Source organism: Hippocampus guttulatus, chromosome 3 (genome assembly GCF_054856545.1).
Source record: "Hippocampus guttulatus isolate MCC_2025c chromosome 3, RoL_Hgut_1.0, whole genome shotgun sequence".
In the NCBI taxonomy this organism is placed as follows: Eukaryota; Metazoa; Chordata; class Actinopteri; order Syngnathiformes; family Syngnathidae; genus Hippocampus; species Hippocampus guttulatus.
Window position 1 is genome coordinate 26,187,275 of NC_141263.1, and position 113,520 is coordinate 26,300,794.

The window sequence follows — 113,520 nt, forward strand, 5'->3', positions numbered from 1 at the left end:
TTTCGGTCAAATTTTGTCGATAATCGCCTTATACCACTTGCACCACAACTTAGACCTGCTTTTGACTGGTCTGAAATCGATCCTACTTTTGGACACCAAATTACTTCAAGATGGCGCCGCGAGAGTGGCTGTCTTGACAGCAGCTCCTATTATTTTTGTTCTTCTACTTTCTTCCTTTGATAACATTGCTGCTGTAAGTGAGGAATTTCTCCATTGTGAGACCAATAAAGGTTTTCTCATTCTTATTAAATTGTCAAGCGTGCCGGGGTTGTGCAATCGAATATGCCAGAATGCCATTTGAGGCGTTGCATGGTCTACCAAATTCCAAAACACGCGAAACAAAGATATACACATCTTTACGCCTAGCGCGCGGGCGCCCGACTACAAAAATGGTTCCAGAACCATGTTTACAGGAGTGAGTGCTAATCGTCGTTGCCCTGTGAAAAGCCGCAGTTTACACGCGACCCCTTATGAGGACAAGCGATACCACATGAAGGTTGGCTTGCAAGTTAGATCCAGCGAGCTTGGATTTTGAGTTGGCATCTGTTAGTCAATTATTGATTGACTTAAAGTGGACTACCACTATAATTGCACGCAGTAGTAACTGTGGGAAATCCCACATGTACCGTATGCCTGAGAATTGTTTTCTTTCTCTCTCTAACTCTCTTGCCCTCTTTCTCTCTCGTTCTCTCGCTCTCTCCCCACACAGCTCTTTTCTTTCACTTCCTCTCTGCTGATGACCATCTGGTTCAAGCAGGCATTTGGCACATCATGTGCTCACATCCTCTCTCACTTCTCTCATCAGCACACAACTAGCTCCAACAGAAGCTTCCTGCGGTGTGTGTGTGTGTGTGTGTGTGTGTGTGTGTGTGTGTGTGTGTGTGTGTGTGTGTGTGTGTGTGTGTGTGTGTGTGTGTGTCACTGCGGAGCTCAGGGTCTAATGAGTTCTATGAGGTCAGAGGTTCTAAGACCGATAGCTCCGGGGTAACTGAGCCTTCACATTATACCACAGCCGCTTTCACGCCAGCTTTTTTAATTTTTTATTTTTTTTTAACTTTCAGACGTAAATTGCCGAAGTGGTAAACTGTCACGGCCAAGGTACACTTCCACAAGGCCATTGCTGCTTGGCGCATTTAGACGATTCGATGCATGGCACCTGCATCCAACACTGGGTGGGCACTGAGTCTCAGGTGTTCAATTCCTTTTGACACGCTGATTAAATAAAGACACCATTCTTAATAATTGCGTCCCGTTTTATATTTACATTCTGTTTGCATGAAACCAGCCGCTCTACCAATTTGGAAAGGCTGGCCCAGAAAGCCTTGTTTGGAGAACTACTGTTTTGGGAGGACACCAAATGTATGCAGAGTTAACGAAATGGACTCATTTGTTTTGCCTTTTCTTCGGCACTTGACTGAGCTATGAAATGCGTTGAAAAATGATACACGATGCATGTCTGACAAAAGCTATCATCGCAGGTGTACAAACGGTGCACCGGCGCAAACGAGGCTGCAGAAGGAGGGCAACAGGGAAAAAAAAGTGTGTGTGTGTGTGTGCGTGTGTGCGTGCGTGCGTGTGTTTGCTGCTGGCCGCAGTCACAGCTGGTTGCTGCAGAGGAAGCCCAGATGGAGGTTCAGGTCCTGCCGCTCGCCGCTGTCTGCTACGATCACCGGAGCCGGCCGGCCTCGCACCTCCCCGGGGGGTTCAGGCACCGCAACACGCTCGCCGTGACACACTAATGCACACTTCTCATTTGCGCGGAACAGTCAGGCAGGGCAGGAGGAGGGTTCGCACGAGAGCACGGCCCCTTCGATAGAGCCGTGACACTATCTGACCTGCTGCCGACACTCACACAGACGCACACGTCTGGCAAGGAACCCGAGGAACTGAGCGGGACATTGAGGGAGCGTGTGCCAAATGCTCTAAGTTCATCCCGAAGAGACTTTGGGTTGAAAACGGACGGGTCTCCGACATCAAAGCTAGCATCTTACGGATACGTTGAAAGAAAAAAAATATCAAAGGGGAAACCAGGAATAAGACCGCTGAAATCCAAATTGGCAAAGACATGAAAGGATGAAGACGATGCAATTTTCTTTCTCCTCGTTTTGGAACATGGCAACTCATGGCCCCGGCAAGGTATAATTTAGCGGCTTGTTCTGTAGAAAGATGGACGTTTATGAGAAGATGCGTGCCAAACGTTCTCATTGTGAAAAACACGTTCGCCCCGACGCCGCTGTAAATCCAAAGGCTTTATCGAGTGCCTTCTTGTTTTCGCTTCGGTGAGTTTGTCTTCCCCATTTTGAAACAGGACAAGGAGTTCCCTTCTTTCTAAACTGCCGAAGCGCACAGAACGCTCGGCGGACAAGTTGACGATCACAATATCCAGCGGTTGAGGCTAAAAAACGTCGGGAAAATGTCTGCTGAGGTCCATCGGGAGTACAAGAAGAAGGTGAACCAAAAAGGTGGAACCATGGCACTCGTCCCCACCGTGACGCTGGTCAGCCACAGAGAGCTGAAGACCAAAGACATCCACCGGCACAGAGGCCTCAATCCAAAGCTGGCCCCGAGTCTCCAACTCAGATCTGGCGAAGGTAGGAAGCGCGTCTTTTATGGCCGGGTAGACGACGCGTGGCCGTGATGAGCGATGGAGGCTCTGCCTGCTGTCAGATCTGCTCATGAAGTGAGAATGATTGATGGGGAACGGCTTGTGTTGATTTCACGCCGCATACTCGAAGGGCGATGTGACGTTTATGGCTCTTGTTAGGGGTTCTGGTATTCGTGTTAGCTGGAGGAGCAGCAAACGTTGAACTCCCGTAGGTTTGAACGATGAACTCGAGCATCTTATTTGGGAGTGTGACCTTATTTTAGAAGAAAAAAGTACATAAATGGCTCACCCGTCATCCGCCTGAGGATGGATGTGGTGTCGAAAATAGGGATGGAACGATATCCAAACGTCACGACATGATATTGTCGCGATATGAACCTCACGATACGATAATTATCGCGATATTGTGCGGGATATCTCAATTTTTTTTTTTAATCGCACTATATCACGATATTGCCATTGTTGTTACATCCCTACTCGAAAATGGACGGATGTCTTTTGTGGTGGGAGAAAAAAATAAATCGATTGTGGGGTTTCGCATCAAGTAAGTCATTCAGGTAAAATGATATGACTTAGTAAGACTTTCCTCAATAATGGCGACCATTTTGAGTCACTGACAATGTAACACGTTCTAATTGAATAGTCTGATTAAGGACGCCATTCAAACAAATTTTAGTATTTCCAAAGAATAAAATAAAAGAGGTAAAAACGCACCCGTCGCTACAAGGATGTAAAGCTGATGGCGAGATCACGATATCGGAATATTAAAATGCCACGGTATCGGTATATGTCATGTGACAATATTAAAAGTGGCACATCTCCGTCCCGAAATATTTCTTTTCGCCCAATTCGGCCAAACTCAGCACTGCAAACGGCAGAGACCGCGATTATCCGCAAACAATATTGTTGAAGTTCCAATAAAGTGCGTACAAAAGCAGCTTTCATGAAGCGGGGTTGTTGGCGTCGGCTGAAAGTAGCACTTTAAGTAACCTGTAATCCAAAATAGTTACTTTTTTGAAATCAAGCAATGAACAACGTATGGTGCTTTTTCAAGCTAACTGTGGCGACACGCTTCAGGTCGCAAGGCTGTTTGTGCCCACAAAGTAGAAGAGAGGATGGATGTAGCATGTACATTTTGTAAAAAAAAAGAAATACATCATAATTGCTTCCAGCAAAGGAGGCAAGAGAGATCAAATCAAGTCATAATAATTGATTCCTGAAGAATCTAAGTCGTGTCTCGAAGTAAAAAAGGACGGCCTTCACTAAAACCAGCCAATAATTCAAGACGCGAGTGGCGCAAGAAGATCCAGATATGAAAAGTCCAAATTTGATCGAGACCGAATATGTCGAAACCATAAGCCGGAGAGAGGACTAATACCCGGTGTCGTGAATTACCTGCAGCGCTTGCCATTTCTTGGCAGTAATGAGCTTTGCGAACAGTGCACCGATAAGGCCTCTATAATTAGGCTTAGTCATAAGCATCCCCTCTGTAATTCAGTGATAAAAACCCAAGAGAACTACGGTGTCACTGCTCCAATCCAGTCATCTCACATGTGAACACACACGCGCATACACACACACACACACACACGTCTGCGTACACACACTCACAAAAACACATTCAAAAGTACACACTGAAAAATCAAAATATGTCGATATGAGCAGTAAATACACCTCATTGTTTCAAGGAGCCCTACCTGTGACTGTGCGTGCGCGTGTGTGTGCGTGTGTGTGTGTGTCAGTGCGAGGCGTTATGAGCTGCAGCATAGGCTTCCTGTGAGGGAGCAGATGTCGCCGAGCTCAGGCACAGCTGCGACGGCCGATAACCACGGTGGTAAGAATATGTCGGCACGCTGGCTCTTCTCCCTGGGCCTTATCAGCCCCAAACAGCATACTGACACACACACACACACACACACACACACACACACACACGCACACACACACACCCACACACTCAGGCTATCCACAATAAGGAACTGCCACCCAGCACTCGCGCACCCTCCCAGCAGTTCCAGATAGAGGAAGGGAAGGCAGTGAGAAAGACGGCGAGTGGAAGAAAAGGCGACAAACTAAATAAAGGGTCTTTAAGGGAAAAGGGACGCTGAATCTCCAACTGATTCTTACCTCTTGGCAACATGATCACAAACGTCATCGTTCGGGGCAAGCGCTCGTCCTCTGTGGTGATGAATAAGCGTTTTGCCCCCTCCCCCCCACCCTCACCAAAAAGTCATCTTTACAAGAAGGGTTCGCTCACCAATGAATATTTTTAGAATCGATTATGCGATTTCGATTATTCCGTTGTTTGCTTGGTGTAGTTTGGGGAGGGGGGGTTAGTCATTTTAGTTGGAACAAATTAAAAATCTGAATGATTTTCATTGATGGCAACAATATTAGTGAGAAGGCAAGTTGTTGGCTACAAATTAATTTGCTAATTAGGGTTTACTTCTACCTTGAAGTTGGGGTGGGGGCGGGGGGATTTAATACAATGGGAACCAATTTTGTAAACTTTTCTTTCTTTGTTGCGAAATGGAGGAGAGACAATTTTCACAGCAGCAATTTAAAATATTTTGCTGAGTTGCCCTACTTAAAATGTCCGCCAAATTTGTTGCTTTGGAATTGAGCGCTCACTCAATTTTTTTTTTAAACGATTTGTCAGTCAGCATTGATTTGCTGCACACATTCCACCAACATACTCCATAACTAGACCGAAAAAAAAAAGATTTTCAGCTTTAATTTCACGCACGAAATTATTGGTTCAGCTTTCAAAGTTTTCACGTGAGCTTATGCTAACTTTCATCATGACCAGATGACTGACTACTCAAACAGACGGATACCATACCACAGATACTAAAAACAAAAAACAAATTGAAAAGATTTTGCTGCATTGAGGACAGAAACTTTAATAAGGAATGGGAGAGTGGTTGAAGGTTGGGGGGGGGGCAAGGTGGTGACATGTGTGTCTCAATGTGTGTGTGTGTGTGTGTGTGTGTGTGTGTGTGTGTGTGTGTGTGTGTGTGTGTGAGAAGAAAGGTGGGCAGAGGAGAGAGTAGTTATCCTCTCTATTTTCTCCGCATCAGCTTTGTGGTTTGTGTGAGGAACAGATGTTCACAAGTTGATACACTGCCTCATCCCCCCCCCCTCCCACCAACCCCCGCTCGCTATCTCCTGTGCCAGCACCACCAACTGTCTGAGCGTATGCACACACACACGCACGCAGGCGGGAGCACCTCACCTGAAAACATTCCGTGGCTTCCACCGAATCTTCATTCAATTCCGACGCTCTGTGTACGCTCTCTGACGTCCTTGCCAACCCCCACCCCCCACAAACACCCCACACCCACCGACTCTTTGCGAAACGCGTTTGTAAAATTGAATGCAATTTGAATTCATTCTGAACTTTTAAGACAAAGACAACAATGAAGAAATGATTGAGGTATACCCTCTAAAAGCGTCAATCAAAAGGTGGCGCTATTATGGGCGTCATTGTAGGTCACGGACCCACGTGGATGTACGAGAGGGTATTCAGCTGTAAACTGAGGACCCCATTGTCAGTTTCCCTCCGCGAGCGGGCTGCCAACGTGAGCCTTGAGTCAACACTTGATTTAATCAGGTGTCACTTCCGACTTTTGACAGTTTGCGCGTCTCTAGCTCGGCTAAAAAGGACACACACAAACGCACGCTTCATATACATAATCAGACAGCTTGACTGCGCCACACTTTTGTTTTATTCCGTCAGTTTGTCGTCCTTCTGTGTTTTGTCAAGTGTGAGCAGATAGATGAGGATGTACAGTATGTGTAAAAATCGCCGCACAGGCAACCCAAAAGGGACCGAAAGAGTCAATGGGCAAAAACGGCGCAATAGAGCGTTACATGAGGCGGAAACAATAACAAAGAAATGTTTTGATTGTTAATGTGGAATTTTGACTGGTCGTTTGTTCATCTGGCTGGTTTTGCATTTGACTTTGCTGTGTTTGGACACGACTCGGGGAGCAATGTGAGAGGTCTGCGCGGTTGACACTGAGATCTGCTAAGTGCCTTGATGCGAAGCCATTCATTGATTTATGGACAATCAATATAATTCTGAAGTGGACTCTGTGAGGAAAGGCGAGAAGTTGTATCAAAAGTCGCTTCACATTCGTCCATTCGGAGACGGTTTACCCGATAAGTACTCTTCGCCGGCATCATGGGCGCTAGTAAAATATGCCAAACTGCCAAACATACAAATAACACACCGCGAAGGCTTGACAAGACTCTCGGTTTAGAAGCGCAGCCACGTCGTCTTGCGTGTCCCCGTCCGTGATTTCATAATAGACACGTCGGAGAGAAGCGCCGCGACGCGGTGCGATAGCGGGAAAACGATGAAAACGCAAATGTCTGCTGGCATCAAAAGTCAACGCGTCAGTCGGCCTTCAAGGAAGTCGGTTTTCAAACAAGAGATGAGATGAGACTCAATCAATCCTTTGGATCGTTTCTTGGAATGAAACAAAGCTCGGTCGCTTTTTTTGCGCGACGGAATTTCTGAGGCGAGGAAAATCAAGGATTGATTCGTTGATCCGCGGGGACTAATATGGGCTTTATGACTCCATTTTGTCTGTAAAAAGGAGTTATAAAGAGTCTCTTTGAAGCGATCGGAAAGAATAGGCGTTTGTTTTCCGCTATTTCTCTTCTGTTTCTTGACACTATTATGCACCATAAAAAAAAAAAAAGAAGACTTGCATTGTCTGATCTAATTTAAGTTGGAACGACTTTAAAAGAAAAATTATTGACATGCGAAGCAACAACGGTAATTAGCGCAACAAAGTGATCAACAGTTTGCTGATCTGTTTTGATTTAAATTTTTAACCTGGACAGCCAATGCAAGCGACATCTCTGTAAACTCTTATTTCTTGGGTGCGAAATGCAAGAAAAGCACATTTGGCCACGGCAAAAAAATAATAATAATAATAAAAAATCGATGAATTGCCCAACTTAAAATTTTACCCAAATTGGTTGCCTTGAAATTGTAAGTTCACCCTACAGTGTTGGTGCATCTTGAAACGTAAATATTAAATACATAAATAAATAATAATTTAAAAAAGGGTGGCCCGTGGGCAAGTGGTTCACGCGTCGACCACACAGTGCAGAGGTCGTGGGTTCGATTCCATCGACTCCATTCGATTATAACACGGCAAATTGTTGCATTCCGGCATAGGTGCTCTTCAGTGGTATGGTCAACGATCCGTTACACGCCCGGACTCGTTCACGTACGCGTACCCTGTCGTAGCATTGTGGAGTCCTGAAAATGTTCAAACGAGGGAACACCAACCCTAAATCTTAAAACTCATTCCAGCGACTCCTGGGGAAATTCTTCAACACAAATCCAATTCTTCCTGCCTTGTTATGATCAAGTAGGTTGCTTTAAAAAAACATTTTTTTCTTCCTATGCTGGAGCTCACCTGTGTATTGGTATCTTTAATGGGTGCTTCATCAGAGTGCGGCATGCTGAAAGTGGATGAGAGTGCAGGATAGGGGAAGTGAGAGCTGCGCGGGAATACAATGCTTCTAACGTTCCCTTTCAGTCAGCTTCAGGGTCTTATCTCCTTTCAACACTCTAGCCTGTGACTGCCATTCTAAGAAAGGATTTACAATGTGTGAGCGCTGCAAACTTCTCTTTCTCCCTGCTTTAACACACACACACACGCACACACACGTGCGCGCGCATGGAGCGAACTTGCTATTACCATACCTACCACACAAAGCCCATACGCCAATGTTAGCATATCAGAAAGTGCTCAACCATCCAGGAGATGCTGTCAATACAGAATAGACACAACAGAAAAGAGTGCCCAGAAGTGGACCGTTTGCCGCGTGAGATAGGGCAAGACAAAGCTGATTTTTTTTTTTTTTTTTGCAATTAGCGCCCTCAAAGAGACTTCCAGCCGCCGTGATGTTCATGGAGGAGAGTCGCGCGTGTTTCATTGTGCAGTTTATCAGAGCGACCACATGGAGTGCCGGCGCTTAGCCAGTGACCGCTCAACAAAAGGCCAAATTAAGAGGAATGAGAGGCTGTCGGCGAGGCAGGCTGACAGTTTGACTGACGCCGTTCCCGAGGAGAATAGCATCCTGTCCGTCTTGGAGCTGTCACCTTGACAGGAATCCTTTCTCTGGACGCAACCCCCGTCGCCAACCTTTCTGTCACTCACGACCACACAGACACGTACGCCTCGTGCCTTTTCCGTAGCCCGCGTCCGCCGGAAAACAAAGTCCAGACGGCAACGAATACAACATGCAGACCAGCAGTAGCACCTTTGCCCAGAATTCTGAGAGGACGAAATATAAAGCGCAAACTCAGTCTCCACAAGGGTCTCGTCTCCAGGACGACGTGCTTCCATCACAGAAAAGGCAAGGTCGTTTTTGCATATTTTGTACACAAGACGCAACAGCTCGAAGCATTTAAAATACAACAGCAGATGACAGTCGGAAGCAAAGTAGAGAAAACAAAAGTAGCGCACCAAAACGACTAAAAGAACATACATCGACAAGACTTTTATACATGAAAGACGTGTCAAAGTAAAGAAATGAAAGTAGGTTCCGAAAATTACGAATAGGCCAGTTTGTGAAATTGATTTCAAAATGTTAAAAAGACGTTAATCAAACGTCCAGAGTAAAAAAAAAAAAAGCAGTTTTACATCTGGAGTTAAAAGCATTTACACTCGACCCCGACTTCAATTGTGTTGGCGGCTTCATTTGTATGCAGCATAACAGCTAAATGCCGCTTCACCATGTTTGCTTTGAACTCGAACTGGAACACTAATTTGGGAAGTGTGTCACATCTCACTGCGGATTACAACCCTTTGTACCTGCGCAGGGTTAGTCAACTGCATCGTGAATGTATATTTGCCTCCTTTGGTGGCGCTGAGGAACACCGCGCTTATGGTCTCAGTAAAAAGCTTGGCACCAGACTTCAAGTCATCAAAAGTGGGCCTGCTTGATTGAGCTCCACGTGGAAGAAAATAAGAAAAAAAAAAAGCTGGATCTTCCCTCTCCAATGCATGTGCATTATTTAGTCGGAGCAGCTCCTGGCTTGATATGAAAGCAACATTTGTGTTGGTGGCCGGTAAGGCTGGTGAGACTGGAGTTGGGGCACAGCAGCTGTCCGTGTGTACTTTACAAGCTGCTTCTATTTGTTCTGTAGACGCAGGAGGGGTCAGGAGGGTGTCAGCATTGTCTACTGTCCCTCGTCATGACTCTGTGTGTGTGTGTGCGTTTGTCTCCGTGGGGGGGTGGCGAACGTGGGCATGCGTGCGTTTGCACGCGCGCGCATTTGAAGCCTCACGGACAAAGCGGACAGGTGGAGGATTCTCACTCTAGAATGTACTGGCGGCTATGTCTATCGTATCAAATGATAAATTGCAGCTGAAAGGTAATGTGCAATTAAACATAATTGTAACCATGTACAGCCGGCGATACGGACGGAAGATATAGCGTCGTGGTCGAAGGATGGGCATTAAAGAAATCATAAAAATGGAATCTCTTTGGCCTCGGGTCACGTCAGCAACAAATCTTGAACCGTCACAATCAAATACTGCTTCTCACCAGCGCAAGTGAATACGTCTGTACCTTTTAGAATCTGGATACGCAAGGTGAAATGAAATCACGTCAACGGCAAAATGCCGCCTACGTTCCTTAATTTAGCATTCATGACAAAATGACGATTCTTACCGTGATGCGTCACTGACGACGCGCTGCATGTTTCATCGGTGGTAATTTACGCCAACGTACCGCGCTTTTAGAGTTATTACTCCCTTGTAATGCTTGATTGCCAGAGCATTCAAGATAAGAATACAATGGGCTGGAGAACAACATCGCCACAGATGCGGCTGGTTTCAAATTGAAGGTTAAGCAGTAAATTAAAAGAAAAAGCAATAATAAATAGACAGCGGCATGTAAAGATAACCTAAAGAGAAAATAGATTGTGCGATATTATTGGCCGCTAATTAAACCAGGCAACAAAGACGCCCAATAAAGAGTAATAATAAAATGGAAAATGGACGCGAGCATAAAAGCTTCCACGGAATAAAAGCGAAGCCCACATTTAATAACTGTCCATCTCCTCTTCTTCCATTTATCTGATAGAGCACCTGCAAACAAACATACAAATAAATCCCTTTTAGAGTTGGGGGCGGGGGGGGGGGGGTTGCCTTGCTATTGGTATATTTTTAGAGGGGTTAAAATGCATATCTAATTATATATCTGATTGTATTTTTACACTATTTCGTTTGGTACGTGAAATAAAGGAAGACGCACATCCACAGGGGGGGGGGGGGGGGGGGAAAGTGTCAATTAGCTGCTCACGCTCTCTTCGGCGTCTTGATGTGGGGAAACAGCGGCCCTTACTGGCAGGCGGGGGAACTGACAACCCATAACCAAACCCCTGGTCACTTTATGATTGGAATAATAGGAAAGGACACGGGGCACAATGTGATTTTATATGCAGCTGTGTTACAATTAAACATGTTTTTACAGCAATTGTCACCTCATAAGTTACATTGGTGTGTGTGTGTGTGTGTGTGTGAGAGAGAGAGAGAGAGAGAGAGAGAGAGAGAGAGAGAGAGAGAGAGAGAGAGAGAGAGCTCCAGATGGTGTTTAAACGCAGACAGAAGGCTACAGAGGGGACAGAGAAGCAGAGAGAGAGAGAGAGAGAGAGAGAGAGAGAGAGAGAGAGAGAGAGAGAGAGAGAGAGAGAGAGAGAGAAGGAGAGGCGGAGGAGGCGAGAGAGCCGCGGTTGGTGCGCGCAGTGGGCTCGCCAGCTCCATTCATTACTGAGGACAAACAAGAGGTTTTGGCGAGGGGGGGGCAAGCCTGATTTCTGCACTGAAGAAAGCACTCCGTTGAACGCACATGTTTGAAAAGTAAACCCGGTGGCCACAAAGCCTTGACAGTCGGCGGAGGTGGAGAAGAAGGAGCGCGTTGAGAAACGCGCGCGCGCGCACGCACGCAACGCAACGCCTCCCTTTCTTCACAGATTCAAGAACTGCTTTTCAGACGGCAGAAAACAACAACAAGAACAACAAACCCGGGAGGAATTATTCTCATCGGTCGTTTTTGGGACTTGATCGCGCAAGCGTGAAGTAAAGAAGAGGAAGCTTTGAAAGTCACGCAAGGATACGGACGCACGCCGCCGACTCGAGGATCGGCATCTTCAGCTTTTTTGCAGTTTTTGACGTGGGAGTCACCAGGATTTGAGGACTTACGGAGTTTGACTCTTTGTAAGACACCGGAAGACTTTTTTTATTTCTTCGTCGAAACCGCCTCGTTACCTCGGTCTTTCTCATCGTGACCATCACGAAGGGAGCGGATTTATATGGACTGGGCGACTTGTGATATTTCACATCTGACAAAACCAAAGACGAATATTGTTTGAGGCTTGCTTCTCCCTTTTTTTTTTTTTTTTTTTTAATTCTGGTGTCATCCAGAAAATAAATACCTCGATTCCAAGTGATCCCACTTGGAATCCCAAGAGCCCATTCCGAACGCCCAAAGGAAAGTTGAACATAATTCTCTATGTTTAATAGCGGCGGCTTTTGCCTCCCCCTCCTGTCAGTATTTCAACAAGAAGGAAGAGTGTCCCTTCTATCTACAGTAGCCGTATGCCCCCCCCCACCCACTCACCCACCCCCGCACCCCTTGAAAGAATGAGGATTGAGGCGATATAAAAGCTCTTCTCCAAACTGGATTATCACCTCTTCGCGAACTTCAATTTGACCTCGACCTTCAGTGAGTAAGTCGACGTTTACCAGTGCATGTAAAGTGCAATCCACCAAAGCGAATAACATTTGTTTGCCAGCTTTCCCCATGAAGATTGATGGGGTTTTTTTGTTTTTACTTTTTTTGGGGTGGGGGGGGGCATTAGAAGAAGGTTTATCCTGCTCGAATTGCTCAATTTGTACACTTCATATTCATCATTCCTCAGCATGCAACTTTGTGTAAGAGAGGAAGCAATTCATGTGACCGGTGTGTGTGTGTGCTGTGGTTTTCCAATGTCAACATGATCTCATCCCAAGTCAACTATTATATCTCGTCAGATAACGCATGTCCAGATACCGCAATCTCTTGGGAGAAAATAACCAACGTGGGCCCCCCCCCCCCCTTTAATAGTATAATAAGCTGCCGGCATGCTTTACAGTTATTTTATTGTATTTATGAGCCCATGAACTTCTGCAGTAGTTTACATTTATTGTCGGGAATAAAAGTAGGCATGACAGGGAGAGAGAGAGAGAGAGAGAAGTCTGCACTTGAACATCAAAGTGATGTTGAAACAAAGTGATGACACCAAATCCTCGCTCTGCCTCGCATGGTGTCCACCTCGCCTGGCTGGCGGTGATGGAGGTGATAGGGGATAAATGGAGACATTTGCAGTGTACTGAACCGTGCGGTGCCGCATGACACCTTCTGCACGCTTATTTATCCTCTTTTGTCCCGGTTAGCCTCAAAATGGAGGAGCAGAGCGGTATGCTTTCCATCACGCCGGCGAGGCTCTTCCGAATAGACGTGAACGGTAATACGTCAGCCACGGAAAGCAAATATACCATCGAGCTTTTTGAACACCCCCCCCCCCCTCCACTGCCCCCCTCCATGTGGAGACACTCCCTGCGAGGAAAGCGAAAGTTCTACCCCCACTTGAACAGCCTCACAGCGCTCTCTTCCGCCTCTGAGTGCAACGGTAAAACACCAAGGCCCCTTTTTTCTCTGTAGGACGCGGCCCCGTATAATTGGCGCTGGTAAATATCATCTGAATAATTGAACAGCCCATAATAGACTCCAACAATGGATTTGAGGTTACAGGCAGGGGTGAAACCGCAGTGCAGACGCCCTGCCCCGCCGCACAGGATAAGTCCATCACCGAGCGGGCATCGTGTCCGCCTCGCTCCTTCCAGAGCCGACCGGCCCTTGGAGGCAGATGTCCCCCCCCCCCCCTCGTCGTCATTAAGTAGCGCTCTTAAAAGGCACGCCGTTCATTACGGCCCCGGCGCGAGTGGTTATTCGCTGCCCATTTACCGCACGCTTGCGATAAAAGCATGCCGTCCAACGCCGTCAGGGAACATCGGATGAGGTTTTACGAGATAGACATTGCGATTATTCGAAGTTTGTTGGCGGTCCGGTTTTAGCGTCTCGCCGCTGGCTGTAGCGAAGCAACAAAATGCACCGATCAGAGCCGAGGTGTTTTCCGTCCCCGGGTGTCATTTGCCGGTTGTCTTTGTCTTCACCGTCGGGTCATTTGCTGCAGTCAAATCAAACTTGGATTTATGGTATACGCGCGTGGGTTGGGAAAGTGTGCTGTGCGGTAATTATTGTGATTTAAATGCGGGCAGCGCAGGTGAAGCCGCCTGCCTCCTAATTAATGAGCGCAGCAGATGGCCTCAGGTGGGCGTGCGCTCCCGACTCGCTGCGAGTCGGTCACGTGGTCAGCACAACAAAGACACCTGGGCCACCACTAACAAGACAAGACAAACAAGCCAAAGACATCGGGCTCGCGTACGCGCAGGCGCAGGCGCGTGCGCGTCTGCGCCGGTCTCGATCTCGCCGTCTGTCGACGGCTCTGCGATCACTCGTTCGTCTGACAGAAGGCGCAGTCCAGGTTTTTCGGAGCGTGTCCCTGCTTTCACTGCGGCCATTTGCAACGTGCTCTCGGACGGGATGGTGTGGGAGAACTTTGAGGTTGTCAGCCATCATCCCTGCCCTCGCAATTGTGCTCCCCAATGCCTCTCTGAGCTAAAGATCACGTCTAATCCAGTGGTTCTCAACCTGGGTTCGATCGAATCCCAGGGGTTCGGCGAATCAGTCTCGGCGGTTCGACGGAGCCCCTGCCATGGAGGTTAAGACACACTCGACTCAACATGTCAATTACTTATGACCCGCCCACTTGGCTGTCATTGGCTGCAGACGATCACATGACATTGCTTGTCCAATCAGTGCTGTGGGAAATTTAGTTTGCTGAGTAGTCAACGTGTGACTGTTGTGATAGTACGTCGTGTGATTTTTAACTTTTTTTTTTAAGGTTTTAACACATGCTACGTCGAGCATAAAAACAAAGTGGTCAGACGAGTATGTACAACACGGATTCACGTGATGGGACTCAACGTCCTATCCGCATGATTTGTCCTGCCAAGTTGAGCAACTCTCGTCTCGCACCGGCAAAACTGAAGGAACACTTCTCGAATCATATTTTTATTTTTCACGAAAGGGTTCGGTGAATGCGCATATGAACCGGTTGGGTTCGGAACCTCTTACAAGGTTAAGAACCACTGCTATAATCTAAAATTGGTCGTGGAGATCAATCCAGGGAATACGCCAACCCTCATCTCAAAACCAGCAGGGACAAGCTCCGGCTCACACCTACGACCGGTGATGCATCTAATCTAACGTGTTACTTTTTTCCCATCGATTAATCACGCGGCAATTTCCCTTCAAATGTCATTAAACTTTACTGCGCCGAGTGCATTGACTTCAAATTGACGGTGATGACATCAGTATTTCAAGGGGCAAGTGCCTTTCGAACGCAAAGCAGCGATCGCAAACCACCTGCAGGTCTCCGCCGTGAGAAAGAATTAACAAGACTTCAATAAACAGACTTCTTGCAACGGTGAGCTCTCAAGCACGTATTGTGCATGCAACAAAAGTAATCGTGAGGGAAGAATAAAATAGAAGAGGACACGTGAGAGCGCAGTACTCGCTGAAGGCATTCAATAAATAAGCCTACATTGTGGAAAACATCAGAAAGGGAAACTCTGGTATTTAGTTTGAACTTAACGAGGCATTTTGGGAGTCTTCAGCTACACATTGCTGTCTGACGGCGTGACGTCACGTATGCGTAGTGTCACGTTTTTTTAGCGTGTTGACCATTCGCGTGTTCGTACCTTAGCACAGAGAGATTTGCGTTTTCGAGCTGGAAACACTATTTGGAGTTTGTGTTGGCTAAAAACAACAGCACACTCTGCGCTGTCGACAAAGTGTTATCCAGCTTCGCTATCGTTATGTATAAAAAAATAGACGTGTCTCGAAGCACAGCAAACATTCGAGCTTCAAGAGAAAGTCACAAAAAAAAAACGTGTGGCTGCAGTATTCAGGTTAAGTGAAATACAGATTATTTACGAAATACAGTCAAACCTCGGTTTTCTAACATCTCTGTTCTCGACCAAATCAGCTTTTGACCAGAAAATTTGAGATATTTATGCCTCGGATTACGACCGAAAACCGGTTCCCCACTTGACTCCTCTCGGCTTCTTTACACGAGGAAGTGACGCTTCCTCATGTAGATTTATGCAAATCTGACTGGTTTTATGTCATTTCTGCATCGTGTATTTGCCCCTAATCATGGCTAATAAAATAGTTTTGGACAAATCGCTTTTCGAACAGCCTTCTGGGACGGATTATGGTCGAAAATTGAGGTATGACTGTATAAGTAAATCCGGTAAGTCTTTAAGGTTGTTTTTAATAAATACAAACCGTATACTTAAATGTCACTGTTTGAAATTTGCCTTCGATTAAGTAACGAAACCGTAGCGGTTTGCATGTCAAGCGCGGTTGTTCGTATCTGCTGAATGTAACTATGAAAGCAACTTGTCATCAAAGCTACTTTGAAGTAATCAGGAAATTTTTAAAACAAGTCATCCGCAAAGTAATTACGTTACTCTCTCAAGGTGACCCCTGATTCGCGAAAAATGGATGGAAATTATCGAATTATTCTACATTTGAACAATCGGACACGTCTTCGTTGTTGTCTGCCGAACCGCACGCAGTTCGAGCGCCTTGAGATTCAGACTGACCGAATCAAACCCCCGACCCTCGCAAGGCAGCTCCCACACTGCACTTTGCGGAGACGCTTGCTCCACTCTATCCGAAGCATGTCTGCGCTCCACATGTGTTTGACATTAGTGCGACAAGGCTGCCCATCCTCTCTCGGGAGCCGGGGAATGTCAAAGAATAGAGCGGAGAACTTGAACGGCTTCCCAACATCTGACGGAATGAGAAACGCGCTCAGCGGACGGCCGGCCCGCTGACGCCACAGCGTGGGAGCGGAGCAAAGGGCGGAGGCCAAGTGAAACCCCAAATGGGCCCGTGTGTAAAATATCACTTTTTCTCCTTTCGCCACCATCCCTTATATGCGTACTTGCTCGGATCCCGAGGTATAACGTACGACACTCTGGGCCCGTTTCACAACACTCTTTTACATCCACTGCAATTATAAGGTGACTCATTTTGACTTTCCGTGCGTGCCGAGAAGGTGAAACCCTCTAATTACCATGCGGGAAAAACCTCTCCGGATTATTTGTTGGATTGCCGCTTCATTTTTCCCAGAATTACCCCAACGCTGGCAGCGTCGTGAAATTGCACCTCCAATCACGCTTTCGAAAAAGAAGATGGCGTTTCCAGCTGACAGAACCACTTAGCTATGAATACCGCCACATATAAATCAACGCGCGGTCTGAATTCAAGGCAAAACACATTCAAGTCGGAGAAAAGCATTTCCTCCTCCTCCCTTTCCTTGTCTTGTGCCTGCTCCACCTCGCCGGCTTTCCCTCCTCACCTTGTACTTCCCGGCATGGCCGGCAACCTTTGACCTCGCGGCGACCCTCTTGAGCGTCCCTGTCGTCTCGCTGCCCCAGCCCACCGCCCTATCTGCTGCGCTTGGTTGGGAGCGCATGGCTGGAAGTGCGCTCGGATCAGAGTCAGACACGGGAAGCAGCTGGTCTAATCTACAGTAGCCGTGTTTTAATCACGCCAGATGAACGGCGCGGCGGAGACAATGGGAAGTTCATAACGCCGGCGCGTCTCGATGTAAGGCTACCCCTCCCCCTTCCTCGCGGCCTTTATCACCGACGCCGAGTAAACATGCGGCAAAGAACACAGGCCCAAACGATTAAGACTTCCACTCGAAAGCGAAACGCGTCGCAATGGAGGAGCGGTGCGTCGGAGGAGGTCCCCGCCGCGTTTTCGCTCTTTCTGTATGTACACCCGCATAGGACATCTCATGCAGATGCGGTATTTATCAAACGAAAACGCCGTTATCTCCTGGAAACAGATCCTGTGCCACACAGATGGTTCCGTCCTCCTTCAAATGGGAGGCGAGCTGCTGAATGGCGTTGTGTTACCAGCGAGGAGAGCAGACCTTAATCTCGGCTCCAGCCTTCCTTCCTCTGCCTCTCGCGTCTCTGCTCGCACGCTCACGAATGCGAGCGCGCACGCGCGCAAACTCTCACCCTCGTCCCTTCGTGCGTTATCATGTGGCAGTGATTTGGCTCTAAAATGGACAGTTTAGCCTCGGCGGAGGCGTCTGCGGTGCGGGTTGACGGGAGGCTACGTGCTTTGTTGATTGCGCCCGCGAGTGATGGTCACTTGGAGGCGTGACTTATTGTGTGACATTAAAAAAAAAGTCCCCAGGGATCTCAGCATGTTTATTTTTGACGGTGTCAAATGCTCGCCCCAAAGAGGGATGATCCCGTTTGTCATAGGCAAGAAGCCGCCTCGACCGCTCTCGGATGTTGGATAAACAGTTTGATTCACGAGCGGCAGATTGGAAGTGATAAATGCGCCTCCTTTTCAGCATTTCAAATAACGTACGAGCCTCGTCCGCGGCTAAACAGGTGTTGCGGCTTCCTCCGAGATCCCGAAAACACGCACGTTCGGCTCATTGAAGAGTCTCAACTGCCCGTAGGCGCCGATGTTGTTGGGGAATTATTCTTTCTTTCTACAGTATGTGCCTTGCTAGCGGCTAGTGGCCAGCGCGGGGTCCGCCCTGCCCCTCACACCGTCGCCCAGGACAGGCGCCCCCGCTCCGTTTACAAATCTCAGCATCCGGACGAGCCGTATTGAAATGGGCGGATGGACATTTAGCGGTAGTTCAATTTATAATTTGATGTTAGCATACTTCAAATATATATATTTGAATGATATACCACACTGGACCTCACATAGAGGACACACTCATCGACAAGTAAAGCTTCTTATTAGGACAGGATACGTGTTGTTGTATTTGATTAGATTATGGGAATACTGTCCAACCTCTTGGGGTTATAACGCGGTGAAAGGAAACATTACCCCCCCCCCCCTCCCCTCTTCATTCACGATTCACACTTCCTCTGGTGGCAGCGGTTGGGTTTCTTCACTCTCACCCAAACCAGCTCATCTCAATTTGTCAGCCAACATGATACTAATCATCGTCCGCACACTTTTTTTTTTTTTGTGTCGGAGCTATCGTGCAGTCAGCGGGTGCCCCCGCAGCGTATCGTTGGTGTTTATTTATTTTGCGATTCGAGAATCTGATTCTCTGGAACTTGTCAAGCGAACACCCCGCAACGACCGCGCTCTGCCTGGCGGTGCTTCCAGGCATGTTTAAAGTCGCGGGGAGCAAGCGGGGGGGGGGGGGGGGGGCGGAATGCAGAGCACCTTGCCTTTGCTTGGATGATGTCAGGAGCTATTGTTACCGTGTCTGCGGGCCGAACGAAGAGGCGTGAGCGCGTTGGCAGACAGCGAGCGGCTCAGGTTGTACACGGCCTTTTGTTCGCACTGACAGCTCCGCAGTGACGCCGAAGACATTTAACACTGACCCGAATGAATTAGATGACATGAAGCGGCAGGATGCCTAATCAGCTGTTTGGATGTTCGTATCGGAACTGTGAGTGACAGCTCGGCGTCATGACAAACGCAGGCGAGCGGGAAAACGGCGCGACGCCGTAACCCGCCGGCCCAGGCGGTACGCATTTGTCGCCAGGGTCAAATCGAAGATTTTTATACTTCATAAATCGGCAGGCGGCCGTTATGACGTCAGGGCAAACGGCGTCGCGCTCGGCTGGGAGCAAAGGAGCGGGAGAGAGGGATGGAGAGCGAGCGAGACGGGGGAGAGAGAGGGCAGGACAGCAGCTGTCGGGCCTCCATCGCGCACCTGTCACACAGGAAGTGAGCACCGGCCACTGTTTCCTGGATACACCTCCTCAAACAATGCTCCTGGAAGAAATGGAGGGAGAACATCTGCTCGGTGTGAGGGAAAAGACAGACAGCCGAGCCACTCCGCGCACTAAAATATCAACGCGTGTACATGCAGGGGAGATTAAAGTCTGTGAAAATCAAACAGCAAGTGTTTCTCATGTGAGCCGCCATGTGGTCATGCATGTGTGTGTGTGTTGGGGGTTGGGCGGTCGGAGGGTGGGGGCGGGGGGGGGGGGGGGCACGGTTAAGAGGATGTTTGTGTTTTAGCAGCCGAGCTCTATGACAGACAGGTCACTCTGTGGAGACTCCAGCCAAACCCTCCTACAAATACAAAACGCCCACATGGCCTTTCGTTCCCACGCCTGCACTCTTCCGAGCCCGCACTTTCCTGTGACCGACGTGGACCGATCCAGATACTGCGTACATAGGACACGTATGTACGTTTAGCATCTCCTCATGCTCGATTCTCAGCCTTCATTTCTCACTCATCTAGATATGGAGGGACGCGAGGAGTGCATTCGATGCTGTTGTGTAAGAAGAAAAAAAAAAAAAGATCTGCTTTGTCATATTTGTCAAGATGGGTCCTCACGAGACCCCTCTGCCCCATTCCCAGACTGCCCTTCACGCTGCCTGTATGCAATTAGCGGAGTAATTAAAAGCTTGATGAGCTAATTGGTGCTGGGCCAAGCTGCATTTGGCTGATGGAAATGATTTTTGGTTGGAGCATTCGTTGAGCTAGACAACCTGCAATATGATTTTTGATCTCTATTGATTAGGTTCGTGGTCGGTTAATAAATCAGGCTGGGTAATTTTTTTTTTCAAATTTCCCTCTCATTTTCCAACCCTGATTTTTATGCTGAATTTCTCTCTTTCATGACCGCTGAACTATTTGGGTCGACATTTATACAAAGGCAATTCAGGATCAAAAATGCCATAAGATAAACTGAATTGTGTCTCCTTTCCAAATGGATTCAATGTCTGTCGGAAAAGAAATGATGTTGCTTATTTGGGATGAATGAACTCTCAATCAAAAAAAATGTATCTGGATCCAGATCATTTTACGAACCACTTGATAAAATAAAATTCAACCAAAACTTTTTTCCGGTCGATAGTGCTAACGCACTCAGCTCCAGCGCAGCCATGACCCAAATGTTTTTAATCCACTCCTTTGAGTCCACAGTTCTTTCCTTTGTTGGCATTTTGACTTCAGGAACAGCGTTCGCATTTGTGTGGCAGTTTGTGATTTGTATCGTGAATCAATAATAACCTCTTTGTCGCTCAGCTGTACTCGGCGCACTCGATGCGTGGGCTGTCGATACGCAGTGTGCAGTACTGTGAAGGAGCAAGAAGCTAACGTGAGACGTTGCCTAAAGCCGACATCGGTAATAGATGTCCTCGGTAATACATGGAAATATGCGGGATAACGTTACAGGAATCAGAGAGGTCTAACGTGGGAAATTTTGTTGGATTGCCATGATCGCCGAGGTTAAGCTAAGGTGCGGAACTCCTCTCATGCTCGTATCGGTAGCTCGATTGGTATTTAGAGGAATTATGTCATGTCTAATGGTGCCTGCTAACTGAGGTCATCGGAGAGAGGGAAGCAAGTCTGAGCCAACGTCGGAGCGTGGCAGCCGGAGGCGAAGCTCTCAGCTGGCAAAATTGGGCTCACAGCTGACAAGGCCGAAGACGAGGAGAGGCGCCGCTGAGCAGAACCTCCTTGCGCGTAATTCCCGTCTCATCGCTTCTGCCTGCCTTTGCCCCTGTCCCAGATGTGCAAGTACAGTCACCTTCTTCAAGACGGTATCTGTTCGCCCGTGCACTCTTACCTCCTCCCCGATATCTCTGCTAACCCCCCCCCCCCCCTCCACCCCCCTCCCCGAGCTCTCAGTGGCAGCTGTGCTGGTGATGGCTGTGCGCCCATGGTGCAAGCTGGCTGTGGGGTTCCAGGTGGCCCTCATGACAGTTATTGATGTTCAGGTGTTCAACTCCTCTCACACAGAGACCCCGGAGCCACACACAAACAGGAACGCGCACGGCGCATGCCGGTTCCATCATTTCTGACGATATTACATGAACTGAATGTGAAGTCTTCTTGAAATTGTCTTCCAAATGAAGCCCCATACCGTTGCCTGCGCAGTTTACACGACATGCAGTTTGCACTAAATCGCGAGTGGTGAACAGTGATGCACACCCCCGGCATGAAGTGCTCCTTCAGCTTTTGCAAAAGCCGCATGCAGCATTGGCTGTTTTGACGGTGACGATGAATATTCATATAGTCCACCTAGAACAATACTTTCTATGATCCAGATGCGAGACCTTTTTTTTTTTGCGTTTGTTTTTTTTCTCGCGTGCTGGGCTGGGAGAGACACGTTTGGTACTACTGCCACCCTAACACATTCCAGATGTGCCTGGCTAGCCAAGGAGTTGTTCTTGGCCCAGCCTACCTTCACTAAATGTCGCAAATACTTTCCTTTATTTAGAAATGACTCTGGCTTAGTGGCCGCAGCAAAAAAAAAAAAAAAAAAAGAGGTGCAGAAGGATGGATCCTTGCGGGGAGGTCTGAAACGGAAAGGGAAAAAGGAGGCGCGGGGGGCAGAAGATGAAAGAGCTGAAATAAATGATTAGTACCGATGGAGGCGGAGCAAGAGAAGGGGGCTCAGAGAAGAGATGGAGAATGACACCAGAAATGGAGGGAGGACAGGAGGAGGAGTGAGGAGAGGTGAGGGAGTCACAGCTCAAGTCTAACATCTGGATTTTATTAGCAGCCGTTGGGAAAATCTGAAAAGGAAGTTGTTGTTTTTTCCCCCCCCCCCCTCCGTGAGCACGTCTGCAGCAGCGATGTGCTGCACATAACCACTTCACTGCCGACAGGAGCCAGACCTTCCCGACGGAGAACAGATGCTCGCTAGAACTTCAATACAATTACATCAATAACAGCTTTCGCAGATATGAGCTCTGGGTGACAAGATACCTGCAGCTCCCAGAGACAGAAATACAACTCTTCTACCCTTAACCCGGGATAAATTTCCTTTAATACGCACACACACGCAGCCCGTTTTGTGTGTGGGTTTTTTTTTTTTTTTTTTTTTTGGTTGCCAAAGCACCCATTTAAAAGAAAAAAAACCCACATCCATAATTTGCCGTTGAGCTTCCCATCATGTATAAAAAATATAGGGTAGCTATTGTAAGTGCTTTTTAAGGACAAGCCACCTCCCTATGGTTGCTTTCTCTCCGGCTTGTTTGTTCAGTTAGCATGACATTTCCCCCCCCATCATGTTTGCAGCTTGAGCGCATCACGTCTGCCAACATATGTCATGAGCATTTGCGTATGTGTGTGTGTGTGTGTGCGTGTCCGTGTGCACCCACACCACACAGGCTGTCATTAGTCAGGACTCAAAAGCCTCTGAACTCCAAATCAGCTCAAGATGAAGCGGGGTCCGCATCCGTCCGAAGGGACCGAATTGGTGCTGACACAAATAAACAAATCTTACCTCACAGTGATTAGCCATCCTGAGAGAACATATGCTTTTTCTATAGCTTGTTGTTCTTCCTCAGGAGATGAGCTTCTGCGCCACTGAGCCGCAGCATTTATTTTTTTTCCCTTCCCAATAGAAATCAGGCAGTTTTCGCGCGTGAGGTGTTCGAGAAGATGTATCTGTGAATTTGAGGTCCACGACCCAGGGCTGCAAACCCCATGTTTTGATACCGAGGGCCTGGGGGGGGCGGGGGGGGGGGGGGGGCTGTGGGCCAAAGGCTCAGGCTCTGTTTGTGTGGACTCCTCAGCGGCTTCATCGGGAACAGATGTGGGAAGGCAGGCGGCTGGGCAGCCAGCCAGAGCAGCTGGGAGAAATTAAAAACAACAGCATTCCTGGAGACTGGGCGAATTACAGCGGGAATGGGGGGGGGGCACGCTAAGCGACAGACTGAGGGAGAATTTTAGGACTATGTGGTCACCGACAAGAGTCTCGGCGGAGTACGAGCGATTGAAGAGACGGGAACGACTTTGCAGTGGTTGGCTAACGCTAATAAGTCGCAGCTGTGTTTCCATTGCAGTGCAGGCACGGACGCAAAGTCACATGCGCTCAAAGACGGATGCAGATCAATGCGCATCTGTGTCATAAAAAGAGAGTCGTGTTTACTACGGTGTAGGTTGCGTTTGTTGATATTCAATGAAAAGCGTGCGTTCGTCTGTTCAACATCGAAAAAGAGCCCCCAAAGAAGGGAGACACCCCACCGGCCTGCGCCTGCACGTGTGCGGCTGCATTTCACTTGGTAGGTGGTTGTGGCTGTCTCGCAGTGAGTGCTTTTTCATCTTGTTTCATCATGACACAAGAGGGGGGAGAGCAGCCGACACAGAACCTTTCAAACTTTCAGCTTTTTTTGGGTGAGCAATCTTTTAGGGCGGATTACATCCAATGTGCAGATGTACAGATGTTCGGAAAGTCAAGGGAGCGCGGGGCAGAGATAAATTGTTTATTTTCACTTTAATAGTCAGTGCAGGACTGACAGCGACACATCTGCTTCCTCTTAATGGGGACGGAGAGGGGGGGTGGGGGGGGGGTGACTGGGGCTGGGGGGAAAGCGGTCCAGACCTGGATTTAAACCACCTCACCTTACCTGATATTCTCTCTTTTTCGCTCCCTTCTGCTTTCTCGGCGAGTGTTTCGTCCTTCAGCGCCCAACACAGTGGCAGCACAGATGGCCACAGATGGGGCTGCAGACCTAGCAGACTTCCTAATGTATTAAAAAGTGAAATCCCTCGCCTGGTGTGTTATGTGTGAGCCTCCGTCCCTGTAGCTGTTCAGATTATACAGCTGTCTGTAATCCCAAAGAGGGAGTAAACAGACTAGGCGGCCCCGCTTTCCTCATCTTCCTTCCTTTATTTCCCCGCGTCCGTCCCAAAGAAAGTCAAGTGACCAAAGCGGCTTCGGGAATGCCTTCGCATAGTCTCGTTAGGGTTCACTAAACACACCCACACACACGGCGTGGCGCATTTCTTACAGTGACACTGCACATTTAATCAAAGAGGAGGTTTACTAGGCCATATGGCAGGCTCCCCACAGGAAACGTTGTCAGCACGGGTGGCTTGTTTATGTGGTTCGGCTTCTTTTAGACCAGAATATCTGCGTCTATTTATACCAGCCGCTATCTCCGAGCTGGTGTGTTTATGTTGCGAGTGTCTCGCACGGGGAGACCGCCCTCGTGCTTTTGAGGATCATCATGTCGACGACCCTCATACGGCATACTCCGCGGCGACACTCTTTAAATAAGGACGGCAACTGCTGCGCCGCTTCTCTGTGACCTCCCAGAAGTGCAAAAGGGCTGAAGCACACTTGGGGGCAAGAGTTTTGCCGATGAAATAAATGGGAATCCTTTTTGAATCAATGATGATTGTTCTGCGATGAAAAAGTGTTTTATCAGCTGTAAAGCAGATCCCTGAGCACAGGGGTGTCAAACCCATTTTTCTCACTGGCCACATTTGAGTGATTGTTTGCCTTGGTGGGCCGTTCTGACTGAAAGCAGAGAAAAGGCGTCAAGAAAAACGGTTTATTCAACTGTTGTGGAAGTTACTGTCATGAGAGGTTTGGTCGCGAGAGAAAGCTTACAATATCTCTCTTATTTGTTACATATAAGAATTTGACATGTCGGTACAAATTTTAGTAAGCATCATGGAAGTTGATTTGCTTTCGCGGGCCACATAAAATGATGTGGCGGGCCAGATCTGGACCGCGGGCCTTGAGTTGGACACCGTACCATAGCACTTTACTTTGCGGCGCGCCTGGTTGGAAGACGCGCACCTCACAGGCTGTTCAAGTCACACTTGTGGGCTCAGGTTATGAAGTTTCAAAAACATCTGGCTCCCAAGTATTGGGAAAAACAAACAAACAAAAAAAACCCACACACTTCCACCATGCCGAGCAATCCTTATTTGGACGACAGCAGCAAAATGTACAGCTTCATAATTACTCTCCCCCGACGATCCGTGCATTATTCGCGGGGACCAGAAGTGAAATGATAGAGAATCGTGCAGTTTTATCAAAAGGTGAGAAAATCAGCTATCTGCATGATTAAATACTTGGCCCGACCCCTCTACAACGTTTGTTGGCAATCAATAAAGTTGCTCAAGTCATGATTGCATCATGAACACACAAACAAAATGACGGTGCTGAAAACATTCTCCTCGTTGGCATATTTGAATGATGTGTGGATGTTTGTAGACTACAGGCATCCAAAAAGAGCCCCCCGCCCCATCCACCCGCATCCACTTTTCCTCTCCGGTGTACGGCCGTGCCGTCTATTTGCTCGACACGAGCCAGCTCGCTCTTGCCTTGTTTGGTCCTGGCAGAGGAGAGCGGAGCCTCCGCTAGCGGGATGGATCTCCTCCTGAAAGTCAGTCCCCCAATGATGGACAGCAGCAGATCCAGCTGCACTTGTCACTGGCCGTCAAGTTGGCCGTCCGAAGCGCGGACGAGAGGGGACAGCCGCGCAGGAGAGCGCGCGGGTGTGCGCGCGGGTGTGTGCGCTTGTGTGCGAGTGCCATAGGTTAGATTGGAAGGGGCACTGATTGGGATGTCAGAGCTACACGGTGTGTGTGAAGGAGAGTGAAGGGTTGGCGGTGGTCGGAAGGCGGGGGGGTTGGTTCTCAGTCAGCAGCAGCTGAGTGGGTGAGCAGGTGTTACTGTATGTCTCCCAGGCCTGTGTTTCTAAAACCAACAGAGACACAATACACATTTGAGGCCATTTCCACACCGCGCATTGATTCGCTTCGGCTGTTTTGATGGGGCTTGTGTTCTTCGGAAACTTGGCTCCCAGGTGACAATGTCAGTGCTTTTTTAACATGTTTTTGTTTTGATGGTTTGTATTTTTTTTTTTTTTCACGCTAATGCTCCACCTTGACGTTTGTTCTCTCGGATTCTTTTTTTTTTTTCTTGTTGCCAGGTAGCAGAGTGCAGAAGGTTGGAACAATGCCAGATTCACCTGCGGATGTGAAAAGCCAGCCCAGGTCCACCCCACCAACCATGCCTCCTCCACCCCCGGCAGTCAACCAAGCAACCAGTCGTAATGCTTCTTTCACCCCCACCACCAGTAAATCAAGTAAAAAAATATTCTTCTCTAATTTTGTAAATAATACCTTAAATATCGTTCATGTGTCTATTTGGAATCGCTCACAGTTCAGGAGCTATTTGGGTTTTGTTATGTTTTTGCTTCATGCTCAGGGACCACATTAGCAAGCAATAAATTAAGTATGTGCAAGAACAAACTGGACTCAAGCAACTTTTTACATACAGTAGTTCATGGAAGGGCGGCCCGGTGGGCCGAGTGGTTACCGCATTGACCTCACAGTGCAGAGGTACCGGGTTCAATTCCAGCTGCGGCTTCCCTGTGTGGAGTTTGAATGTTCTCCTCGGGCCTGCGTGGGTTTTCTCCGGGTACTCCGATTTCCCCCCACATTCCAAAAACATGCATGGCAGGCTGATTGAACACTCGAAATTGTCCCTCGGTGTGAGTGTGAGTGCGGATGGTTGTTCATCACTGTGTGATTGGCTGACAACCAGTTCAGGGTGCCCTCCGCCTACTGCCTGAAGACAGCTGGGATAGGCTCCGGCACCTCAGCGATGCATGCAGGAAGTCGCAAAGTACATTGACATGGAACTGCAAGCAGACCTCACCAGGCGGATGATGTCAAGTTCACAGACTGGTTAACTCATTCACTCCCAAAGACGTGTATAAACGTCTTTTCAGACTCGGTCTAGAATTGGCTGGTACTGAATGAGTTGAGTGGACACTTGGAAAAAAAAAATATTAAGATGATCATTTTCTATTATGATTGTTATAATTCCATTTAGGGATGAAATACAATGACATTCATCACATATTTTATGTCTGCCTGGGCCAATAGCTAGACTTGGTTCCAGCAGGTTGAAAAGTTGAGTCGCCTTCCAGCCACCAAATGCATGTCAAAGAAAATGCCCTTCTTCTGCCAGAACGGCCATCGTGGTGCAGAGCGGTCTGCCAAATCCCTCAAATGGGTCAAACGAGGCTTGCGCCATCACAATTTTAAAGAAATGATCAAGAAGCACTATTCTCACTTTATAATTGGCTTGAAATAACTTGAAGCAAGTTCTTTAAGAAACACCAGCAAGGTAAATTTCTGCTACGCAGTGATATTAGGTCATCGTACATCATGACGATCAAGGCTGTGGTCATTCACAAGCAGGTCGTCTAAGGGCAGCGTGTTCATCTCATCTCCCCCAATTTGAATGTATTATAGCGAATATAAAGTTCCCTATGTGGAGAGAAGAACTAAAAAGAAATTCCTCGCACAGATCTTTTCAGCCTTGGCTTTGTATTTAAGATACCATCTCAGCAATGCTGCTCACTTTAAGTGCATGATTGATGTGATGAAGCCAGGAGAGAAAATGTAATTATACAGACCAGAGATGTTTGCTGTGACGATCTCTGCCTTACGAGCGCCCCACATCATTAAGCAGAGATTTATTTATTTACCTGCGGCTCACCATCTCAGTTCTGGTTCATCCTATTTAGGTCATTGACGGAACTGAAGTCACGCCTTTCAAGTTCTCCCACTCTACAGTTATCCAAGCGTGCATTTATGGACCTTGTTTTGCGCACTGAGGCACGGCCGGGTCGGAGCACGAAAGAGCCGCGTCATGTGCACGGACGGCCTCGCCATCGGTCCCTCATAGGTCTCGAACGCACTCGTGTCGAGGGATCCTCCGGAATGTGCGCTTCGGAACAGTTCTGGTGGCCAAGTGTCGACGCTACTTGAGCGTGGAGTGTGCTCCTCGGTGGGCGTGTCTTTTGTCGAGCTAAATGCCCTTGCTGTTGACAAGTGTCTCTGAGTGCACGTGTGAGGAGAGCGGCTGCAGCATTCGCGTGCGCGCGCACGTGTGCCCGCGTTGCTCGCCAGCTGGTCGGAGGGGGTGGCAGGGCAGAGGGCATCGGTCAGGCTGCCGTTGCTGTGGGGAGGCTACTTTCTTCCCGATATAGCAAATGTCAGGCCACGTTCTTTCACTTGTCAACAGGTCAGTAAAACCAGAAAACAAGTTTTGCCTGTTCGGAAGGTCCCCACGAGTAAAATGGGCTGTCGCACTGATCAATGTTCACATCCGACGTTGCCGTTCCGAAACTCAAAGGCTGCAAATCTGTTTTCAGACGGCGGACATGTGCGCCGCCACATTTAGCGACACACCTGCCACCGGAATAAAAGTAACGCAAGGCCCCGGGACTATTTTTGGCACCTCATTTACAAGTTCCTCTTATAGTTGTGTCCTAGTGAGCGAGTCGGTGGGTGGGAGCGTTGGAGGGAACGGGAGGGGGGCGAAATAGACTGACGCGAGAGCAGGTGGCGGGAGACGGGAGTGGAGTGGCAGCACTTGTGAGACAGCTGAAGTTTGCATGAAAACACACAAGATGACGACGATAAACATGAATGCGTCGCAGGCTGCGTGATGTGTACTCTTCCATCGGCGGGATGCGGCGTAAGCGCGTCATCGTCCCATCTTGCCCCCCCCCCCACCCCCCACCCAGATGTAGTGGATGCCCCTCAGGTCTCTCAGACGCCGCTGACCTAATTCCCGTTGTCTCTCCCTTCTGTCTGTCCGCAGTGCTAAACGGGAGCAGCCACTCTCCCACATCATTGAACGGCGCCCCGTCCACTCCGAACGGCTTCAGCAACGGGCCGGCCATGTCGTCGACATCCTCGTTGTCCAATCAACAGCTCCCGCCGGCGTGCGGCGCCCGGCAGCTCTGCAAGCTGAAGCGCTTCCTGACGACGTTGCAGCAGTTTGGCAACGACATCTCGCCTGAGATTGGAGAGCGAGTGCGTAGCCTTGTGCTGGGGCTGGTGGTAAGTTTGTGGTCAATTTCCCCAAAATAGGCGAAGGCGTTACAAACACACTGGACACTTACGTCATCAAATTTGTTCATAAAAGGAAAAAAAAATAAAATCCACTTTTTTTTCACTTTTTTAATTATTGTAGTTATAGATTGGTTTACAGCTAACCTACATCGTATTGATATTTTGGTCTTTTTTTTTTTTGAAGTGCACAAAGGGAATTTTCGTGGTTTTCGTGTCAGGTTGTAGATATGTTCCAATTTGCCGAATGAAGAGTCTGATGTGTAAAATTACAAGGCAATAAAAAAAATGTTTACTTCTCCGCTTATATTTTGCCAGTATGATCGCATCCGTTCCCGGAACCTTTGTTTTCATCTTCCACAGAACTCGACACTCACCATTGAAGAATTTCATTCCAAACTTCACGAAGCTACCAACTTTCCTCTGAGGCCTTTCGTCATTCCCTTCCTGAAGGTAAATATAGCGCGCGCACTCGTCTGCGCAGGTGTGCGACTGTTTGGATGCAATATATTTAGCTCTGCCCTGGATTCGATGCCCCTGCATGCCACATCTTCTTCATACATTACAGTACAGCGCTCGTCTATGTCTCCACCAACGAGATCTTTCAGCCTCCTTCTGTCCCAAACCTATTGAACTACATCACGTATTGACACTGCATCAACATCTACCGCGACGGATAAAAACCGGTGCAGTTTGCAAAAGGAGTTTGGCCCGATTGGCGCATCAGCGAAATAGATTTCGGTCTGACAATCAAGTTGGGTCATGACTCTTTGTGGGCGCCCTGATCGAACCTGGGAGGTTGACCTCGCGGTGTAGGTATTCATACTTACACGGTAGACTATTTAGTCGAACGTCCAGACAAAAAGAATGCTTGTGGGCGGCCGTCCTCCACATCTGGGACATTGCGGCGGTCTGTGTTTTATCAAGCAGACAGGTCTTTGAGAGTTATTTGACAGCACTTATACACATACACAATACACACCTCCGAGGGAGACGCATGGCAGAGGAATGTGTCAAGAGATCTGTCTTATCTCATTGTGTCTCTTCATCCATCACTCCCTCTCATTTCACTTTTGCACTGCCTTATCTAGCATTTAGTCACTCTCCACGTTTCGGTTTCCAGCTTGGTTCTCCTCTCTGCACTTTTTTTTTTGTTGTTTTCTTCTCACTCGAATGAGTGGTTTCATTTTATTTTATTCAATTTTTTTTATTTTTTGGGTCTACTTTGCAGGCAAACCTGCCCCTGCTGCAGAGGGAGTTGCTGCACTGTGCCAGGCTGGCCAAACAGACTCCAGCACAATACCTGGCCCAACACGAGCAGCTTCTCCTGGACGCCAATGCCAGCTCACCTCTGGATTCCTCGGAGATCATGTTGGAGATGAATGAGCATGGCAAGAGGAGGACCCCCGACAGGTAAAAGCGCTCAATCGCACATATTCCCACAGAGGTGGAGTGTCAGGAATGAACGATTTCAGAAGTCAGCGGGAGGCTTTTTTTTTTTTTTACTTTGTGGCGAGGTGGACGTCTGGGCCACACTGATGCCAGGCTGCCACTGCCAGCCGTCCGCTAGGAGAGCAGCTCGGAAGGTATTAAAAGAGAGAAGCAGGAGAAGAACCTATGGTTCACCCCCACCCCGCACCCCCCAAATAAATAAATAAACAAATGCATAAAAAATTGCCCAGGATTTTGCTTTTGTTTACTCCGTGGAGGATGTCAATTAACCGATACTCCCAACCCCCCCCCCCCCCACACCCCGATCAATCTCTTTACTCCGCATCTCCTATTCCCCGACTTCCTCCATCTCCTTTACCCCTCTAACTGCATGACCCGCAGGCTCCCAGCAGCTGTCCATATGTCAGGGATGTGTCCAGATGGTGATGTGCTGACCGTAACACTGAACACATCCTCCGTAGGGTGAGGGGAGGTGGTTTGGACGGGACTGTAATCCACACACCTCCGCCTCCCGACCTCTTGCCTTGCGCGCAGCAGGCCTGGCTCAGTGGAGTGAGTGGGGGTGGGGTGTGTGGGGGCTGAGGCGTGCTCAGGCAGGGGCAGGGCCTTCGCCGTGCCAGCTGTTCGTATGATTTGTCCGTTGCCAGAGCCGAGGATGTGTACGAGTATTGCCGGCGTGCTCAAAATACATGCGGCCATGAAGCATTCGTTGGCCTTTGACTGATTTTCTATCCTGGCTAGTACCATCTCGCTAAAAAAGATTAATATCAACACTCCCCTTTAAACTGACCAGATGGCTGGAAAACATCCTTGCTCACACGCACGCACGCACGCACACTTAAACAACTCATCCACAGTGCCTCGAAAACATCTGTCACACGCACCGTATTTAGTTCATATTGCGGGCCGAGCCGAAGCGAGGCGGGAGCATGAGGAATCGTTGCAATCTTCGAGGCAGGCCGAGGGATATTCAGATTAAACGCTTGAGACGCAGGGCGTACGCTTCGACTTGGCTTTGTTGCAGACATATGGCATACAGCTGCGCCGGAGCTCCGCAGCGGCGCTGCCTCGCTGTAACTGAACAACAAGCCGCTCTCCACGGGAAAACATGCTTGTGCTGCGCGGGCGAGCGTGTTTCTCGGAGCCACATGCGAGTTGTCGAATTTACAGGATTGACAAGAGTTCACGTTCGAACGAAAAAGCGTCAGCACGGGAAGCAGCCGCAAAATCGCGGAGAAATTGCATGGCTGGCCACAGTCGGAATTTGGTAACGATATGGATGAACTTGAAAGCGGAAAGCCTGCAGGATGTCGATGTGCGCGTGTGACCTTTTCCTTCGAGCTGGACTAAAGCTGCCCTTTGTTCATTTTATTCCACGGGAGATAATATTTGACATTGGCGTTGTTGAATATGTTTTGTTGATATAGCGGAGATCTTGTTTTGTGTTTTTTGTTATTGTAAAGTGTCCTTGGATGTCTTGAAAGGCGCTTATAAATAAAATGTATTATTATTATTATTATTATTATCTTGGTCGGAGTGTCTTTTGATCAGCGTAAATCAGAAAATGACCTTCACACTCTAATGACATTGAAAAAAAAATCTGTCTGTCAGAGAGACAGTAATTTAACCAGGCAGTGTAGTTATTACATGTTTATTACATGTTTCCATAGTCATCACACTACGAAGACCTTTTTTATTTTATTTTATTTTTATTTTTTTACTGCTAGGATAGGCTTTGCCGCTTAGAAGGAGGTGTGTCGCTACAACTCCAGTACTATTTACACAAGAGGAGCCGTATTCAGTTCTTATTTTATTGTAATTATTATTTTTTTAAATCCTGTCATTTCAGGCCTGTGATAAAAACACGGCCGGAGACGTGTTGTCAGTCCGTGTCACGCAATTACATATTGGCAAGCGAACAAAAGAATCCCGCTTTGTAAGACACCTTCTCATTCCAAACGTCAGTGCGACAGCTGACAAAACACTTCGCGCTTTTATGTGCGCACAATCACTTCAGCGCTCTTTGCGTGTTTCATTAACGCGCAAGTGTTTTCGAGAACGTACAGCAAATAATCAATGCTCCCAATTCACACCGCAATTACTTTTCAAACAATTCAAACACTCACGCGGGTACGCATCAACATCGTTTTGTCTCCTATGTTAATGGGAACGCCGACTGCCTATGTGAGCAACTTTTTCTTACGACGATTCACTCGTCCGCCCTCCGCCTTGACGTGTATATCAAGTTGAATGTTTTCATGCTTCCCTCCCCTCCCCAGGACCAAAGACTCTTCTTCAGAGAGAGATGGCTTGCACCCCGAGCACCTTGCTAAAAGGCCCTGCACCATCAGCCCCAGCCAGCGCTTCAGTCCCAGTACCGGCCTCCCTGCTCACCCGCCTCCCAACGGGCTCCCGACGCACCCTCCCAATGGCCTGCCCCACCCGCAGAACCCCCAAATGGGCCCTCAGCACTACCGCTTGGAGGACATGGCGCTGGCGCACCAATACAGAGACGCTTACAGGCATAACGAACACAGAGACGGCCGAGACAGACACCGACATACAGGTAGGGCGCCTACCGGGCGGGCCCGTCATTGATGACCGGCTGACCCCGGCAGGACACGTTATAGGCTCAAACTTAGCGGGGGCGCATGAAAGCGGGGCGTATGTTCGGAACAATGAGCAGTTGTCGATCCGCCGCGTTAATCCGTGCGGCTATATAAAGCCCACAGCCTTACATACCCATGTGCTGCTACAACTGTGGCAACTATATATGCCTTCCGACTGCTTCGCGCGAAAAGAAAGACTTGCATTCTCAGCCAAACTGTCCCCCGGAGTGCTTACGAGCATGCCAATATGGAGGCGACGTGGAGAAAAGGCCACTCAGTCTCCTGCCCCGAGCGACGATTAATGAACTGTTTAACACAAATGCAAACATTGCAGAAAATACAAAATAGCAAATATTTATATTCAGGCAACAATCAGGATTAGCCAAATGATATCTCCCTCCCCCCGTACTGTTTCTATTCCAGCATTAGATTAAGGGGTGTTTCGTGTGGAAAACCTTTTCTTTAAGCTCCTCCCTCCGGTTCCTGGAGGCATGGACAGATCCTGCAAGACATTTGTCCAGATAGCTGGTTAGCTCACAGTTGTTGAGATGTTGACTCAATTCCCAGTGACTTTGAGTTCACAGATCGTTGTCCATGCCTGATATTGACTGGGAAAAAAAAAAATCTGTTGAATTTTCCTCAATTGATCTCGTCAATTGGATGTAAAAAATAAAATCATCTGGATCCAGAGTCTTTGTCCCCAAAATGTATCCGGATGTAGAAGACTGTATTTTTAGACCATTTCGTTGAAGTCAATTCAACATTTTTTTATCCTTCCGTGTTGTTCTTGATGTCGCCCGTCTTTCTGTCACAGCAGTGCACGGAGCCCGCCAGGAGGAAGTGATCGACCACCGTCTCACAGATCGAGAATGGGCAGAAGAATGGAAGCACCTTGATAATGTAGGCATCGGTGCCGTCGCCGTTTTTAATGTCGAGCGCGCTGCTTTGTTCACGGGTTTGAAAACACTTCAGCTTCAGGAAGGCATTTTTGCACACGTCGACCAGACACACATACAGTACACGCTCACACAAAGAAATAGGGCCCCAGATGGAGCTCGGGACCCAGCAGAGAGCGGCTCCAGCTGGGCCGAGCAGCTGAGACAAGAGCTGCAGTCATGGAGAGAACCGGCCAGGCCTGGACCCCTGCCAAATTAGAAACACTTTGCTGAAATAAATATAGCTTACTGAGAAGGAAGGGACGAGGCGGAGAGCGACGAACGGCGCCGGGGAACGAGCAAGGCAACAACGGAGAACGCGGATAATGCAAAGGGGCGAATGCTGAACATATTAAAGCCATTTCGTTGAGCGCAGAAGGGCGGCGACGTTGGTAAGAGCTAAAAGAAAATCTGGTGAGTTGGCAGCGAATCGAGCAGAAGGGTGGAAGAAATCAGTTCAACCTTTTCATCTGTAGCCCAGCTGTTGCGTTATTACTGCAACGCTCGGACGAATTCAAATTCACAAACTAGCACATAAACAACAACGCAGTGAAACTTGCAAATTGTCTTGTCCGAGGAACCGAGCAAATGACCGTTACGTCCACTGGAACTGAAAAATGGAAGAAAATGCAGACCGTATTTAAGTCCAAAAAATAATAATAATACATCATGAAGAAGAGTTGAAGTCACACGTTTTGGGAGCAATTTACCGGAGGGGGGAAAAAAAAAACAGACAGAGAAGAGAAGAGCTGGATCTCGCATTTTCCAAATCATCCTCTTCTTGTACGCTTTTGACAGTAGACAAATGGTGGTGAAGGTGGTGGCAATGCACAGAAAGTCGACACGTTTAAGGAACGGAGCATTTTGGGTGCCAATCTAAGCAAAATTTTAAAAAACAAACAAAAAACATGCGACTTATAGTCCAGGCGGCCCGGTGGTCGAGTGGTTAGCGCGTCAACCTCACAGTGCACAGGTTGTGGGTTCAATCCCGGCTCCGGCCACCCTGTGTGCAGTTTGCATGTTCTCCCCGTGCCTGTGTGGGTTTTCTCCGGGTACTTTGGTTTCCTCCCACATTCCAAAAACATGCATGGCAGGTTAATGGATCACTCTTAATTGGCTGGCAAGCGGTTCAGGGCGTCCCTCGCCGACTGCCTGAAGACAGCTGGGATAGGCTCCAGCACCTCCCGCGACCCTTGTGAGGATAAAGGGATCAGAAAATGGGATGGATGTCCGAAAAATGTGGCCGCCGGTTGCGTTTTAACAATTTTTCCAATCTGGGAATGGCTCACAGTCTCTGTTTGAGTTCATCCCCCGTTTTTGGAAGTGGCCAAAATGTCTGGATTCTGTGCACGCTCGTGCTGGAACACAAAAGCGACTTCGCCACGCTGTCGGAACGGCATTTAAGAGGAGACATTGCAAGTTGAACAGTTCAGCGCTTTCGGTCTCCATGTGTCGTGTTTCAAAATAAAACGATATCCAATTGTTCCAATTCATGATGGTTAACCTTCAAGTCTAGACTGAACACCAATTTGTGTTCCCGTCAGCTCCTGAACTGCATCATGGACATGGTCGAGAAGACGCGCCGCTCTCTGACCGTGCTGCGACGCTGCCAGGAGGCGGATCGGGAGGAGATGAACCATTGGATACGGCGCTACAGCGACGTGGAGGAGATGAAAAAAGGTGGGAGCAATGGACAGCACTGCCTTCCTCCTCCTCCTCCTCCTCTTCCTCATCACAACTCCTCCTCCAACGCAGCTAGCAGCAGTGAGGCACTGCCCAAAGGAGCTTCTTCCGCCGCTGACAGGCAGACAGGCAGACAGACAGGTAGACAAACACACACGCAAGGGGACGTTTGGCACGGCAAAACACTCGTAGCGAGCTCGGGGCCCGTTTGACGATGCGGGCCGGGGACTGACTGGAAGCATAGGAAGAGAGTTTATGTTTAAGTTATGTGTCAGGATTGTTCCGCACACATACGTTATGAGGACAAAAGTACGGTGGCGTCTACAACGTGTGCATGCGCAATGCGAGCGCGCATTAGTGATTGGGTGCCTTCGTGTGTTTCAGAGATCCACAGAGACTTTCTACACAGACCTCCGTCGGGATACCTGCCGGAGGAAATCTGGAGAAAAGCTGGTAAGAGCCTCTCAGGATCCCTCTTGTGACGTCACGCTAACAAATGTAGCTGTAGCTTGACAAAGTCAAACTAGCATCTCAGTCCACAAACCAAAAGGAAAACAAAAATGTTACTTTTCCCTTTTTTTTTTGTTGAGAAAAAAAAACAACAACAAAAAAAAACATAGATCTGTACGGTACAATTTGGTGGAAACGTGGCTCCAGACAGAAAGGACAGAGGCCTTTCAGTCATCGGTCCACGAGGCCGGAGGATTGAAAGCCCTCTGTAGAAATCTGGCGAAATGTCCTCCATCTGTAACCGCTATGAAAGGCCACTGCAGTTAAGCCGCAGTGAAAATGCAGTCACCTGGCCCGAGGCATGCCACAGCAGCACAGAACAGTGACTCCATAGTCCAACTACAATCTCACATTCCTACTCCCCCTTATATTTAAAAAAAATAAAAAAAAATCACTCCAAAACGGACGCATTCATGTTCAATTAGAGCCAGCCCTTGGATTCATTTAGCTCCAACCACTTCCCACCCTTGTCAAAAAGATTTTTTGGAGGGGCAGTAGTGACACTCCGTATCTTGAAGATGCTGCTACTGTTGGCAAAATATTGCACTGCATTTTCACCAGCAGAAAAAAAAAAAAAAGCAATTTTAACTGCAGTTGTTTTTCATACAGGTACTACAAGCATCCCGCTTTCGCCAGCACTAAAGCACCTCCAAAACAAGCAGGGTGAGTAACATCCCTCGCTCACGGCATCTTACCTTCAGTGTGTGTTTGCGCGGGAGTGTGTGCAGCCAAGTGGTCTGCCTCTCTCCCTTTCAATTAAAAGCAGACATGTGCTGTTTTCTCTGATCGGGTTCAGCTTGAGAGACTGCTGTGATTTTGAGACCAAAAAAACAAAAACAAATCTACTCTGTGGAAAGACTTAGCAAATCCCTGTGGAATTATAACGTTAATATTGCCGCCCGCGTGTTTTTCATTAAGTGCTAATTGCCCGAGCATCTGCTATGTACTCTCCTTGATAAGAATTAATTAAATTTGCAAACTTATCTTGGTGGTGCATACATTAGGCCTGATAATTGAGATTGAGATAATACAGATAATGCTTGAGGGGAGAGAATAAAAGGAGGGGGGTGTGGGGGGGGGGGGGGGTGAAAGGAAAAGGAAATAGGAGGAGAAATGAAGACGGAGGATGCGGCGTAGGACTGCGACGCGCCCGACGCGTTGACGTGAATGGCATCCAAGCCGCATGCAAATGACGATACCGTATGCATGTCCACGTGCAAAACGATGTGGGGTGGGGGTCGTGTGGGGAAGCAACGGCTCGTAGCTCTTAAAAAATAAAAAAAAATAAAAAAGTAGCGGTGTCGAGAGCAACTTTGCCGTTGAGATGACGCCGGGGAGCCTTTTTTTTTTTTGTGTGTGTGTCTGTGCGTCTTTCGTGCAACAGCCGCAGATGGCCGAGTTGGAATCTTTCATCGCTGAAAATATGTTACATGATGGAGGAATTCGCATCTTGTCGCTCAGACCACCAAAATGTGTTTTTGGCACGCCGTTTGCATATACCCACCAAGAGGAGGAAAACGGCTACGATATATTTCTTTGGATATTCTGAAGCTAATAATGAAAGACAGAAGTGCAACACCGACACCACACGCAAAGAGTGGGAGTGCTTTTCTTGTAAATCAGTGATCTGTGAAATGGCAGGCGGGCACTTCCGCCGCAAACTGTTCTCACCCAAAAAGAAGGCATTCCCCAAACTCTTGCCATTGCCCTGGAAGCGTAGACCCACCTGAAACGTCTTTCATGGGGACGTATAGGTGATGATTTGTCCAAGTATCGTACCCAAACGGTCTCATGTAAAAAAAAAACAAAAAAAAACCTCCACTTTATTGTTCGATATCTCCTGGAAGTGCACCAAAACCTACACAACGATCGGTGTACACTCTGGAAACATCGTAGTGAAGACGCTGGGAGTTTATTGAGGTTGCTTCGTGCCGGAGGATTTGTCACTGAACCATCCAGATGACAGAAGGACAATCAGGCAGAAAGGGAATCCCATGATGGCGGCTGAACAGCCAAGCTGGTGACAAAACTTTGGAGGCATCTGCTGTTCTCCGCTCCGAGTCCAGATTGTGTTGGAATTCATCACTGACTGTCTGGATGTTTCCACTTTCTGGCATCAACTTTTAAATCGAGGATGGCGTGCATCTGTGAGCCAGGATACAACCAAAAAGCAGCTTAAAGAACTTCAATAAATGATGGCCGAACAGGCGGAGGCTCAGTCTAACGCGTCCCTTTTCTTCCTCCCATTTTTTTTTTTCGCCCTCTCAGAGGAAGCCGTGAACGAAGTCAAGCGACAAGCGATGTCGGAGCTGCAGAAGGCCGTGTCAGACGCTGAGAGAAAAGCTCACGAGATGATTTCGGCAGAACGCTCGAAAATGGAGAGGGCCCTGGCTGAGGCCAAGAGGCAAGCCTCCGAGGACGCGCTAACAGTCATCAACCAGCAGGAGGACTCCAGTGAAGTGAGTATCACAGACAACAACAGCTTCACCTTTGCCAGATGACGCTTTCCGTTCTAGAAATAGAAATGCCCCAATTTACAGAATTGTTTTTTGTTTTTGTTTTTTTTTAACTTCACTCGGTCAACTTTTTTTGCTTTGTTGTGCGAGCTAAAATTTGAATCACAAGTGGGCTTCAAATACAAGTGATGTGGAACAAAAAAAAAAAAAGGAGCGGAGGGTTGACGATTCACTTTCAGCCGTTTATTGAACACGAAAGTCAAATCTACAAAAACAAACTTTCGGCTAAAACGAATAACTGACGTCGAGGCACAAGACAATTCGGCCGTGTTCCTTCTGTCACCCACAAAGCCACGCCCCCTTTAAAGGGACACAGCTCGGGTCCACAGTCGTCATTTTCTGGCTTGTCCAAAAAAAACAAAAAACAAACATCATTTAGGATTTAAAGACTATCCGTCTGATTGTGTTTTGATAAAATGCAGAGCAATTTTTACTGAATAAAACTCAGCCAAAAAGTATTGGTTTTGTAGGGCTGAAACCAATTGATTGAATTTCAATTCATTTCATTCGGAAACATTACTTTGCAAGGCTCTAAATATTCGTTTTAAGAGTCAACGACATCATTTGAGATTCTAATTTTGGGGAGCAGTTTTTTTGCAGGTTAATCCCAAGGACCCGTAGCAAGGGTTTTGTGAATAAAAAGATGACAATATAATAAATGGATAATTACTTTTCTTTTTTATAATCACCAGTTTTTATTTGTTTCATTCACATCATGTATTTTCTTGCCTCAAAGCAAAGCTAAATTGATTTATTGCGCAGACATCAAAAGTCAAAACAAACTAATAATAACTGGTGAGATCATTAATATTTGAACCAATGTTAAGATGATTTTAACTTTATAGGCCACTACTCCTGGCTAATATACATCGTAAACAGAACTTATTTTGTTTCCAGTTCTGGATGATTTTTTTTTTCCCCCCTCCAAAGTCTAGACACTTCCTAAAATGCCTGCTGTTTTGCGGTTCAGAATTGGATGCTCTCCACTTTAATGTGGTTCCAACCAGACGCCTGTGAAGAGTGGACTCTCGCACATTATTCCCGTGTTAAACGCAGCAACAGTGTCAATCTTAGGTTAGCTTCGCAATGAGCATGTCATTTCTATCGTTCGTCATCATCATCCCTTTGTGAAAATGTTACTTGTTTAGCCGCAGCAGTAGCAAGCTTGCTGCTAGCTCTCTGCTAAGGCATAAATTGCATCAAGTTTAACATCCATGCGTCCAGCTCAGTGAAAGCCTTTTGGGTCCATCGAGGCCAGTGGTGTCAAACATACGTCCTGCGGGCCAGAACCGGTTCCCAAGTAGGTTCGATCAGGCCCGCAGAATCATTTAAAAGTGAAAAAAAAAAACGCATAAAAGACACGGAATGAATATTATGAATAAGGTGCAATTCGGGGAGTATCCGCTAGGGCACACACTGTTTTGATCAGAGTAGAAGACAACATTGTTTTGATCAGAGAAGAAGACAACAGCAGTCTCAGTCTTGTCACTGAGACAGACCCAACACAGCAGACGCTATCGGGAACCTGTGCATACTTTCTTCTTTACACATTTAAGAGCACTCTCCTTAGTTTGTAAGGTGTAGGCAGGGATTAAATTTAGTTTTTATATGCATATGTGTAAATGGTTTAAAAATTCCTTTCTTTATAAATCTCGTTTCATCTGAAAGTGCGTTATTATATTTTTCAACACCAATTACTTGTTCAAGTTTTGTGCCTTTGTACAATCAGTAAATTGCACATTTAAAATCTAAGGTGCTTTGTGAAATGTTTTGTAAAAGATACGTTCATTAAATTTCAACATTTTCTTAATGTTCTTGTGCTTCTTTAGACCAAAACAAAGGAGCGACATATTATTTTGGTTATTTATAGCAGAGTATGGTATCATTTTAATGGTCTGGCCCACTTGACATCTCCTGAGGCCGTATGTGGCCCACCATGTGAAATGAGTTGGACATCCCTGATCGAGGCAGTTGCTTCTCACTTTTTTGTTTTGATGAGGCGGAAAATGCAAATTCTGCTTCGCTGACTGCGATGCGAAACCGCCAGTTTCAAGCCTTGCTTTGATATTTAAAGTTAACTCAGTTATGAGTTTGGCCGCGGTACAAATTCAAATTGCAAGGCCAAGGTACCACTTTTTTTATCTTTTTTTTTTTTTAACTTGAATTATTTTTGGTCTGATCTCATAAGCTTGAAGTGGGATCGAGGCCGGCTCCCGGTGTTCTTCAACGCTACATTATCACTAACCGGCAGTTCACACCAGCGTTTTATCAGCCTCTGACATTCAGCTAACAGCTCTTGGCTCTAGGTTACTCGCACCACCATGGTGCCATCATCGCTGCAGAAGCAGCCCAGTTGTTTGGATAATAATGGCAGACAGACCCAGATGGTAAGAGCAGGGTGCCAGACTGAGTCCATTCCTGAGCAGATGACCACCACCTGCTGGTGACTCAAACCGGAGCGAACCTCAAATGGATCCAGCGTGTAAATAGATTTAGCAGGAAAGCCATAAATCAAATTGCAAACAAACACACACACACGCGCGCACACATAACTGTGTCATGTCTCGGAGACCAAAAAAGACTTATTTTTATCAACCGTCTGTCTTCCCACTGTCTCACCAGAGTTGCTGGAACTGCGGGAGGAAAGCCAGCGAAACGTGCAGCGGCTGCAACACGGCTCGCTACTGCGGCTCGTTCTGCCAACACAAAGACTGGGAGAGGCACCACCATGTCTGTGGTCAGGGCCTGCAAGGTCTGCCAGGGGGCAGCGGTGTTCCTCTTGGCACCCCCTCCCCGTCTTCGGCGTCCAGCGCACCCCCTACGCACTCAGAGAGCACCCCTCCGGGTCCGCTGTCGCTGGCGGGCCAGAGCGGTCTCGCGGCGGCGGCGGGCCAGAGCGGCAGCATGTCGGCCAGCCCCAAGGAGAGCAGTTCGAGTAGCGCCTCTCGGTCCACCACTCCAGCCACACCCGCACTACTCGATGCCACATCCCGCTGAATTGTGTTCCTGTTTCCTGTTATGACAGTGGCCACGCTCCACACAAAACCAAACGGAGGAATCTTCATCTCACATATGACCCCTGTCCTCCTCCCACAATTTAGCCCTTTGTTCCCCCCCCAAGTTCTGATAACCGAAGTCCGTCTTTTGCGACCATGATTACAAATATCGCGGCTTTGGGATTCAGTGTCGTGTAACTGTTGAAAAGCACAAGGACAAGTGACGGTAACATATCATCGTGTTTGGTGGGTACCCGGAGACTTGACTGGCGCTCTTAAGGGCTCTGTTAAGACTCGGGGGGTGACGAGATCAATTAGCACTTCAACGTCATCATAATTTCGCTCCGACGAGAGCACCCGGAGCTGTTATAGGCACTGACAGTCCTGATCTTCTCCTAGTCTCCAAATGCTAACAAGCTAAGGATAGTGAGCTTTTTTTGTGTTTGTTTTTTCTTCAAAGACAACGAGCGAAGGGGAAAAACCTGCGATGCCGTTCCTCAGAAACACAACTTTGTATTTATGAAACATTTCTTTCTGGCTTTAAGGGGAAAACAAAGAACAGTCCAAATATTCGAATTGAGAGAGAGAAGAAAAAAAAAAGTGATGAGACTGACGTCGATCACCATCGTAATGACATGAAACGAAATGAGTTTTAAACTGCTAACTACCTTGCTAGCGAGCCAAGAAAAAAAAAAATATCTACGCCGGACTCACCTCTCGAAACCATTGTGAACCCAAATGAATTCAAAGATGAAAAACAACCTGATCCAAACCTTTGTATTACACTGCCAAAGTGCGTAAGCGATAAAGAGAAGCACTCCTAACCAAACGCAAAGCAACATCACCTCCTCAGCAGAAAAGGCGGGCCCGTGGGAGAAAGAGAGCGAGAGGCGGGCCTGCGGGAGCGCCAGTCGGCCTCGGCTCTGTCGCTGCCTTCTGCGCCGCGGACGAGACTTCAGCAACTGCTTCAGTGACGGCCCGGACTCGTGAACGCACGGACAACGCTGTGAACGACTCGGTGAAACGGACCGAGGCCTCACCCCAATGAGATTCGTGTGACAATGGGAAGCAAAAAAACAACAACAAAAAAACAAAAGAGGGGGCGGGGCGGAACAGCTACGCGGACTTCAATGGAGATCAAGTTCCATACACGACAATGTAGCTACCAAAAACCTCCATCTGTCGGAGCGTCCAAGCAGAACACGCGTGAGCATTGTTTGCGATGTTTATTTTTGAATCTTCAGCGGTGAGGTGATATTTACCTTGACCTTCACACACCTTTTTCTTTTCCAAAGCACGACGAACGCAGCCAAGAGAAGGGCGGTGCAGACTCTCCTCTTTTTTCTACCTCCCTTCCACCCCACATGTCGCAAAAAAAATTTGGCCCGACCACTTGACTCGAGTCGGCCCACCGCCACCCCAGCCCGCTTTGGAATTCACACCAGAGCAGGACAGCACGGGAAAGGGAATGGAACCCGCTTGTAGATATTGCTCCTCTTTGCATTTTTTTTTTTTTTGGTTTTCAATCGTCTATTGTCGCTCACGTACACATGACTTTGTGTGTCATCCGGGAAATTTTCTTTTGCTAGCTTTCCTTTTCCTTATCACGGGGAACGGACGGCGGGCGGGGTCCGGGCAAGGACGATTGTCTCTGAGAGGAAGCCCCCCCCCCCCCCCCCACATTGTCCTCATTGTTTGATTTGTTGTATCGACATGGATGAGACGAAACCCCTCTTGTAGAATATTTTGTATCGCTCGCATTGTAAGACAGTGAGAGGACGGAGGTGCAATATGAAGAGAATTCAGCTACTGAATGGAACCTCAGCAACTGCCCGTAGGGTGTCATATAATATAGATACATATAAATATATTTAAAAGTAACATTGGTAACTTAATGTGAATGTACATAGTATTTAAAGAGGTCCAAAAATGTGTTTGCCAAATAACAGAAACCTTTAAAGTTTAATGTCCAGAATATGATTTTCTCACAGTACGTTTGTTTCTCCAATGTATCAATGACTCCTTTTTATTTTATTATTATTATGATTGTTTTTGTTTTGTTTTTCATAGGTAATTCAAATGCGTTTCTTCTGCGGAGTAGATGTAGGGGGGGGAAAGTACATTCTGACAGATCAAGTGTGCGTGAACTGCATGACTTCCAGAAACACACCAATCCGGCTTGAATGAACGAAGCGAAGGCAAAAAAATCGGTCACATCGTCAAGAGGTATGAGAAGTGTTGATTCTCATCAAATAGGAGGGGGCGGATATTTTCAGTGTAACGCACTTCCTCGACACCCGGGTCTGCTCCGTCGACTCCAGTCGTCTGGTTCTCACCTGATTTAGCTCCGTTTTTTTCTTGTTTCAATTGAATCCTGTGAAATGTCGCCGCTCATTTCGAATAGTTCCTCTGTCGCCATTTCTCTTCGTCACTCTTCCGGTATGTTTGTTACCTCCAGTTGCAGTCAAAAGCTTTGAAAGTAGGCTTGAACAATGAACCGGCATTCAGATGAAGTGGAGCCAACGTCAGAGGTTAATTGGACTCACCTTGGTTTTCGATTTATTTTATTTATTTTTTTGGGATAATTGCTTGACAGATGACAAACATTTAAGGGAAAGAAAAACGATGTCGGACTTGAGGATCCTATGGCCTTTTCCCACCCAGAGTTTGAGCGTTCCCTCGGTTGATTAGCAACCTTGGGCTTTTGCTGAGTGGAGAATGGGGGCCGCGTGGCCCCCGTTCGGGCAAATTTGATTCTCAAAGACACTTTAAAAGTCCCAACGGAGGGCCACAGTGACGACCTGGTGCTGACGCTGCGACTAAGCCGCAAGCTTCTGCTGCATCCACGTGTAGCATTTCTTTTGTCAGCGCGACAAAATGGCTTCTTTGATGTGGCGTTGACCCGGGGGGGGGCCAACGCCAGAGCACTCTTCACTTGCTACCTCCTGAGACCATACAGCTAATCGCCAGGAGAGCTTCACCTGGACTTTGAAAAGATGGGCTGAGTGCAGACATGGACGTACACACCCGCGCCGCTGAATCAATCGCCCGCTCGGGTATCGAAAGGCCTTGCCACTGCCACCGTGTCCGTCGGACGTCTCCTTTGTGATCCGTCGGTGAAACAGCAACCAAACATATCACTGAACGCGGCACGAACCGACGCTTGCCATTTGTCATCCGAAACCAATAAAAGCGCAGACCAAAGTACTCCTGCATTGCCATAAGCGGCTTTGACCTATTGTAGCGACGCCGAACCCGACAGGGGAAAGTTCGAGCGTCGCCGCAGTCAACCAAAGTGTCTGAGATGCAAACAGTCAGAGCAGAGCGCAGGAGCCCAGAGCGAACGAACCATTTTAAACGTTCGACGGGCATTCGGAATCGTGTTTCCGCGGCGATGAAAGCATCTCCTTTGGAAAGCCGACCGTTTGTATATCCTCGCAGTGACAAAGCCTTGCAGAGATGAAATTAATGAATGGTGAGCATGCGTTCCGGTGTGAATAGAGTGTGGTTTTATACGACTTTTTTTTCCTTTTTCTCCACGTCTTTGTACTTGAAACCCTCCAAGCTTTAATAAAAGACCCCAGGCAAACGACTGGCAGAGATTCACAATACGTCGCGACGGTATCCGTGTCATGTGCGGCGTTTCTCAACGATAGCGGCATGAAAAAAAAGAGCATTTCAGTGGCAACACCTTTCCAAACGCCGTTGGCGCGTGTGCACCCTTGTCTGCATCGAAGCCCTCCAAGAAACAAACCAAACCCAACAGCCCACTTAGAAATGACCAAAATACAACCAAAAGCTATTTGCTTCCATTGTACTTAACGGTAGTGTTTTTTTGTTTGTTTTTTTTCCTCATTTGAGCATCAGTAGGAGGCGGATGCGGGATGTGAAGCTACGTTCGCACACAAAGCAAGCAGACCCGAAGAGCAGCCGAACTGTGACAATATGCGTGTTCGATACGTTGTGTCAAACAATTGTCATATTCTTTTCTCTGCACTCTGTGTGAAACTAATTGGGCTCTGCCGTTGCGAATGACCTTGGAAGGCTTGACATCAGTTACTATATCTAACTGTGGATTTCATTTGGGCAAATAGAATGTTAAAAAAAAAAAGTTTAAAAAAAAGGAGGTTGCCAATTGGAGCACCCTCGACCGTTAACGGTAACCAATGACGTCTCGAGAAGTGACAACGAGTCCTTCCTGTGACACAGGTTAATATGCTAAAGGTCAAAGCACTTGTGTACTCCCCCCAAAAAAAGTCATGGCTCAGGACGATCCCCCGTTTTTACCTTTACATAAAATGAAAACGAGGGTGTCTGACAGCATTCTATACTGTACTGTGCAATACACTATGACATGGGAAAAAAAAACAATTCTGTCGGAAGGATGACGGAAAATCTGAAAAATCTTTCTTCTTTGTTTGATTTCTCTCTCTTCGAGTTCCTGTTGCCGTTTTTTAGATGAAGTAAACTGTGCCAGAGGAATTAAATTCTGATTTGTATTTATTTCTTGCATGCTTTCCTCCCTGTTGCTAATACCACTCTTTAACTGTTCGCTCTGTTGGATGTGTGACGCTGTAAAACATTCTAATTCAGGTTATTGTCTGTGTTGAACAATGTAACTGTGTAATTAAAATATGAAATGAAAGTCGGCGATGCTGCATTTTTTTTTACACTCCTAAAAATATATTAATCACTCACAACACTCACAAAGCGTTAGAGTTCAACGTTAATAGCTGATAGATTCTGCCCTGAAACCTTTTCAATTAATTATAGTTGAAAATATACACCAACACAACACCATGTCTCCCATGTGTTTTTCCTCAACCATGTTCACATGAAATTGATCTTGGCAGTTTAGTGTTATTCACACAAATTGAAAACGGTTTTAAAGAGCTAGCAATGTCTGCACTTAGAGCCTTGAAACTCAAATGTGACGACAAATTGTGAATGTGTGATTCATTTTGTTTTCATGTTTACAACTGTTTTCATTGTGTTTTTCACGTTCAATTTGAATTCCTGACGTCTATCCGGCGGGGGTGGGGGGGTGGGGTTGAGGTTTATTTGGGGGCCCTGCTTCCGAACTTCTCGCCCGAAACTTGACGTCCTGCGTGGTCGTAGACACAACACGTGACGTCCACGCGCACAGCTGACGCTCGTTAAATCCGAACTGAGTTGACGTCACGCGGGTCTTCACGCCGTCAATCTGCTTCCGGGTTGACATCTGCGTGTGTATGTGTGTGTGGCGTGCTAGCAGGCTGCGGTAAGAGCTCGCTTCAGAAGCCATGTTTTAGCAATGAGCATGGCCAACAATCATCTGGAATACGCCTATCTGCAAGGACAGTCCATCGGGGAGCATCTCGCCGAGGACCCGGTGAGTGTGTCTTTCATCATCGGCGTGGAAAAAAAAGGCGTCGCTGCTGCTTTAGTTAACCAGACGCCAGCAGTGGTTGAGCAATGGCGCACACAGGGGCACGTTACCTTTTAGCATCCTAGCTTCAATTCAGCAGCGAATAGGTTCACTTGTAAAAAACGTCTTTTGTGTTTGCGTGGAGGCGTAAGACTTGATAATGACGTTTGTCCACAACACAACTGGATACTATTGCCAAAAGTAAGGCTTAATGAAATGGGTCGGCCCGTTTCTTGCACGTTTGGTCGATTTCAGGCTAAACCCATATGGAGCATTTTGGAGGATAAAATGGGTACCGTCTAAAACGCGTTTCAGAAAGCTTGGCGTGGATTCATATTAAACTACGACCAGTCGCCACCATAATTCATACGCGCAGCACATTTGACGATAAAGTTGTATCCATTTCAATTCAACCTCCATTTATGGCGATTCCAACCTCCTGAAAATATCAAAGCAATCGCCAAAGTATTTTGCATTGGCGTTACTTTTTCCTCCCCCATAGACGTTCTCTATAGAGAAGGCGCCCAATAATTACAACCGACCGCACCCCAAATTCATATGCACATCTCTACCCACCCCCACATCAATCTCTTGAAAATATCAAAACAGTCAACTCCATATTTGGGATTTTATGGTCGTTGAGCGTTTTCCTCATGAAACAACAGCTTTTAAGTGTGCGCACCTATGGGGAGGTCTACAATGTCATTTCTGGCTGTCACTATATGTTGCTGCCATAGATAAATAAATATCCAGTTTTTGTGGGAAATGGTTTTTGGGCAAATGAAATGAAATTGTACTAAACTCAAGTCATTAACTGAAAAATTAAGTGAACTGTCAAAAATGTTTGCAGTGTTTTAAAAATGAACCCTGGATCCACAACATGGACCCATCCATGTTTTGTGGAAATCAGGCATGTCTGTTTTGTGAAATCCTGAAACGAACAACTTAATTTGTAAAAGGTTGCATCCACCTTTGATGCTGCATGTGAACTCTTCAACGTTGGTGGAAGGGTTGCACTGTCACAGCGATAATTCCTAATTTAAAAACATTTTTTTAACCTAAATGACTACAAAAATGCATAGAGCTCTCTGTGTGATGCAACGTTGATATGAAAAAAAAAGTTAAGTTCATGAACCTCATCTTTAAGACCTAATACACTTCTTCTAATGGATCTCAATGTTGCTTTGTGGCAGGTGGTCTCGAAGCAAACAGTTGACCCGACCGACCCTGCCATCTTTTCATCTGCATTCTTGTCCAGGATGTTTGTGCGCGTCCTGTTCCGGTCATTCTCCTTGTGTTGTACCGCTTCAATGCAGTGTAATGTAAATGTCATTTTGTGTATAACAGGAGCTGGCAGCCATCAAGGCCCGAGTTCAAGAGCTGGAGATGGAAGAAGAGACTGAAAGAATGAAGGAGGAGGGAATCGAAGAAGAGGAGGACAGGTGCGATGGCGAGGAGATGCAGCTGCTGACCAGCAGCCCCCGGCCTGGTGAGACGAGCCCTCGTTTGATGTTTGCGAGTAGTAAATACAGACTGCGGGAAGCCGAACGTTGCATTTTAGCCAGGTGTGCGCCATTGCGGCTCACGTCCAGGTGAGCTAGCCGTGCCATCGCGTGGCTAACACCTGGGTCACTTTAATGTGCCTCATAGTTGCCCAATGAGATGAGCGGAAGGCTCGCTTCTCTGCCTCCCACCTCGGCTCACTTCATTTTCCCACCCTCCCATCTTCCACAGGTTCGAAAAAGGAACCAGGTTGTTTTTGAAATGCGGATAGTTGCTGCTTGCAATGTCTTGATCCAACCTGCTCTTGCTGATGCCAATTGTCCACCGCGTTTGTTTTGCCACAGGCCCGTTCTACAACATGACACCCGAGGAGAGGATAGATGCAGACAACAGGTCCATCTATGTAGGAAATGTAAGATATTTATTGTACTACTGTTTTTTTGTATATTTTTAAATCCGTGTCTTTTGCATAAATGCCAAAAACGGCTTTAAGACGCTGAATACATTTAATTGGAAAGCTCTGGTGAATGATCCCAAGCTAACTACACCCACCCGATTACCGTTTTCCATGATTGTTGATGTATTTTCAAAAAAGGTTTCTAACTGGTTTACGTTGAAGCCAGCCGCACACCGATCGCCTCCGAACAATTCGGACGCGTCGCACAGCGGCTGTGGTTCTGCAACGCGTTTCAGCTGCAGGGCGTCTGCCACTAGTTAGGTTTTTAACTGGATGCGCTCTGGTTCAAATCCCAGGTGGACTATGGAGCGACTGCAGATGAGTTGGAGATCCATTTCAACGGCTGCGGCCCCGTCAACCGGGTCACCATCCTCTGCGACAGGTTCTCCGGGCACCCCAAAGGGTCAGTTTAATAGGAACAATGCGTTTCGAAACATCTGTCTGCAAGAAACGTTTTTGACTTTTTTTTGTAAATCTTGCTGTTTTCCAGGTTTGCCTACATTGAGTTTTCTGATCGCAACTCGGTGCAGAGTGCTGTTGCCCTGCATGAGACTTTGTTCCGAGGAAGAATTCTCAAGGTGAGAATCACCTTCACGACTTGTTAGGAGGGAAAGAAAACATTTCATCATCACGAACTAGTGGCACTGCAGTGCTATATTGGGTATTCTTTTACAGCTTTTGGCCAGTCATTTAAAGAATAGTTCGGGAAACAACTTGGGGGGCATTCTTTTTATGCAGAGGATTAATTTGAACACAGGGGAGCAAAAGGTTTATTTAACAGCATGTCTTGCACAATCCTGGATTTCCCTCACAGTTGTTGGAATGACATGGTACTTGAAACTGATTTATGGTACTTTTTAAAAAAAATTTAACGCACACTACTCACAGACGTTTGGGATATTCGGGATATAAATTCTTGAATGCACATGTCCAAATGTTGAATGTTTCAAGATTTTTTGCACAGCCTGTTTGAAGCCTTAGAATGGAGAGCTACTGTATTGCTTGGTGTTGCCGTGCTCGCATGTCAAAATGCGACTCCAAGAGGACCATTTTTAAAATACCAATTTTGAGTGAAGCAGGAAGCTTGGTGCTTAAACAGCATGTTATGCACAAAGTACTGGTCGGTAGTGTCGAGTATGTGACTGGCAGCCTCTCAAAAGGTCACCCCTGCATTTTCTGCATTTGTAAAAGAAACAAGAGGCGTGGGAATTGTACTTTTTCAGAAATTCATGCCATTTTTAACAGTGCAGAGGAATTTCTTGAGGGAACGTAAAGGTGCATCTGACACTAAGACGTGTTAAGGACCGTTTACATTTGGTCTGACATGAGCCAAATAAAGCAACTTAAGATATTGGGTGACTTAAACTTTAGAGAGCAGGAGCAAAACTTGTATGCGTGTGAATATATGACATGGGAACTCTGGCCGAATGGCGCTGAAGACTTACCAAATGATCTTTTGCCATTTGAGGTGTTGCCCAAAAGGACCAACATGCCCGGCATCAGCACCACTGACCGGGGAGGCCACAGAGGCGGCCACTCGAGAGGGAGAGGGCGAGGCTTCCAACCCCCCAGGGGTCAGCATGGCTCTCGAGGCAGGTTTCGCTACCAGTCCACGAGACCACAACACCAGAACCCCCACCCTTACTATGGAGGCCCCCCGGTGGGCAAGAGACAGTGGGGCCACCCAGATTATCACGAACAGACGTCCAAACGCTACCCTTGTCTTCTCCTCATCACCCCGCCGTCAGAGGAAATGGGAGCCGGGGCCAGCGGACAGCACTACCCGCAACAGCGCTAGAAAGCCGTCTCCCTGCTGCTTGTCTACAAAGTGGGTGTCTGAACTGGTTTTCAAAGGCGTTGTTGGATCACTGGTTTGTCTGCATCAGTCCTTCAGATAGATGGTTTTAAGCTTTTTGTGTAAATGCACTTGCTTATTCATGCAGATGTGCCCATCCATCCATCCATTCTTTTTTTTTTAAACAAACTAACACAAATGTATTGTTTGTGGCCGCTGTGGATGAATCCTCTTCTGTTTTAAATTATACATCTTTTGCTTTCCGTGAATAAATAAAATGATCAGATGCTTCAATTGTACTAAGATGCAGTTTGACGTGCAGCAAACATTTTTTATTTACGCATACATTGAAACAATCGAGTCAATACAAACATATGTACATGGGAGGCTGTCGAAGACATCAAGCACTTTGCGCCAACATTCCGGAGACAACTTCATCAAATGCCCTGAAAGAAAACAAGGACGATCAAGGAATTTTTCCATTTTAGAAAAAAAAAAACACGACTAACTGCTCCAGCATTAACTCACTTTGACTGAATAGGATTTCCTGGTGTATGGAAAGGGTTACACATGACATCCGTGAATGAATTGTGCAGTTTTCTGAACATCTGCAGGAAAAATGTCATTGGAAATGAGAGACGGCTTCAGGGAACGTTGGAAAATATGCATTCAATGATCATTTAAACTTACACTTCTTATTTCGTTGTCCCGCAATGACGTGTTGGATGAGTCTACAACAATAACAAATTTAACCTTGGAGTTAGTGACATAGCCATATCTAGTAAAGTAGTTAAGGATTAACAATCGGGGATTCCGACACAATTGCACGATCCTGCTCTTGCCATAATGTTCATTGTGTACTCTTAAGAGCCAATCCAAGAGCTGCATCTTTTTCAGGGGTGTTTTCCCGTGTTGGGTGCCCCGTTGAGCAACAATACGTTTAAATTAACACATTCCCGACAATGGCAATCAAAATTAACATTATTTTTGCAATGGTGGGATTGGGGACACAGTCCTCATGAGATTATGCATGTGTACATAATTTCATTTTTACACATTTTGAAAACATTTGTTTCTTTGCAAAGAGGATACACTTTGTAGTCTTCTGTGGGATATAGTAGACCCAGGTAGAGCTCTCTCTGGTCCCCCAAGGACTTCCCCGCAGCAGAAATCTTTTCCTCCACCACATCCAAGGAGGTGTGCACGGTGTAGTGAAATTTTAGCTCATTTTGAGTAGGAACGCTGCGGATATACAGCGGACAGTTCTAAGGGAACACAAAGACAATCATTCCACTTGTCATATTGCAACCACTGAACAATCTTTTGACAGCAGCATTTTGAAACACTGCCGATATTGCATACTGCCTTGCACTGCCACACAGGATTTTTGCTCGCCATACATCAGAAAACATAAAAATGAATCGATAAAATACTCCAACAACACAGATACTCATGTTTTGAAGCGAGAAAACGGAGCATTACCTCTTTTGCTATCACTGCAATACACACCGCCATTTTAGTTTTCTTCCTGTATGGTTTATCACGTGACAGCGAGGCGTTCGGCCACTGTAGAAAAAGTGGCGAATTTTAGATTAAAGTTGAACACACGTATCGCACGTTCAATGTAATATTTCAGACGCATCCTATGTATGTATTTTTTTAAATATATATTGAAATAATGGCAAACCAAAAAAAACTACCAGCAATTTAGTGACACATTTATAGCAGCATAGTCTGTATACAGTCTGTGTACATATTTTTTGTAACGATAAAAATGCTGCAATTTAACAATTATAGGTTAACGACAACGACTACGTTTTATTAATTGCCGAAATCTAATTGAAAAGGACGACATAAAATCTATTGCCGAATGTGTATGCGCAAATGCTGCGCGAATACAAGCTGACTGAAGGAAACCAAAGATCACTTCCTGAAAGTTGGTGCTGGTCGGCATTGCGGTGTTTGTGATGTCTGGCAGAGGCTTAACTTTTTTGTGTGCATTAATATGTATTTCCCGGCTAGTAAGGCTGGCAGCTGCGTCGCCACCAAATGTTATCATTATGCTTATGGATGACGTGAGTTGTAGTTATTTTTCGCTCTAATGTTCTTTGTGTTTTTATCAAAGCGTCAGTTAATCAAATCACGTGACATGTACTCTATTTAGTTTTCTTCTGTCGTCTTTACGTCCAGTCGTTAACCACGCGTGTTGTAAAATTCTCCATTTGTGATATCTGTCTCTTTCTGCGCATCAGATGGGTTGGGGGGACCTGGGGGTTTCGGGCCAGCCCTCCAAGGAGACCCCCAACCTGGATGCCATGGCTGCACAGGGGATGCTTCTCCCAAACTTCTACACCGCCAACCCGTTATGTTCCCCTTGTGAGTGAGCAGGCTTGCTTTTATTTATTTTTTAAATCATTCTTATTTCCCCCCTCACCTTTTAAATGTTGCAAAAATACTTTACCCATTTCACACAGCCAGAGCTGCACTTCTCACCGGTAGGCTACCTGTCCGAAATGGCTTCTACACCACGAATGGTCACGCCAGAAACGGTGAAAACCCATAAACAAGCAAACGCGCAAATAAATAAAAATCTTAACTGCGGCCAAATAAGCAGCTGCAATTACTTCAAACCATCGTGTTCATCTCATGTCTGCGAATGCCAGTTGGCAGAGACTAAATAGTGGACCTCTTTTACAGCATACACACCACAGGAGATTGTGGGAGGAATCTCCCAGGATGAGATCCTGTTACCTCAGATGCTGAAAAAGAAGGGATACGTCAGCAAGATAGTTGGGAAATGGTGAGTGCCTTTTGATTTCTCATTGGTAAATTCAAAGTTGGGGGGTTGGGGGCGGCGTGGGAGGAGTGGGGACTAAAGAGTGCTGTGCACAAGATATGCTTTTGAATTCTGCTGGATTTAGACTGCTGTTGTGAGGAGTGGAAAAATATTACGATGTTCCATGATGACTCATCACCAATTGGACCGAATGCTCTTGAGTATTGTATTGCCAAAGGTGCTGAGGCAAAGTATTCTTTTTAGGGTGTGCACGCTGATGCAGCCGACGTGCATGTTTTCCACATTAGAGATCGAACAGATTTTTTTTAGGTTAAATCTTGAGTATTTTCTTCACGTATGTCAACAGGATTGTTTTCCCTTTCTCTGTCCACATTTTCTGAATCCATGAATTAACCGTAAAACCTCTCAGACTGCAAGATAAACTTTCCCAGATGAAATGTCGACATCCTGTAACATACAATGTGAAGAATAATGTGTCAGCAGCTCAAAGCGCACCTTTTACTCAAGTGAATAGAGTCCGAGCCGTGCCTTTGAATCAGTGTCATGTGGCAAATGTGCGCAGCATATGTGACTCAGTGGAAATACACGTGCTCAGTCAGCCACGTTGACGCCACGCTGTGTGAGAGCACTTTACTTCACGACAGGCATCTGGGCCACAGAGCGCAGTACCTCCCCCTGAAGAATGGCTTCGACGAATGGTTTGGTGCACCCAATTGCCATTTTGGGCCCTACAACAACAGCGGGCGACCCAACATCCCCGTCTACCGCAACTCGGAGATGGTCGGCAGGTACGTGAATAAGTCGAGCGTCTCCGTTGCTCTTCAGCCTCTGTGCTGCCCTCGTGTCTTCCATTTTACGCCCATTTGTTTCCCCCTCGAAAACAGCCATATGTGTGCTCGGGGTCACTGCACTTGGCAGCCGGCTGCGTTTTTCGCTTAGCCGTGATTTTAATCAGCGCAGCTTACCTGGGCTGTTGACGGACGAACCCACATGAACACATTTTCAAACCCACACACACACCCACTCACAAGCGCCCCCCCTCAGAGACAGCAGGTTGTGTTTGCTGAGTGTGAGGACACCTGGAGGAAGCGAAGCGCGTGAGAGAGAGATGGCTGTCGCTGTCTCTGCGCTCACCGCGTCACGCCTCAACGACTTCCTAGTGGTCCCTCCCGCTTGGTTCTATGGAGACTTTCCAAGTTTGGCAAACCTCGTCACAATTTGCACCTGGGAAGCTTCCATCGTCTCACTCACAATGATATATGTTATATTTGTTTAGTTTAGGAAAGGATCTCAATGAACACAGTAGCAAGTCGGCAGCACTGTGGACAAGTGGTTAGCACATATGTCTCACGTTTTTGAGGTTCAGGATCCAGACACAGTTTGCATCTTCTCCCCCGTGCTGACGTGCCTTTCCAGAAACATGCATGGATAACTGACTGTCTTATCATGCCAACTTGTTTTGTAGATACTATGAGGAGTTTAGTATCCACAGAAAGACAGGAGAGTCCAATCTCACACAAATCTACTTGCAGGTATGTTGTACGATACACAGCATTCTCATGAAGCATTTTTTGTATTTATAGGACATGCACGCTGTTGTGCAGTGAAATGTCTCTTCTTTGAGCGGTGTTTCTCAAGGCAGCCATTTTATAGTGATGGGGAAACGAAGCTTCAAATTTGCTTCATGAACCAGTTGTTGTATTTTTTGACTCCCCTAGATGGCATTGTTGGTTTGAAGAAAGGGGTTGAAGAAATGGCAAATTCGCATGCTTTCAGCCCTTTTGTTGAACCTTGAGTGCCATCTTGAGGGCTCAGTGAAACATAACTGGTTCATGAATCAACTTGAAGCCTCATTTTGGTACTGTTGATTAATTATTAGGTGTCGTCTTGGTCCCATGATGTCAAAATGTGAACAGTAGGATGAAGAGGACGATGAGCAAATCTGCAGTGGTGCAATACAAGTTGCGCAAAAAAAGTACTGAAAAGTTCAACACTGCTGTGTGCATTCTAAAGTTTAGAAAATGTTCCATTAAACTCGCCTGCTTGACACTTCAGATCAGACTAAGTTCTTCGATCCGTAGTAACTCGCTATAAAACGTTTGATACAAATATGGATCACTTGCAAAATAAAGTATTGCAGACAGTATCGGAATATTGAAAACCATATTGTCTGCACTTTGACGAGCCCCACAAACCTTGTTCTCTGACAATGATGCCTCATTTTCCTCTTTAACAGGAAGGTCTTGACTTCATAAATCAGCAGAGTCTGGCCCAACGGCCCTTCTTCCTGTACTGGGCTCCTGACGCCACCCATGCCCCCGTCTATGCTTCCAGACGCTTCCTCGGGAAGAGCCAACGAGGCCGGTGCGCTCCCATGTCGTTCTCTGACGACAGGATTGGATGAGTTTTTCCATGACTGAGTTGTTGTGTTCTGTAGCTATGGAGATGCGGTGATGGAGCTGGACTACAGCGTTGGGCAGATCCTGTCCAGGCTGAGGAGTCTGGGTATTGAAAACAGCACCTTTGTTTTCTTCACGTCGGACAACGGAGCCGCTCTAATGTCTGGCCCGAGTGAGAGTAAGCGTCACATTTGGAAACAAGCCATTTTATGGGTTTTTTTTGAGCGGTCATGTCAGGTGGGCACCGACTTGTGCTTTTGGTGCCTCCGATCGTTCAGGTGGCAGTAATGGGCCGTTCCTCTGCGGGAAGGAGACCACCTACGAAGGGGGCGTGAGAGAGCCTGCCATTGCCTGGTGGCCCGGACACATCACAGCGGGCACGGTGAGAACACCTCTGTCATTGAAAGCTCTTGCTTAAGAAAGTCCAAGTCGACTCGGAAATTATACCTGTTCCTTAAATCAAACCTAAAAATGGACTGATTGATTTATTGGTTGCCCAAAGTATTTACAACGCAGGACATAATCAAAACTTGCTGCGGGTCCACCGCTGTGACAACACTACTTCTGATGGAGTGTTAAGGAGGACTGCCTTGCGCCTGCAAGTAAAATAGGAATTGGTGGCACGACCAGTTGTGTCGGAAGTATACAGACGTGGAATCAGAAACTCTTAATTGTCCCTTAAATGGAAATTAATGTGGCCACAATGAGGACAAAACACACAATAACAAAATAACAGGACATCATTTACAAAATTAAGACCCAGACTCGACACACACACACATTCAATCAATCAATAAATAAAGGGAAACATCACACAACCGCTGGCCAATGTGACGGAATCATCAGTCTCTGAGGATGTTCATTCAATTTGTTTCAATGTGTCGAGAAAAAAAAGGCAGAGGGCAGACCTGACACAAAACTTAAAGTCGTTTCAAGGCAACCTGCTGGCTTTATGGAACACCAAAAGAAATCAAGAAAAAAATGGTAGTCAGTGACAGTTTAAAGCAAGCAGAGGGGGGGGAAAAATATCGCTGTTACGAACATTTGCCTTCCTCAGGATCTGTCTATTCCATTCGGATATTTTTCCAGCAATTTTGACTACGGAGGCGATTCTTTTCGGACCCGTTTGGGTTTCCAAACCATGCGACGGTACCGAAGGATAAGACCGAGTCAATAATCTTCTGTGGAAGAGAGCTTCTCATTTCCCTTGAAAAGTCCAGTGGTTGATGAAGCTTTTTGCAGGTGACGTCAAGGTGAGGTTCGTTGTTGAGGCCGGTAATTGGCGGCGCTCCGCCATCTCAACATCAGCCCCTTCTAATAACAGGTTGCGATAGAGGTTGACTCCCTAAAACCAAGAATCATATCTTTGCCTTTTGCACATTTAATTCGAACCGAGACTCGGCGCACGGGGCAACAAAATTTTTAATCTAAAAAAAGCCCTTCGTCTTGCCACCCCGTGTCGTCAGCAAACGTCAAGATGTCTCTGCTTGCTCTCTTTTTTTTTTTTTTTTTTGCAATTCTCTGCCTAACATCAACCATCGGAGTCGCCCTCCTGCCTGCACGCGTCGGGCTTTGTTCCCCTCCTCATGTTCCGCCTATCAACAGGTACCAGAAATGCAAATGGGAAAGCTGCAGGCGCCGCGCGGGCCTGTAAATCTGTTTGAGAGCAAATGAATAATTGATTCCCTAATCCTCTGTATTGAGTTGCTCGTTATGTTTTGTTTCTTTTGTGTGTCATTTACCAGCACGCATCACAGCCACTCGTGCCCCAAGCGGGTTCAATTCGAATGCGTTCGAACTTCCGCCGAGCGATTGAACTCATCGGCGGGCGAGATCAAAGTGTATGACGGAAACCAACGTTCGGGGAACGCGTCCGCTGTCGTTTTCGGCGGCAACTATTGACCCGCCTCTGTCCGTCACCTCTCTGTCCCGCAACCTAATTTAACCCCACCGCCCCCCCACACCCCCTCCCACCTACAGCGTGATCCTTTAAGCCTGCGCGTTCTGCAAATGACTTTTAATTGTATTAGGGGGCAGCTGTGACATGGGGCTGTGATGCGGGAGGGATTTGGTGGCGGAGCGAGTGGAGGATGCAGCCTGCAGTAAGTAAGCCTTGCCCCTGGCTCATCTCGTAGGGTTGTGCTGGGGCCTGATAGCGCTGCCGAGGAGCGAGGGAGGGGGGGGGGGGGGGGTTGGGAGCGTTTTAAGAAGCTAATCTGTTTGTGTGTTTGCTGAGGTTGGATTGAGCTGTAATGAGGACTCAGTATCTGAATATGCCAGGCGCTGAGGATAAAGAAACGGGAAGATGGGAGGGGGAGGCGGGAGGGGGGAGTGGTTGGGGCTACAAGGAAGAAGATGTACGTAAAAGAGGGTGACTGCTGTGGAAAGGAGAAAGGGAAGAGGGACGCGACGCTGCCAGAAACGTTGTTGCGTGTGCAGGGTGTCGGGGTCGTACATTTTGACCGTGTGCCCGCACGCGGGCTCAAACAAGAATATGCACACGGATATTTTTTTGTTAGTGGATTGAACATGGTTGCAGAATGTTCAATTTTGAGGTGAGCTATTGGTCTTCTGTGTGGCCGAGTTGTTGGACCTACTGTAGACTGGATTTATCCGTTTTGATCGCCGGGGCAAGGACGTCAGAGCCCGCAACATCTTGATTGCGTGCATAGTGAAAAAAAAGCCTTTCTGAGTCATGAGCAAGAAAAGTGGCGCAGAACAATACACAGCGTTTACAATGTAATCACGAGATGCTAAAACGCGATTTGTTAATTTGCAACGGCTGCGATTTGACGGGTCGCCTGGCGAGGAGGGGAGAGGAGCGATTCGAAGCAGGCGGAGACATCAACGCCGTAATGAAAGCCTGACGCGCTAGGCGCACGTAATTTACTGTGAGTTTTCAGTTTCGCCAGACCTTGAGACGCTACGCTCACACCCAAGGTGAAATTGGCCACAGATATCGTATGTGATGCCGCCCTGAAAAAAAAAAATCTGTTGACTTTTTGAATCTGTTGCGCAATGTTGCAATTAATCGCTGCAGTAAAATGAGCGATTAATCTCATAAATGAGCGCCAAATCGTAAACTAGATTGGCAGATCGGAGTTGTTCGGCTCGATCGAAATGTCACAGTGAGACTTCATTCTGTAGCAGTCATCCGTCCGTGTCACCGACTTGGTACGCTGGGTGAAAACTGTTTTTGGAGTTTTTATTTAGTCCATTTGACTACAAATCCAACACGGAGTGACGAAACCTTATAGTGAGCTTTTATTTAGAATTTCATCACGATGAAACTCTTCGAGTTGAGAGACTGAAAGGAGGCGTAATGGAATGTCAGGTCGCGCGAAGCAGGTGCACGGTAAGCATTCTTCCCAATTCCCGAAGGATCGAAGGTCCCGAGGGGATATGGGAGGAACAAAGGTGGGCGAGGGCGGGTTGAGTTTCCATCCTGTTGTGTAGCGAAGCATCGCAATCCCGCTTTGTTAGCAGGACAGAGAGCCTCCTCCGATAGCCCACATGACCACACGGAGAAAGTGAAATTGGCAAAAAATGATGAGTCAGCAAAGACAAAAAGGGGGAAAAAAAACCCCCAAAAGGCTCGATTACAAGTTGAATGGGCAACGAAAAAGAGTCCAAGCTAATCAGGAAAATACGCAACCGTTGACGTAACTCCTCTGTTGAGACGTCCGATTTCTTGCAGACTAAATGTCACTTCCTCTTTTTGCAAAGGCGAGCGCGTCAGTCAACGGTGCCGGTCCGTCATTCGTCAGCGGACTGCGCACCCGTCCGCTCATTATTTGAAGGCCAACTAAGCTGCAATCGCCAGTCTGCCAGTCCGTCACATTTATTTTAACCGTGCTTTTCTCAGTAAATGTCATCGGTTTGCCAATCCGTCCAAAAAAAAAAAGGCACAGTCCAACAGATTAGAAATCCAATTGGTTACCATGGTAGATGGAGTGCTTGATATATCAGTGTATCCAGCAGCGAGATAGCAAGATTGGAGCTCATAAGGCGGTTGCCAAAAGAGCATGACAGTTTAGCGGGTGCACGCTCGCGAGGGCTGTCTGCCACCGTTTTAACTCCTAGAATGCCAGAATTTTTTCCTTTTAAGTTGAAAATGGCTTACCCTCACCAGAATTCAGACCAACGGTACAATCAGAATCAGAATCCTGGTGGATTATTGTGCCTTGTACATCCTTGTGGAAACTGAAACCCAAGTTGCCATGACTAACAATTCTTTTTTTTTTTGCTTTTCTTCTTCTCCTTCTTCTTTTAATTAGTCATGCGCTTTGGTGCATACTGCCACCTGCTGTACAGAAAGTGCAAAGCGTTCCCAGAAATAGTCAATGCGGTCCGCTCGGTGCTGAGTTTGTCAATTTCTGGAGGTTTCTCATCATTTGTCAGCAAAACGGATGCCCGTCAGCAATGGACCGACAGACGGAATGCCCTCTTTTGTGCATATATAAGAGTGTGTGTGCATGTGTGTGTGTCTGCGTTTGTGTGTAAAAGCAAAAATGAAAAAGAATCGGGGGAGGGGGTGAGTTAAGGTCTAAGTAGTGTATTTGAATGGGACGTGTGATATCATGGAATGCACTGCGCCAACTACTTGTGTGGCTGCTGCGGAAGAAAAGTGAATTAATTTCAGTGCTGATGCACTCGTGGGTGGGGGGGGGGGGGGGGGTGAGCACAGAGCAACACAGTTGCCGTGCAGCTGCAGAGGCCTGATAGCGCTATCTGATTGTGAGTGTGCCGTCTCCCTCCAAGGCTCGCTCAGGAGAGAATGGAAGGCAAGATCAAGGATGACAGCGGAAAAATGCCATTTTATCTGAAAATAGTTCAAAGTTTATAAATAAAATAAAGCTTTTTTTTTCCTGTGAGACTGGGAGAAGGAGATAAAAAAAAAAAAAAGCAACTTGCGCCGTCTTCAGATGCTTCCTTGCCCGGGCTGTGTCCTTTCGCGACTTCCTCTTCTCTTTTTCTGCTAACACACCCCCTCCTACTCGACTTCAACAATTTAAAACGATGCATTTTTACACAAAACCCTGCAAAAGGAGATTAGGTGCGCTGAAGTAACGCGCCTTTTTCTTTTCAACCCGTGTTCACGCTATCACAACTCTGCATGTTGCCTTTGATGATCAAGTCGGCCACAAAAGAGCGCCTTTGCGGTCTTCCCCGAGTGTGAGATTGTTGATTTGGGAAGCCGTAAACACATTTTTTACCGGTGGCTCCGACGAGCTGCTGCGTCATTGAGATCGACAAGCTTGGAGCAGCACCTGCATTCGTTCTGCGTTCGTTCTGATGTTGTCTCGTTTGTTGGACGGTTGAATGCAAATCTGTTGGAGGCGGATCCCAAATTGCTTTGGGGTTGAAACCAATTTTACGACAGGAACTAAGGTGATCCCTCGCTATTTCGCGATTCGTTTATCGTGGATTCGTGCATTGCGGATTTTTTCACACATTCATAAAAAAAAAAATATTAAAATTAAAAAAAAACATTTTTTCCATATACATGGAGTACAGTACTGTATATGTCGCTCTATGTGACTCACTGTTGTTTTCACTGTTTGCAGACTTTAAAAAAAAAAGATTTTTTTTTTTACCTGTATATGTTAATTAGTCGCGACTGCGGATTTTCGTTTATCGCGGGTGGTTTTGGTCCCCATTAACGAGGGATTACTGTATTGGATGTACTCCAGGTTTGAACATTCTTAATGAGAACATCTTAATTAACAATACAGGCAAGTGCGCGGAACTTTTGACCGCTGTCAGCTGTTCATTTTTTTTTTTTTTTTTTTGTCTTTTGATTGTCGGACCGTTGCAAAAAAAAAAAAAAAGTGAACCGCTGACTCTGATCTAAATCTGCCGACTTGACTTCAGGTTTGCAACTTGGCATCCATCCGTCCATTTTCTGGACTGCTTATCCTCATGAAGGTCAAGGGGGAGCTTGGGTCCAGAGCCCAAGCCCACAAAAAAAACCTCTTCCATCTTTGAAACGCGTCTTAAAACTCCTTCCTCATCTTTGGCTTGTGACTCAGCCTGCGACTTGATTTTCATTTTGACTGTTTTTGCGCTCGCCGCTGTCTTTGTTATTCATTTATTGTGTTATCGTTTGCAGTCGTATGAATTATTTTTGCTCCACGTACGGCACTTTGTATACGGCGGCGGTGGGTTTTAAAATGCTCGAGATATACAGTTGAGTTGTAGTCTTCTTCCGTCTTCATCTTTGTTTTTGCCTTCAGTCTTTTTCTTCCTTTTTCTCTTTTTCCTTTTCTCCCTCTCCTCCTCCTCCTTCTCATTCTACTCCCTATTCCTCTTCCTCCCTTTCTTCCTTTTTTTTGTGGGTCCTCGCACGACGACTTCCCAAGTTTTGTGCAACGAGAGTGATGGAATGGAAGGCGTGGCTCGGGTTTAACCGTTGGTCTTTCTTCCAATGTCTCCGTGGTTAAAGGGTCGTCTGCGAGTTCACGTTTTGATAGGAAACCCGTTTTGCTTCGAAAGGTGAATTTCCAACTCTCCAGTGTGATGGACCTGTACACCACCAGTTTATCTCTGGCCAGCATCGGCCCACCTGATGATCGAGCCGTGGATGGACTGGACCTGAGCCCCGTTCTCCTGAACAGCTCGCACGCACTGCACCTTCGGTAAATGCATAATTACTGGCGAGCGCCCGCACATTTGACCTTGGCCTCGGGACTAAGATGGCGAAATGCGTTTGTGAGCCTTTCCGCCCAATTGCGGTATGTCCTCTCCACCAGGCCAATCTTCTACTACCGTGGGAACGAGCTGATGGCCGTCAGGCTCGGGCAATACAAGGCGCACTACTGGACCTGGACCAACTCGTTGGATGAGTTGAAAAAGGTGAGACGACCGCGCGCCAGATGCGCTTGATGGAAAAGTCTCGGCTTAACCCAGTGCCCCCATCTTGAACTCTTCATCTGGCAAAGTCATTCTGGCTTCCACGATCCCACACTTAACCGCAACCGCGAGCAAGATCCAAAACAAAACATCCTTGAATGAGCTCGCCGTCGAAACCTTTGAGAAGAACCCGAACAGATGTTGGGAGTCGGTAGGCCCGCTAAATCCCGCGTGGGTGACCTCTGACCTCACCATTGATGAATAGGCGCAATTTCCCGCAAGCCAAAATCCTTCCAGAGGAGTGGAAGCTGTAAAGGAGGACTGATCGGGTTGAACGGACATCTGTCCGAACACTTTTGGCCATGTGGGAAAGTGCATTCAAGTGTTGTGCAAATGTAGTGTCGCATCCAACCCCTTTGCGGCTTCCCCCGCTGTGGCGGCGCTGAAAATGCCTCATCAGTTGACTGCCGCGTACATCCCAGTGTAATGAATACTAATGAGTCGGCCTTAAATCAGCAAACTTGCATCATTTATCAGCCAGTAGACTCGTTTGTTGCAGCTCCAGCCGAGAATTCCCCCCTGCCACCTCCCCTCGTAATTTACATAGCAACATTTCCTGCTGGGGACTTCTTTTTTTTTTTTTTTTTGGGAGATCATAAAGATAAGCATGGCACGGGGAGAAAAAAAAAACGGGCAACGACAACTGTGCGCCGCTTCAACGTATCGGGACAAATGTGAAAGTCCATGTTTGAGAAGCAGTCCCATTTTGGCGCTTTTGCTTCTAAATGTCCGTCGCCGCTCCTCCCTCCTTTGCCGCCGTTCGGTTTGCTTTATGCCCCATCGCTCGCTTAAATTGCTCTCTCCTTCAGGGCCGCTGAATCAATAGCAGCCTCTTTTATCATCTCATGTGAACTGAAGTGGAACTTCACAAATAATGGTGTCTGATTGCCTGCGAGTTGCTTATTGATTCGTGTGAGTACATGAGAGAGAGAGAGGCGGCGAGGGCGAGAGAACGCTTTTGCGTGTGCTTTGGGTTTTCGGTGAAAAACGTCTTCGACCGGGCTCCCGCCAAAGCCGACCGACGCTTTTAGCAGAGAGATGTGGGATTCTTAAACTGTTCCGACGACACACAAGGTGCTTCATAAAATGCACTAAACGTAAATAGAACACTAAAATGGACTTTTTTTCCCCCGGACGAGACGGCATTGGCGCATTTCAGCTAGTGAATTATTTTCCTGCCTTTGCGCCGGCTTTTTGCGCTACTTTGTTACGATTTAGCGCTCGTCCCACCTCATGAGAAATAAACAGGGGTGGGGCGTGCGTGTTTGTTTCTGTGCGCGTGTGTGAAGACATTACAGGTTAATAGCCAGCAGAGGTCTGACTCAAGGCGGTGTTCACGCAGCTCAGCCATGAGGAAAATGAGAAATTTCGCAGGCTTCAAACGGCTGCCGTCAAACTCTCTGCGGGCTTTGTGGTGACGTTAATATTTCAAAATACTTTGTCATCCACTGCCGGTTTTGGGCTGGCGAACTTGCGCTCCTGTGGTGTTTCTTTCAATAGACTGCGATTTTCTGCGCGTGCCGCTTGTGGTTGATTTTTACTGCAAGCAAATAAATTCTAAGCACGCTACAAAAGATTTTTTTATTTCTCTGTAGTCGTTGGCCTTTACCCCCCCCCCCCCCACCCAAAAAAAAAAAAAAAAAACAAATCTACCAAAACTTTGGCATGCCGAACCATAATCAATTTAGGATCAGGAGCTAACGGATAAGCCTAAACTCCCCAAGACCCAACCGTGCCATGCGGTCAGTAGAACCGCAAATGGGGAAAAAAAAAACCCTCCATATTGCTCTGGCCCTAATTTACATTGCATTAAGTGTTACGGCACAGCAGTTGACTTCTTAAACTCGTGTCACGGTTATGAATGTTAAAATACGACAAAACGGTGCACGTCCGCTTAATCAAGGTTTAAATGAGGCAGTTTGAACATTGGAACACGACACGTGACATTCACATGCCTTGTACCAAATATTCACTTCACATATATTGGTTTCATTTTGGGGGGGGGGGGGGGGGCTGGATGCCCGCTGTTTCTCTGATGCCCCCGCAGCCGCGCGCTGCTTGAGTTTGAAATCACCCCCCCCCCCCCTCCCCGCCCCTTTTGGTCTCCATACCATTCGTGTCCTCGGAGACGCGAGAACTCGCTCATGTATGGAGTACAAGAAGCAGAGAGCTGCACACACACCGGGCCTCTTCTGTCTCCTCCGGGATGAGCTGCCTTTCTTTCTTTTCTGCATTTCTGAGTTCTCGGCTTTCAAAGGCGGGAGCGGTCGGGATCAGACGAGCCTCTGCGGGGCAGCGGGTATCTATCGTGCTCCCTGGCGCGCTTCAATATGTATTTTGAGGTGTTCTGTCGGGGCCATCTCAGAGGGGGGGGGGGGGGGGGGTGGCAGCAGCAACACTGCCTTACAGATGAAAGCGTTTTCAATTTTACTTACGCTCACCCCCAAAAAGTGAATTTGTGTTTTTGAAGTAAGAGGCGGATCTCTGGGGGTTTTTCAAGGAGCCTGTGTGTGTGTGTGTGTGTGTGTGTGTGTGTGTGTGTGTGTGTGTGTGTGTGTGTGTGTGTGTGTGTGTGTGTGTGTGTGTGTGTGTGTGTGTGTGTGTGTGTGTGTGTGTGTGTGTGAGAGAGAGACGCCATCAGGAATCAGTCAAAAGACATTTTGGAGAAAACATTGTGGATGGCTTTGAAAACGATCGTTATCGTTGAATGAAGAGCTTGTTTTTCAAGTGGATTAAAAAGGCAAACATTTGAATCGCGCAGAATGAGCCGTTCCCGAAGCGTCGTCTATTGAGGTTTGCCCGTCGGCGGTGGACAAAGCAGATGCGGCAACATCATCTTTGATCCCGAAATAATGATGCAATACGTTGAGCAAAATCTGTTCAAACATGAGGGCTTGCTTTTTCGGCCATACACTCCCATTAGCTTTGAAAACTCGATGAGTGTCAATTTCCCGAACAAGAAAGTGTCACATCAATAATTTTTACATACATTTGGTGGCCAATGAAAAAAAGTTTTTAAACAATTATTATTATTATTATTTTTTTTTTAAGATTAATTTGAACCGGAATGTTCTGAACTCCTGTTTTTTTTTTTCACTGCCAGAGTCGTATTAGCATGATGATCACCGCAGGTGTTTGAGTAGCGCGAATATAGCTCTCAACTTCCCGTTGCGATATCGTGAGTTGAGACGATATCAGCAGCACCCACTGCTGTTTGCAGCCAAGAAGCGCATTCATCAACAATCAAGTTAATGAACGCAAATCCTAATTAAACGCTGATCGTTCTCCTCCTTACTTTTGCAGCTTCTTTTGGGGACATGATTTTAAATGAATACAGCCTTCGGGTTTCTTCTCGAAAGATCCGACATAAGGAGCAACTTGGACCCAAATCAACAAGTGGCTGAGCCAGAGTCCACCATCAAGATGCGCCACGCTGATTGACTCGGACCCAAAAAGTGCTGGAACACCGTGCTACTTTGAGGGTGTGCATATTTATGCAACCATGTCATTTTGGTGGTCTACTCTTGTACTTGTTGTGCGTTCTTTTGAGAATCATCTGGAGGGCCTCTTTGAAAGTCACTTTAACTTGTGGTTCTTTTTATTTATTTGTATTTTAATGTATAACATGAGACGGTCCAGTGGTTAGCGCGTCGACCTCAGTGCAGAGGTCGTGGGTTCGATCCCAGCTCCGGCCTTCCTGTGTGGAGTTTGCATGTTCTCCCCGTGCCTGCGTGGGTTTTCTCCGGGTACTCCGGTTTCCTCCAAAAACATGCATGGCAGGCTGATTGAACACTCTTTGTCCCTCGGTGTGAGTGTGAGCGCAGATGGTTGTCTTTGTGTGCCCTGCGATCGTTCGGCGAGCGGTTCAGGGTGTCCCCTGCCTACTGCCCGAAGATGGCTGGGGGATAACGAGAAGACTTGGAAAAGGCCGCTATAGCAATAAGGAACACCATTCTACAGTTACTGATTGATCTGCAATTAGGTGGTGGCGAGGATTCAAATTCAAAAATCATCTATTGATGTATTTGCAAAATTAGGTCGTAGTGCAGTCTCAAAGCGGCCAACTGCTCTCTTTCAGGGTGTGAACTTCTGTCCGGGTCAGGAGGTCGCGGGCGTTACCACGCATGAGCAAAAGGAGCACACACTTCAGCCTCTCATTTTCCACCTGGGTCGAGATCCCGGGGAGAAGTTCCCGATCAGGTCAGTTGCTTAAAAAGTCCAGTTGCCGTTTGTTGTCGGGGAGGGAGCAACAAGACAAAGAAACGTGTGAAAAGGGGCGTGCCGGGCGGATGACGGCAGACGGTTTCGCCGCGCTCCTCACGCGGAATGTCAATGAGCTCAACGGCGATTTCAGTCGCAGACGCAAGAAGGCGGCCGATTGATCCGCCAAGCCCCCGGTGCGCCTGAATCGCGCTCTTGTCTTTGTGATTGCAAACAGCCCCCTTCAAGATAAACGCGTCACGCCACGGCGGGTTAAAATTGCGAGATAAATTGCTCGGCTCTCAATTCGCGCTTTAAAAAGCTTTGGTGTGTTTTGGGTCTCAGCTCAAAGGAGGAACGAAGTCCAATAGATGCGGGTGTGAATATACTGCATGGGTATATATGGACTGTATGGCAATACAGAATTGAATACATGTATCAATGCAGCTTTGAAATTCAGTCGAATTCCATTTCATTTATACCAGAGCACTAATTGTAACCAAAAATCGACATGCAGCAGACCTCGGAGGACACCGCTCATATATTCAAGAAAACCAAGTGAACCAAGATGATGTAGGGCAGCTGCCTCCTTCAACCTTAACTTGGTTTGAAATCTTGTGAAGTCCCCCCCCCCATCCCCACCCCTCCCCACCACCACCACCTGCCCTTTGCGGCTTTGCCCCACGTCTTTTTTTTTCCCCCCGTCCTGATGCCCTGTTCATCTTTCTCTCAGCTCTGAAATGAGATTGGATGATAAAATATTCATTTTGCATTGGCACCGTCTACTTGAAAAACAACAAAAAAACAAAAGCTAAACTAATCAATGTGCAGCCATGTACTGAGTGCATAGAAGATTTTTTTTTTCACTCCAGTAAAATGCAGGCACGACTTACAGGAAGTCAGGTCACATATCTCCATTTTCCATCCTCCAAACCATTTCCTGTGAGTTTCTGCCACTTCCCTTCTCAGTGGCCGTCCCTCCGCATCCACTGGGAGCATTCTGCTCCATCCTTTTTAAGCGCGCACGTGTGTGTGTGTGTATGTGTGTGCGTGCATGCCCGTCCGCACACGCACACGCGCGCGCTCCTCGCTCCCGCGGCTGGACCGACTGGCAGGCCGCCATTAATCTCTGCCTGCACCTAAAGAGCCACTTAAGATGATCCAGCGCCTGTCTGCACGCATGCCTTCACTCGCGTCGTGGTCCGGGCAGTCCACAACGCCCATCCGGCAAACTACAATCGCACAATTCGCTAAATTCGGTTCTCAAAAGGCTTGAATGCGCTCTTGAGGATCATCAGGCATGAGGCTGATGATCCCAACCGGGTCAAGCTTTGCCAGTGCGAGTCCAGCACCCCGCCGGATGGGCTGAGAGTCTTTTCCTGCTTCCATGCGGACGACTTGAGGCTTCAAGGTTAACACAAGCAGAGTGCGCCCCCCCCCCCCCCCCCCAGCTCTGACGCTGCGGGCGGGCTCTCGCCGTCTGGCCTCATCTGCTCCCTACCACCAAGCTCCCGCGTCCCCAATCAATAGTTCTCACCCAAGTGCACCATTTCCACTCAGGGGTGGGGGGGGGGGGATTCGTGGGTAGGGGGGCTGTTAGAGGGAGGGGTTAGGCAGGACACATGCGTTTGATTGTCTCCTCGATTCCCCCCTCCGTCTGCCGCTGTGCTCTTGATTGTGTGACTACGCGTGCGTGTGTGTGCGTGTGTTCCAGAAATAGTATTATGAATCAGTAATCGGCATGGCGACACACCTGAGCAATGCCCCAATCCCCCCCCCCATGGGTGCCATAAATTATAAATCAAAAGAGTCCATTTGCATAGCGCCTGCTTATTATTCCGCACTTTGCCTGCGCACCAGCAAGCGAAGGGTTATAGTCATGCTAATGAGCCGTGCCGACGGTGGCTTTTCATTATTTGTTTGCACAAGAGACACAAACAAACGATATAATTAGATTTGGATGCGGCGCTTTGCTTCCAATACGATTAGTGCGCGCGCGGACGCGACAATGGCAAACTTTTTTGCGCGAGACGCTTTGCCGGCGCGGCGCTTGGCTTGCAAGCCGAACACTCGCTCACGTTCTGTGAAGTCGCTCCATCGCCTATCGCGGAATGAATCAGCAGCACAGATAGCAGGGGAATGAGTATATCCCCCCCCCTTTTTTTTTTTCCGCCGATGGGAATCAGGAGCAACAGAATTTGTGATTTCGGATAACCGCAGCAAATTTCGTCTGCCTTTTTTTTAACCGAGCGCTGTAATCACCCCCCCCCCCCCCCCCGCTCCCCATACCACCACCACCAGCACAAACCCCAGCCATGGTCACAGTCGTTAGCTGATGACAAACGCGGAGCGAGAGCGAGAGAGACTAATTGCAGTCGGCGCGCTAGCACTCGTCTAATTGTGCGGGAAAGTCAAACCCGAGAGCGTGTGGAGGAAGGGAGCAGGTGCCGGCTGATGGCGGAAGCCTCGCCGCCCTGTGGGAGATCCGGGCGAGGGGAAGGGGAGGTGTGAGCCGGACAGGGCCCGGGGTTATTACTCTAATTGACACTTCACCTCGCACGCATGCACACGGGTCCCCAGGGGCCAATCAGAAGGCAGGGCTTGTCGCGAGGGGAGGACGGAGGCCTGGCACAGGTGCTGCCGGCGAGAGTATCAGGGGTGTAATTGCACTGCTGATATTTGTCTATCTGTGTGTCGCGCCACCAGAAGCCCACTTCACCCCCCCCCCCACACCGCCCCAACACACAGCACAGACCATTAACCCTACAGGTCCTATTGAGAGCGGCGTTCCTTTGAAAGCCTTCGGGGGCTCCGTGTTTTACACACTGAAAATAATAATGCGCAGAGGTGTGGGGGCCCACTGGTGTCCAACAGCAGTAATTGAGAGACGGGGGGGGGGGGGGGGTAGTTCCACAGTCGCCCCCGCTGAGTGGGCTTTCCCACGGGGTGCCGGCGTGTGTGTTTTTGTGCTTGAAAGCTGCAATGCACCCCCCCCCCCCCACGCGCCCCCTCTCTGATATAATGAGTTAAGCTCGGCCGCCACAGCGGTGTTTCATCACGGCGTACACGGGGGCCAGTGTTTCACTTGCAACACTCCTTCTTCACAAAGCCACGACAAAGCGAGGGGATTAGGCTCTGCGCGCGCGTGCCTTTTCAAAATTCCTTGTAAGCAAGTTGCAAACGAGTCTTTGCGCCATCAATTAGCTGTCTGCAAACACGCATCGGCCTCATAAAAGCTCTATCCCCAAACCCCCCCCCACCCGCTTTAGGAAGCTATTCCTAGGTTTTGGGCTTCAGTGCTGACAAATAAATGTTGCTAGTGAAACCTAGATGGGAATAAAACTGGGCTTAATATATCAGGGAAAAGTGACGTTTAATTTCAGTGTCCTGGCTTGTGTTTCGGCAGTGTTTTGACCAAGGAATACCAGGACGCACTCAGCCGCATCTCGCCAGTTGTGGATCACCATAAGAAGACGCTGGTCGCAGGCATCCCCCAGCTCAACATGTGCGACGTTGCGGCCATGGCAAGTTTCCCTCGCACGTCTTCCCACTACATATCCTGCAAAACAGACACAACATTGAGTGCAAATAATAGGAAAACTGTCAAATAAATGTAAGCTTGTGTTCAATTATTAATTATTTTCATTTTTTATTTGAGCATTATATTCTTTTATGTGACTAAATTATATTCTGTTTAATAATTGTTGAAACATGCTTATGTTGCTTGCGTTTGATTGGCTGAAGGAAAGCAGGAAGTGTTTTTGTTGCCGGAAGAAGGCGTGTTCTTGTTCGTTTGTTCGGAGCAGACGTTGAATTTTTTTTTAGAAAACTACCGAAGACGGCTGGGATAGGATCCAGCACCCCCCGCGACCCTAGTGAGGATTAAGCGGTTCTGAAAATGGATGGATGGATGGATGTTCAAAGGATTCCATCTCTCCTTTTGCCTGTTCTTGAAGTAAAAGTAGAGCTATCCACTAAAAACAATGAACCCCTCAACTTTCATAAACAATAGGTTGAAAGAGTGTAAGCGAAATGATGCAAAACACAGAGGTCCTCCTAACCCTAAAAATTAGTGACACAACTTAAAAAAAATAAAAAGCATTTTAATTCATAACGAATTTATATTGTTACTAAAATCACCACCATGATTGTGGACCACTCGCTTTTTTTCCCCACTTGAAGCTCGAAAGAATGTGAACGGCAGACTCATTTGTGACATACTACTGCCCCCTTGTGGGAGATTAATTAAATGCAAGTGCAGTGAACATGGAGGTGACCTGCAAATCAATTCATACAATACTGCGCCAAATCATTTCAGTATAATGCCGACGCAAAAAGACAGAAACCAAAAACCCAAGACGAACAGCATTTTGACCATGCCTACATCACAAAAATACAAAAACATAACCTGTATGATAGCCACAGCCTTGCTCAACCTCCAGGCAATATTTTATTGTTTAAATGTGTTTGTGCGACTGCTGTTTTTCCAGAACTGGGCCCCAGCCGGCTGTGAGAAGTTAGGAAAGTGTCTCAAAGTGCCCACGTCGTCTCCCTGGAAGTGCGAGTGGCCGCACTGAGCAAGCGGGAAGCCAAACTTGTCCATGTGCCATATTACAGTTGAGGATGCAACTTTTGGAACTGTTAAGTGTTCTTAAATGTGCGCATTTGTTAAACTCACATGTAGTATTGAATAAGAATTTTGTTCCCTTGAGTTTAGATTGCTGTTTTTTTTAAATCGATTTAATCACTGACTTGTGGGAAAACACTGTGCCTTCCAACTCTGAAATTTGTAATACTGGAAATATCTCTGAGGTCAAACCTGATTGATCAACTTTGAGGGATTAAAAAAAACTTGTTAGTCCACACATCCTTTGTATATTTCTCTTAATGTGTTTGCATGCAAAAAAATTGAGTGATGGCAATATGTTACTGTTCTCTTTTTTTTAGTGCTCCGGCGATCGCTCGCACAACAGTCTGCTGGATTTCGCCACTTTTTTTCTAATGTGCAAACATTTGACAAATATCTTCAATAAGGTCGGTCCCTAATATGAATTGTGCAATTTTACATTGGTGCATATAATTATTTAATGAAATGTATGTTTTGAATACAGTTGAAATGTTTGGTGGATTTTTGTACCTACATCGATTTTATGACAGTACAGTGTATGTTCCCACATATACACAAGAAACATGCTTCAAGTACTGACATTAAAAAATAATTTTTTTCTTGGATTTGCTTATCGCATTCCTGATGCATCTTCATGCATCTGAATATTGTAGAGAAATGTTTAACTCATTCCAGTTTTTCAATTCAAAAAGCAAAACACATACTCTGTATAGATTCACTAGAGAAAGTGAAATATTTCATGATTGTTTTTTTTTCTGACAACGCATTTGCTCATAATTTTAAAAAAATCGATTGAAAATAGCATTTGTCCTTCAAAAGGTGCTTTCCTGACTATAACGGATCCATAACACATGAGTTTCACTGATTGAATTGAGCAGAAATAAATGAATTACGGTCATCTCGATTCAGTTTATTGAGACGCATCTGCATGTCCGTGGTCATTTCCTTAATTGGCTCAAAGGAAATTGGAGCTGATTTGATGACGCATATGTGCTTTATAAATGAACTCCTTCCATCATAACAGAGGAGTAAAGTGTGACCACACCACGTACCAGCTGCCACCGATACTTTTCTCCAAGTGCAAAAAAAAACCCCCCAATGAAAAGGTCAGATCGCCACTTCCTCTTTATCCTCCACTGTCTTGTGCAACTCAATCTCAACCGAGCCGACGTCCTGCTGACGGCCGCAAAAGACAAGCGAAAGTATTCTTGTCCGGTTTTCCTCAACACTTCATGTCGGGGTCACATTTGACAGCACTCGAACGTCATACAATCGCACTGCAGTTCGATCATAAATATTTCAAAATAGCATTCTGGTGCTCTAACGTTTGGGTACAACGAGGCGGTTCTGGGTCAAATTGGACTTCGATTTACCGTGTTAATGGATCGTAGCAACGGTGGAAGTTTGGCTATATTCCGTGAATGTGAACGAATAATTTATTTGGAAACACGATATTTGATACAACTCTTTGATCTTCAAACATTGAAACTGATAAGCCATTAATCAGTGAGAATTCGTGATTCCACGCCCAGATGAACACATATTCTGACCTAGCATTCTCCAGCGGAACATCTTCGATTCCCTGACGGATCGTTAGCCGTGCACTTTTCCAGAACAGCACTTTCGCCAAGCCAAGAAGTGAAAGCAGACTCTATAGAAAGCATGAAAATAGAAGGTACAGCACTCTAATGTGTACATATCTTGACATTGTTATTTTTTTTTATCTCGCAGGAATGTTGGAGATAATGTCGATCGTTTATCCAAATGATAACTCAAAAGCTATTGGTCCGGCGGCCCTGCGTCGCTTTCTAAATGATGTGACATCCTTACTGAAGAGACGTTCCCGTCACGGGATGGTCGTGCGCGCGCGCGCGCGCGCCCGCGTGAGCATTGGGAGGGGGGGGTCGCCGCCCCCCCTCGCGGCTCACATCTGGTCAAGCAGATGTTGCTTCCGCGCTGTCATTGTTTCCGCTTCCACCTCAGAGGAGCCTGGTCCATTCCTTTTTCGTCGGAGCCCCAACGCGGCGTCCTCGCTGCCTCGCATTTTTGTTTTCTTGTGTCCGCCATGGGTGACGTCGAAGCTCCCGACTCGCGGCAAGCGAGCCGCAGCGTGCTGCAGTCGGTCCTCCCCAGCAGAGAGTTCGCCTCCTCCAGGAAAGGAATGCTGCTCATCGCCGAAGTGGTAGGAAAGTTTTCTTGCTCAAGATTTCGCAGAGGAGTGTCCACCGCCGCGCGCTTTAACACAACTCCCAACTTCCAAGTGGCGACTTCAATGTAGGTCACTTTGGTGTGCACACAAGGATTACATTAGTGACGTGACGAGCGGACAAAGCAAAATAAACATTTCCAAATAAAGTCATCGACCTTATTTCATTGATATGAAATATACGCTGTATAGAAAATATGTCTGTTCTGAGAAAGAGAGAACAAAAACATGGCCTTAAAAAGATTTCATATAGTAAAGAAGAGCCATCCACTGAAAAACAACAACGAACCACTCAACTTGCACGGTGTTCCATCGCTACTTCGCGGTTCAGTTATTGCGGCTCGATCAATCACATATTTTTGTACATGTTTTGCAGTCTTACCTCCTTATTTTACCTCGTTTTTGTGTGCTATTTTGCCTTCTAAGTAGGACCAGTCAAAAAAGTTTAGAGATTTATTTAAATATTTATTTGGATTCATTCATTTGTTTATAGGGGTGGGGGAGGGGTCAGGCTAATTGATTTCCAAAAAAAAAACGAGACAATGAGAATTAGTCGATCGCCCCTAATCAGAAGCTCAGGATGTATTCTACATTTTGCGTTTTAAAAGTAAATTTTATTTAGTGTAACCAGTGTTTAGAAGGGTGGGAACTGTGTGAGGTGGTTTGTATTGACTATAAGGCTTAGAGGTGGAAATCCCCTGATAAAAAAGGATTAAAAAAAATATTAATTTTTTTTTTAAGTTCCTCTCTACTTTGCGGAAATTCACTTTTGGGGCAGGTGGGGCGGGGCGCGGAAAGTATCACCGGCGGAAAATGAGGGAACACTGTCATGTTTTGTCAGTTTGACCCGAAACACAACAGGAGGGTTACCTGGTTCACTTTGAAAAGCAAAAACCTTTTAAGGCACAAACTGAATTACAAGCGTCTCGATTGGAAAAGTGTTCAAACTTTCAAGGAATTTGTTGTTCGCACTCCATTGCTTCGCATCATGAAACACCGTCAGAACAAAACCAGTCAACCTGGTCCTGCCTTCACTCTTGTAAGACTCACACATTCTAAGTCGACTTTCTCCACGATTGTAATGATAATTTGTGATCATCTTTGAAGGCGCGAATGATAGAAAATGGATGGGGGGGGAAATCACGTCAATTGTACCTTTTTTAATGCAAGCTTGTCGTTCAGAATTGCGCAATACCAAGTCCACGTTGTCTGTACTGAAACGCAAAGCACACATGCAACATCAGCAGCATCATGTGATAGTGGGAAGGAAGGGTCTTGTTTTTTTTTCTCCTTCTAATCGCGGTGGTGTCATGTGACTTTCAGCTAATGTTGGGCTACGGTCACAGGGCAGTCATTCTCTTCCTCAGAGTCACACATTTCCATTCCACAATGTGTAGCCTGGAGCGGAGTGTCTTGCACCCAGTGCTCTGCTCACAGTCATTTCGGACATTTTGGGTGTTGGGGAGTAGGAAACATGGGATGGAAACCATGCCGAGTTCATGATTAACTCCACTTGACGTGCTTGACAAATTGTTGAGGCCGTTTGAACAGAAGCGACTGGACAGAACGTGTATATTTCATGTCCAAGATAAATAAGTAGCAATGAGCTCAAGAATCATTTTTGTGCACGCTACAGCGGCCTCAACGGAAGTCATTATTTTTCATCTTGCCACGTTAAATCAAAAGTGCACACTGACAGATTGGAAATGTTTTGTTGCCTTCATCGCGATGGTTATCAACCTGCCGTTTGTCCATCGTGTGTGTCCCGAACTCCTTGCGACAGCTTTGAATGGTTTCCAACTGGCCATGCAGGGTCAAAATCTGAAAAGCGTGCACCGGAGGATCACCGCCTCTTCCAATATTGAAAAGACCCAGAGCGTTATGATTCTGTCTGTATCAAAGAACAATTCCTGCAGCCCATCAAATGGAATCAGGTTAGCAAGAGTCCTTTTTTGGTGTGTACATGGAACGGGAGACTTCTATTTGGCCCGTTAGGTTTGTGACTCATCGTTGCACTCACGGCGAGTTTTACGACTTTTGACTACCTGCCCGCTCATTCCTTTTAAGTACAATTTGTTTGTCCACTATGATGACTTCAGAGTGCCTGCGGGCTCAGAGAAACGTGGGCCGCTTATAAAACAAAAACATCAACTCATGTGCCAAGCCAAGTCTTTTATCCTGGCTACTCATTCACTCCCAATGACGTTTTTAAACGTCTTTTCAGACTTCGTCTAGAATTGGCTGATACTGAATGAGTTTTAAAAGAATCCCAGGTGTGTTATGTGAAATAGGATATTGTCAACCAGTTTTCCCAGTGCAGTCCATTTTTAACACTAATGATGTTTAAGAAGTACATTCTTCGAATTAAAATCAACTCGAGAGACGTGTCTGTTCAGCAGAAGGGACCAACGACTCATCTTTGACATTTGTAGTCGCCGTTAGCGCTTTGTGTTTCGCATTCGGACAAGTAAGCGTTTGTGCCGCAAGCACGAGGGGTTTCGTGTAAGAGTGAATCGACATTGTCTGTTTGCGGCCGTATCTCCTTACAGGAAGTCGGCCTGGAGCCGCGGGTGGATCAGGCCCACTCTCGGGGAAGCGGCTTTGCTTCCAAAGTGGGCGTTGAGAGACCAACAAAAGTGGACTCAACCTACTTGGACTCGACCTAAATAGTGTTCGGAATTAGTCGTGGCCAAGAGCCAGATCTGCTTGCCAGATGTCCCCCCCCCCCCCCCCCCGAGTGTGGATGAAAGGAAAAAAAGACAAAGCAAAGTGGTGCAAGGCTGAAAGATCGCCATCCATGTCAGGAAGTAAACGGACTCCATTTGGGAAGTGACACACTTTGTAAATAAACGAACCTCAGGAGAGAAGAAGTTTAGAATGTATTTTTTTTTTAAGTCAAGACATGAGGCTGAGCTTTATTCAGGCAAAGAAAGGATTTGATTTCATGTTCCTGTTGATGAAAGCGTGTCCTGCCCGTGCGTCTTTTGGTTCCCTCTCCGCGTTTCTGCAGGCGCTGTCCTTCGTGGACTTCGTGTGCTTCGCCGCGTCCACGGCGGCCGCCTTCGTGACGGTGCCGCTGCTGGAGTTCCTGGCCGCTCTCTTCCTGCTCTTTGCCTACTCGACCAAATTCAACGAGCGCTTTAAAGGCTTCCTCTGGCCCCTTATGGTGAAAGGAACGCCGCCCCGGGTCATAATCGCATGTTTTTATAAGAAAGTCTCCTTTTCCTGCTACTAAGTGTATTTGCTCTTTTCCCCTTGCAAGGATTTTATGAGGTGCGTGACGGCCGCCATCATCTTTTTCATCATTTCCATCATTGCGGTCTCCAAATATGTGGACGGTTCCTCCAAAGCCGCCGGGGTAAATTTAATTGAACAGATGACCGCTTCTATCACTCGGCATCATTATTCATCCTTCCGGACACATTTTTTTTTTTTTTCGATCGCAATATGCAAGTCTTTATTCCACCTGCGGTTTCTTCTTATATCCCCCTCACAGGTTTTTGGCTTCATCACTACCATTGCCTTTGCTTTGGATTTTTATCTCATTTTTAACGAGCTCGCCAATTTCCTGAAGCAAGGAGGCGAGAGCGCCGAGGAGCCTTCCAGACAGCAAGGTATCGATCCACAACCGGGCTTTTACACGATCAGGATCTTTGAGGTTGGGAAAAAAAATGATATTCGATGAGAGGAAAGAGTTTTATATATATATATATACAGTAGGCGGCCCGGTAGTCCAGTGGTTAGCACGTCGACTTCACAGTGCAGAGGTACCGGGTTCGATTCCAGCTCCGGCCTCACTGTGTGGAGTTTGCATGTTCTCCCCGGGCCTGCGTGGGTTTTCTCCGGGTACTCAGGTTTCCTCCCACGTTCCAAAAACATGCATGGCAGGCTGATTGAACACGCTAAAAATTGTCCCTAGGTGTGAGTGTGCATGGTTGTTCGTCTCTGTGTGCCCTGCGATTGGCTGGCAACCGGTTCAGGGTGTCCCCCGCCCACTGCCCGAAGACGGCTGGGATAGGCTCCAGCACCCCCCGCGACCCTAGTGAGGATCAAGCGGTTTGGAAAATGGATGGATGGATATATACAGTATATATATCAATTTAAACAACTTGGATATTTACCCTAGAATTGGAAGACCCTAGAAATTGGAAATAAACTTGAACCCCCAAAAATATATCTTTTTAAATGTCACGTTTTACAAGATCTCCCCTGACATTTATGAAAAAAAAAATTGCATGAACATAGTCAGTCACCAGCTAAGGATTGCGAAATCCATTTGGGTGCATCTGTCGATCTCTAGATCGGCAGACAAAATGTCTGCAGACATCTGAGTTCAATTTGACGAGTTTCAAAGATGAACTTGCGTGCTTTTGATTTTTTTTTTTTCCTCCAAGCTTTGCCATTTTCCAGCACTTTGACTGTCCTTAAAATATTCTCCCCCAATTTTTGACAATCGTCTCTTCCCTTTTTGGTCAATTAGTACTGTGCATGTTCCAGTTTCGTAGCTGTACCTTAGTCAAGGTTCATGACTTTCACTCCTTCCTCTCGGGCATTGTTGAGATTGATTTTCCGTCTTCTCTCAGCTTCACATTAAAAGCTGGTTTCTCACTGGTTGAGACAACTTTCTGGTTTTCATTTTGGTGACGCCTCTAAATCGTGCAGTCTTCAGTGGCTGAATCCAAAGGTGATACTTTGTGTACTTATTGTTTGACTAATAAAAATAATAAGACACACCTGGTTTGTAAGGCACACCTGTCAGTCACAAGTTCCAGTACTTTTGCTTGGATGAACAATAACCCCCCCCCCCCCCACCACGAAAAAAAAAATGCATCAACTGTTCTACAAGCCCACATGGGGATGCGCCAAAATCATCCTGATGGAGATGTTTTTGTCTTCCAGATGAATTTTCAGACTCTGATTCGGACTGAGATTGTTCTCTCCTTCCGCAAATGACCAATGACAACATTTCGAATCGTCGGCCCCCAGGAGACAAGGCCTCAGCCGCAGCACGACACCACGCAAGCGTACATTCTTACCGCTAAGAGAGGAAGTTACTGAGCTTTCTTGCACAATTGGGACGTTTCGGGGTGGCTGAGAGCCAAACATGTGAACGTGGTACTTGGATGGTCCTGTCTGAATTCTTCTGTTTTGTACACCCAAGAAAGAGTCGTGATGTGTTGCATGCGGAAGTAATTTTTTATGGGGGGGGGATCCTAATTAACATATTGCTAAAGTGTGGCGTATAATGCTAAATGAAGTTTTTTCTCCCAAATTTGTATCAACGCAATAATGGCTTTTAATTGTTTTTAAAATGAACTCTTCATTTGTAAAAGGAACAGGCCAATGTTTGTCCAAACTGAATGTGTTACAAAGCATTCTTTTGAATATTAATTCAAGAGGGCGGCGTGGGTTTTCTCCGGGTACTCTGGTTTCCTCCCACATTCCAAAAACATGCTCGGTAGCTTCATGGAACACTTTAAATTGTCCCTCGGTGTGATTGTGAGCGCGAATGGTCGTTTGTTTATGTGTGCCCTGCGATTGGTTGACAGCCGGTTCAGGGTGTCCCCCGCCTACTGCCCAAAGACAGCTGGGATAGGCTTCGGCACCCCCTGTGACCCTTGTGAGCATAAGCAGATCGGAAAATGGATGGATGGATGGATTAATTCAAGAAGAAGCTGGGGTCGGTGAAGAAGTGGAATTTGCAATTCAAGTTCAACCAAATAACTTTGTACAGATGTGATGCAGGTTGGCTGGTTTCAACCATGATACAAATATGCTGAACTTTACAAGGGTGTAGTTTTGATTTGTTGCATCGATAATGTTGGTGTTACTTTTTGGGGATGTTTCTGTCTCGATAATGTCACGTTTGTGTGTGAATTCATGTGATTCTTTCAATATGTTTACATGATGGGTAACAGTGAAGTGCAGCCACTTAGTGTAGTAGAATTGCCAGTGCCTTATGTTGCTCTGTTTTTTTTGTACTTTGTGTGTGTGTGTGTCCCTTCTCTTCTACTATTACTACTACTGAGGAATAACAGGCTCAAAAGAAAAAGCAACCGAGTATTTTCGGAACACCACATCAGTGTTAACTCTACAGAGGAAATTGCCACTTGTGCCTGTTGGTCAAGCTGAATTTTTTTGTGGAATGTAAATTGTGAAAAGATAATCATTGAAAACTTTTGCTTCCAACCCATAAATATACACTGCAGTGCCTTTGATTGACGGTCTTTTTTCGTGACTAATACTCTGGGATGCAAAGTTCTTCTTAACCTTTTATGTCAATCTCTATTGTGTTTTTCCACTTGATATCCTGTGAAAACCAGCAGTTATTTTTTGAAATAATAATAAATTTTAAAAATCGCAAAAAGTTGCCTTGTGATTATTACCCAGTCGGCAAAGGCATCTGGCCCGGATTCGGCATGAAGCTGGCACAGCTGGCCTTGAGTCGGCACTGGCATAATGCCTGTGGGCCGAACACGGCCCAGGAGTGGCAAAGGAGGCACTGGCTTGACTCTGGCAAACCAGATGTGGGCAAGTTGTGGAGTGAAGTATTTGGGCCAGAAATCAATTTACAACTCCGGCCCGTATATGGCCAGCCAGTATTGAGCCACCCTTAAATGCAGTTTAAGATTCATTTTTTCAACACACAGCCTTGTTTTACAATTACACACCGATGTGGAATTCCATTCATCACACACACTCACACACACACGCGAGGCTCAATCAGGCCCGCAGGATAATTTAAAAGTGAAAAAAATGCATAAAAGACAGAATTAATATTTTTAATAAGGTGCAACTCATTGAGTATCCGCTAGGGGACACTGTTTTGAACAGAGAAGAAGACAACAGCGGCCTCAGTCCATCACTGAGACAGACCCATGACAGCAGACGCTATCGATAGCACTCTCACATTTACACATTTAATAGCACTCTCCTTAGTTTGTAAGATGTAGGCAGGGATTACATTTAGATTTTATATGCACGTGTAAATGGTTTAAAACTTCCTTTCTTTATAAATCTTGGTTAATCATAAAGTGCATTATTATATTTTTCAATACCAATTACTTGTTAAAGTTTATACAATCAATGGGATCAGTTGCAATGCATATATGTGAATGATAAAAGTAAATTGCACATTTGTTAAAGGAAATGTAAGGTGCTTCATGAAATGTTTTGGAAAAGATACGTTCATTAAATTTCAACATTTTCCAAATGTTCTTGTGTTTCTTTATACCAAAACAAAGGAAAGACATATTGTTTTGGTTGTTTATAGCAAAGTATGGTATCATTTTAATGGTCCGGCCCACTTGACATCTACCGAGGCTGTATGTGGCCGACGATGTGAAATGAGTTTGACACCAGTGATGTATAGTAAAGCATTTTTAACCGAAAAAAAACGACCATGTACAGAAAGGTGTTTTTAGCCGAAAAAAAACGACAAAACGACCATGTATAGTAAGGCGTTTTTAGACGAAAAAAACTACTGTGTAGTAAGGTGTTTTTAGCCGAAAAAAAACGACCATATATATAGTAAGGCGTTTTTAGCCCAAAAAACCCCCCGACCATTTATAGTAAGGTGTTTTTAGCCAAAACCCCCCCCCCCCGACCAGGTATAGTAAGGCGTTTTTAGACGAAAAAAACGACCATGTATAGTAGGGCGTTTTTCGACCAAAAAGAAGACCATGTATAAGTAAGGCGTTTTTAGACGAAAAAAACGACCATGTGTTGGAAGGCGTTTTTAGACGAAAAAAAACTACCACATATAGTAAGGTGTTTTTAGCCGACAAAAACAACCATATATAGAAAGGCGTTTTTCGACGAAAAAAACGACCATGTGCAGGAAGGCGTTTTTCGACGAAAAAAACAACCATGTATAGAAAGGCGTTTTGAGCCGAAAAAAAAAACGACCATGTATCTAGTAAGGCGTTTTTCGCCGAAAAACCCCCGACCATGTCTAGTAATCCGTTTTTAGACAAAAAAAAAACAACCATGCATAGTAAGGCGTTTTTAGCCGAAAAAAAACGACCATGTATAGTAAGGTGTTTTTAGCCGAAAAAAACTACCACGTATAGTAAGGTGTTTTTCGCCCAAAAAAATGACCACGCATAGTCAGGCGTCTTAAACCGAAAAAAAAGACCATGTATATAGTAAGCCGTTCTTAGCCGAAAAAAACGACCATGTATAGAAAGGCGTTTTTAGCCGAAAACACCCCGACCATGTTTAGGAAAACGTTTTTAGACGAAAAAAAAGACCATGTAGAGTAAGACGTTTGAGCCCAAAAAAAAAACGACCATGTATAGTAAGGCGTTTTTAGACGAAAAAAACGACCATGTATAGTAAGGAGTTTTTAGCCGAAAAAAAACGGCCATGTATAGTAAGGCGTTTTTAGACGAAAAAAACAACCATGTACAGAAAGGCGTTTTTAGGCGAAAAAAACGACCATGTATAGTAAGGCGTTTTTAGACGATAAAAACGACCATGTAAAGTAAGGTGTTTTTAGCCGGAAAAAAAACGACCATATATATAGTAAGGCGTTTTTAGCCCCAAAAAAACCCCGACCATGTATAGTAAGGTGTTTTTAGCTGAACCCCCCCCCCCCCCCGACCATATATAGTAAGAAGTTTTTAGCCGAAAAAACCGTCCATGTATAGTAAGGGGTTTTTAGACGAAAAAAACGACCATGTATAGTAAGGCGTTTTTCGACGAAAAAAAACGACCATGTATATATAGTAAGGTGGTTTTAGCCGAAAAAAAAACCGACCATAAAGAATAAGGCGCTTTTAGATGAAAAAAAACGACCACGTATAGTAAGGCGTTTTTAGCTGAAAAAAACCGACCATGTATAGTAAGGTGTTTTTAGCCGAAAAAAAAGACCATGTCTCGTAAGTCGTTTTTAGCTGAAAAAACCGACCATGTATAGGAAGGTGTTTTAGCCGAAAAAAAAACGACCGTGTGTAGTAAGGCGTTTTTAGCCAAAAAAAAAGACCATGTCTCGTAAGCCGTTTTTAGACGAAAAAAAACGACCATGTATAGTAAGGCGTTTTTAGCTGAAAAAACACGACAACGTATAGAAAGGTGTTTAAGACGGAAAAAAATGGCCATATTTAGTCAGGCGTTTTTAGCTGAAAAAAACGTCCATGTATAGTAAGGCGTTTTTAGCCGAAAAAAACGACCATGTATAGTAAGGCATTTTTAGCCGAAAAAAACGACAATGTACAGTAAGCCGTTTTTTGCAGAAAAAAAAACAACCATGTATAATAAGGCGTTTTTAGCCGAAAAAAACGACCATGTATAGTAAGGTGTTTTTGCCCAAAAACGACCACGTATAGTTAGGCGTTTTTAACGACGATGGATAGGAAAGTTGTTCGTGAATTGTTCCTTGGTGTGAGTGCAAAGTTATGTCTGGAGAAGAGGATCAGAAAATGGATGGCCATGCTTCTTTTCTGAAAACACACAAGAAGCCCAGAGCCGGAATCGAACCCTGCACCTTTGCACTGTGACGGAGACGGAGACACACTAACCATTCGACCACCAGGCCGCCATGAACACTTCACATAGTCCCGATACATGGTATATAGCAAGGCGTTTTTTACAGCCAAAAAGACGACCATATATTGTCAGGTGTTTTTTGAATTGTTAATTGGTGTGAATGAGAGCGAAAAAGTGGATGGCCCCACATGTTTTTGAGAACACACAAATCGCCAGAGCTGGAATTGAACCTAGCACCTCCGCACTGAGATACAGACCCACTAACCACTCGACTAGCTGGCTGGACGTGAGCAATCGACATTGTCTCAATATGACACTTTTTTTTTCAAGACACCCTGCCTTGGCTTTTTTTTCTTTGTAAAGAAAGGCGTTTTTCACAATAAAAATCGACCATGTCCACAAAGGAGTATTTTTGCTGAAAAAAATGCTGATGCATCATTAGGCATTTTGTGAATTGTTCCTTGGTGTGAGTGAGAGCGTCAAGAGAATAAAAAGAAAAAAAGGATGGCCACACATGTTTTTGACAACACACAAATGGCCTGAGCCAGAATCGAACTCGCACGTCGGCATTGGGACGCGGACGCACAAACCACTTTACTAACAGGGTTGTAATGAGCCTCCTGCGTAGACCCTATGTGAGAAGTTAAGGCTTTTTTAGCCGAAAGACGACCACATAGTAAGGCGTTTTCAGCGCGAAAAATGACCATGTATCGTAAGGCGTTTTTAGCGGAAAAAAAAAACGACCATGTATAGTAAGGCGTTTTTAGCCGAAAAAAAAGACCACGTACAGTAAGGCGTTTTTAGCCGAAAAAAAACGACCATGTATAGTAAGGCGTTTTTAGACGAAAAAAAAACGACCATGTATAGTAAGGCGTTTTTAGCCGAAAAAAAGACCATGGATAGTAAGGCGTTTTCAGCGCAAAAAACGACGATGTATAGTAAGGCGCTTTTAGACGAAAAAAACGACCATGTATAGTAAGGCGTTTTTAGACGAAAAAAAACGACCATGTATAGTAAGGCGTTTTTAGACGAAAAAAACAGCCATGTATAGTAAGGCGGTTTTAGCCGAAAAAAAAACGACCATGTATAGTAAGGCGTTTTTAGCCGAAAAAAACGACCATGTATAGTAAGGCGTTTTCAGTGCAAAAAACGACCATGGTCATTTTTTTCGGCTAAAAACGCCTTACTATACATGGTGGTTTTTTTCGGATAAAAACGCCTTACTATACATGGTCGTTTTTTTCGTCTAAAAACGCCTTACTATACATGATCGTTTTTTTCGGCTGAAAACGCCTTACTATACATAGTCGTTTTTTTCGTCTAAAAACGCCTTACTATACATGGTCGTTTTTTGCGCTGAAACGCCTTACTATACAGTACATAGTCGTTTTTTTTGGGCTAAAAACGCCTTACTATACACGATCGTTTTTTTCGGCTAAAAATTTCGTCCAAAAACGCCTTACTATACTGTACATGGTTGTTTTTTTCGGCTAAAAATGTCTTACTATACATGGTTGTTTTTTTCGGCTAAAAACGCCTTACTGTACATGGTCGTTTTTTTCGGCTAAAAATTTCGTCCAAAAATGCCTTACTATACATGGTCGTTTTTTTCGTCTAAAAACGCCTTACTATACATGGTCGTTTTTTGCGCTGAAAACGCCTTACTGTACATGGTCGTTTTTTTCGGCTAAAAATGGCTTACTATACATGGTCGTTTTTTTCGGCTAAAAACGCCTTCCTATATACTTTACATGGTCATCTTTTTCGGCTAAAAACGCCTTACTATACATGGTTGTTTTTTTTGGGCTAAAAACGCCTTACTATACATGGTTGTCTTTTTTTGTTGAAAAACCCCTTACTATACATGGGCGTTTTTTTCGGCTAAAATCGTTTTAACAAAACACGGTCGTTTTTTTCGGCTAAAAATGCCTTGCGATACATGGTCGTTATTTTCGGGTTAAAACGCCTGACTATACAAGGTCGTTTTTTTCGAGTTAAAATGCCTTACTATACATGGTCGTTTTTTTCGGGTTAAACGCCTTACTCTACATGGTCGTTATTTTCGGGTTAATATGCCTGACTATATATGGTCGTTTTTTTTCCGGCTAAAAACGCCTTACTATATATGGTCGTTTTTTTTTTCCCGGCTAAAAACGCCTTACTATATACATGGTCGTTTTTTTCGGCTAGAAACGCCTGACTATACGTGGTCGTTTTTTTTTTCGGCTAAAAACGCCTTACTATGCATGGTTGTTTTTTTCGGCTAAAAACACCTTACAATACATGGTCGTTTTTTTTCGGCTAAAAACGCCTTACTACACATGGTCTTTTTTTTCGGCTAAAAACGCCTTTCTATACATGGTAGTTTTTTTGGCTAAAAACACCTTCCTTTTTTTTTGTTAAAACGCCTTACTATTCATGGTCCTTTTTTCGGCTAAAAACGCCTTACTCTACATGGTCGTTTTTTTCGGGTTAAAAAGCCTTACTATACATGGTAATTTTTTTTCGTCTAAAAACGCCTTACTATACATGGTCGTTTTTTTCGGCTTAAAAAGCCTTCTTATACATGGTCGTTTTTTTTTCGTCTAAAAACGGCCTCCTATACATGGTCGTTTTTTTCGGGTTAAAATGCCTTAAGATACATGGTCGTTTTTTTTTCGGAAAATGGCAACCTACTGAGATGGATAAAAATGCGGTGATTTTTCTACTCAATTCTTATTTGACAAACTTAATATTGTTCAGAATACCAACAACAGTTAGAATAGTTAGGGGACATAAAACAGAAACGTGGAACTCCCGATGTGGAGTAAACATTTTTAATGGCTATGTCATTCGAACCTCCTGCAGTCGTTCAAATGTGTTGGTAAAGTCTTTCGAATGTTTTGATAACGTTATTGCAGCTTGTTCCAGTTGTCATTAAAATGAGAGTGAATAATCTGTGTTTTCTTTGGGGGTTTTATACATCGAATGTAAAGTATTTAAAATTACAATTTCAAATCTAAATAAGACTTCTAAATTGGCGGAGGTTGTTAGCATGCTCATTTGCTAAATGTCCTTGGTCGTGACGTCAATGCATTAGCCACTGGTGTGCTTCGCGACCTCTTCATTGCCGCGCTGCTGCTCTATTTATCACATTCAAGTTGAAATTTGTCTTACGCGGTCACGGTGAAGATGAACACGCTCGTGCCGACAAAGTTGGTACGCAAGTGCCTGTTTGGCACCGTGGACCATGACCATGTCAACCGAGACTTGGAAATGAAGCTCCATCAAATTAGCCAGGAGGACACCCAGCGCTGGAACTTCATCTTCAAGACCGAGACGCCGCTCCCCGGCAGGTTGCAGTGGGAGAAAAATCCCGTGGAGCGCGTCGCTGCGTTTTACCACGAGTCTTCCTGGGGCGACAACACTCCTTCCGCCACTCAGGGTATGCGAACCCTTTCCGAAAGAGTGAAAATAATTTAAAATGAAATAAAAACTTTAAAATCCTTATTCGTGACCGCGCGTGGCATATACGCTCAGCTAGCTTGGTAGCTACCCAAGGTGCATCCACGTCCATTTTAGAAAACTTTGCTTCTAAAAAAGTCAGATTTCAGCCGTTTCAATTTGCTGGGTATTTAACGAACTATATCTAGTTTGACTGAACGTAAAGGTCTACTTTGACAAAATAGATCAAATTTTACCCATCTTTGAATGGAAAAATCTTATTTTTATTTTTAAATTGTATATACTGTACTGCACTGGGACGATTCTAAGATTAGAACATGTTGGGTGCAGACAGACGTCCGATAGATGGGGAATTGGGAGTGTTGAAGGCTTCATATTTTGTTGATCAAAAACGTGTATAGAACTACCACACAAACATTAAATCTAAACAGGTATGCACGTACACACACACACATTAACACATGCATGGCAAAAGTGTACTCATGTAATTGCGATTATAAGAGGTCAGCAGTACTGTCAGGCCATCTGTAACAGTCTCTTTGCCCGAAAAAATGACAGCTAATTCATCCCTCACGACATAAACGTTGACCAGCAGAAATGGGCCTGGTATTTATAATAATGTGTTTGAGTGTTTGAAGGTAAGAAACTAGGCACATATTCTTGTTTAAGTAAGGTATGGCTTAAATGCTTACATTACTCCATATGACACGAAGACTGAGCACTTGGCTCTGCTTGTTACTCAGTAGAGAAGAGGTGGGAGTATTTCATTTATTTTAACAGTGTATGAAGAGGTGGAGATGGAAGACGACATCTGTTCCGGTATCAAGTGCCCTGCTGAAGTCACCCCTGGCCCAAAGAAGAGGACACTTCCGAAGTCTTCAGTGAAGCCCAAACCCAATGAACATACTACAGGTAAGGGTTCAATGTGATATATGCTATTGCAATAAACATAGAGTGAACCCTTGCTATTCACAGGGGTTAGCGATCAATCCCACTGAATCAGCGGGGCTTCACTATAATTAGCGTGCTCATGAATTCATATTTACGTTCTATTTCACGGCAGATATGTTGGTCATGGAGGCAAACATCCCAGCAAAGCAACGTTGTATGAAAATGGAGCAGGTCTCCATCTGAAGACGGACGACAGCATTTAGTCGAACCACTGCAGTTAAAAAAAAAAAAGTTATATCGAAACATGACATTTTGTTTGATGTTATCACGGACCAAAATCTTTTCTTTATGATTAAGAGTTCCTTATTAAGAAAAACATTGTTCAGTCACCGAATCTGGTCTTGTAGATATTGTTGAAAAAAATCTGTTAAATCTAAATATGACATTCTGTTTGATGTTATAACTTATTTAAAATACTCGAATTACAAAAAACGATTTATTGTCTATATGGTTGAGTTGGTTGTTTTGTTTTTTTAATTAAAAAGTTCAGTAACCGAACCTGGTCTTGTAGTTATTAAATTATATATTCATTCCATATATTTCACCCAATACAAGTATCTGTATTTTAATTGTATGTAACAAAGTTCTCCAGCTGTTTTGGGAGCAGTTTTAAGACTGTAGTTAAAATGGATAAAATATATATTCATTCACAGCCAATTAAAAAAATAAAGCATCAAATGCCCGGCGATAAAATTCCGCAATAGTGAGGGGCCTCCTTTCGTCGTGTGATTCTACATCAAGTTCTTTCTCTCAGTCATGTCTACACAAGCGTTAATTAACGCACTGTGCTGTTTTCTAGCAGGACTAAGATTACATGTCGCATCCATCCATTCCACAACTCACAGTAAACACCGGCACATTATGAAATACACAAAGGGAAGAATCCAACCAGTCTTTGGTTCAGTTAGTTTAATAACAGGATTAACATAAAGGCAACGTAAAATAAATACATGTAGTGACTCTCGCTGTATTAATGATATATTGTGAATGCAGAAAAGAGAATCGTGTGGAATGGGGTTGTGTACATGGTTGTTTTTTTTGTGGATAAGGTTACTGGAGTACATTTTAGAGAGACCAAAAGGTGGCACTAAAGAGTAAGCATACAATCTACCAGTCAAGTGTTTCCAAGCAGGGCTTTCTGTGAAGTGTTCAAAGAAGTACGCCTCCAGTTCATTCGCTCTTGGGTCACTTTGACCTAAAAGCATTCGGGGAGTGTCAAAGACTGATTTTTTTTATCAACTGATTGGATGCAACGGTTAACTATATGCTTTCAAATGAACCAAAATAAAAACGGAATGGAAAAAACATAACACCACACCACCGAAAAAACAGTATCAGAGCAAAAAAAAAGAATGGACCGAGCACAGGAAAAGCGCTTACACTGAAGCACGCTAGATTGTCATGCAAACGTCCGCATTAGCAGGGGTGTGCCGACACCTGAGACGCAGTGTCGAATGGGGCCTTCCACACTATGTGCTACAAACATACTGTGTGTGTTTTAAAAAGATCTACTCTGTCGTCGTCACTTTGTGAAGCGGTTGACGTGTGCAAAAGGGAGACGAGACACAAATGTAAATTAAGCCTTCTTGCCTCGTATTATTTACTCACAGTGTTGAAATAAAACGAATTGAAACATGGTACTGGCGATAACCATGTTTTTAGCTAAGTATAAACGCATGGAATTACTTCGACTTGTTACTAAAAAAAATTATAATAATCTGATCTCAAAACAGACTAAGTGATTGCACACAGCAAAGTTCTATTAGTGGCGAAACATCACAGATTCTAAAGGCAGTTCGTCAAGACGAAGGAATGAACTAAATCAGCGCGAGTACATTCGAGCAATGAAATACACTCTTATCAGTCGTGTCCGGCCAACCGTTGGTGTCAGTAGACGAAAGAACAGTTGTGTTACTGATCCATATAGCAACATGTGGCTTGTTCATCATCACCACTGACAGACAAAGTGACAAAAGCGACTCGCAGGGCTCAACTTGTGCCTTCCCAACCCCTTTACAGTCAGAAGCTAACATTTGAAAAGGTCCAAAGTGGAGTCAGGACAGGCTGACGCGAAGCGAGCCTGTTTGGATCTCCGTGGAGGTCTTGCAAAATGCAGATGTGGAGACACACGGCGTTCAAAATTTGACTTGTTTCCATTCCTTTCTGTGAGCCTCTTTATTCTGGAATGTTTGTATTGGATTCCTGGTCAGCAAAGCGGGAAGCACATCTGCGGCTCAGGAAGCCGAGCCAAAGTGTTGCCATGTCGCGCCGACGCACGAGTTGAGGCGCCCGTCCCACTCGCGGCGAGTTGCCTCTCCGTCAGCTGTCGGTGATGCCATTTCCATTCGGATCGTCTGCTCAGGCGAGTTCGGGCCGTGCTTCCATTTCGCCACGAGAGGCCGTGCGCGCCCGCATGTACTCGCTGCTCTGAGCCGCTCTCTGACTGCCATTGCCGCGGCGCCACCGCCGCACTGCCAGGAAAGTGTTTAGGCCGTACACACCTGTGGCCAGGAAGCCGAAGGTCTGCGCACGAGAGGAAATGGGAAGTGAACAACAATTGACAAGTATTGCGGGAAACTACTTGGCGTTACATGAACAGGCTGCTCAAGTATGAAGGATAGCTTGATTTTGATTCTCACACATGTAGGACAAATATTACATGAAGTCAATACTGAGACATCCCAACAAACTAAAATCGTACGGAGGAATAAGTGCACATATGATAACGATGTAGTAGAACGCCAGTATACTATCGTTCAAGAAAGAAATTCCCATCTCCAACAGGGGTCCTACTACAAAAATAGCATTTCGTAAAACCAGTTCATATATCTTTACATTGTTTTTTGATTAGGGGTAGCAAAATTTGTGCGTTATGCGCAAACTCCCTTGAAAGGAGAAGTCAACCCCAAAACTCTTGACAATAATAAATTCCATGAGGCCCTACGAGTCAAAACACGGCATTCGGATTAAAATTGCATGCGTGGAATATGCGTGACGCGGCAAAATCTCAAGGGGCGGCCATTTTGCCACTTACTGTCGACTGAAAATGACATCACAGTTGCTCAGGGCTGAGGTAGCGACCAGTCACGGCGTTTCGCATTTCTGAAGCTGGGCTGTGATGTCATTTTCAGCTGGCAGAATGTGGCAAAATGGCCGCCGCCCGAGATGGCTAAAAGTGGGTGCATTTTGCTGCTTAACTCATTTTCCGTGCCGTGTTCCGTCTACTTTTATACAATACATATGTTAATATATTCTTAACTTCAAATTACGACAAAATGAATGTTTCAATTAAATAAAATATTTTTGTTTGAGGGGAAAAATATTTGCCCACTTTTATTTTCATTGATAAGAGAATAAAAAATAGTCCCAAAAAATCTTGTCCAGTTTAGAACAGATTTAAAATGGGAAATTGGGAGTTAACCAGAGAAATCATGCAATTAAGATGAAAAATGGTCATCAACTGACAGCCCTAGTTTACACTGCTCTTTTTTCAAATTACCGTAAAAACACGTGACCAAAATAATAAAATGTCGTGGATAAATGACATTTCGTTTCTTTTCAATGGGAACAATCCATTTGCGCTCCAAGCAAATCGATGTACGCACGCATGCATGCATACAAAGCAATGCGACTCACCACTGCCGCGATTTCAGCTCCAGTCTTGTGGTTTATGCACGCAAGCACGATCGATGACAAGAAGAAGAGGAAGGTGCTGGCTGCCGTGTTGCCCAAATCCTGCAGGAACACAGCAAAAGGTACACATTGCGAATTAGGCCTTCTCTTTGACTGCGGCTGAAAAAAACAACAATTGGGTGTGCGAAAATTAACCGCTCAGACTGCATCCCTGCGGCTTCATTATAGCCCAGGAAGTCGTTCAAAGGAGGTGAGCATTTCATCTGGCGGACGCCGACCATCCCCCCCCACCCCCCAAAGCGGAGAAAATGAGAACGACTTCCTTTACGCGAGATCATCTGACATTTGTAGTCCGTTTCGGAAGGGACAATAATGGTGGGCCCATCAGTGTGACTGAAGCTTGCAGGTCACGTTGGGATGCATGACTTCCATTATCACAGGCCTGGTTTTTCTTTGGGGGGGGGGGGGGGGGGCACGCAGGCTTTGCCCAACTGTAATGAACGAAGCAGTCACAATAGTGTCACATGGAGGAGGTTTATTTGAATCCTCGTACAACAGAACCATAACGACGGGAAGCCGGGTTCAAACCTTCAACTGTAATCCAAAACGGCACCCGCCTTGCACACACACTGAGCATTTATCCCAACACACACACACACGCACACACAGTTTTAACGGACATGCCAAACCAGTTTAACAGGATCTCGTCCAATTTTTGAGGGTCCCGTCCGTCTAATGCGGGGCAGCAAACACATCGCATACAGAGTCAGTTCAGTCGCACACATTGCATGTTTTCGCCCAGGCCGACACTCCGTAAAAGCTTAAATAACACCAGACCAAGAGCAAACCGCTGGCTCTCCCGCACGCGTCTTGGCTCGGCCTCAGTCAACGCCTCGACACAAATTTAAAAAAAAGAAAAGAAACACTGCGTGAAAGCAACTGAAAGTGACGTTAACGTTTGAACTGTGACACAATGACTGAGAAAGTTCACGCACTAAACATTGATTAAAAAAAAAAAAAACATAATGGCGGACATCTGGATTCTTTGAGTTCAACACAACGTCAAAGCACTCTCATCACACTGTTTTAATTTTTGCTGAATGCACAATAGTTCAGTGAAGTACAGTAGTCGTAAAAGTGAAGTATGAGATAGACGGGTTCCGTTTTTCTTCAACTGACATGGCAAAACTCAAGGAGCATTGCACTTTTTTTTTTTTTTTTTTTTTTTAGTATCCCCATCAGCAATGTTTCCGAAGGTGTCCCGAGGTGGAAGCTCCAGTATGTGGAAAATCCTCCTTGATGACTTTGCTCCTCTCTTCTTAGTTGCAGTATGTGCTCCGCCCGCTCTGGCTGCTCCTAAAGAATGTCTGTATCTCATGTCAGCAAGTTCATACGTTCAAAAAAATAATAATCAGAAGCGATTGTACTGTAGTCGACATTTTGACAGAAAATGAACCCAATGAAACAAAGCGATCGCCGGCCTGAGGGCACGTAACTGGTTCAGATTGCGAATGGCGCGTCCACTCCAAACTAAGACACAATTTCACATGAATACAAAACGTAGAAAAGAAACACTTGAAAGGTCAACAATTCATTCCAGAATCCGGCCTGAATGCAGCCCACGAGAATCACACGATGGCTCACCTTAAAAAGTCGACCGGCTGCAAACTGCTACAAAACTGAGACTGAAATATAATTTTGATACAAAACTCATCCACTCCCCCCCCCCCCCCACCTCCCCCACCGCCCTCCCTTGGTGTGCCTCCAGATTTACCGCCAGCTTTTAATCAGCTGCCATTATTTATGCAAAATAAGCACATTTGTCTCAACTAAGTCAATAACATTGCGGCGCATGCGGTCATTTCCACGTGGAAGGGGCTCGAGTGGGGTACGTGAGGACTTGACTTTTCCCAGCAGCGCTGCCAAAGCCACCAACGGAGGGTGAAATTGAAGAGACGGAGTCACGTAGCACATAATGACATGATCAAACCCCTCGTGCGCAACTTGCCGAGTCAGGGCAATGGCGGGATCGGGTTGTCGTTTGAAATGAGCCCAGAGCAAGGGAAAGCTGCCAACAATGTTCATAAAAGGATTAAGATCGACAGTAAACGCTACAGTGTAGCACCAGATTAGCTTTTCTGCTTTGGTGAACGTCCTTACATTGGAAGAAAAGCAACAAGTCCACCAAGTACTTAACAACAGAGCACAAAAGACATAAAAGGCCGTCTGTTGATGAATTCGTCATTCCTCAGTCCTCGTCGGTGTCATCATCAGACAGTGAGTGGAAAACACGTGACGCTGTAACCGGGACGGGTCTAGCAAACCATTGGAGGAAAGGAAAACAACGGAATGCAAAAAAAAAAAATTTTTTTAAAAACAGTGAAGAATCAAATCAAATGGGAGAATTTCCAGTGAGGTGAACGAGGTCACGAGGGACCGTTTCTCTGGCTGCAGTTACTCCACAACAAAGCCGGTCGCATTTCAGCCAAATGAAAACCATTTTGCCTCGCTCGAGCCATCATAGCGTACGAAAGGGGAGCTATCAGGCAATCGGATCGCTCCAGTCGGATTTGAGCATCCGGCTTAACATCCATCGCTCGACGACGACGCGTTCGCCGTGCGGCTTCTGCAATCATAGCTCAGAGCTATTTTCCACTCCCTGCAGCTAAGACAACACCGTCTTGTGTGCTTTTAGGCAAATAGCAAAAAGGCAGGCAAGCAGCGTCAAGAAAACCAACCGGCTCAGTTGGTTGCAGCTGACACGGTATGTTGGAGTGACACCGGCGAGCTGCAGGGGCCACCCAAACAATTTCCGTCCGCTTGACAACCTCACCAATTGGAAGATTTGAAAGACGTGTATGGGGAGCCATGACATGCCAATCACAGTTAGTGGCTTCGTTCGTAAGAGGGAGGAACAACAACGTACTTCACAAAAGACAAAAGCGACATTCATTTGAGGCACGGACACATTTCACAATCCGTCGCAACGCAGACTCCGATCCATTCCTCCCTCCATTTGCTATCCGGCGCCACTTTTCCTCAGTCGGCTTTGGTTCGTGAGCAGAGTCCAAGAACGCATCAAGTTAGTGACCAGAGTATTCCACTGCACGTGCCACGGTGCACCGAGTTTGCTCTCCACGCAAAGAAGGTTAAGAAAGCCGATAAAGTGGCCGATGAGCGTTCATATCCACAAAGCAGGCTTCAAAATGGACTCCCGTGCCAAATTAAAGCAGAGGAAGCATCGGCAAAAGTTGGGCGCGACACCCCTCGATGACTCATGTACCAACCGTGAGGTTCCAGTTGACGTGGGGCACTTTGGTGTGCACGTTGAGAGAGAAAATCACCAAGAGTGTGCCGGTGACCACGAAGGCGGTGCAGCTGACAAACTCGAAGAAGTAGACGCCGCCGCACGGGGAACACATCATGATGGTTTCGATGCAGATGAAGCCGATCAGTGAGAGGACCTAGAGGGGGAGGGAGCGAGAAACATCAAAACCAGAGATGGGCAAGAGCAAGATGCACCAAATTCAAAGTAATGAGCCCCGGCAAACTACGAGAGACTTTTTTTTCTTGACCGTCTGAGAGGTTTCAATTTGGAGGTTTTTCTTATTTACAAACTGTGGAGCAAAAATAAACTAACCAGCAAGTATTTCAAAGTCTAAACAAAAAAAATGTGTTCCTTTATCAAGTTCTTGTCAAGCTAACAGATTTTTTTTTACAAGTGCAAGTCACACCAGGTGTCAACAACGGGTCGCTCGCAAGCAGCCCCCCAGGGACCACTTGAGTAGCCCGTGGGGCTTGTTCCAAATAGCTTCACTTAACAGTAAGATGGCTCATATCTATTTTTTTTTTTTTGCTATTCTTTTTAAAATCACACTTGCATCGGTCTAACTTTGATCATGACAATATTCAAAATAAAAAACAACAAAGTCAAAGTCAAAGGTCGGCATTGTCGCGCGTGACCAAGCCATCGTGTTCGTGGAGAAAAGCGAACAGGTGCAACAACGAGGAAATGATTGAGCACCAAATCATTTCAACAACTTTGTCACTTTCAGATGTGCGCGACACACCGGCAGAGCTTTGCATTAATCAGTAAGCAAGAAGCAGCTCTGTTCCAAACCGGTTGACGCGCAGTGAGTTACACATTTCTCGCGTATGCACCCATTCTCATTGGCTAACCATGTTTGCACCTGTACTAACTGGCTAATTATTGACCATTATATTTCATATCAAGGTCATATTTGCACAGGGCCGCAGGAGGCCATATATGGTCTGGCTATCAAACGACCGGTAAGCATCATCTTACAGTGGAATTCTGTCTACTTGTATTAGTGCGGCAGCTATCAAACACTGAAAATTCCACTGAATAAAAAAGAAATGTGGTTGGATATAATTACAGAAGAGGGAAACATCCTCTCTCGAAACATTACTGAGATTTTCGACAAAACTCTCCATTTTTTTAAAACTGATTTTATCGACTCAATCCACAAACAGAGCATTTTTAAACGTTGATATGTACCATTTTTGACACCATAAATGTTCATGTATATTTAATAAATCAATTGTCATTTATAGATGTGACTTCCATATTTGAACAAATCTCTCCGCGTACTTTTTGGCCGATGAGACGAATTGACGTCAGAGGCACAACAGCAATTTTGCAATTTTGCTAAACCAACACGCTCGAGTAGGCCTGGTTTGTTGAAAAGTGATCAGTTGGAACGGCAACCGTCTCAGGCTCTCATCAATGTGTGCAGAGTAACTTACGTCAACTCATTCACTCCCAGAGACGTTTTTAAACGTCTTTTCAGACTTGGTCTAGAATTGGCTGGTACTGAATGAGTTAAACTGCCTCTGAAAATTACTCCGGCGGCTCTCGCTAGGCGCAGGTGTTGCTAGCTGCTAATGCTGGTGCCGCCACTAAACGCTGGCAACAGGCGCCGTACAATACAGCTTCAGCATAATTAAGTGTTTTTTAGCACCCTTAATTTGAGATTGAACATTATTTCAGGACGATGTTGTGTTGTTGAGATTGATAGCAACAGTTTGCGACGGACAAAACAGAGTCCGGAAAACGTGTCAAATCAGCCGTTACACCGCGACACGCTGCCGGGAACTACAAAGTAATTGCGATGCAAGGCTTGCTGTCCACATATAATTTGGCTCAGGCAAGGATTATTTTGAAGTTGACCTCACTGCGTTGGCGGTGTGTGACTGTTATGCTGTGATTAGCTTGACTACTTCTTTCTGACAGTGTACACGTGTAAATAGGCAGAAGAAATGCATCAATCCCTCTTTTGAAAGGAGGTGCCAGAATTACTCGAGGATCCGTTTCAGCCCTCATGTGTATGTAATGCATTTAAACCAAGCAAGCAAGCAAGCAGTCAAACAATGTTATCAAAGAGTGAGCGTGTGCTCCAACTTTCTTTTTTCTATTGTGAACGTTTGCAGCAAAACGGTGGACTGTCTTGATGATGAAGCGTTTGTCCTATGAGTAGAGCCGAGGCCGTGAACCCCTCTGACGAGTCCACTCCTGGCAGCCAGTGTGGATGTTTTCCGCCAGCCAAGTCGTCAACAAACCACAGAATGAAAGGAATTCCGCTATTTAGGCGTTCTTCTGCCATCGAAGGCCCGGCAAAACCGCATGCGCTTTTCTGACTGGGTGAAATGGAGTCCAAATCCCAGAGACTCAACAAAACCAAAAAAAAAAAAAACCCACCAATGCAACATCCCAGCCCGTCCAAGTCTGCCATTGTATCGCGATGACCTTATGTTTTAAACTAGAATTAAAGATTAAGCAGTAACTATGCATGTGTATGTGGTTTGAATTAAAACAAAAAAAATCCCCAAATTACCCAACCCTATTTTAGCTGATCCAACTGCAGTAAATTCAAAATTCCAAGAACATGCTGTACAATAAACACCCCTAATATTTATTTTTACATTCAAGAGGAGCCATCTTTGGAGCGCTAACCTTCACTCAAATTTATTGGAAAAGAATCCTGTTTGCACAATGTTACAAGGGGATTTCACACGAAGCTCCGTTTGCTTGTTCGTCTGGTAATGCTGCAGAGCCGCAGCCCTTTCACCGTTGGACAAAGCAACACAGAAAACAACCAAACTGGCTTGGCTGGGGGTAAGAATGCCATCTCGCTCAAGAAGTGGCGCAACCACGACTTATCAAAGCGCGCAGTTGGATGCAGTTTTGTTTTCTCTGTGACACAACCAAAAGGGGTTTCATCTAAAAGAGAGAGCAAGGCTGCAAATGCTGAGTGATGATGTCACAACCATGAGAGAAAGAGCATGACTTCCCTTAAAGTCCCCGTGCAGCAGCTAGCAGGTGTCGAGCTGCCAAGCAGGAGGAGGACAAGGAGGGGCCGCAAAGCTCCATATTGGACCATCTCCTAAGTAACGATTAGATGTCCACCTTCACCCCAACACAGTCTGTGCAAATGCAGAATCGCACAGCACCACTTGCTCACTCCTTTTATGTCCGTTTTATCATTATCGCGATTATTTTAGCGCCAATCTTTTGTGCGCAAAAAAAAAGCACAATTACCGCAAAGACTGCGGCACTTACTGTGTGTGCAAAAAAACTAAATAAATAAAATTTAAAAATGGCAATGTGGGAATGCTCGAACAGCAACCCGCAGTCTGTGTGCTTGGAAACCATAGCTAGCCCAAATGCAGGTTATATTTCACCACAGAGGATAAGGTGAATACGCACTCCATGGCGTGGCATTTCTCGCCACATGCGCGCACAACATTCTTTATTTCTCCCTCCCAGAGCTGAATAAGTAACATTTCAACCAGAACCGACCGCAGTGTCTCTCTAAGCAGGAAGCGCTCGCAGACATTTGGGAGCATCTGGAAAGTTCATTACATCTGGAGCACCTCGGCGTGATATTTCAGGAACACAATAGTTTGCAAAGGTGCTGGGAAGCAGAATGATTTGTCGAATGAAATTCCCAACGGTGAATGGGGAACGGTCTGAATATCGGTTGGGCTTTGTTGAGGACAAAACACGGTCAGGTTTCATGTGACAAGGAGGTGCTCAGAAGGGGGGTTGGGTGCTGGATGGTCCGTCTGTACAGTACAGGTACACCAAAAGCTGCCGTGACCATCCGTGCAAGGTTGACTTGCTGCATCTAGTTTACGATACTCATACTCCAATAAGCTCTCCATAGAATGTGCTCATTCTCAAATTGCCCTCCATTCTGTTTATTCTGACCTACATCGGGCACAGAAGATAATTACATGATCCCATTTGGGTCAGGGTAAAATCATTTACAGTATGAAGCAGTAAAACTGCCGGCTAAGGAAGAAAAACCATCTGGCGGTAAGACTTGAAGGCTTCCACGAACATAGCAAATGCAAACTTGGATGGAATTCAACTGTCCTTGTTTGTGAAGGAGACGTACTTTATGCCGAGCTTCAACGGAAAAGTTTGTATCAAAGCAAAGGAGATAATCATTCAGATAGAATACAGTACTTGTAATGAGAGCACAGAAAACACTTTCATGGCCTGCGCTTAATTGTAAACACATCTTTGTTGAGATGGTTGTGTGTTGGCTAAACTTAAGATTCCACAAGACTCGGTTTGCCCATTTAAGTGTAAAAATCATACTACATGAAAATGGAGGAGAAAATGTAGTCCCATTTTTTGAGTCTTGTCATTTTCTGTCTGTTCTTTGTTCATCCCAAAGAAATCTGTTGGGGTTGAGGTCAGTGCTCTGAAGTTCTTCCACACCTAACTCGCCACCTAGCACGCTTGTGTATGCGAGGAGGACAAAGCTGGAACAAAAAAAAAGGACCTTCTCACAAAAATGGAATTATCTTAAATAAAAGCCCACTTCTGTAATGTAATTGTCACAAGTGAGAGGGTTCCGCTCTTGATTCTGACTACTTGCACCAAAAACAACACAACTCAGATGGACAAAACTTGATGGTGTTTTCTACCAAGTGTCTTCACTTCTCACCTTGTCTAACCTGAGCGTTGGTTTCCTCAAGCTGTTTGTATGTGCACAAGTTTCAGGGAGTACTGTACTTCTCAAGCATAGGGCAACTAACTCGTCGCCAAATAAGCATCTTTTCTGTCATTCGTGTAAATTTTGATTCAAGACATGTTCAGTGGAGTACCACGTTCAGACAGGTGCATACTGAAATAATATTTTCGAGGAGGCAATATTGGAAAAACGTTAAGAGGACAATGAATTATAGATAAGCGTTTTACAGTATGTGTAATGGATTTAAAACACAAATCACTATTAGGACTACACAGACGGACTTAATCCATTACTTTGAACACAGACTGTGCAGTTTAATTCCACGGTCGCCATATGTTAGTGGCTAATTTGTGGACAAATGGTACGTCATTACTCATTAGGACCACTTAGTGGAGTACTTGCGTTGTCCACCAAACACGAAAAGACAACTTACCACTTCGACCGCCTTTAAAATGCCAAAGTAAGACTTGAGATAGTCCACATCGCATCGAATGCCCCCCAAAACACTCCTCGCGTGGACTGGCTCGGTGGTAGGCTGGTAGGGGCTGCTAGCCCCAGAGATCATGGATGTGTTGGAGGCCTCGCCGTCCAAGCCCTCCGCCTCCTCTGTATTCCTCATGGTGGTTCCTCGCGGTGCCCAAGAGCTTGTAATGACCACTACAAAAAATATTTAAAACCGCGCCAGGTTGTCTCTATGCGCCCAAGAGCCCAACTTCTTCCATGGCGACAGGAAGAGTGAGAGATAGAAACCGAACGGAAGGGTCCACTTCTCACAGCCGCCCCGCCGTGACGCGATCGAGGGTTCACGGGGGTAAGGAGGTCGACACCTCGGGCTGTTTCCTGCTTGTCGCTTCGCTCCCACGGAGGCACTCGGAACTCTTATTAGGCGGGTCACTTGTTTTCCACAGTCACATCACCGCAAATGATTCCGCTGAGTACCGCAACACACAGAAACAAAAACACGCCTACCGGGAAGAGAGAGCCCTCACTGCGAGCAAATAATAACGAGAAGCCATCGGGACCGAGAGAGAAGTCTATTGTGAGCTGGCGCTGTCCGAGTAGCGGTAACCCGCACCGAGGCGGCTCCAAGAGGCTAAGCTCCCGGGGGATGTGGGGCAGCCATGTCTCCGCCCCCCCCCCCCCCCCCCCATGCACACAAACAAACTGCACACAAACTCTCCGCCAGTTTCGAGTTCCTCCAAGCAAGTCTGCGAAAGCGAATTTTGGTCAGTAGGAACATGGAAACCTCTTTTCTTCCTCTCCTTTTCCAATTGATGCCTTCATAGTTGACGTAGAACGACTCCCATCGAGTGAAGGCCTGGAAAAATCATCTTTGTCTCCGCGGTAGAATTACAGTGCAATGCCTGATATTCTTTATCAGGGTATTCTTACATTGGTTTCATATATTTTGTGATTTCTCGTAGAGAAGTTGATATTTGATATTACACTGGCAGTCTTTTTGGCCGGTACAGTACTGTATTAAAAAAAATTGTATTTAGCTTTTACTGCCATCCGATGGTTTTGTGTGGTATCACAAGGTCAAAAGGAACGGAGCTGAAGGCCCTGGCACCAGATCGGGCCCGACACATTTATTTATTCGCCCACTAACGCAAATTGTGACGCCATGTTTTAAATGCAATGTGTTTCTTAAAATATACCAGATACTGCTATATAAAAATACAATGCAGGAAGAAACGTGTACCACGACATTCAGTCCCAACAGCCCTCCAAAGTGAAACCTGATGTGATCCATGATGGAAATTAATTTGACACCGTAAGGTGTCCCTACCCGAGGATCTTGGACTGGAGATACACTATGTCACAGAGGCTACCTACATAACTGATGAAAGTTAATCACGATAAAACACCACACTTGGATTCATGTTTTATTGAAGCCTTAGGTTTTCCTTATCTTTGTCAGCACAAGAAGCTAGAATCCACATGGCAGCGTAGAGGCTACAGCGTTGTGTTAAAGTCATACAATCAAATTCTGAATTAATTCAGTACACAAAAAGCAGCCATTTGAGTGCTTATACCTTGATATCCTGAATACAAAAAGGACTGATAGCAGAAGCTTGTCCTCTCCGAAAGAGGAGGACCGCCATTAGTGGTCAAAGGCAATACATTGAAGTTGTCAAGCAACAGTTGACTTCAACTGAGGCCAGAGTACAAAAGTTGCGTTCAGCTCATGACTCAAAAACAAAACAAAAAAGAAACACGCAATTATGGAACCAGGCAGCAGGAGAGAGCGTGTCATTCCTTTTACCCAATTTACAGTACTAACAAGTGGGACCAAACAGGTTAAATCAATCAGCTTGGAGTGACAGTTGATAGTTAATAGAAAATGTCAAATGGGCAGAACCAGTCTAAAAGAAAAAAACAACAAAAGGAGACTTGGGCAAAAATGACAATGGATATCCATTTGGGTCCATCTTCCGGATGTCCCAAAATGCACATTGCACAATTTCGAAAGAAAAAAAAAATCTAATATTGGGATTCAACGGTGAACCACAGGCAGGGTTGTTTGTACCTTTCAGTACAGAAGCAGCAAATGCAGAGAAATAGGCTATTTTATGGTGTCGGCTGAGCAGTAACGAGCGCAAAAAGGCAAGGCAGATAGGATGCATTCTGTGTTTTTAACTGTTGCAAATGGAAAAGTGATTCAGCAGCCCGAGGAAAAGTGCTTCTTTCAACATGTTCAGATCCTGTGGTGGTCGCGGAGGTGTGCTTCATCTACTGCGTACGCCACCCGCTCACAAACAACAGCCCTCATTTTGCATCGAGTGGAATCAGTGTGCAGTTCGTATCAAAGACACCATGGTGGTCTTCCTGAAACCCGAGTGATTTAAAGCAGGGTTCCTCGCATTTTCAATAGTTTGTAGAAAGGGAGAGAAAGATGTACGGGTGACTCCAAATCCAACTCGGCGTAAATTAGAGAACAATGGGGTCCATTGCGCCTGGGCACTTTTTCTGCTCGTCTTTTCTAAAGCAGCAGCCACCTCCTATGCATTTACCACATCTTGTGTAAAAGCGACTGTGGCAGGGCGGGGCGGGAGTAATTGAACCAAGAAATGTTAGAGTGTACAATACAGTTAGCATGAGAGTGACGCTATGAAGGGGGGTGTCGTTTGAGGACAAACCAGTTTCCAATAGCGAAGGTGATTCCTCTCATCCTGATGTAGAAACGGAATGTTTTTACGGGGGGGGCGATACAAACACAACATGGAAAGCAACTAACTTGTGATTTTGGGATTCTGGGGTACATTAAAGTTCAATCTTTCAATTTCAACAACGGTGTGCGATCTTTTATTTTGAGATGAGGCCACAAAAGGGTTTCTCCCCCCTACCCTAAAAAAACAAACAAACAAAATACCAGCAACCACAGGCTTGATGTACATGAACAAAAACGTCAATAAATTATTTGGATGACACGAAATGGACTGAAACCTTTCAACCGACGGTGCTACAAGTGCATTTGCTCTCCTGTGGAAAAGCGACTCTATTGTAGCAGGAGCGGCTCGTGTGCCAGGCACTTTTGGGAGTAATAGTAGGAAAGATGCTGCCCAACCCCCCCTTTCCCAAATATACACACCTGTAGCGAAAGGAAATATTCCGGCGGAGCCTCAAAGCCTTGTCAAATGCCAGCTTTAGTTAGTCAAGAGGCAGGGGGCAGGACTTGGATCAAGAATTGTATATACACAAAACAAAACCTGAAGAGATTTTTCCTGGCACTTATTTACAGAATCCTTCGAGATGATGCGATCAGCCGTCTAGACTTTGTCCCGTTTCTTTCATGCTGTCAATGGCATTGGAGCGTGTTGTGTATAGATTGTTTCCTAAAACGGTGCGTGCGCGCACACACACGCAGAAAAAAAAGGAACTTTGAATAAATACATTGGCGTAAGCCCAACGTTTTGTTCGCAAACATCTGAATTCAGCTCCAAGACAAATACAACCGAGAGTTTAAATAATGTTTCAATTTCAAGCCAATTCTTTCGATGAGACAAGCTGAGGCGAGGGCCAGTGTGTTTCCACTCTTCAAACCACTCAGGAGTGGGGGTTTTTTCCTTTCCTTTTCCTTTTTAAATATCTGAGCGACTGGGAGGTCAGCAACCAACTTGCCGCCGACGTGGGTGCGCACATTTCAATACACTTCTCTACAGACAACCTTGGTGGATAACACTGAAAGTGGAGAGGACTAAGACTTCCGCACAAGCATCTTATTAGGATCTTCTTAACCATTTTTTTTCTCTCTCTCTCTCTCCCTCTCTGATTCTCTCTCTCTCGCCGAAACATCTTACAGTGTCCCAAATAGGTTTTGGTGAAACCTGCCCTGCGTTCTGACAAAGACATTGGGGATTTGGTCAATCGTTTAGGCTCACATGTATACTTGAATTTCCATTATTTACGCGGTGAACAATGCAGCTCTTTTTCTTCTTCTTTTTTTTGTGGGCTTCACGCTTCGTTCTCAGTCTGCGGCGGTATGTTGGTGGATGAAACCAGGGGGTCCTGTTTGCGGCTCATTCGGTCCAGCTCGGCCTGGACGTCAGTCAAACCCGGCTTCTGCCCTTGGAACAGAAAGGGAGACAAAAGGAAAAAAAAAAAAAAGTAATCTCCTGTAGCTTCTGTGCGCGCTCATAAAAAGCAAGCGGACGAACGGAGCTTGGAAGATGACGCTATTCCATGCTGAAAAGGTTGTCGGCTTGCTGCCACAGTTAAGACATGCAAAATGAAGGATCAAGCAAAAAGGCACCGTGCACGTGCATTCGCCTTAAAAGCTGGAAAAAGAGGCACATTATACTGGCGTCGGGGTGATGTCGCACACAGCAGGCAAAAAAATAAATACAAAAAGACTGTCACATAACGGTTAGTTGAGCAACTTACAATGTAGTGGTGGATTGTAAAGCAAGATGTTACATTGGTGAGAATAGAGATTTGGTTGATACAGGCCTGTCACGTGTTTCTTCCCATCTCAGAAGCTCAGCACAGATCTCTTTCACAAATCTCTTTTTTTTTTTTTTAAACATTTTTTGTTCAGGCCGTGGAGCTAAAACTTCAGGCGGCAAACGTGAAGTTTGCTCGCTGGCTCACACACGCTCGCTCGCTCGCTCACGCACGCACACGGAAAGGGTGGCAAAATGTGTTCGTACCTGTTTTTTTGGCAGAGCCTTGCACGCCGGCTCCAACAGCGCCACTTCCAGGGCTTCCCGGGGATCCCGTCTTTTTACTCAGCAGGCTGTTGAAGAAGTTGGCCAATACGCCCTCAGTGGCAGCTCCCGCTGTGGGAAAATATGCAAGTGACTTGCATGCCAAGATGAATGACCTACCCTTGACTTCAAACATGACCCAATACTGTGCTGTGGTTGGTCTTTGACAAATTTTCCAGAATTGCTACCGCTTGTCTCGAACAAGACTTACAATTAAATTAAACTCCAGTTGAACTTAGTCAATCTAACTTGACCGAATATTGGGATGTTCTTCCTAGTTGCTGTATTTAGTGATATAGAAAAACAAGAAACATGTTTTTCCAATGGTGAATGGTCCAGGATGTGCTTAAAAAGTCATTCAATGCCAACAACTGTTTTTTTTTTTTTAATGCAGGCGTATGATCCCAGCTATGTCCTTATATATATTCTTTTTTTTCAAATGGTATGGTTTGAAAATGGCTGGCAGTGAATGTGTGAGGTCAACATGGTTTTATGAAGCACCTCTTGGGGGCAGTATTGGAATGACAAAAATGATCCGCGTGTTTTCGCTAACGCATGAAACATTGTCAAAAGCGGTCACATCAATGTGAGAAACTCGTCAAGGGTCTTGATTTTCTTTACCTTTCATATTGGCATCGGGCTTTTTGACGGCAGCCATCGGGGAACCACTGCCCAAAGTGGGCTGGCCGGCACGTCCGGCAGGTCTCGGAGAACCTGACGCTGTCCGTCCTGGAGATTCCTGCCGAACAGAAATCAGAATGACAATGTCAAGACCAACAACTTACTGAGGTGATGTCGTGAGAAGGACGCGGGAGGCCGGATAGTGTTTCGAGAGTTCTATTGACCACACTTACGGTAGCTCCTCTTGTCGGTGTGGCTGGTTGCTTTGCTAATAAAGACTGCAAAAAAATAAAAATGTAGGAACTGCTGTGAATTATTTGCAAAGCAGGAAAATTGGCCAAACCACCTCGCACTTCATAAAGCGTACCTGTTGTTTCATCAGGAATACCTGCTCATCCTCCGCATTTATCTCTTTGTCATGCACCAGCTAGATGAAAAAATATTAAAAATACAAGCTCAGATATGAATGGCAAAATATGAGAACTCGGCCACTTTGGCCGGCAGGAACGAACTGCTTTACCTTTCGAACGGGGGGTTTCGTGATAAAATCTTCAAATGGATCTTCAGGTCTGACTGATGTCAAGTTTTCATGCAGAATGCAGATTTTCTTGTCGTTATCCCACCCTGATGGACTACCAGAATAGAACAGAGTTTGGTTTTAGTGCACTGTATTTAAATTCTGCTCCTGAAAGTAATCGAGTGTCCGAGAATTGCATTTCGTAAACACGAATTTTTGCTGCGTGCTGAGCCTCACTTACATGAACACGGCATCCTTCTCCACGACAAGGGCAGGATTGGTAAAGTGAAAGTCATACAATTTATGTACAATATACTTGTAAAGCAGATCGAGGTTTTTTTCCTCTTTGGCTGAGGTGTAGATGAGACCAGCTCCATCTGTTGAGCCGGGTCAAGGTCTGTAAAGCAAGTTGGAGTCAAAGCAACATTGGCAAAAGGTCTCAAGGATACATTGTAAGCAAAATCGCCGAATGTGGGACTGGATGAAATCAAAGTGCTCTTCTCTGTAGTCGTGCTCCTTCTCCAATACGCTGACTGAGTCGCACTGCGGATTTGGCAGAGAGACAAGAGAAATGTGACAAATGGGAGTTAGCACAGTGGTGACATGAATGCTTTCATCATGGAAATGAACCTCAATCTCCCTCTTTTGAGATTTCTTTTTATTTCACAGATCAGAAACCCCTTTCTGCGCTCATTTTGGCAACTGTTGCGCCCTATGAGGCCATTGCTGCAGTCCCTAAGACAGATTTGGACATATAAAGTCATCTGTAGCTGTGGGGTGTTTTATATAAATGTGCTCGTAATGAAAAGGAAGACTGTAAAACTCAAGTGTTCTTCACACCCCTCACATGAAAAGTCCACGGGGCCAGAAGCGGCGCGGAAAGCGGGTGGATGGATGATCTCTTTTAAATCGACTGCTATGACGATACCATCAGGAAGAGAGCCCTGGATGAAGAGTCCAAAAATCGGTCTCAAGTAAAAGGCAGCGATGCAAAGAGAACTGGCATCTTCACTATTTTAAAGTTCCCAGCTGACACGCCAAGCCCTGCCGACCACAAGGCACTTTTGACTCAAGTCTTTGCCTGGAGGCTTACAGAGCAAGAAGAGTTGCTTTTGAACACAGGCCAGCCTCTCACAAAGCACAACATCCAAGTAAAAGCTCGCATTGGAAATGCTCCGTTGGGGAGGAACGCTGCTCGGCGAGTGACTGCTCATGAGGGTTTAAGAAGCCATCCGTAAAATCCAGCAAGGGAAGATGTTGCCGGAATAAGAAGGACTCATTTTGGCTTCACGCGGAGAGATTGTAAAAGATGTGCCAGGAAAACATCTGGTAAAATCCTTTCGGGCAGCGATACGAGGCTGCACATAACCAAGAACAAGATTTCAATTGTAAATTGAGTAAAAGTATACCACAAAGGAATCCTTTTCCCTCGTTTGCACTCCTGTTAAAAACTAAATCGATCACATCGCTGCGCAATCTGTGCGCGCACGCTGTACTTCGTTCGCAACTTTGGGAATCGCTTACCTTTGTGCAAACGATTAGCACTGGAATGCCGAGGTTGTGCGTGAGTGTGTTGTCCCCCAGCGGTAACACGACAGTATCGTCTTCGCCTGCCGCCAGGGCCCGTCTCTGTGGGGAGGCAGGGGTGGCATCCTCCGGTTCGGCGTACTCCTGGAACGCTTTCACCACTTAACCACGACAAGGGGGGGGGGGGGGGGCATGTTAATCTTTTTTTTTGCTCATTTTTGTCATATCAATTTAAACGGTCAAATGACGGCAATGGCTGCAGAATGTGCACATTTTCAAAGACGGCAAATGTTGCTGCTGCAATTCCCTGTGACCGAGACACATCGTTGAATTATGAGCAACAGCCACAGAAATATGGCATCGTTGGTTTGCCACTCCAGCTGTTGAAGACGTTTGGCTACGTGCGCGTGCGCTTAGATGCAGGAAGCTTTGGCCTACTTCCTCAGGAGCTTTGGAATGTAGCTCGGGACAGCCTGCGACATCAGCTTAACTTACATTTTGGAGCCAACTCCTTGACTTTAAAACGCAGCAAGGAGGGAAATGTTCTATCCTGCAGGGAAGTCTTACTGGTACCAACTGGTCAATTTGACAAAATGGAAAAGGAAGAAAGATGAATTGACTTATGAACTTGTCGTGGACTTATTTGACTCCAGGGAAGGAAAATCAAGCCAAATGTAACAAACAATTTCATTGTGGAAATTCCCAAAGTAGAAGAGCAAAGTGTTTATGTTGCTTATACATGCAGATGGTCGATTACTTTTTTTTTTAAATGATACTCCAAGAAAACACACTTGCATTTTTCAGATATTAGAAACTCTTTTTAAACAGTGCATTAAAACAACAGAATCCCCCCCCCAAAACAATTTGTTCATATCATATAAGATGCTTTCACGTTTTTGTTCAAAAGGTGAACTAGCTCATGCGAGTAGAACATGACAAGACATTTTCTGGAGAGAAAAAAAAAAGTACGACTTCTCTCCTAATTGCTTCCTTTTTCACTTGACTTTCTGAACCGATCCTGCAATTTAGCGTGAAAAATCGAGTAGCCGCACTTTCCGAGCGTCCAGCCCACACACTGAATTCAGCAGCCCAACAGCGCTGACACTACTGTCGGAGGGGGAGGGAACCATGATGCAAGAGGGCTGCAAGAGCTCTTGGAATGGAGCCACTCCAACAAACGTTCTGCCTGTCTCGCGCTGAAACATCCACTCAAATGTAATGTGACTCAGGCTCACTACAAGTCCAGGCTGTCACGCTGAGAAATTATTACCCAGCTGATATTTTAGCATGTCTGTGTGTGTGTGTGTGGGGGGGGGGGGGGGGGGTCTAAGTTGAAATATAAAGAAATAAATGGATGACTTCCTCCAAGAAATCTGGAGGTATTTATATTCCAATGTTCATGTCATGCAGTAATTATGCCAACACATTGGTTGTTTTTTTTGTGTGTGCCCTTTTCCAAAGCTCCATTGGATAGTTGCACAAAACTTGGAATAAAGAGGCTTTTTTCTGGTTGTGATTGTTGAATAATGTACACACGCATTGCATGAGTATTTTTTAAATCATTATGCAACAAACTGTAGGACTCATGCAGATATGCAGAGTTAAAGCATTGTTAGGCAGCATTGACACCGAGCTAGTTGCGCTGTCATCAATCATGCAGAAACGCAATACATTTTAAAGCCATTAAATGTAATAGTTACTATTGCTATGTCCAAAACATGCACAGACTAAACACAATAGTGTGCAGTCAGTGGATAACGGCGAAAGAGAGTTTGTATTTCTAGTCCATTAAAAAAAATCTGTATATATATTATAGCTTTCATTTTGTTGTTCTACCCTCATAAATGAAGAAACGAACACGGAAGGCAGAGAAGGACAGCCTTAAAAACCAAGCAGGCTGAACTAACTCATACAAAAAGCATCATCTGTTCTCAAAAGATCTCTTCATGAGCAAGACATGACCACGTCTAAATTTAACAGCGGAACATTATCTGCGCATGTCTCATTCATTAAGTGTTGAACTCGCCCGAGGCCAAAACGCACTGCTGAGGATCACGGGCTTCTGAAGATGACTTACAGTCAGTCATAACAATAGGTCAGCTCACACACACACTTCAATCCAGTCCTCTCCTTTAATTGCTCTCTTACAGGTAGTCAGTCAAGCTAGGTGTGTGTTCTCGATTTTCTGTGGCATTTTTCAAAAGACGAGACGAGACGAGCTATAAATATGGCGGAAGAAATGAGCGCCGTCCACCTGAAGAGCACGCTTGGTCGATATTTAAGTCAAATGTACCGTATACTGATTCGGATACCAAGACACAAAATAACCTCCATCTAAATCAGACTGTTTGCATGACAAGTATTCCCCCCGTCACTGGTTTTAAAGCTCGTGTATCGGCAATGACGACCAGATTCTGAGAGGTCCACAAAAAATTCATAAAAGGGAAGCCAAACGTCCACAGAAGAAGTCAGCCTTTACTCACTCTTGAGCTCCATTTCTCTCATGTCCTCTGGAGGGATCTTCAGTTTGTCCACATGGTCACGTAGCACGCTGGCCCACTTCTGCAGTGACTCCATGATGGTCCAGGGCCGCGACATATCCGCAACGAACATGGCGAGGCAATCACACAGCGATTGAGCGGAAACTGCAAACTTGAGCAGGCCTTTGTGGTACAGGTCTCCATCCAGGATCCACACGTTACACTGTGTAAGGTCTGCCAGAGGAGAATGACCCATGTGAGTTGACACTAAGTACTATTAACATGACTGGAGCACAGATTTCGCTTTTTACCCAGGTGGACTCACCATCCCGGTCTTCATCGTGGACATTTAAGTACTGATATTCCAGTCCTCTTCCTTTCTTGTTGTGTTCAGCCCCTTGAAGCTTGGACATGAGTGTGGTTTTTCCTGATCCATCCTCCCCTAAAACACACCGTAGCCATCAGTTAAACCGATTTAATAAATGAATGAAAGATCAATCAAGACAGAATGTTGTAACTGTCAAGTCAATAAAAACTTTATTAAAAAACATGACATTGTTTCAAATGGACATGAAAAATGATTCTGTTCATGGTTTGGGTTGTAACATGTCAGAAAATAGGCGAGAATGTTGGTCATCGTAATCCAGAGTAAAAACAAATGTTTTATTTTGATTGAACAAAGGATAACCTGTCCACTTTCACGGAGGACGACAGAAATCTGAAAACATTTCCTCCTGAGAAGTTGGGATTCTGAGCATTCAATTTTATATTTAAAAAAGTATCAAAATCATCCATGGACTAGGAAAAATAATCTGATCAATTCGATAATTGTAAATTGTTAAAAGAGAGTTCACATTATACTTTCAATAGGTACACACATGATCATCTCTGAATATGTATTCATCATCATGTATTTCATTATTTGCAAGAAAGGAAGATCAGCTACAAAAGTTTTAAAAAAGGCATGCTGAACAATGTTCCACTCCCTTCTATGCTGACAACCACAAACAAAAGCAAGGGCTGCTGATTCGGTCTTCCACAATGAACACTTGATAAAGACTTACCAAATACCAGAATGTTTTTTCCTGATGGCAATTTTGAACTTGACTGGGTCGACACATCACTCAGTATTGAGGTCCTATGAGACAGGAGTTAAGTGGGGTTACACTGATTTGCAAAGAGATCCTGTCAAGTTTTTTTTTTTTTAAAGAAATGGTTCAATGAAAGATCATCAAAAAAGTAAGGTAACACAAAACATAGCTGTCATTGTACTGAAAGATCTTTTTTTTTCAACTCTGTTCTCCGTCTCTGCCATTGAAACACTTGAAATGATGTCATCTCGACTGACTGACATAGGCAGCGAATGCTGTTAGGTGGCGAAGGCGTTAGCATGAAGGTTCCTGTTAGCTTCCCTACATTGATATGACAGCAGTTAGCTTAGCCGTGATTTGGCATACCCAAAAAAACATCTGATTACAAAATAAAGGGGAAATGCACATCTTAGAGACTATTTGACAGACACTCGATAATGACCAAGAACGCTAGCAAACTAGTCGCCCAGCCTCAATTTGTGCTCCTCTTAGCCGGGCCGCCGGTGGTTCCCAGCAAACAGTTGTGACAAAGCAGGACGTTAGTGGTGGCGGCGGTACTTTTCCCTGCAGAAGCTAACAGCGGTTACGCCGCTAAAAGAACAGCCAAACTTGCCAAAGGTCGAGTCCTTCTTCCTCCTCGTTGTTGTTGTCGCCTGCCCCGGCTACGCCCGGCAGTTGCTTCTCCAAAACGGGAGCCATCTTCTCTGTATACGAGTACAAAGGCAAGGCCCTGCTGCTTGGCCACCACTAGCACCGCCCTAGTCCAAGCGGCCAAGGGTGCGTTTCATTCCTCGGCAGCCACGCCGCGCCGTATCCTGGTGCCGGGCGGGCGTTGGCAGTGTCAAATAAAACTGGAGCACGTCACAAGCATAATCCTTGCCTCAGTCATTTTTCAATATTGTTGGAAGATTAAAAAAAACATTTTTTTAGAACACACGTGGAATTCTTCATTAGATCTGTTTCCTTCCACTGACTTGTTCAGCCATATAGTTGCAGTTTTTGTTACAATATCAACTAAAACAAATTGACTTCCAAAATATGGAAATATGACTTGTATGGCTATTATGCTATGTGGCATTTTACGTTCGCCAATGCCACGGTACGGAAGTTTACGGCATCCAATTGGGGGGGGGGGGGGGGGGATCTGCGGTGATTCTGAGTATTTTAGGGGATGATGATCCAGTAGATGGTGCTATTTATCGGGGTTTAAAAAACATTTATTTATTCATTCATACGTATTCATACATCCACTATGGATAACATCGTAAACCGCATCTTTTATGTGAATTGTACATTCTCTACCCAAGACAAATGTACAAATTAGGTCAATATTTAATGCTAACGCAATCCCATTACAATTTGACACTTTTGCAGGGTTATCGGTCCATTCTTTCTCTGGTCTTTATCAATGGTCCCCAACCTATATTGATCCAAGGATTTGGCATTGGTTTACTCTGTTTAACTGAATGCATTACTGGCATGAAGCCATGGCTTATTCTGATGTATGAATGACAACAGATGTGCACGCAGGTTCATCATATACCTTCTGCAAGAGTGCTGTAATTGTTCTGCCTGTCACGGTGGTGAACTATGAACAAAGATATACAGTACTTGTAATTAATAAAGAATACTTTTAGAAGAAATTAGATGAATTTGGACCATTTCCCTTAGCACCTCGCATGAGCTCAAACGGCACCCCGGTTAGGAATGACGTCGAGATCTTCAAAACTGTGGACATTTGCCTTGAGAATGTCCAAGATGTTCGCATATGCATGTTGATTCCCATGTTTTGTGGGAGCAGAGTGACAGACAGGGGTTGTGGCTCAACTCATGGGAATTGCATTCCAGAACATTTGCATCATGTGAAACTCGGCCTTTGCCGCTGCCCCATCGGTCACCGCTGAAGTCTGCTTGCAGCAAGGGAAACATGCTAGATTGAGTTTGTTTTCTTGTTTTCTTTTGCTTACAAATGGAGTCGTTGTGCCGCCATCTGTGACACAGAAATCAGCATGCTGCACAATTAAAAGTTCAAGACCCAGTGCTAACGAGATTATGCAGATAATTCAGTTTGGATTTTCAACATTGCAATTGTAGTCA

At 45.8% G+C, this 113,520-nt stretch overlaps 8 protein-coding genes and 1 long non-coding RNA gene across 19 annotated transcripts; 5 read left to right on the top strand and 4 right to left on the bottom strand.

Moving 5' to 3' along the window:
- The first annotated feature begins 1,625 nt into the window (after positions 1–1,625).
- Positions 1,626–46,799, top strand: cbfa2t3 (CBFA2/RUNX1 partner transcriptional co-repressor 3). 7 transcript variants are annotated; one of them, XR_015100526.1, is made up of 13 exons: positions 1,626–2,591; positions 26,513–26,668; positions 29,203–29,444; positions 29,817–29,906; positions 30,685–30,866; positions 33,185–33,471; positions 34,329–34,414; positions 35,994–36,273; positions 36,517–36,585; positions 37,252–37,305; positions 38,911–39,101; positions 41,781–43,360; positions 43,450–46,799. XR_015100526.1 is itself a non-coding variant. In XM_086107725.1 (13 exons), exons 1-13 carry the CDS (start codon positions 2,414–2,416, stop codon positions 42,153–42,155), a joined length of 2,115 nt encoding a protein of 704 aa, XP_085963851.1. In that variant the 5' UTR covers positions 1,626–2,413; the 3' UTR covers positions 42,156–46,799. The 7 variants fall into 7 exon arrangements, 6 of the variants coding, with proteins under 6 accessions (XP_085963851.1, XP_085963849.1, XP_085963848.1 ...); XM_086107725.1 differs by having other exon boundaries at positions 35,994–36,129; positions 36,205–36,273; positions 41,781–46,799; XM_086107723.1 differs by having other exon boundaries at positions 1,626–2,136; positions 2,309–2,591; positions 41,781–46,799.
- Positions 46,800–47,253: 454 nt separating this feature from the next.
- Positions 47,254–51,615, top strand: pabpn1l (PABPN1 like, cytoplasmic). Its single transcript, XM_086107729.1, has 6 exons — positions 47,254–47,525; positions 48,909–49,050; positions 49,409–49,476; positions 49,818–49,924; positions 50,012–50,099; positions 50,990–51,615. The coding sequence occupies exons 1-6, from the start codon at positions 47,448–47,450 to the stop codon at positions 51,317–51,319; spliced, it is 813 nt and encodes a 270-aa protein (XP_085963855.1). The 5' UTR covers positions 47,254–47,447; the 3' UTR covers positions 51,320–51,615.
- An 11-nt stretch (positions 51,616–51,626) lies between these two features.
- On the bottom strand, positions 51,627–52,924 carry trappc2l (trafficking protein particle complex subunit 2L). Its single transcript, XM_086107730.1, has 5 exons — positions 52,799–52,924; positions 52,409–52,581; positions 52,007–52,094; positions 51,845–51,924; positions 51,627–51,762 (listed from the first exon to the last, which is right to left on the bottom strand). The coding sequence occupies exons 1-5, from the start codon at positions 52,829–52,831 to the stop codon at positions 51,717–51,719; spliced, it is 420 nt and encodes a 139-aa protein (XP_085963856.1). The 5' UTR covers positions 52,832–52,924; the 3' UTR covers positions 51,627–51,716.
- Positions 52,925–53,252: 328 nt separating this feature from the next.
- Positions 53,253–73,149, top strand: galns (galactosamine (N-acetyl)-6-sulfatase). Of its 4 annotated transcripts, none has more exons than XR_015100529.1 (15): positions 53,253–53,391; positions 53,569–53,692; positions 53,791–53,865; positions 54,014–54,116; positions 54,758–54,901; positions 55,579–55,645; positions 56,350–56,477; positions 56,551–56,690; positions 56,791–56,894; positions 63,008–63,150; positions 63,265–63,367; positions 67,503–67,624; positions 71,031–71,148; positions 72,115–72,281; positions 72,572–73,149. XR_015100529.1 is itself a non-coding variant. In XM_086107733.1 (14 exons), the coding sequence occupies exons 1-14, from the start codon at positions 53,284–53,286 to the stop codon at positions 72,199–72,201; spliced, it is 1,566 nt and encodes a 521-aa protein (XP_085963859.1). In that variant the 5' UTR covers positions 53,253–53,283; the 3' UTR covers positions 72,202–73,149. The 4 variants fall into 4 exon arrangements, 1 of the variants encoding a protein (XP_085963859.1); XR_015100530.1 differs by having other exon boundaries at positions 72,115–72,264; XR_015100531.1 differs by lacking the exons at positions 72,115–72,281; positions 72,572–73,149 and adding an exon at positions 66,728–66,906 and having other exon boundaries at positions 71,031–71,052.
- Positions 70,979–74,126, bottom strand: LOC147208000 (uncharacterized). Its single transcript, XR_015100532.1, has 2 exons — positions 73,802–74,126; positions 70,979–71,183 (listed from the first exon to the last, which is right to left on the bottom strand). It is a non-coding gene; the product is annotated as an uncharacterized LOC147208000 (long non-coding RNA).
- Positions 74,127–74,129: 3 nt separating this feature from the next.
- Positions 74,130–80,824, top strand: LOC147208001 (CKLF-like MARVEL transmembrane domain-containing protein 3). Its single transcript, XM_086107734.1, has 5 exons — positions 74,130–74,433; positions 77,468–77,623; positions 77,720–77,815; positions 77,954–78,071; positions 79,357–80,824. The coding sequence occupies exons 1-5, from the start codon at positions 74,194–74,196 to the stop codon at positions 79,383–79,385; spliced, it is 639 nt and encodes a 212-aa protein (XP_085963860.1). The 5' UTR covers positions 74,130–74,193; the 3' UTR covers positions 79,386–80,824.
- A 6,254-nt stretch (positions 80,825–87,078) lies between these two features.
- On the top strand, positions 87,079–88,608 carry LOC147208002 (uncharacterized). The gene is made up of 3 exons (XM_086106190.1): positions 87,079–87,370; positions 88,171–88,302; positions 88,454–88,608. The coding sequence occupies exons 1-3, from the start codon at positions 87,118–87,120 to the stop codon at positions 88,522–88,524; spliced, it is 456 nt and encodes a 151-aa protein (XP_085962316.1). The 5' UTR covers positions 87,079–87,117; the 3' UTR covers positions 88,525–88,608.
- Positions 88,609–89,241: 633 nt separating this feature from the next.
- Positions 89,242–101,099, bottom strand: cmtm4 (CKLF-like MARVEL transmembrane domain containing 4). Its single transcript, XM_086107736.1, has 4 exons — positions 100,414–101,099; positions 95,262–95,438; positions 91,978–92,076; positions 89,242–90,864 (listed from the first exon to the last, which is right to left on the bottom strand). The coding sequence occupies exons 1-4, from the start codon at positions 100,597–100,599 to the stop codon at positions 90,700–90,702; spliced, it is 627 nt and encodes a 208-aa protein (XP_085963862.1). The 5' UTR covers positions 100,600–101,099; the 3' UTR covers positions 89,242–90,699.
- A 754-nt stretch (positions 101,100–101,853) lies between these two features.
- dync1li2 (dynein, cytoplasmic 1, light intermediate chain 2) lies at positions 101,854–112,428 on the bottom strand. Of its 2 annotated transcripts, none has more exons than XM_086107740.1 (13): positions 112,037–112,428; positions 111,397–111,470; positions 110,658–110,774; positions 110,336–110,566; positions 107,850–108,013; positions 106,775–106,868; positions 106,567–106,702; positions 106,329–106,440; positions 106,176–106,235; positions 106,042–106,086; positions 105,809–105,926; positions 105,131–105,259; positions 101,854–104,543 (listed from the first exon to the last, which is right to left on the bottom strand). In XM_086107740.1, the coding sequence occupies exons 1-13, from the start codon at positions 112,120–112,122 to the stop codon at positions 104,527–104,529; spliced, it is 1,383 nt and encodes a 460-aa protein (XP_085963866.1). In that variant the 5' UTR covers positions 112,123–112,428; the 3' UTR covers positions 101,854–104,526. The 2 variants fall into 2 exon arrangements, with proteins under 2 accessions (XP_085963866.1, XP_085963865.1); XM_086107739.1 differs by having other exon boundaries at positions 101,854–104,548; positions 112,037–112,427.
- Positions 112,429–113,520: the final 1,092 nt, after the last annotated feature.

Coding starts and splice junctions, on each gene's coding strand:
- cbfa2t3 (XM_086107722.1), top strand. CDS start 2,414: ATGTCTGCTGAGGTCCATCGGGAGTACAAGAAGAAGGTGAACCAAAAA. Junction 26,669..29,202: donor CCCCACCACCAGTAAATCAA/GTAAAAAAATAT, acceptor GTCTGTCCGCAG/TGCTAAACGGGAGCAGCCAC. Junction 37,306..38,910: donor GCACCTCCAAAACAAGCAGG/GTGAGTAACATC, acceptor TCGCCCTCTCAG/AGGAAGCCGTGAACGAAGTC.
- pabpn1l (XM_086107729.1), top strand. CDS start 47,448: ATGAGCATGGCCAACAATCATCTGGAATACGCCTATCTGCAAGGACAG. Junction 49,477..49,817: donor GGTCCATCTATGTAGGAAAT/GTAAGATATTTA, acceptor TTCAAATCCCAG/GTGGACTATGGAGCGACTGC. Junction 49,925..50,011: donor TTCTCCGGGCACCCCAAAGG/GTCAGTTTAATA, acceptor GCTGTTTTCCAG/GTTTGCCTACATTGAGTTTT.
- trappc2l (XM_086107730.1), bottom strand. CDS start 52,831: ATGGCGGTGTGTATTGCAGTGATAGCAAAAGAG. Junction 52,095..52,408: donor CCCACAGAAGACTACAAAGT/GTATCCTCTTTG, acceptor CTACTTTACTAG/ATATGGCTATGTCACTAACT. Junction 51,925..52,006: donor GGGACAACGAAATAAGAAGT/GTAAGTTTAAAT, acceptor TTTTTCCTGCAG/ATGTTCAGAAAACTGCACAA.
- galns (XM_086107733.1), top strand. CDS start 53,284: ATGTCTGGCAGAGGCTTAACTTTTTTGTGTGCATTAATATGTATTTCC. Junction 56,691..56,790: donor AATGTCTGGCCCGAGTGAGA/GTAAGCGTCACA, acceptor CCGATCGTTCAG/GTGGCAGTAATGGGCCGTTC. Junction 71,149..72,114: donor TGTGCGACGTTGCGGCCATG/GCAAGTTTCCCT, acceptor CTGTTTTTCCAG/AACTGGGCCCCAGCCGGCTG.
- LOC147208001 (XM_086107734.1), top strand. CDS start 74,194: ATGTTGCTTCCGCGCTGTCATTGTTTCCGCTTCCACCTCAGAGGAGCC. Junction 77,816..77,953: donor GTTCCTCCAAAGCCGCCGGG/GTAAATTTAATT, acceptor TCCCCCTCACAG/GTTTTTGGCTTCATCACTAC. Junction 78,072..79,356: donor GGAGCCTTCCAGACAGCAAG/GTATCGATCCAC, acceptor TTTGTCTTCCAG/ATGAATTTTCAGACTCTGAT.
- LOC147208002 (XM_086106190.1), top strand. CDS start 87,118: ATGAACACGCTCGTGCCGACAAAGTTGGTACGCAAGTGCCTGTTTGGC. Junction 87,371..88,170: donor CACTCCTTCCGCCACTCAGG/GTATGCGAACCC, acceptor TTATTTTAACAG/TGTATGAAGAGGTGGAGATG. Junction 88,303..88,453: donor ACCCAATGAACATACTACAG/GTAAGGGTTCAA, acceptor ATTTCACGGCAG/ATATGTTGGTCATGGAGGCA.
- cmtm4 (XM_086107736.1), bottom strand. CDS start 100,599: ATGAGGAATACAGAGGAGGCGGAGGGCTTGGACGGCGAGGCCTCCAAC. Junction 95,439..100,413: donor TTTTAAAGGCGGTCGAAGTG/GTAAGTTGTCTT, acceptor CTCCCCCTCTAG/GTCCTCTCACTGATCGGCTT. Junction 90,865..91,977: donor GAGCTGAAATCGCGGCAGTG/GTGAGTCGCATT, acceptor TCTCGTGCGCAG/ACCTTCGGCTTCCTGGCCAC.
- dync1li2 (XM_086107739.1), bottom strand. CDS start 112,122: ATGGCTCCCGTTTTGGAGAAGCAACTGCCGGGCGTAGCCGGGGCAGGC. Junction 108,014..110,335: donor GAGAGAAATGGAGCTCAAGA/GTGAGTAAAGGC, acceptor GTCGTGGTTAAG/TGGTGAAAGCGTTCCAGGAG. Junction 106,441..106,566: donor GAGAAGGATGCCGTGTTCAT/GTAAGTGAGGCT, acceptor CTATTCTGGTAG/TCCATCAGGGTGGGATAACG.